General features: G+C 37.3%; 3 protein-coding genes and 1 long non-coding RNA gene across 8 annotated transcripts; 3 read left to right on the top strand and 1 right to left on the bottom strand.

Moving 5' to 3' along the window:
• The first annotated feature begins 21,401 nt into the window (after positions 1-21,401).
• Positions 21,402-44,979, top strand: LOC134532003 (zinc finger protein 846-like). Of its 2 annotated transcripts, none has more exons than XM_063368126.1 (5): positions 21,402-21,488; positions 23,009-23,605; positions 28,024-29,130; positions 33,970-34,250; positions 38,341-44,979. In XM_063368126.1, exons 2-5 carry the CDS (start codon positions 23,192-23,194, stop codon positions 38,648-38,650), a joined length of 2,112 nt encoding a protein of 703 aa, XP_063224196.1. In that variant the 5' UTR covers positions 21,402-21,488; positions 23,009-23,191; the 3' UTR covers positions 38,651-44,979. The 2 variants fall into 2 exon arrangements, with proteins under 2 accessions (XP_063224196.1, XP_063224197.1); XM_063368127.1 differs by lacking the exon at positions 21,402-21,488 and adding an exon at positions 22,692-22,921.
• Positions 44,980-46,458: 1,479 nt separating this feature from the next.
• LOC134532004 (thialysine N-epsilon-acetyltransferase) lies at positions 46,459-67,007 on the bottom strand. Of its 4 annotated transcripts, XM_063368128.1 has the most exons (5): positions 66,560-66,947; positions 66,398-66,449; positions 64,886-65,008; positions 49,490-49,656; positions 46,459-47,960 (listed from the first exon to the last, which is right to left on the bottom strand). In XM_063368128.1, exons 1-5 carry the CDS (start codon positions 66,653-66,655, stop codon positions 47,790-47,792), a joined length of 609 nt encoding a protein of 202 aa, XP_063224198.1. In that variant the 5' UTR covers positions 66,656-66,947; the 3' UTR covers positions 46,459-47,789. The 4 variants fall into 4 exon arrangements, with proteins under 4 accessions (XP_063224198.1, XP_063224199.1, XP_063224201.1 ...); XM_063368129.1 differs by lacking the exons at positions 66,398-66,449; positions 66,560-66,947 and adding an exon at positions 66,043-66,252; XM_063368131.1 differs by lacking the exons at positions 66,398-66,449; positions 66,560-66,947 and adding an exon at positions 65,940-66,030.
• Positions 67,008-67,556: 549 nt separating this feature from the next.
• Positions 67,557-70,455, top strand: LOC134532005 (uncharacterized). The gene is made up of 2 exons (XR_010075112.1): positions 67,557-68,288; positions 70,169-70,455. It is a non-coding gene; the product is annotated as an uncharacterized LOC134532005 (long non-coding RNA).
• Positions 70,456-83,031: 12,576 nt separating this feature from the next.
• LOC134532006 (uncharacterized) lies at positions 83,032-105,789 on the top strand. Its single transcript, XM_063368132.1, has 6 exons — positions 83,032-83,223; positions 86,950-87,065; positions 88,642-88,845; positions 91,326-91,423; positions 92,146-92,237; positions 95,303-105,789. The coding sequence occupies exons 1-6, from the start codon at positions 83,190-83,192 to the stop codon at positions 95,731-95,733; spliced, it is 975 nt and encodes a 324-aa protein (XP_063224202.1). The 5' UTR covers positions 83,032-83,189; the 3' UTR covers positions 95,734-105,789.
• Positions 105,790-121,302: the final 15,513 nt, after the last annotated feature.

The following is a 121,302-nucleotide window of genomic DNA, read 5'->3' on the forward strand; positions in this document are numbered from 1 at the left end:
TAATTATATTTTACTGGTGCTTCACTTGAAGTTTTACATATGTTAAGAATATTGGATGAATAATTGTCAGTATATTCTGACGTGTTCCTCAAGGCTCTAATGATATTTCAGGTAAAACGAAGCAGTCTCGAACAACAAAACCCACAAAAATGTAGGAATATATTTTCCAATATAAACGTGTAAGTGACCGTGGAAATCCCTTAATTTTAACTCTGAGCATTCTAGTTCAAAAATTTAAAATAGGTATATCTCCTCCTTAAAATACGCTTCCAGAGTAGCACGATAGAGAACTATCATTTTTCCACATCAGTATTCACTTTTTATACAAAATTTAATACGTCCGCAAACATCTACAGAATACTTCATATTTATTTCACGTTTCTCAATACAAATATCGTAGTTTTCGTCAGATTAATGTAAGTCGTGTTGTAGACAACTTTCTGCGACAAAATTGACCGATCAAGCCATTACCTCATTTTGGAATAGATCGTTTTAATGATAATGAAGTTAGTTCCGTGTTTGTTTTTCAACCCCCAAAGTTTTTAATGATTTGCTAGTGTTTTATTATGACAATTGGGAAAGCGAACGAAGAGTGATAATTCTAATCATTAAGCACTCTAAGCTTCACCGTTTTTGTCAGCTGATGAGGTTAGACGTATGTATTAATTAAAGTAACAAGAAGGTATAAATAATTTCAATTTTAATATTTCACTTAACTTCAAATATAAGAAGGAAAGTAGTTTACCTAAGCATTCGAGTTTTAACCCAAATTATTAATGGAAACCATACTTTTAGTATTTCCATTTTCAGTAGATAGAAATAGGACATGATCAGGTTGAGAATTCGTCGTGGCTCGAGGCAAGTTTTTGGCTAAGAAACTAGATGGAATAGAACGAATTTATCTTTAGTTAAGGATGTTTCCCTTGGCTTTACTAGATAAATTACTGGACGCCGCATCAAACCTGCAACCATCATGTGAAAACCAAAAAAAAAATTCTTTTCAAAATCAAATACGCTTTAAATGCGGGAGGTGGGTTAGTAGGTAAAGTTTCACACCTATCAGTAACTATTTTGAAGTTTTGAAATTTTTCAGCTTCTATTTCAGTAAATAAATAAATAAACGTTTCGCATCACTTTTAATAAAAGGTTTATATCGTCAGCTTAAATTATCTTAGCTTTTTTGTAAACTTTGTTCTGTCATACAGCTTTGAGTAAATGTTTTGAAATCAACGATTTGCATCCCGGTTGTAATCGATGTTGAACACACACTAAAGTCGCTCTCCGAAGTCTGTGGTATCATCTTATGATGTCGATTTCTCAAAACGAGTGCAGCAAAATTATCCCGTGTTGTCTTTCCGTACACTGCTGTACACAAAATGTGAACATGTCTCAGTCGTGTTTAGGGTTAGTAATGATAGTTTTCGTGGGTGTTATGACAGTTTTCTTCTTGTAACTCCAAAGGCACTTTTTTTTCAAAATGATTTCAACTTAATGCACGTATTATTCCCCGTCTTGGTACTCATGTAGTATACAAACTTCCTTTAAAGTTCGCTGTGTCATGTGAGCTCCGGGTAACTCATTAATGGCTCTGTGTTTTTTTCTTTTCAGATTAGCCTCGCACATGTTTTCCAGAACGCGATAGTAACAATTTGTTAATTTTAATCTATTTAGCGAAGAAATTTTAATAATGTATAGTTGACATTCTGCATTGTATTACTACCATAATCATGCATCACAATATTTTATTTTAAAGTCACATGCTTAGTACTTGAAAAAAAAATTATGTGTCTTGAATACACTAACTCTTTTTAGTAAATGTTACATGTCACGGGTTACTAGTACTTGTGCTAATTTTTTCTCAATTAAAAAAAATAAATTTAATACAAAAAATATAACTGGCTCTTGTTCTGACTGATTACTGAAGTCAGGTAGTAAAATTAATTCCCGATCTTCGACCGTATAATAAAGTTATTTAACATTTGTTTTATTATTTTCCTGTTAAAATTTTCTTTTAAAAGGTGTTTTTTTTTATTTTCTTCGCGCAAAAAAAAAATATATATATATATATATAATGATTGGAGACACTTGATGAATTTTACACGAACAGAAAATAAACTGGCATTAAAATCTGAGTAAATTTAAATATTGTGTGCAGCCATTATTCCAATGAAGTATGAAGTTTAGCATTGAACATTAAAAACTGGTGTTAATTAAAATTTTAGTGTTCAATTTTTGCCTAGTATTCAAACACTTTCTGTGTTTGCCTTTTCTGTTGGTAGACATAAACTACTACTTATTCGATCATGGTGTTTAACCTCTAAATTGTTCTTTCCAAGTTTTAAAAATTAATAAACACCATCCCCACTGATATTATTTATGTGATTTTATTAGCTGCAGGACAGTGATTTTCACATTAGTGAATTTTTTTTTAGTGACAGCAAAAAAAATGTGAATACTAATTAACGAAAGTATACTATTTACACGTGTAACACTGTTTCAATTATTTTTATTTCATTCTTTAACACATGCAACAGCATTGTTCCTTGAGTATCTCTGGAAATAGGGCGAGGCTATTAATTTTTTATGTATCGTGCATGGTCCTGGTATGTTTTTGGCACATCCGCGTTTACAAATTTAGCTTGAATGCTCTCGTTTACCGGTGCTTCTTGTTGTTTAGGGAATAAATAATGCGTGAACGAGCCTTTTCCGAGACGCTGTGGTCACGTGAGTATCACAGCCCACCTCTTCCACACTACCCCCCCCCCCCCCCCACACACACACTTTTTAATCGAGTAGCAGTGTTCGTTCAAAAAAAAAGCTTGGGTGTTATGTTGCCTCGGTGTCGCTGCTGTGTTTTCGCCCAGACGAGGCGAATTGTACTGCTGTACAGCGGAGGCTAATGACCGGTGCTGTACAGCGGCGGCTAATGACTGGTGCTGGTTCCATGTGCACTGCTGTCCATAAAAGTCAGAACATTCGTGGAGCGGAGGCGAGGTTTCGGGTTGCCATCCTTCCCAGAGTATGCGAAGTTACGAATAAATTGCTAGCTTGTCGCAGCCATAATTCCAGTGTGTTGCGCCGTGGTATTGCTTTTTTTTTACGATATGATCTATCAATAGCTAGGATCCAGCCATCTACCTGGGCGTTGGACCACAAAGCATTTTGAGAAATAGCGATCCACGCAAATGGAACATTTTATCTGTAACAATAAATGATTGGTGATTACTGGAGAGTGCTATTGAAATCCTTTAACTTTTATGGGGACGCCGCTTTGCGAGCTATGGTTTGAATTCTTTCTTAGTCTTCAACCCTGTTTAGCAAAAATATTATTTTTAAATTATATCTTCCCGCACCGCCGTCTACATACTCTGATTTTTATGAATTTCAGTGCTTATGCTGTATTTTTTTTGTTAGAGTGTCTTTTTGTACTATGGATTATTACGTGTTGTACCATGTTGAGATATTTTATTAAATCGTTCAGAAGCTATAACTTGGCTCAAGGCCCAGGCAATTGTGAGTGTTTATTGTTGGCTTGCTTTCCCACTCATCTTTCACAATGTGGCTGCCTATAGTGTTTGGATGTTCGGCTATCTTTCAGCCAATTTATGTTTCACGCATATAATTTTTTTTAAATGCGTGATAAGTTTATAGCAACTTTTTCTGAAGGGAAAAAAATTCATACAGTTTTCATAGGAATATTAAATTAACACTGTATGTCCATTCGCCTTTTTTTATGGTTTTATAAATAACGACGTTAGCTTTATCGATGCCGCTACTTGTAAGGCACCAATATCCATGCATCAATGAAAGTGTCAATGGTTCGATCCTTGTCCTAGTACACCTCACGTTGAGCTCTGAACACCAGTTAATCGCGTAGTACAAGCCCACTTTAACCTGGCATATATTGTAGTCACAGGCCTTTATTCCGAGAATAACTGCGGCCTTTAGCTCCACGTTATTCATTCATTCTCACCAGGTGTATCTTGGCTGCACACTAAAAAAAAAACTTTCAAATCTTTTGGAAAATTTTCATAGTTTGAAAAGTTTAGTAGTGTTTGTTTGTGTACAAATTCCACCCAGTTCATTATAATTTCATACCGGAGAGCTCCAATATTTTTTTGTTATACCTGGCGTTGTTGTCTAGTTAGTCCGATACATGGCAGACGGTATGCCCAGTGTGAACAATTTATAGGGTTAATACATACGGTACCAACATTATTACAACGAAAATTTCTTCCTTATCTCTTCAAAATAATTTTTAAAACATCATACAGATTTATGGGGGAAATAAACCTCCAGTGCTTCAAATTTATTTTTTTAAAAATGTTAATCATTATTTACATAGATATTTTAAAGCATAATTTAACATTTAATCATTAAAATATTTTTGTAGTCACGCCTCACTCATACCGCTAGGTTATTTTCCACATTCTCGCTTGTGTTGTTTGTATAGTTCTGTCCGGTGTTAATCGCTAATGTGTTGGCTGACACTTTGCGAAGCGGTTAAACCTCCAAAGCCAGGAAAGTTTACTAGACAACGGCCACGAAAACCTAAAATCTACTTTAATCACGTTATTGAGTTGAAAAAAGTTCGAAATATACATTAATTTGATATAATGTTTGTACTGTAACAAAACAAGAATGTAAAAAGCTGCAGCTCCAGCTTAAATGTTATAACAAAATTTCCATAGTAATAATTTACTTAGCTTTATATAATCATTTATTTACTAAAATAATTCAAAATCAAGCCATATCTGCAAAAACGTTTCCAAAACGACATTTTTTCTTAAAATCAATATTTCATTAATTTTGAATTGCTTAATCGTTAGTTTATAAACGTAGTTAAGTTCATAACACAACCATTTTTATTATTACTTACATTTGATTCATTATGTGTTTCTGTATATTTAAAAAATTAATTATTTTAATTTTTCCGTAAATTTAAGCCATCTTGTGAGATGTATGGGAATGCAAAATTAAAGCAATACCGAAAGGTAGAATTTTATGTAAACTATGTTTGAATAAATAGTTAATCTTTTTTAATTTAAAAAGCTTTGTAAACGAAATATGTTAACACCTTGCATTGTCCAGCTTGTGAGGGTGGTCGCCACCTCTTGATCGGAATGATTGCGTCAGATTATGCTTTTGCAATTTTCTCTGTGTTGTAATGAATGCACGTTAAAAATAATAAAATAACAAATATTCTCCGAGAAAAAAAACAGCCCTTAGCCTAGCAAATCTAGTACTACTAGCGCCAAACATTAAGGAAAATTCATAATTATTCAGACTTATGAAACCTGTGGTAACTGGCTGGTAATTAGTAGCATATGCTCATGAACAGCTAAAACGACATTTGCAGTTAAAATATTGTGTAACATTTATATTAAAAACTTCGTAGTGGTAGTTGTCAACACACGCGGATAGTTTTAACCGAATCCCCTGGGACATAGAGTATACTGACTTGTCCCTGACGAAAACACAGTAAACTAACAACATGTTAAACGACTTGAGAAACTTCACGTAAACGATCAATTGCTTTCCAAACTAAATATTGTTTGTAGAGTTTTGTATACAATGGAAATGAATGCACTACATTTGTCTGCAATCCACAGAAGGCCACAACGAAATTAAAATGGAGCAATTAATGCGCTGGCAAGTTCAATAAATATGGCTGTAAAACGCGTGGAAACATTTTCTTTTTTTATGTGTAAACATTTTAGCTCTCGGGACACAGCTTTTGGTACTTAGCAGTAATTTCGTGAATGGAACGGAAGTCGCTTGGAACGGAAACGCGTAACTACAGTGCTGCCTTCTGTGGCGGATGGCGCTAACCAAAGACCATAGTGACAAATGGAAACTATGTAGTATTAATGTTTAGTGAATTGTAACAATTTGGGCAGTATTGTAATGAGATTCCTCGTCGAAAATCGGATCCAAAACCGATGTTTAGTATTTTGTTCGAGTCTTTTTTTCGCTTTAATCGGAGCCGTTTAAAAGATATTGTTTAATTTTACGCTCCGCAAATCGAATGGTTCTATGTATAGTCGACGTAGCTGCTCCGGCAGCGAATTCTAGCGGCGGGCGCGGAAACAACGCGTGATTAGCGTGAATAAATTTAGTTAAAAACAGAATATTCGTATATTTATCACGCTCGGCATTATTTAAAAGAATTCTTCGTTAAATTTCGGGTCCAAGTTTCGTATTATGAGTGTATTTGCAACATGAGAACACATAAACTTACACGTTACCAGGGTGAGATGATTACACATCACTGACGAGTACCGAAAGACTCGCTCATATATATATATATATATATTTTAATTGGAGGGTTTTTTTTCTTTCGACAATGAGTTATTAGGCCATGATCATGGAATCATCCCTCAATTTACGTGAAGTGGTTTCTATAAACCATAGTCAACTGGAATCAGTGGTGAACACAGGGGGTTGATGGGGATGGGGTTCGTTTATAGAACAATCCCCTCCCCCCTTCAAAATCCTAAGAACTCCAAAAAAAATATAATTCACACCAACAAAAAGAAAGAATTTGAAAGCAAACAGCAGGCTAAGTGGGTCTTCTCCCCTCCCCTACACCCCCCCCCCCCCCCCTCTACACAACAAGCCACTACCCGTAAAATAAACTCTGCATACGCTCCTGACTGGTTATAAGGATGGTTGTACTGGAATATAAAGAAGGGGTTTCTTTTTTTTCACGGGGGCGGGTCCGATGTGTTACCACTGCGTCAACTCGTTCCGATAAATGGCTTCGTCCTTTCTGTTACAAAGCGGGCCATTGGACTACACGGAAGGGAAGGGAGATTTATTAGGGGGTGGTGATCAAACGAAGCGAAGCAGAGATAATCGAGTTTGTGCAACGAATATACTAAACTATGGATGGGCCGGTCGAATCCTCGAACCCTCGAATCCTCGAACCCTAGAATATCACCGAATATCTAATATTTAAAAGATTCGCGAAATAATATTTTAAAAAATCTTTAGAGGAAATGTAGACAGTTTAAAAATTCAACACAGATTCAACTAAAAAGTCTATTTGTGCTTTTCTTCAAGCCTATCCTATTACTGTTTCCGTAGATATTGTACTTTAAAAAATATTATAATTTAAGTAATTAAACTATATTTATTGATTTGGGAAACTCTTAGGAAAAGAAAAATTTAAAGGGTCGAGTGTTTCGACTCAATAGTTAATACATATTGTACAAAATTTTATTTTTGACCCTTGTAAACTTTATTTGGAGTGATGAGGGTTCAATATTTGGATTCGAGTAATTTGGGTTACGACCCAACACTACAAATCAAATCAGATAGTTTTTATAGCGTTTTATTTAGTAAATATTTAAACTTTGGGGCAGGTCGTGATGCGTCAGCATTGCAATTTTCTACTCCTGCTGTAAACAGATTTTTTTTTATATCCGAAGTAGATTCGAATGTTCCGTAATCGTAAACAATACCAGGGTTTCACAGTGGCACTCATACAGTGGGTTAGTTGCTGACCCCTTCAGATTTAACCATGAACAATTAACTTCAAACGTTCTTAAATCATCAATTGTGTTCTGCGTTATCTTTACGTAAAGAGGTGGCGACCATTGTATAAAAGTTTTTTTTTTTTCCTTAAGCCATGTGGTTCGTTCTTAAGTGGTTACCTGTACCAAGTTATTGGATGTATATCTTTGGAAGATGAAGACAGATTGTTGTAAATAATGTTAATGTATTGCCACGAGTCCATCTACAATATATTATCTTCCTAAAGGGTTAACAATAAGATTATTCTTAACAATTGATGATTAAAAATTACAAAAATATTTATCTCTTGAGGTTCTGAAATCTTGGAACAAGCATTTTACTAAACAGCAAAATTATATAATTTTAAAATTTCTTAACCAGAATTTTTTATGGTTCACCGATTACGTTTTTCAGAAAAAACATAGTTAATGTTACACTGCGACACATAAATTTATTTTGCTAAAAAAAATATATCTGGAAGGTAAAATATTGTAGAATGACAGACTGTATAAATAGAAAAACTAATTGATATTTACGAAACCTGTTATTTTATTGATATTTCTAACTTATAAGTAATATTGAAAAGAAGGTATAAATAGTTTTAAAAATTAAATATATCTTTATTCAAATTTAAAGGGTGACAGAGGTTTGTGTAAATTAATGTTGGAAGCTATAAGCTAGAAACGAATTCTGAAATATGATAACATATTCCTAGTAGGAAGCCTTTATGCCTGTAAAAACGATTCTAAAACACACAAAAGTGAAAATAATATTTCAATTTTTCATACATTACTATAGGGAAGGCATTTTTAATGCTAAAAATTGTGCTTAATCTTTAACCTTATTTTCTTAAACGAATGTAATTAATCTAAGTAATAATACAATATAATGGTTTATTAATATACACGTATATTCTCGAGAGATGTTTTCTCAGATAATAATGTTTCTAATCAACTATTTAATATATTATATCATTTTGTTAAAAATTATCACTGCAGTTATAAAAATAATAGTGTTGACTAGATTTTATGGGTTTATATTGCAGCAGAGATGGTCATTGAAAAAATTTTTATATGCAGAGAAAAACAGATTGTAAAATACAACATTAAAAGATTGTTAAACTTTTTCCACCGATATATTTTAACAAACTTTAGAGTCATCTGGAAAAAACTCACAATCGACCTGCTTAAGAAGAATTAAAAATAAGTATCCTTTATCCTGACATAACCTTTCCCCTACTCCAAATAATTAAAATCAAGTAACCATTCCATAAAAAGATGTGTAACTTTTTGTCAAGTATTCAACTAAACTTTCGGCATAATAACATGACTAAATAACTACTTCATAATTTAACAGCACCGATATATCTATTTAATAAAGCTTATCAAATTTTTCAAAGTTTCCAACGACAACAGAGAAGACACTTAAGTTCATCTTCAGGTAAATGAACTATTTCAAATAATAAGTATGTCATTGATAATATCAATTTTTATATTATATATTATCTACATAAGTATCAACTATGATGTTATACACAAACGAAAAGCCTGAAGTCATAAACGCACTATAAATTTCTGAACCACAATGAAGGTAAATTTCAAATATGTTATCCTGTTGAAAACTTTATTATAATTTTTTATGAGTTCAGCTGACAAAATGTGACTCTCCCGTACTCTATTTGAATTTTAATTGTGTGTACAAGATAAATTCCATATTTTTTTTTATGAGTACAGCTGACAAAATGTGATTCTCCCGTACTGTATTTGAATTTTAATTGTGTGTACAAGATAAATGCCAAATATACACATTTTTTCTCGATCACTTCAGAGACAGTTCTGAACACATTAAGGTAATCAAATACTGAAACATTGAAATACTGGTTAGCATTTATAATATTTATTAGGCAATGTATAATTCATAGCTTAAAACTGACGTTGGTACGGAAATATCGGGACTACTAATTTAAGAGCGAAATATATATTTTTTTATTTTAGATTCTCTAATTTTGCGTAATAAAATTAGATTTTCAGATTTTTTTTTAAAAAGTTTCGATAGCATAAAAAAATTGTTGTTGATCAATTCTTGGAGAATTTTGTGGTCTTCCGACTTCAATTATTACCCTACCAGTTTTTATAATTTAGGTAATGAAAAATACACTACATGAACAGAACTTAATATCTCAGGCAATACAGTATGTTCATAAAAGAATGTCCCAGTAATAAATTTTAATAGTGCAAACTGTAAGCTTTATAGAGTTTTGGTGTATGGTCACAATTAAAGAGTAACTCAAACTGTTCTAGATAAGCGCATGCGCGGGTACTGCTATATTTTTTTTTTCTCGCTTGCAGCGCCACCTGCGCAAGATGACGATATGTAGAGGGTGAAACTGTAAACTTTATTTGGCAACAGAATGGATCCCCTCCCCATTGGAATCTCTTTGCGCGAGAGTGGTTGAACGTCGAAGTCCCTGACCGTTAGATTGGACGTAATGGTCGAGACGAAAGAGCTCTTTTTTCGCTGGCCTCCACGTTCACCCGACATACCGCCATTCCTTTGTGGCTTTATAAAAAGATCGTGTCTGCGTTCTGCCGCTACCTAATGATTTGCCAGAGTTGAGAAACAGAATTGAAGAGGCTATTGATTCCATTACTCCGGACTTGCTTAACCAAAGTGTGGGAATAATTGTATTTTATGTTGGATGTGTGCCGTATAACTAAAGGTGCACATATTGAACATTTGTAAGAAAAACTATGTTAGTTTACCTTCAGTTTTATGTATGATTTGTTGTGAATAGTATAAATTAAACTATCATAATATACCATTGAAACTGGGACATCATTTTATGGACACACTATATAATGAGTTACCTCCAGGTTCTGCCCAGACAGACCTAGATTTTAAATTATAATTATGAGTATTAAATACATTTGATGGCACCAATACTTCAAGTAAAAAAATGGTTTTACTTCATGTTTCTTAATTTCTAAAACAAAACAAAATCTCATATTCGTTTAATGTTTTCAAGCGATTTTTTTCACTTAGTGTATTAATTGATTCCAAATGCTTCAAGAGACTTTAATAAATATTATTAGTGTAATACTCATAATTACGAGAGTGTAATGAATTACACATGATAGCAAACAAAAAAATTGAAACATTGTGATGTTTTTAACGAGTAGTTTAATTCTGTCTGTTTGGGTACTAAGACAAAATATTTTTCCTTGTGTTACCCCTTAACACTGACGATATTTGTTTACATATTAGTTTATACAGTTTATTGGTAGTTCTCTTATGGTTATTTATTTTGTACAATTTTTTTAAAAAATGCTGGTTTTCTAGAGTTTAAATTAAGAGTACGTAAATAAGTTGTGCGACTTAAACTTACAGACGTTTTGAGTTCCAACTAAATATAAACGCGATACTTCAAAGCAATTAACTACGTGATGTGAAACTTATCAGTTGCTTTGGTAATTAAACGTTTGTTTAACTGTCTGTGTTTCAAATACATGTTCATGATATGTAGTACATATTCTAACAAATGATTATTGGAAGAAATTTCAACAGCTCCAGTTTCAAAATCTAGGTTTGTTCTGGCGGTTGATTTGTTGGACCATGTTTTGCCTGTTTCTTTTTGGCCAATTTCTTTGTTTCATCATATTTTCTTTTGACTTAGTTAAATCTTTTTGTGAATACATATAGTGTTCTTATAGTCTCTCCTTTTCCCACCATTACGTCAAACACATTCATTTTCAAGTAATTCTTCTTCACGTAATTTATAATCAAATTCGTCTTCTCTTTTTCTTATTAGTTGCTTGTTTTTTCCAAGCCTTTTGATACTTTTGCTATCCAATATAATTATATTATTTCGTCCTCTCACCTTCAAATTTATGCTTAAAAGTTTCCATTATTATATTTTAATTGATCTCTGAATCTCATTAAGTTCATACATCGTTACACTCATTTTAATCCTCATGTTCTCAGTTCCCTGTTTTCTTTCTATTGTATCTTCTTTTAACACAGTTATTTCTAATGTTTTAACCCTTCCAGTATTCTGATAATCTGAAACACTCCCTTGTTCAAACTGTTCAATTTTCAAATTTATGTATTTTTATTTTTACTTTTGTATCGTGTTGTTTATCTTTTACTGTTTATAGTTCCGTATTATTCAAAATTGGTGTTAGAATTTTCTGTCAGCTTAATCAAAATTTTTGTCTAACAGCCATATCATATTAACACTAATCGTAGAATATTATTTGTGAGCAGTTCTCTTAAAGTAATAATCACCCAAATCACTTAGATTTATTGGGTTTTATTTCTTCTGTGTTTCTTAAAGAAATTCTTTATTTAATTTTATATAAATTCACAAAAAAACACCATAGCAATGAAATTACAGGGAGAAATATTACAAGATACTTTTATAAAATTTTTTTAGTTTGCAATTAAATAGGATGCTATGCGGTACATTTACAATGATTAATTTTGTAATTTGCACCTAATATCGAATTTAATGCTGTAAAATTAAAGTATTTTAAAAGGGATGATTGAAAAGTAGTTCCTCCGTGATCATAACGTTTTAATTTGTTCCCCCCTTTTTTTCACAATTTTCTTGCACCTGAAAGCTTCACGTGCCTCCTATGAAATGCACTGTTTCCTTTTCGACATGGTCCTCCGCCGGAAAATATTCCTTGTGTTTGTGTCTACGCCAGGCCTGATTGCCAGCTTTCACTTCGTCGTCAGACCGAAAATGAGATCCCTTAAGATGTTCTATCGCCTTTGGTAAGAAATGAAAGTCGCGAAGTGCAAGGTTGTAGCTGTACTTGTAGAGGTAGTGGAAAGCCCGTCCCCGATTGGCCAAACCGAACAACCAACCAGATAAAAAGAAGACTCTGATTGGCCCATAACTGCAACCAATCAGGAAACACGGACAGTCAGGGTGGGGTACACATAAACGGAGATGGGGGAAATATCACTCCACTCCCTTTTTTTTAAATCCTAAAAAAAAAAAAATTACATTATCTCCACCAACGAAATGAATGAATTAGGAAGCAAACCGTGGGTCACATCGGGCAAAGTGGTTCTATCCTCCCTCCTTTTTCCACAAACCGAGAAATAATATTCTGCGTACGCTCCTGCAGACAGGAGTATTTAAAGCTAAGAGTCTATATAAAGCCATTTTCATCGATGCCCGTGGCCTTTCTCGCATGGTTTAAACCTAGCATTTATAAGATGGGAAGGCTTCTCATCTAACCTGGGCACAATTTCCACGCACTTTAAGATTAGCTTAGGTAAGGGGGAAAAAATAGTAGGGTACTAACTTGATGATGGCGACTGCAGTGTCTACCGAAACTTCGGTGAAACACTCTCCCTCAACGTCAATGTTTTGTTATGACGTCACGTTAAACTATGATCCGTAAACCGACTTTACAGACAACAAATTTTTTTTTCACACTTTCGCTTGTGTCAGCATGTAGCTGTCCGGCGCTAGTCTCCGGTATGTTCGGTCGGAAGGGCGGACCCAGCAGCTACTCTCGGGAGAAGTTCAACCAACCAGGAGCCCGGCAGAGCTACGCCCCGCCCCCTCGGTCCGCGTGGTCCCGGATAATCCAATTCCCTCTACTTCCATGGACCCGGCAGCGATGCGACCAGGCGGCGAGCGCTTGAAAGCTTCTCTCGCGGCCGCGCGCGCGCCTGCTATTGATCAGGCGACGTCAGCCGGCCTGCTACCTTTCTAATGACGTCAGGGTAGTAAACATCCCCCTTCCCAATACGGTACCGCCACTGGACCGACCAGCAACATATTTTACTGAAGTAGCTTGGCTTCTGGGTTGTAGCCGTGTCCTCGGCGATAAATTCAACCGACGTTTCGGTCGACATTCCAGTCGCCATCATCTGGGAGCAGTTGGAGGGTCAACCTCAGTAGGTAACTGCTCCCTGATGATGGCAACTGAAATGTCGACCGAAACGTCGGTGAATTATTTGCCAATGATACGGCTGCATCCCAGAAGCCAAGCTACTTCAGACAATGGCCGTGAAAGCCTGCGGAAATTATTAACATATATTTTACTACTAGCTTTTCGGTTCTTGCGCGGCTTTCTCTTGCGCTCAGCCACGTTTTTTTTTTTTTTTTTTTTTTTCAAATCCCTACTGATGTTATAAATGCGAAAGTGTGTTTGTCTGTTCGTCCTTCTTTCGCTCAGCAACAGAGCAACGGTTCGACATGATTTTTTTTTGCAGATAGATAGTTCAGTGACAGGAGAGTGACAGAATGTACCTACATATAATTATGAAATTCCATCCCTAAGGGAGTGAAAAGGAGGTAAATTCAGTTTTAAAATAGAAAAACGGATAAAGGAAGGTCATAGACACGTAAACAGTAAGTTTGTGTCATCGCCACACGGACGTATATTAAGGTCTGGCAACTTCCTATCCTTCTACTTGGCGAAACCCATCCGCTGAGTGAAGCTGGCGGCTGCTAAGAGAACTAAAGGCGCTAATAACAGTTTAGTTTAGAACTTCGCCAATAAATGGCTTTACCTTGAATTTGCAACGCGCTATCGCTTGGTGCGTCCGTCACGTCTTGCCTAGGGGCTACCTGCCTTCCCACGAAACGAAACTGAAAGATTGGCGTCCCGGTTTTTCTGATGCGTAGAATTGATGCACCGAGACTGTGCAATCAACGGGACTCTAAGATCAAATTTCACGTTTTTCAAGTGAATGTTCTACGTATGAAATTGCTTGCCAGAGTAAAAAACAAGAAAATTGCAGCACAACACTTCCGGGCCCACGTGAGACTGGAATGGCCAAGCACATGTTAAGGGAACACGCCTCGTCAGGAGTGTATGAGTGTTAGTGAGGCGGGATGATAAGCGCGACTCTCGCTGGTGCTTCCAGCGCGGTATCGCCTCTAAGCGCAAGTCTCTGAACTGGCGCGCAGTCTTCTCGTCGTCACAGGATAACTGTGATATTTGAGAGGTGACATTCACATTATATGGCCGAGAAATGAAGATAAAGGTGTTATGCAAATCCCTTAAGTGCTTTCAATAATCTGTACCGGTTGTTTTACGCCTAAAAATTACGCTGAAAACATGCGTTTTTGCCATTTCGACTCTTCTAAAAATACAGTTTAAAAACTTAATCCGAAATCAAAAGTACTTTCCGGCCCTCAGCGAACTCTTAAATGCTTTTCGTAAGCAGACCCCACTCGGACATCTTGGGTAGTTTTGAAATCGCGTTGTTTTTCCTGAAGCTCTGCACACCGTGTGTGTGCCCAGGTAGGCGGAGTGAGGTCGAAGCTGGCGGACTGCCTAACTCGCAGGGATGAAGCACGCCCTCAGGTGGTGTATACACATCAGGAGTTGGACACGTATCGCTAGTTTTGCGTTCCGACATCATGGGACACCGGTAACACAAATATTCGTGTACATACAATTTATAGAGATACTCTAATCATATTAATATATTAAGTATGCTATGCATACGAGCAAATTAATGTGTTCTCGTTTTGCGAAAAAAAATTACAATATAAAACCTGACAACGAAATTTAACGTAGAATTTTTTTAAAAAATATGCTGATCAAAATGATAAAAAAAACCTTCTAACTGATTAAAATAGTAATATAATGAAGTAGCAGTTTATTTTTAAATAAAATACATATAGCTAAAGAATACTCAATTATTGTACCTCCAGGAAGAATTTTTTGTATTTCACTGAAGAATAAATGATTATGATGAGTCGTTTTTACCCATGACTGAGTGTCGTGAGTACATGCAATACCACGGTGATGACAGCTGTGATGTCCCTATGCTTGCCGAGGCAGGGTGATTCTGCAGTGGTTTAACTTTGCCTTCCGCGGGATGAAGGTGAAAAATTACATCACATCCACCCAGTTTTTAACCCAGGTAGAAATTTTGAAAAATACCCTTTCCGACCGGGAATCGAACCCGGGCCCCCTTGGCCCACCAGCATACGCGCTATCCAATAGACCAAGTGGGCGGACAGAAGAATAAAATGTGGCTGTTATTCTTAGAGCCAAGTGTTTTAAAAAATTAGGTTAGCTATATTCTAACTCTATAATACACTTGTCAAAAGTTCGCGACCATGGCTATGCCGGATAAGTGATTTTACCAGATTTTCCGTCACTACCGATAGTTTTATTTTGATTACTAAAGAAAATGAATATAACTTACAGTAAAATATTATTTAAAATAAGTTTTAATCGGCTGATTTAAGGAACATTGTCCATCTATCACTTGACCTCGAAGCCAATCATAGGACCCGAAAAAAGTCTATCCGTCGGTCCGTCAAAAGCTGACTTTTTAAAAATGTCTCCGATATCCCATTGTGTCCATAAATCAGATGTCTTCTTTAAAAATTAATTAATACTTGTACCAGAGAATTGTAAATAATATAGTCCACTAGAAAACAAAAACACTGTAGTGAAAGATGGCCGTCAATAAATATAATCTCTGAGCGTACTAAAATTGCAGTGAATTAATACGTCCTGGTGGTTAAGGGCAACAGCTGGGATCCACGTGAAGAAATTTGAACACGAGCGGCTTGATTGGTGTCGGATTACGGAATATTCAACATCTTAGAATGCTGATTTAAAGACCTTTCACTGATTCAGATATCCCATTTAAAAAATTTGTCACTAGCAGTATTTAATTTAGCTGAATCTACAGCCAGAGGCGCAAGTAGGAAATGACTTCCCCAAGAGGGGGAGTGGAGGCACCGAGTATTGCTTCCTCAAAAACATTTCCTGATATTGTGCTTTAATATTTTGACATGGTACACCTCCAACTGAGTGGTGCAGAGACATGGCAGATGTAATGTTGATGTTAGATGTTTTCTACCCGGTGCCAGCTCTCTCAGGAAGAGCAAACTCCCACAGTGGGGTGTGTCGTCAACAGTTCGGCTCTTTTGGCTTATTGAGGGACGCCACCCACATTGGAGAAAACAACTTAGCCTGAACATTCTCTGGCCCACGTGTTGTGGTACTGTGAGTATACCCTAGCTAGACTAAACATTCTCTCATGACATCACTGGGATAGGATATTGTCTGGGTGAAAACAGTACTCACTCAGGTAATAGACATGTCTTATTTTCTCAGTTCTCACATATACTTACAACTGCACAGACTTGCTCATTCTTTGATAAGGCTGTAATTTTTATGTCTATGATTACATTTGCTCCTAGTCCTAGTCCTAGTCCTAGTCCTAGTCGCCGGCACGCGTTCGTGCCAGTGATGTAGGAAAATGCCGGAGTCGAACAGTTCCGTAAGCGTGCCTGCCTGCATGCCTTACAGTACAAGGCGAAATGCATGCTTATCTCCAGGGATAAGAAAAAAAGGTTAAAACAACACATAAATAACTATGGCATTTACTATTCAGTTAGATCAAGCAGGTGTTGTGATCTCCATGTGACTGTAGCTGATCTTGCCAGTGGATCTCGCAGGACTGGAGCAAGGGTTTCAAGGACATGCCCTCTGCTCTGCTGGAGCGAAAGAAGTGTCAACAATATCACTATGAGATGCTGCCAGTCTGTATCTGGACAGCTGTAACAGAACACATAAACTACACTTAATTAATGATCCCATACATCTGGCCGATTACAGTCTTCAAACGATATTTTAAAATATATAACACAGGTAGCAGTCGGCAATGACATCACGGCGGCGGACATTTCAATTGGAACTGTGGCCAAGGCTATCAATCTATATACTAATAACTAGGGCCACGTATTAACGCATCCATTGGTGTTCCCTCGCTTCGCAGAGGCCTTTATGCCTCATAATCACCTCCCCACAGAGTACCTATGTGCAGCAGTGCGGATGACCCGATCGGGTCTCGTGCGGGTGAGTGCAGCATAGTGGAACACCTCGAACGAATACCACCACGGGCTAGTCGATTGTCACCCATGCGCCAATCGACCAGGGTTCATGTACTGGATGTTAATTTCTATCAGTCAGACTATTAACGTAAGATATTGCTAACTGTCATTTATCACATTTTATTTAATAATAATTGTTTCATCGTGCGATCCGATCTACAAATATGGCCTTGACCGACTGCAGCTCACTGCACATTTCGCGCATGAAAGGCAACCCCTGGTGGTGCGCAACCGTCCAGGAATGACTCAGTTTGTCATACACCAGCACGGGGGCTGGACGCATGGGCGGACCACAGGGTCTTCATCGTCTTATTTCACCGACATCATGCCTGTAATAGTGTAAGTCGTCTACAGACCCTTAAATTGTGGCCCCACTTCTAGGCCCAATCGACTCAGACTAACTCCCCAGCCATGCAACTTAATTTACTGAGACCTCTTAAGTGACATTACTTTACTACGTAATCCAATCGCCACCTGGCCACAGGATGCGAGCCAGGCTTAAATTAACTGTATCGCTGCAACGCGATTATCATTTAGTCCGCACAGAGCTGCCCCTGTGTGAAATGTGCACCATAAACTGTTTTAATTAATACAAATGATGAATTCCATGGCTCTTATTCTTCCCACACACGTGGCAGCTTGTTTATTAATGGCCGGCGATCATCTTGCGGTAGATTTGTTTCAGAGTGTTCTGTAAGTGTACTTGGAGTACAGGTCATTTGATGTTGTTACGGCTTTGTAAATAGTTAAATTTGTCATCCCCGTGCCAGTGTTAGTTGTATTCTCGATGTGTTAAAAGTGTCTGACCGCATCACCATCTTTAACTATACTTCTTGTAATAACCAAAATCGCGGACCATGAACATAACCATCTTTAGCTGCCATAATACTGGAACTCCTGTTACATACCGCGACAAGCCACAGCTATTAAGTTCGGAACAAGTCACGCACGGAGACAACATGAGTAAGATTGCCTGTCTTAAATAAGTTTTTTTATCTAACACAACTTGTATCAACCCGAGTGGCTGAGATCTTGGGAGATCTCTACCGAACTTCGAACCTGTTGACGCCCATCCACATGGCCTTGAACCACCCCTGAAGAGTCTCATGTACTAGCGCACACCTACTTCCTGCTAGTTGGCATCTGGGAAAACAACCCTTACATACATCAGGGCAGGCTCCAGGACAACAGTATTTTTCACGAAAAAAGGATGTATTGGTTTCTTTCCATAGCAACGTAACTGTTTCTTTACAAGAATTGCCAACAAAACTATAAATGTCTTTAATCTCGGGTATGGTGTCACATTTGCTGAGGATTCTACACCTCTTAAAAAATGGTGAACAGTTAAAGCTATGGAGTTAAAGTAAATATATCTTAGTAGAGAAGACTTTGCTCGTGGTCGTTAAGTATGACTCAGTTGGTTAACATTTGCAGTGATGACATAATGAGCATTGATGGAGAGTGTCAAATTGAAGTATGGAGAGCTGTAAAGAAACAGACCTATTTGGGTGATTTAAACAATAAGTTGCTTGTGAGAGAGCACTCACTGTTGCTAGTTGAAAGGGAACAACTATAAAGTTATTAACTTAATTGTTGGACCCATTAATCGCAATATGCCTAAGCGAAAATAGGTTATGCTGGAGAAAAGAAAGAAAACAAGAGAAATCACCCGAGCAGGAGTAATTAAAAATACAGAAGCGATGGGGATTGCATAAAATTGTTTGGTAATGGACGTGGATATGTTCTCTAATGATTCTGATGTAGATATGGCGTGAGTTGAGCCAGTGGTTGTGAAGCGATGGGCCGAGATTGTCGCGGCTAGAGCAGGCGATTCCGAGTATAGCAGGAAATACTTGACTGCTGATAAATGGTTCGTTAATGCGTTTGTTGAGAATAAATTTGGCATAGCTTGTAACTTTTCTGATTTATGGTTAACGAATTACATTAAGAAGCTAACAAAATCCAGTAACATAACATTACTGGCGATAATTTTTGGGGCACATGCTAACATGGCTGACTTCCGAACATGTAAAAATCGATTAATGCTGGTAAATCATCAGCTTTGTGTATAACGAATGGATTCAAGTATCCCGAGAGACCACGCTATTTGCCTCCTCTCGGTCCGATAGTGTCTGACGAACTGACGACGACCGCCAATGCTACTCTATGTCGCATAGACCGCTATGCCTCATCAACGTCTCGCAAATGCGTGTGCACTGAACGCGCTCGTGCGCGCAACAAAATGTAGTTCGTTCAACGAGGCGAACACCAGGCAACGAGTGCTACGTCGGCGGAAGGATCCGGCCGGATGTGGCATATCCCTCCGCCGAACTACAACAAATGCAATTATGTATATTTTTCCACAGATTTTTATTAGACATTATTTTCATCATTTAATATTTCAGTCCTCTCAAAATTATGTTTCACTGTGCGCCTTGTCCCGAACCTGGCCAGTTCAGTTTCCCGCGAAAATCAAACGTTTCCGCGGGAGGGCCGGCGGGGGTAGGGGGGTCGCGCGCGGCGAGAGGGGCAGTATCCGTCTGGAGCTCGGAGAGGCCGGCAGCCTTCGCGCAACGCGGAACCATAACTCTTGCTTTCACCGACATGTAGTTTCAATAGTTATAATCTTTTCTTAATCTTTTACGTACAGTTCCGTGGTCGGCCTCAATTTACAATGAGGTATTTTACTTAAATAAATCAGTGCTCCAAGATGAGTGTTCAGCATATTACGTAAGTACTGTGGGGAGTCTACGAGAAATTACGTCGGCGCTTCATGCAACAACCTAGCTCACCGGCTAAATAGTTTCAGCCCGCACGGGGCAGCCAGTAGGCGACGCGTGCCACCAAACTTATTAACGAGTCAATATCTGGGACAAGTCTAAGAGTCATGTAGAGTCACCGGAGTTACGGGCCTACGTGTCATTAGCCCAGTGTAATATGTAATAGTGAAGTGTTTTATTCGTCAAGGTATAATTTGTCATGTTAGAGTTTATTTTGTAACCGCCGCATCGTGTGCAAGAGTACGTCCTCCACACGTAGTAAAATCGTGAGCCGCCACTGAGGAAGTGGGCTGCGCGTGTGACTATTCGATTCGGGACAACCGTTACGGCCAGAACGGGCAGCACTATGTATATGGCTGTGCCGTAATAAATTCCTCAGGCATCATCCAGTGACTTTGTGTTCTTCTTCAGGCGTCCCGAGTGGCCATAACAGCTCGGGGGGCCCTACTACGTTAACCCCTACCTCTAGCGACAAGGCCGAACCCTCCCTGAGATCTCGAACCATATAAAAATCACGTAAAATTCAATGGAGGTAGTGGGGACGGAGTCAGAACATATTATTACCTATCATTGAGTTATTTATAACAATATAATGAAGTTTATGTGTATTGTTAGACTTTTTAATTATTTATGTAATGCAATTTTATTTATTTGCCAACCATTTATATTTTAGTTTAGGCTGCATGTTTATGTAGTCGCAATTTTTTTTGCCATGACCACCTAACCATCAAGTAAGACTTTCATCGAATTCACGTCAAAAAATAAATCAACACCCATTTGTTAAATTGTTTTATTTATTTCATACACAACATTCCCGTTCAGTACGATGGAAATTCAATAAACAAATCCCTGGTGACTGTAGTCCAAAATACAACCTACCTAGAATTTTTTTACGCAAAAACTAAATTGTGGCTTTTTGGTATGACAGAGAACACACAATAAGAGATTTTTAAAGATTATAAAATAGTGTATATTGATAGAACTATTGCTGTTGTAGTCATTCAATGACTGAAAATTACTATGGCTTAACTATTGAAACCAAGATGGCAAATTTTTGTCTCTTGTTCCATTGACGTTCACAATAAGGTCGCGTTGCGATCTGTTGGAACTCTATAGAGTAGAGGGAACGCGCTCTCGAGAACGGAGGTATGGAGGAGTCGCTGTGTATCAGGAGCACATAAGAATCAAGAGGTATCATTCAACAAGTGGTCGACGCCCTGCGGCAAATTCTCGGTCGTCGCAACCCCATCTTGTGCGCGCAACAACGTTCCTGCTATTAGGAGCGCAGGAACAGCAAAGAGGTTACATACTTTGACAATTTTTTTAAAACTATTTAATGAGAATTATTGCAATTCATATATTTAAAGGAAGGTTATGGTTAAACTAAAGCAAAAAAAAAATAGAATTTAAATAATAAAAAAGTAGTATTCGCGTTTATTTAAGCATATTCTGAAAAATTATATTGGAGGCTGGTCATAGCACATTATTGCATTGCTCCTGGAGAATTAAGCAGTGTTTAGGGCCTTAAACGTTTGGAATAAAATTGAAGGAATGCTTCTGAATGAGAATATAACTAAAATAATTAATTAACTTATTTTTTTTAGTAAAGCTGGTTGCATTTTACATCGCAAATATTGTCACAGCTTGGAAGAATTTAGCCCCATTCAATCACTTTTTTTTCTTTCTCGGATAGAAAGTACCTTGATAAGATTTGTAAAGCCCGCTACACCAGCAACACACAAACGCCAAATGAATTAGACCAACTTTTAAATTTTATGGAACGTCTCGTCGCATAATTACTGGTGTCTTAGGTATTCTAGTTTCGGGCCACATGGGCGTGCTTTCATTATGTAATATTGTACAATATGACAATTTAAAATTAACAAAGCCGAACAGACGATATGTTTAATATTTTATTCACAATTATTTTGAATAAAAAAATTAACAGAAAACTATTGCCAATTCTGTTTTTGCTACTATTTTATTGGTCATGCATTCAGAACTAAAATATATAAGTTGCCCCCTTCTGATAGGAACGTACGTCGACAAAACAAAAGTTTTCTATAGTGTATCATATTAATTTAAAACAATATTAAATCTCATCCCCAGGTATATTAATTTTATTTATTGTTTGCTGTATTTAGTACATAATATTAACCAGGTGAAAGTTTAATTGAGCCTTTAAATTTTGTTTAGTTCTTACGTGAAGATAAAAAAAAAAGCGTTAATCTGCACAATGAAAGTTGTGTGTCAACACAAATAATAGAAATAAGCTCACGGGATTGCAGTAAAAGATTTTGTAGTGTTTACATACGTATTTTCATTTTAAGTCCAAATTATTTAGTGATTTATACTTACAATTAGTACATTGTGAAAGTTTTAAGTCTGGTAACGTTGCAAGAATTCATTTCAAATTAGCGCTTCAATAATTAGCATAAAAACATCGAAACACAGATATCAGAATAGCCAACAAACTTATAATATAGTAGGTCGAAAATAACCGTTATTCTCGATACTTGTGGATTTTTATGATGTCGGTCGAAGCAAGTGTTAGATAATTTTATATCCACGTAATTTTTTAGTGGATGCAGCTCGTAATAATAGTCTTTGCATCGCAAGAAGCATTTGTTATCATACACTTCAGTTGGTTAAGCTGTGCTAGAATTGTGTTATTGTGGTCTGTGCCGAAAGGGGTCGACAAAAGGATTATTATTATTAATAAATATAGTATTTTGTAGGTAATGTTTCTGAGAGAAGTGAATCGCGGAGAGACAGTTCGGTGAGTTAATTTTTTTTTCTCGTCGTGGTTTTTTTTTTTTAGCACTTTCACCTATGTCTGCGACGGAAGAAGAGAGGATCGTCGCAGCTAGGCTTGGGCCATTGCTGTCGCCGCAAGGTCACCCCTGCATAACATAACCTCGAAACGGCGGAGCGCACGAGTGTTTCCCCCCACCGCCGCGGACCACTCGCGAGGCCCCCGGTGCGGTGATGCGCGGAACGCAAGATGAGTGATGGTGACGGCGGCGAGCAGCCGAGGTGTCTGATCTGCAGCGCGGGCGTGTCGGCGGAGCGCAGCTACGGCATCTACTACACGGCGGCGCCGCACAGCGGGACCCTGCTGGCCACCCTGGTGCAGAGGGTGCTGCGCCGCGGCGGCGAGCAGGCGGCGCTGCCCGGCACCTCCATGTGCGGCGGCTGCTTCGCGCTGTTCGAGCAGCTCGACTACTCGCAGGAGAAGTGCCTCAAGCTGCGGGAGGACATCAGCGCGTGCTTCCGCGAGGGCTGCCGCAAGAGCGGCTTCCGGCCGGAGGAGGTGAACGGCGCCGCCCGCCAGGCGGCGGAGCGGCAGGCCAAGGAGGCCAGCGGCGAGTCGGACGAGTCGGACGACCCCGAGGAGCCGGAGACCTCGCAGGACGCTGTAAGGACGCCGTTCACACTCCCATGTGAACAGCTAATCTAGCCTAGTTAACATTTGGTTGGAACGCGTACACACTCACCAATGGCTCATATTAATATTTTTATTATTATTATTATTTTTTACAATGTTCCGGAGAGCATAAGCTCTGTTTTGGAACTGTACACGTCATCTTGGCATAATATGACACATCATTTTTTCAGAACACAATGCATACAGATATACCTAATAAGTTTCACAGGTAATAGCATTACAGCTGTACATTTAACGCTTAAAATATTTATCATACATTTAACAATAAGATCTGGCACAAATAAAATAGTTAATTTAACACTTATTTGTTATTCATTATACTTTCTTAAAAAAGTTATTATTTAATACAAACATCAATTACACATTCCACACTTAATATAGTTCTTATACATCATTATGTTCCATTTATTTTTAAATGGAAAAGTTTTGTGGAGGAATTCATTATCGCTTATGGTCAATTAAGTGTGTGTGTGTACTCTCCATTTAAAACAAAACAAAAAAAACATAGAAATCTAAATGCATTTTCTATACTATAGACGTACCTGTATTCACCCTGAAAATAGAGTTTCAGAATTACAACTGCTTTCTAAGAAAATAAAAGTTTATAGGTTGCATTACATATCCTGGTGTTTAAGCGAAGCAGAGACTGTTTTCAATGAGAGATTGCCCTGATTGACATTGGCGCCCTACTCTTTACTTGATACTAGCTGACACTTGATCCTGTGGTTCTCCAGAGATCCTTAGGAACATAGTGTTCAGACGGTTTTCAAAACGACAGCGATGTTTAATGTCAGTATGTTATCGCCGGGGGTAGAGTCTGTTTTCCATCCTTATTGGTTTCATTTCAAATAAAAACCAATTTGGGTGGAAAACGGTCTTGGCCCTCCATTCAATTAGTTTGTCACTTCATTTACCAAAATAGTGCTTTTAATGCTCCAATTACAAATCCATCATATTAGAATACATTGATACATTTTAAATAACATGGACAGAAAAATTTATAAATCAAATTGTTCAATACAGTTACAAACACACAATCACCAGTAGAACTGACTATTTCCATTCATAATAAAATACACTTTTACACAAGTCATACTAAAATAGACAAAAACACATATTTAACAAGGCGGTAATGACATAAAACATTATAACAATTCACAAATAATTGGAATGTAAGAAACTTTGTCACATGTCTCAAAATAAACATCACAAAGGTGGATAGAGCTAAAAACAAAAATCTTTTTAAACTTCATTACCAATATACTCACTAAGAACATAGTTCATGTGGTAATAATATATGTGCCTATGCTAATATTCATGTAAAAATTTAAAAAAGAGTATTTCTCAGAAACTAGCAGAAAATTTGAAACTCTTGTTTTAGTGTAAGTAGAGTAAAGTCTGCGATTTCAAAATCGCAACAATTTGAATTTTGTTATTTCTTATCCGAAAAAGCCACAACCCTCACAATGTAGGTATTCAAATTTTTCTATATTTTAATTACTTTTGTTATGTTTGGCTCTTAGAGTTGAATAACTTTTGATTGGAGTGTCAAACATTTGGTAATTATCTAGGAGACAGATACATTAAAGAAAACCAAAAATTACAATTTCAGAAATGATTTTTTTTTACTTCCAGTCATAATTTCTAATCATTCTGCAAAATCTATACAATATTTTAAGTAGTTTACTGGTAGTTAGCTATTTTAATTGTTAATTTGTTTAGGTAGGTAAGCAATATTTAAAATACCTACTGTGAAAACTTGGGCACATTTGGTTGGGAAGGTTACATTAATTATAATTATGTAATGTGTATTAATGCAGTTGATTAATGTAACTGTCCTTATCCAGCAAGCCTTTTTTTTTTGCAAGAATCAGCTACGCGTGCTAAAGTCTAACCTCAAAAACATATATTAAAGAAATCAATCACTCATACTATGGAGGAGGGGGGGGGGGCAATGTGAGTAAGTATTTCAGTACTCGCCAGAGATATGTAACATCTAACCACAATAATGAAATTTGTGTGTTCTCATGTTGCAAATGCACCTATAATATGAAACTCGGACACAAAATTTGACATAGAATTCTTTAAAATAATGCTGATTGTGATAAATATATGCAAATTGTGTTTCAAACTAAACATCACGTAGTTTCTGCAAAGCAAAATTTTAAACTACCTATATAATGAAACTGCTCTGATAAAAATGAAGAAAAGACTTGAAAAAATACTAAACCCCCGGCTTTGGACCAGATTTTCGACAAGGAATTTTATTAAAATATTGCCCGTCTTATTAAAATTCATTAAACAGTTAATACTATAAAATTTGCCTTTGGCTTTTTCAACTTTGGTTCGTGCCATCCGCCACAGATGGCAGCACCGTGTTTGTTACACATTTCCATTCCTTGACTTCCGTCGCATTACCGAAAATACTCTCACCAAATACCATGTACCGACAGCTAATATGTTGCACATCAAAAAATAATATTAAATAACCCACATCTGTATAGACTTACAACCCACTCCCTTCCACATTTCAAACTACATGTGAACGTCTTATTCAAAACATTCAAAACGGTAGAAATCTTATATTTCGATGAACATGCTACTGGAAAGTTATTCTGTTTTTGATAATGTACTAATACAATTGTAGCTTTGCAGTTTTACGGAATGATTGTACTAAATGTTAGAAGTAAAAAATGTTAATTTTTTTTTTTTCGGATGCATCCCTTGCCGTGTTGTACACCCAGCTGCTAATTCTGGGAGGGGAAGTAATCCATAGGTTCCCCCCCCCCCTTAAAAAAGCTAATTTAAGGCAATTATGACATTTTGAAATGTCATAATTGAAACTATGGTTTCATCAGAATTTTTGAGTAGGCCTACTGATATTTAAAAAATAAGTTATTCACAGCATAGTGAAATAACAAAAATATCTACCAAGGGAACTACTTTAACCATTTTATTCAAACTGATTACCAATATTACATCTACATTAAAACTAAAATTTAATTGAATTAAAGTAATTTTCATCCTGGAGTAGATTATAATTTATCTCTCTGGTTGTTTTTTTTTATATATATATAATCTGAGGGGGTAATGTAAATTGCGGGGAAGGGGGCAGCAATCTCCCGCATCCCCACATAACTTCCCTCTCCTAGATAATTACCAATAATTATTTTTTCTGAGTGGTTTTAGTAGACCTGTGTACTGAATGATTCCTTTTTTTTTTTTTTTTTTTTCAAGGCATTGAACATTTTTTCCATTTGATTTTAATTTAAGTGACCTCAAATTTTAACTTAGTAGTTGTTCAGCTGAAAGTTATCCTGTTCACATGCAAATTAGTGATTGATGGGAAATAATGTTTCATGGTTTCTGGTGCTAGGATTGACACATAACATTTTTGGAGAAAACAATTGAATGTCCTTACACTACAGCTGTCCCACATTGTAATAGTTTTTCAAATTATTTTATTATAAATAATTTTAACCTTTTTGTAATAATTATATATGAAGAATACAAGCAATATTTTTCATTTTTGACATTTTTTAAAAACATATTTGCTGCTACAAAGTTAAGCTATTTATAAAGAAACAAACTAAAATCGTGGTAATTTCATTTCATATAAATTAATAATATCCTCTTAATGAAAATGGTATAAAACATACGTACGCATGTACGCCCGGCCCAGAATTTTACTCCGAAAACTTCTCAATTTTTTTTGTTGTAAATTGCAGGTACTTGCATAACAGCCAGGGCTATTTTGTTTAAGATATTATAAGAAAGTTAGTTTATAGATATACATAAATGTTTGTAAAGAATACAAAGTTAAGGGTTCTGAGTTCCTAATCACAAAGTAGAATAGTTGCACTAAAATACAATAATCTCTAAAGGTTGTTAGAATTGGAATCAGAGTTCCCTTTTTTATTTAATTTTTATGTTCCTATTAGTGCTCAAGAAACAAGTTCTTGTGTACCAGGCATGTACCATGAATTTATGGAGCTGCTTCAAAATGAATAGACTATTACTTGTTGGCCATAGGTCATACTCACTTTAGGCATCATACAAAATGATAATCTAACTGGCAAAGTGTCAATAACAGTAGTGCTTAAAAAGAGGTTACTAACTTGCAAAAATTACAAAAATTAATAATAAAAAAATAACTTTATTTAATTTTTGAATAAAGATTGCTATTGGTCTCAGTAAACACTAACCATTCTTCCACTTTTACAGGTGTTTAGCCAGTCCTAGTGGCTGAAAAAAACTGGTGAATTAGGTTACACAATTTGAATAGTTAGTAACAGATTATGCTTTATTATTTACACTTTGGGTGAAAACATTTATGGTAAATAAAAAAAAATATTTAATTTTACATCTATTATATACTTTTTTTTCAGGTAACTGATGATGGTGGTAAAGAAGACGATAGCAGTCAAGACGAAAAGACATTGAGTGAATTGAGTGAATCCCAAAGACGGACGAGTAAACAAAGCAAGGAATCAGCAAATTCAAAACCAGGAGCTGTGAAGTTGAAGGAAGAAGACAACAACGGAGGACACGACACAACGTCGAGGGACGTCCGGAGGGAACGGCGTTACATCCATCCGTGCCCGCTGTGCAGGCGCCTGTTTCGCCGGCCGTGCGAAGTGAAGCAGCACCTCTTGTCCCACGGGGGGGCCAAGCCGTACCAGTGCCAAGACTGCGGCAAGAGGTTCGGGTCCAAGTCGGGCGCAGGGATCCACGTCTTGAAGCAGCATGGCAAGGACATCACCGTGGAGAACGTGATAGACGTCTGCGGGGACCCCATCGACGCGGTCGAGGTCACCATGAACGACGAGTTGGACGGCGGCAGGAAGGAGGAGGACGGGGCCGCGAACGGCCGCGACTCCTGCGGTAGCGACGACTTCGAGTGGAAGATGGAGGACGACGTGTTCAGCTTCAGCGACGACAAAGAGTCGAAGCTCACGGACCTGGACGGACACGAGGACAAGGGCGACTGCCCCGAGGACGGCTGCGACGCGGGCGCGGCGCTGCGCAAGCTGGGGTCGCCGCTGGACGTGAAGCTGGAACGGGAGGACGACCCCGGCGGGGAGCAGGACCCGGAGGAGTCGAAGCCCAAGAGGGAGAGGAGGAGCCGCGGCCAGTCGTACCTGTACGAGGCGCTGACGAAGAACGACGCCAAGAACCTGCGACGTCGCGAGCGCCGGAAGCGGCAGAAGAGCGACACGCTGCCCAAGCCGCCCAAGCACAAGTGCGAGGTGTGCGGGAAGATGTGGCGCACGACGAGCGAGTACAAGTCGCACGTGGCGACGCACAGCGACGAGCGGCCGTACATCTGCGAGATCTGCGGCCAGGCGTACAAGCACAAGGCGGCCCTCGACGTCCACGTGGGCATGCACAACGGCATCAACCCGTTCTCGTGTCCGTACTGCAACAAGGCGTTCACGCAGAAGGGCGCCTTGCAGCGGCACCTGCCCATCCACACCGGGGAGGCTCCCTACCAGGTACGCGCGGTAGCTGTGGTCGCCAGCGGTTGCCTCAGCCGGTGAGGTTGTCCAACCTAAGAGTCATGAGTGGCTCATCTAAATGTCCTACCCTTAGCTCTAGCTGTTGTCCAATGTTCTCCTGTCGCTTCGCCAGGTAGTCTAGCCTCTCCTGAATTTCATGTGTCTAGCCTACCTGTTGGTGTTCAACTACCTCGGTGACTATGGACAGTGACAGTGATTACTGACGCGAGAAAGTCATGTGGGAAGATTTCCCGGATTTGATCCCACCACTGGCATGATTGACACACAAACACAGTATATTTCTTGCATTTTTTTCTTGAACACATTCTCTTAGAGCTCTGTAGTGGGTTATATATCATAGTAGTTTTCTTGGTTATTTAAGAACATCAATCAAATTATAAATATATATTTTTTTAGGACTCTGTATTATCTAATCCTACAACAAATCTTTGATTAAAAATAGTCCAGGGAATTTGTAATATGTGATACCACATCTTATATTTTCAGGAGAGTGTAGCATAAGTATCTACTGAAATTATAAATGAGGTTACTTACATTGGTTATGATTTGTATGATGTTGCTTAACACACAGTTAAGTGAAGCTCTGTTGTAGCATTAAGAAAGTGGAGTTTTCACATAGTGAAATTAGAAGCTATAACAATAATTCACTAATTAAACACCTTAATCAAGCAAATTTTTTAGTAAAGTTGGTTTTATTACTTTTCAAATTCATGTAGTTGTTTTTGCATGATTTCAAACAAACAGCTTTAAGAATTATTTATTATTTTTTCTCTCAATAAACTAACTTTCAAGTAAAACCTAAAAACTAAACATTAGTCATAATCACTGCCATGTGACATTCACCAAGCAACTGTAAAATGCTGAAATTTTATAAGTGAGTTACTTATTAAACTTTGACCATTCACTCTGGCACTATCATGGCCATAGTTATTAACTACGTGTTGGCTTCTGGGTTGAGCCCTTTTCAATAAAAATGTTGCCCTACGTTTCGGCAGTTAATCACCGTTGAATGTGGCTTTGACAAGCCATACCAATACGTTGAGACATCAGCTTTTTCTCAGGGGTTGCGTGAACCCAGAAGTCAAGATGTGGTTATTTGAGGCTAGTTCTCGCACGCCATGCTGATTATTTCATTTTCTTATCAATATTAATTAAGGCACTGGTGGCAAGTAGGTGAAATGATACCTGTGCTTTGATGTGTGTACAGGCCTAAGCCGTGTGATGGAAGGAGTAGGGGATATGGGCTAGTGAAAATGTGACCAATTTACGGAAATTATGCTTATAAAATTATCATATTTTATTGGTAATAATTGGCAAATTTTAGTAAACAAATAAAAACATATTTTATGAGGGCTTAAGAGCCAAAATTATTCCTTTCAACATAAAACCATAATCTAGTCATCTTTATTTCATGACAAAAACATTGCTTGTTTTACTTAATTTAAGGAACGTAATTCAAGCCTTAAAAAAGTATCAGTAAAACATGAAAACATTAATTTATAAGCTTGAGTATACAACTTAAAAATTTAAAAAGTTTAGGGAAATCGTTAAAAATGTTAATTTTTTAGTTTAAATTTACAACAAATTTTTGGCTCCAGCAAATGCAAATCAAAACCTTTAATGCATAATTGTGGCAAGCATAGGTACTGTATATCATATAAATTTAATCTCAATGTCACTGCATCATTTCCATTTGCATTTCATAAATAATTATTTTTGCTTTTATGTAATTATTGAAGAATAAATACAGAAACAAAACGTATTCTTGGAAAAAATATATACCGCAAATGAATACTCTAAAACTGACTGTCGTAAATGCTAAGTAATATTTTCAAAAACAATGGTGCAAGGGAATTATGTCTGTGTAACTGGTGGTGTGAATAAATGTTTCACAGTGGAACAGATAATTTTGTGATATAATATACATGATAATGTTTAACTTTGTATAAAATATTATTTTATTACCTATATGAAAATATGAGTGGTACAACACAGTTACACACTCCTAAGCACTGCCACAGTTTAATGACTAGTCTTCTCAATTTATCACGATAGTGCTTATTTGTTTAATGTTTTATTCCAAATTTTATAACCAAAATTTTTTGAAGTGAAACTTCTTTGCTGAGGGGACTACAATTTTTCGAGCATTACGAAAGTTCCGATCGCGTGAGGGGAATAGGTATGCGGTGGAGGAACCGGTAGAGGAGGAGATGGGAGGAGAGAGGTAGAAATTACACACGCATGCTACGGAATTCTCGTAACGTTGCTTGTGTTTGTCTACGGCTCAAATTTTGTAACGGCCCACATTTAATGCTCTTTTTTTTTAATTTATTTATTTTAAGAATCTACAATTTATTTATTCTTGTGAAAAGAGTTATTGATTTGTGAAAGTATCATTCATTTTTAATGTGAATATTGTGATTGAAAATTTGAATAATTTAAATTTTTTATCTATACCTAATAAGCTAGAAGTTTCACTTCTGTTGTGCAGAGAGACCATGCACATACTTTTTTTTTTTTTTTTAAAGTATTATCAATAGCTATTGGTTAAAAGGGGCGACTGAAATGCTGCCCCTTGGAAGGGCAGCCCTTCAGGATTTTTCTGGCAATGGTTTGTTTGTACAGCGACTGGAAGGGCAGCCCATCCAATTTCTGAAAACATGTTTCCTTAAGTGTTTAAATAATCCTGAAAACTTGCCCCTCGGAAGGGCAGCCCATCAGGATTTTTCTGACAGTAGTGTTTTTGAAAGGTTGTCTGAATTGTTGCCCCTTGGATGGGCAGCCCTTCAGGATTTTTCTGACAGTGGTTAGTTTGTAAAACGACTGGAAGGGCAGCCCTTCCAGTATCTTAAAATGTGCCTGTTTTCGTAATTTTATAATCCTGAATTGTTGCCCCTTAGAAGGGCAGCACATCAGGTTATATCTTTAACAGTGGTGTTTTTGAAAGGTTGTCTGAATTGTTGCCCCTTGGATGGGCAGCCTTCAGGATTTTTCTGACAGTGGTTAGTTAGTAAAGTGACCTAACCTAACCTAACCTAACCTAACCTAACCTATACTAACCACTGTCAGAAAAATCCTGAAGGGCTGCCCATCCAAGGGGCAATAATTCAGACAACCTTTCAAAAACACTACTGTCAGAAAAATCCTGAAAGGCTGCCCTTCCAAGGGGCAACAATCCAGCTCCCCTGGTTAAAAGTTGAACAAGTGTTCATATGATGGGTATTTTGCTACTTGCAGATAGCTTTTGTCGAGTATTTGATCACTGAACTTGGCATAACGTGCAGAGATGCAGGAGAGCTATAGCGGTAATGGGGATGTAACGTGGCAGGAGAGCTATGGTGATAAGTTAAACAGCATCAATGGGAATGTAACGTGGCAGGAGAGCTATGGTGATAAGTTAAACAGCGGCAATGGGAATGTAACGTGGCAGGAGAGCTATGGTGATAAGTTAAACAGCGGCAATGGGAATGTAACGTGGCAGGAGAGCTATGGTGATAAGTTAAACAGCATCAATGGGAATGTAACGTGGCAGGAGAGCTATGGTGATAAGTTAAACAGCGGCAATGGGAATGTAACGTGGCAGGAGAGCTATGGTGATAAGTTAAACAGCATCAATGGGAATGTAACGTGGCAGGAGAGCTATGGTGATAAGTTAAACAGCGGCAATGGGAATGTAACGTGGCAGGAGAGCTATGGTGATAAGTTAAACAGCGGCAATGGGAATGTAACGTGGCAGGAGAGCTATGGTGATAAGTTAAACAGCGGCAATGGGAATGTAACGTGGCAGGAGAGCTATGGTGATAAGTTAAACAGCATCAATGGGAATGTAACGTGGCAGGAGAGCTATGGTGATAAGTTAAACAGCGGCAATGGGAATGTAACGTGGCAGGAGAGCTATGGTGATAAGTTAAACAGCATCAATGGGAATGTAACGTGGCAGGAGAGCTATGGTGATAAGTTAAACAGCGGCAATGGGAATGTAACGTGGCAGGAGAGCTATGGTGAAAAGTTAAACAGCGGCAATGGGAATGTAACGTGGCAGGAGAGCTATGGTGATAAGTTAAACAGCGGCAATGGGAATGTAACGTGGCAGGAGAGCTATGGTGATAAGTTAAACAGCGGCAATGGGAATGTAACGTGGCAGGAGAGCTATGGTGATAAGTTAAACAGCATCAATGGGAATGTAACGTGGCAGGAGAGCTATGGTGATAAGTTAAACAGCGGCAATGGGAATGTAACGTGGCAGGAGAGCTATGGTGATAAGTTAAACAGCGGCAATGGGAATGTAACGTGGCAGGAGAGCTATGGTGATAAGTTAAACAGCGGCAATGGGAATGTAACGTGGCAGGAGAGCTATGGTGATAAGTTAAACAGCGGCAATGGGAATGTAACGTGGCAGGAGAGCTATGGTGATAAGTTAAACAGCAGTAATGGGAATGTAACGTGGCAGGAGAGCTATGGTGATAAGTTAAACAGCATCAATGGGAATGTAACGTGGCAGGAGAGCTATGGTGATAAGTTAAACAGCGGCAATGGGAATATAACGTGGCAGGAGAGCTATGTTGATAAGTTAAACAGCAGTAATGGGAATGTAACGTGGCAGGAGAGCTATGGTGATAAGTTAAACAGCATCAATGGGAATGTAACGTGGCAGGAGAGCTATGGTGATAAGTTAAACAGCGGCAATGGGAATGTAACGTGGCAGGAGAGCTATGGTGATAAGTTAAACAGCATCAATGGGAATGTAACGTGGCAGGAGAGCTACGGTGATAAGTTAAACAGCGGCAATGGGGGACGGAACGCGTGTGTCCGCAGTGCGAGCTGTGCGGCAAGCGCTTCGTGCACCACACCAGCTTCAACATGCACACGCTGGCGCACACCGGCCAGAAGAGCTACAAGTGCAAGGTGTGCGGCCTGGCGCTGCTGTCGGGCTCGCACCTCAAGCGCCACTCGCGGGTGCACACGGGCGAGCGGCCCTACCAGTGCACGACGTGCGGCAAGCGCTTCGCCGAGCGCTACAACCTGGTGGCGCACGCCCGCGTGCACGACCCGCTCGGCTCGCACGGCCGCGACGGCCACTCCAAGAAGATACACAGGTAGCGGAGAGCCTCCCCGTAAGGGATCGTCCATTAATCACGTGAGGCTCGAAAGGGGGGGGGGGGGGGAGGGGGTCGGGAAATATCACGAAATATCACAAGGGGGGAGGGGGGTGTAGAGAGATATCACGTGTATTTATTTTTTCACCCGATTTCTACTAAACCGAAAAGCGACGCGTGACCTTGACTCGTCGTAGCCAGGCAACAATATCCCCGCCCACCGCAACATGAACCACCCGGCTCGGCTTGCCAGTCGCCAGTAAGACTGTGATTTTGGCGCAGAGTACATGCGTAAATCACATATAAGCCTTTCCTTTATTATTTTTATGCCAGTGAGAATAAACCTGCAACCTTAATGTGTGTCTGGACATTTTTATCACTGTGCTTAATTTTCCAGAAGTAAATTAGATTATACCTATATTTAAAGATAATATTCTGAAATTTTTAAAAATATTTTGTACCAAAAAAATACACGTGATTTATTGGGGGGGGGAGGGGGGTTAGTCTTAAACCTCACCACAAATCACTAGGGGGGAGGGGGGGTTAAAAATTTGCTAAAAAAACATCACGTGATTAATGGACGACCCCTAACCGAACGGTACAGTGGCGGATCCAGGGGCACTTACCACCATCATGTTTTCGTCCGCTGGAGGACACCATCTTGTGTGTACTCGTCTTACCATCATGCTAGTTTTATTCCAACCCGCTACAGTGCGGTGATCATTTATTATTACCGAGGTGCCCGCCATCTTGAAATTTGGACCCCATCTTGAAATTGTGTAATTATTTAGCTAGAAATGCGGGAAAAATTCCAAAAGTCTCCGAAAAAATCAATTATTAATGTACAAATTGAATCGATGGATTCCTGCCCCCCCCCCCCCCCCCCCCCCGAAAAACCAGTTGTCTGCTACATTAATATTGCCGAACAAAAATTATTGTCTCTGAAACCAATAAAAATTTTTAAATATAATTAATGAATTTATTGTAGAATCATAAAAATGCTGGTGGTTGGATGTTATGTGTAGTGTAGTGTAGTGTAGTCCTAATAATTTTAAGATCTGAACTATAATAAGAAAGCTGTTTTCTTAAATGAATATATATTTTTTTTAATTTTATATATTAGTATTTCTTTTTTGCTTAGTAATTTTTCAGTTTGTTTATTTTCATGCTTTTTGATAATTTGTATCAATAATTGTTTTCGACTGATGAAACTAGACAGTCAGTTGCTGATTCAATATATTGTTGCTTTGAAGTCTATACACCGCTAATGTTTGTATGTAGTTGGTTTGACTGGGCAGTTTTGGAAGTCACAATTTAAATCAAAATTTTTGGTTTTTCAGTATTGGGATGTTCATGAATGCATCTCATGGTAAGCTACTGCTATACTGCAACATTTTTGCCTTTAATGGATTGGGTCTAACTTTATATCATTCACTGTTAATAAATCAGCAGCAGTAAAAGAACATGACTTTTTAAGCCGATCCGGGGATGTACTATGATAGTTACCAGGAGTGATAGGCCTGAGGATGGATTTGAAGTTTATGAAAGTGTAACAGTTTTAAGACGTTATGATATAATGTTGAAAGTAAATTTATTAACTTTGAACGAGAACTATCTGAAAGATACATCGTAAAGAACTAGTATAATAAAAAATTTTTTTGTAAATTTGGTTGTATATATAGTGTGCTGGAGATGATTATTACTATAATTTTAATCATATTTTTTAATATGTATTTATATGAGTTAATAATCCGGTCACTGGATATTTTTTGGTAAATGTTAATAGTATTCAATATTTCATTTAATATATATTTTTTTTAATTATTTATATCTTTTAAAATTATGCTAAAATTGTCAAGTTGTAACAAAATGGATGCTGTCACATTCTACAAAAGTATATGGTCATGAGAAGTTATTGCCTTTTGTATAGAGTTGGATTTGCGAGCATATTAAATGCACCAACAAGTAAAACTATATTTTTTTTACTAGCACTCATTACTTGGTCCTGCTTAAATTTTGTCAGTATTTATTGTGCTCTAGACTTGGAAAATAGGAGCAACTGTCATGATAATCGCAGTGTTTGAGAGTAGCTGTTTCTAGCTAGTATTTATAAAGTTTGCAATGTTTACATGTTTAGGCTTCCGTTTGTAAATGAGGCTGCTCCTCGCAAGTCATGGGGACTGTCACTGCCTTGTTATCATGGGGAACAGTGATAACGCTGAGGTTTGTTTTTCAGTACAGATACAAAATGTTTCAGAACTAACACGTTGAAGGTGAAATTGTGTTTGGTTCCCATTCTTGCAATTTAAATATAATTTTGATACAACTAGATTAAATGCATGGAAAAAATTAACTAAATGTTTGTATTTTAATCAAATAGGCCATCAGTGATGGCCAAATGACTCCCGCGACATTGTTTTGTACGACCCGCCTGATAATTATTTCAATAAAATATCACTGCGTATACTCTTTTGTATTAGCCACCTTTTTTTGCCTATATGTAGTATGAGTTGTCAGCAGACACTGTTATGAAGCCAGGGTTAATCTCACCGAAATGTAGAAAAATCCTTTCTGTTATTATAAATGTGAGAGTGTGATTTTTTACATATAGATAGTTTTAGGGCCGGAAAGTGACAGACTATACAGTGTAAACTCTATATAACGACAATGGACTGAGCATTTTTCGGCATTATAGAGAATGGTCGTTAAAAGGAGAGAAACAAAAGATATAATTTTTACTATTCTATAATAATATTTATTTACTAAAGTACACATTTACACATGAACATGAATATTCATACAAATAACAACACTTAATTGCATATAGTCTGTTATCTTCGTCTGATGTTTTTTGCTGCTCCAATATTTTAATTGTATTTTATTATGTATTTTACTGATATCTTGAGATACTGCTGAATCATTTTGATTATATAAAAAGTATTTTTCTAATAGTTTCGCTGCATCAATGCTTAATAAAACTTTTTCCGTCAATAACACTTAAGATTTTCGTTTACTCTCCATGTTTACAGTTTGAGTCTGTAAGCAACTGCGATAATGATAAAGTGTAACAACTTGACAAAAGTCTATAGTGACCGAGGTAAACATGTGCAAGTTCAATATACAGAAACAAAATGAAAAAGTTCTTAGAATCTCCGATACGTCAGTCAAAGTAAACACGTGCTAGATAATACAACAAAACAGCAAACAAAAAGAACGTACACAGCTACAATTCTGATCAACTTCGGCAACTTAGAAAGTACTGCTTAATGATTTATAATGCCGTATTGTTGTCGTTAAATAGAGTGAGCGTGGCGCTATATCAAGTGTATTTTTGTATAGAAAACAAGGTAAACCAACCAAAGTCAAGTAATTTCGACGTTTTAAGGAGTTTGTCGTTAAATCGAGTGATGTTATAAAGCGTTTACACTATGTAATTATGAAATTCCATCCCTAAGGGAGTGAAAAAGGGATGAATTCAGTTTTATAATAGAAAATCATAGGAGTTAGGTCATAGACAGACAGTGAGCTTTTTTTTTTTTTTTTTTTTTTTCTCTATGTTCGCCACACGGTCATATAGTAAGTTCTGGCAACTTCCTATCTTTCTCCTGAGCGAAACACATCCGTTTAGTGAATCTCGCAGCTGCTTACGAGTTAAAAGGTGATAATAATAGTTCAGTTTATAAATTCATCATTAGGTGGCATTGTCTTTGTATTTGTAATGTGATATCGTTTAGTGTGTCCGTCAGATCTTGCCTAGGAGTCACCTTCCTTGCCACAAAATGAAGCGAAAGATTGGCGTCCCGGTTTTGCTGGTGCTCAGCCTTGATGAGAGATTTGTGCAATCAATGGGACTTAAAAATTAAAATTTCCCCATTTTTCAAGCGGATGTCCTACAGACTTGAAACTCGGTAGTGAAGTTCCTTATTTTATGAAGTGTTTAGCCCGGGCAACACTATTATTACATGTATATGTATATATTTTTGTAATCTGAATATTTGTTTCATAGTAATTCTGCTTAAATAAAAAGTTTTTCAAGTGAAACTTCGAAACGTAATGTAAATAGTAATGTACGATCGTGAATTTGCCGCAGGTGTCAGCTGTGCGGCGCAAGCTTCGACCGCAAGCCGAAGCTGGAGGACCACCTGGCGCTCAGCCACAACAAGATCACGGACAGCGACGACAACCGCAAGTGGTTCAGCCACCTGCTGAGCCACGAGCTGGGGCCCGCCCCGCCGGAGGTGCAGGGGCCTCACGCGCCCGCGGGGGGAGGGGGAGGCGGCCCCGGCCCCCTGGGGCTGCTGCCCGGCCCCGACCACCACCCATCGTCGCCGCCCCCCCCTCCTCCGGCCTGCGCCCGAGCACGGCTGGCACCAGATGATCTTCGGGCCCAAGGGCCTTGACGGGGAGATGCTCGACGCTGCAGCGGCCATCGACTCCCAGCACCGCCTGCTGTCGGAGATGACGGCCCTGGGACACCACGGGCGGGGCGCCGTCGCCTCCTCGCACGCCGCGTTCGCCGCGCCTCCCCTGCACGGCACCACGCTGCTGCAGTCGCGCGTCGACGTGTTCTCGCCCGACCACAACTGACAGTAACCAGGGGCGTAGCCAGGGGGTTCAAACACCCCCCCCCACCCCCACCCCCTTAGCACCAAATCTTTAATCAATTTATTATTCATCACTCAAACAAATTTCATATTAAAATTAATAAAAATTTTTACCATTACAAATTTTAAATTTTAAGAACCGAAAACTGCTAAAATAGCACTATTTTACACCTTAAAAATCCAAATTTTCCCGGGGCAGAACCCCCGGACCCTCCGCTTTAATACAGAGGGGGAGCCATGCTTCTTAATACCCCCCCCCCCCCCCCCATACATAAATCCTGGCTACGCCACTGACAGTCAACACTCATCCCCCCCCCCCAACGTGGCCGGCGGAGCTGTCGAAAGAGTGTCGGGGCAGACACAGTGTTGAAGTCGTGAAATCTCGTATCATTTTTTTTTTTTGAGTCGGTTCCGAGGCAGTGTTTCATATTTCATCACCAAAATTCTTTAAATGATTCTTGCGATGTAGAAGATTGATTAAGATATTTTTTTTGGACGCACATAATTCCTGGTTACACTGTATGTCAAAGAAAAAACTTCTATAATGGACGAAAAAAAAAGTTTAATATGCAGACATGCAGATAACAAGCCAACGGTGGCTATTTTTTTTTTCCTTGTTTACTTTGTTATTGCATCTTCTTATTTTGTTTTGTCTGTTATTGAGGCTTATCAATGACATGCAGTGTAACCAGCAATGGCATATGTCCAAAAAAAAAAAAAAAAAAAACATTTTAAACAGAACATTTGATTATTTTCTGTGCCAAATTACTGCTGTACATTAAATAATTGTAAAAAGTATCTTTTGTAGTACCATTTGTAAACCAAATGCATACGGCAAAGTTAAGCTCAGATGAATTTGGCAGCTCTCTTGGCGCAGCTTAAGCCTGTGTGCCCTGTGCTAGGAAGACAAATTTCCTTCTGTGGTGTGCACGCACTCGACTGGTTGAATCATCATGCAGAATTTATTATGCATCAACTGTTGCATAAATTCTTGTGATGTGAAAATTGGCATCAAAGCCTAACTGAATTGAATCATCTTACTAAAATTTGTGATTATCGTTAATTGATTCTACGATGGGAAAATGTAAGTGAGACCAAGTTTGTAGTATTTGAGTCCCATCATTATTTGGGATGTTATTTTATTGCTTTATTATTTGTTAACATGAAACACCTTTATAGCATGGTTGCTAAAGGACTAGAAAACTGGGAAAAGTCAGGTAATTTTAAACGGTCAGGGAATTCCAGGAAATGTTATAGAAATTATAACATATTTCAGGAATTTCTTCTTGTACTAACATAAGTGAAAAGGAAAATACAGCTCTCATGGATGTTTAGGCACCACAAAAAATTTGGGAACATTTAATATCATGAAATTCAGTTCATTTTCCTTCATTTAGTGAATTCTCAGGCTTTTTACTGTTAACATGTAGTTGAGCAACAAAAGAAATTTATTTACAAATGTTTACACACAAGTTCGGTAGCCTTTACTCAACAGTTTCAGGTGAATTGATAGTAATCATTTGCAAACTGTTATTTTGATCTTAAACTGCATTAATTTTACCATAGATTTTACTACACGCTTGCAGCCATTTATTTTGATGGGCCTGTATCATCAATAATCAAACTCTGAATTTATTTGCAATAATTTTGGAGACTACCAGCTTCCGCAGACTAATAGAAATAAAATAAGAAGAGTTATTAAAAAAATAGCAGAATAATTTTATCACTTGAGATAAAATTCCAATAAATAATTTTTGTTGTGGTAAGGAGATCAACACCAAAGTGTTTTCAACGAGAATATATTTGTGATTTCTCCAATGTTCGTATGGACTGGATGCGTAGGTATGGCTTATGTGTTAATATTAAACAATATGAAACTAAAAACCAGACTGCACAGGTTTTGCTACTGGTTAGAAAAAACAGCATTATGTACTATGAACTGTAGAATGACCATAATCAGTAAATCTGAAAGGGCATGAGTATGAAGTGAGTGACTCCTAAAACTAGCTTTCAAAATCAGATAGCCTCAACTTGAGAAACTGGTAACCTCAGCTAAACACAAAATAAATAGAGTTTATATTATTTGTAATTTAACTTATATTACAAATTTGGTTATATACTCGTTATTCTGTCAAGTGGTTCCTACTTCAGTACTAATGATTTTTCATTTATACATCGAATTTTGGAGTTGGTTTTTTAGGTTAGTTTTGATAGGTAGTACATATGTAATTCATAACCAATTGTTCAAATGCATTCAAAGTATTTTTAATGTATTTGACCTAGCCTAACTATGTTTACTATTTTTAAATATTTTTAATGCAGCCAACCTATTTAAACTGATTATTGTATCACAGCAATTGTAATATAAAAAAGCTAACCTAACCACTTAAGAGTGGAAGTTTGATAACTAAATGATTGAAACCGTTTGTAACACAAGAAGACATAATGTCTAATAACTTAACACTAACAGAGGAAATAATTTAGAGAAAAAGTAAGAAAAATGGCACTAGAATTAGTAACTCGAAAAGGTGATTATTATTATTATTATTATTATTATTATTATTATTACCATTATTGTCGGAATGAATAAAACTGACAAGTTATGTGAATAATATTCAATTATTTAGAAAGTGTGTATCAGCTCATAACAGCAGCAATTAAGTATCATATGTTAGATCTCATGAAAAAGTAAAAAATATATACGTATATATACGTACATCATAGCAACTGTGTCTGCAGTAAAACTTAATACCTCCAACTTGAAATCACAATCATTGCCCATTGCATAATTTTCGGGGTGAACATTTGGATAACAAAGCATGATCATAAAGAACAGTACTCGATGAATTAACAAATCTCATTTCACAATTATTTGTGGCTTAGCGTAACTCAAATCAATTGTTTGGGTTTTGATATGAACTGATTTTGAACACTTTTTTCTCATAACACAAGAGTTAGCATTAATGTTAATTTAAATTTTGTATAAATTTACCTAATGGCATATAGTACAACATGAAAAAGACAGCTCTTGCCACTATACTAAAAACTTACAGTTCTCGCATTTCAAACCATTTCTGGCCTTGGGTAATAGTTTGAGCAGCGGTAGCTCATAAATCAGTATATAAATATAATATAAAAAATATAAATATAATATAATCAATATAATCTATGCTGATCTTATATTCTCGAGAATAAATTCTAATAATTTGTAACTACAGCATCTTTTGATATGCTTTTGTTTATTATCTCTGACTGTTGAGTTTTGTATGCTAATTATGTATTTCTACACATTTGATTTAAATCACTGATAATTTTTTTTCTATTTAAATTTCCACTGAAAAGTTTTTAAGTGCTCTAGAAAGATTTACATAAATTTGTTTTGATGACAAGGAGCCTATTTTGAATCACACAAGCTCAACTTTGGCCTGCCATATTAACCCAAATAGAGGCTGATGTTTTTCGTCTTAAAAACCCCTCATCATCACACATCAAAGAAAAATCAAAATTGTGTAAATAGATTTGATTATCCATAATAAGAGTTTATTTAATTTCTTATGTTTATTTTCCATGTCTTAAAATACCTTTATACAATATATTGCAATTTCCATGTGCAAATATATTTTTCTGTGTTAACAAAGATGGAAGAGGGGTTTATAAACAGAATATTTGGTTGCATCATTACCAACATTAGGAGAAAATATATATAGCGATTGAATTATGATGTGTTCCATTACTTCCAACTGCTTTAAGTCTGAAAGAAAAGAAAGTTTAAGAGAATCTTTTATGTATTGGTACCAGAATGAAATGTGCCGTATACATATTTATTTTTTATGTTGGTTTGCTTGGCTGTACTTTTATATATTTTCCTTCCTAAATTAATGTAACGTTAACCTCAATTGTATAGTAGACACGTTATGCTAATACATATTTTACAGTGTGGTTTCTAGAAGTGTGAACAATTTCATACTTGTTGTGGATGATCGTGTAGAGTAATTTATCTTCATCTCAGGTTTAAGAGGAAAAAAAAGAACTCCTCTGATAGTAATTAAAACCTCAAAGTCGTGCACTATGCCAAACAGATGTAAAAAAAAGAGTGGGTAAAAATGATTCTGATGTGGGGGAAGAAGAAAATTAATTTTTATATACCTGGAGGAACTTCAAAATGTAGGGGGTCTTCTTGCGATATAGGTCAGCCTCTATTCGGGTAAGATACGGAGTTTAGAAAGAGTATATAACTTGTAATCAAATAGAATCATTGTTTTAAATACGTACTATGTCTTGGTTGTATAGAAATAACTGTACAGTAGAAGCCTTAATTAAAACAACTTATGTAGTAAACTCTTAATTATCTGTGCAATTCAAAATTCCAGATAATCTGCAAAAGTTACACATAGATCCAAAGGACCCATTTAATCTTTACAGTAACACTGTTGTGATGTTGTTATGGTCATTCAGTGGCCCCTTACAAAAAATATCCACTTTATAACTACTAAACAATAAGTTATGTAAACATATATCATAATCTGAACAAAAGAGGCACATAATGTGACCATATAAGAATAGAAATTGCTTTAAGCTGTTCATCTTGCCTAAAACAATTTACCTTGTATGTCATAAAATATTTTAAATTTGAGAACCTCTCCTGAGAACTGGCATTGTTATTGCTGTTAATAGTTTTAAAAAGCACTTTAAGAAAACTATATTTGAGTAAGTAGCTGCTATTTTAGGTTGTTTTTTTTTTTTGTGAATATGATTAGGACTATATGTTGTATGTAATAATAGTTCACAAAATTAATTTTGTAAAACTTAGTTAAACTGTTTTATTTTGGTCTCATATCGCTTTAATAGAATGAGTTTACTACACTTTCTTTTTGTAGTAGGTAATATTCTTAAAAATGAATAGTTAGACATCAATAGTTTCATTATTGTTTTATTGTAAAAATCATATGTAAGGAGTCTGTTATACATCAATTTGTAGGTCCTTTAGACCATAACCAAAAGTGTGGAAGGGCCTAAATGATTGTGTAAATAATTTTTAGTTTAATTGAAGACAGTGAAATGATAAGCATTTTGAGTCAAGACACTTTACAAATGAACAAACAGCTGAGATAACTACAATAAAACCGTTGTGATAAAATCATATCAGATTGTGTTCCTATTAATAGTGGAAGACAAAACATATTACAGAGGTTCCTGTTACCCTACATCTGCGCATGGGCCTACTTTCAGTTTGAGTGGACCATTAACATATTTGATCGAAGTCTGGCATATCAGTGTGATCTTTGAACAAATGTACAAACACCCAAGAAGAAAGTGAAGTGTAAAACATAGAACATACCAGGCCGGGCGGGATGTTTCGAAGAAACGAATTTGCTCTCGTAGGAGTACTTCAGCTATGCCTTGTGTTGCAAAATGTGATAGAACTCATCGATAAAAATTGTGTTTTATTTTTTATCGAAGCTGCTGCAGTCAGTCAAGGATCGGCATCTGACAATAACCGTAATATTTCAAAAGAAGTGCTTTTTTTTTATGACGGATGCTTCACGATGTTCATTTACAATTGTTTGTGGGAAATGCATGATTCTGGGACTCATCACACTGCATACGAGTTCATGTGTAATGTATATTTTGTATGTGTTGATTTGTAAATAACGTGTACTTTCAGATATTTGTAAATATGTTTGTATAGTAAAAGGCAGAACACCAGTACATGGTGATTTTAGTTGACAATTTTTACTACATGATGTAAGACTTTATTGCATTTTAAAGAAATGCTTAAAAAAAATATTGCCTACTTGTGGGTAATGTCAGAGAGGCGTAGTATCTTTGGTTCTTTCTTTTTTTTATATTTGCTGGTGGTTGGATTAACGTGTAAAGTAGCCTCGTTGAATTAGAATTATTTACAAGTGCCAATATAGACTACCCTGTTTTGTAACTAGATACCAAATAATTCAGTACACACTTAAAAAAAAGTCTGTATTAAGTTCTATAAAAAAAAAATTTTTATAATAGTACTGTAGTTTAACTACATATTTTTATGTACATACTGGAATAGTATGCCGATGATAATTCAATTGCATTGCTTGTTACAGTATTTTTATGCAAATTAAATCTTATTTTAAATAGACATTGTTTTATTTGTCTACACTAATAATAAAACTGAGGTAATAAGTCTGTACATTAGATAAAATGATAAAAAAAAAAACTATCAGAAATGGCTATCTACATTATTAGAACTCTAAAATATAGTAGTTTTTAAAATTTTTGCCTGTTTGTTCCAGCATCAATCAAAAAATACTTGATGGATTCTGATTATTTTTTTTTACTAGAAAGGTCTTCGACTAACCTAAAGACTAGGCTATATAGGTATATAATCATATAATTCCACCTCTAAGGGGATGAAAAAGGGGGTGAAATATAATTTTTAAGATAATTAATACATCGCTTTAACTAATCAAGCAAAAGAAAAGATGCTGGGTACAAATAATAAACACCAACCATAATTTTACCATTTTGCAAAATTTAACCTCTAAGGGGTGAATATGGTTTTAAGGTAAATAATTATAAATCTGAATATTATCATTAATAAACATATGAAAATTACAAACTACAATTTTACCATTCTGTGAAATTCAAACCCTATGGGGAAAAAGGGGGCAGGTATGTTCTTAAAACAAAAAATGAACACTGTCAATTGAATTCGAACTAGAAGAAACTAAAAAAATTGTGTCTATAGAATTACGTATGTATTGCATATTTTTTTCTCAATATGATTGAAATTCTTTTACGTGTGTGAAAAGGGGATAAGTTTTGATATATTTTTAAAAACAGTATCTCTGAAACAAATTAAGTTAGAGTAATATTTTTGGTAAAATAATAACTAAAAATTATTATTTTACTACTTTGCAAGATTCTGTCCGTAAGGTGTAAAAATGGATTAAATGTGAAATGTGGTACGTATTAAGAAATAATTGCATATTTCTGAATCTTATAGATTAAGAAATTAAGAATGAACAAGCATTTTTCTTTTCTTTCCCAATTTTTCTGAGTTTAGAATTTGAGGGTGTAAAAAGTGAGCAAGTTTTGTTTTATTCAAGCATATATAAAACAATTACATAGGGTACTATTACCATTTTTCAGTATTTGACTACAAAGGCAGTTAAATGGGGGCATGTTAATTTGTATAGTATCAAATCATATATCCGAGAAAATTAAGCTGACGGTAAGGAAATGAGCAAGAATTGTAATTTTGTACATTTTTCTGAAATTGTCGACTCAACGTTTCATATACTTACTAAGCACCTGTACTTAGGCCTCATGTATTGTGTATTCAAAGTTACTGATGCCTACGGCCGAGGCGTCCGTTACATTCCCAGACGGCAAACCTCTTTGCAGAGGGGTTAGATTAACTGTTAGAGCTTTGCGAAAAGTGCTTGGCACTGAATGACTATGCAAAAATGTGATGTAGATATGTCGTAAACTAAAACTTTCAATAAACCATTTTTAAACTAGTTTATTTAATGACCTAACGGAACTTACTTTCCGGGCACGCCTCGTATAAGGTGCTAACGGAGGCATTAGTTAATGATAATAAACTAAGAATGTCAGGTTAACCAATTTATTTTACAATAAACCTCTCTGGCTCCAAAATGATGATAGTATGTATCTAAATAAATGCCCATCTAATACAAAAAAATTGGCTTATTTTTATAGTAGTAACACACACATATGCACACACACAATATGTAGTATAATTAATTTTTAACTAACATCAACAATTAAATCAAACACACATGGGCATAAAAATGTTCGTACCTGAACACAAACTTTCACCCAGCACAATTAACGAGTCTTAACTCGACAGGTGTTTTATGATGCAACTATACCCAAACATTAATGTTTTGCATTACATTTCCCACATTTTCAACAGAGCGTTCCGTGACATAGCTGCAGATGTCATCGTGTTTTGAAATTTGGCTTTCATATATCTCCAGCCCCTCACAAGTTTGCCGGTAACATCCTTGCTAGTTCTTAAAGAAGGAACTGAAGAAGAGTAACTTGTCATCTCTTCTCTCTCTGGGGCAAGGGGATGGGTAAAAAATAAAATACAATAGATACAAGGGAAACAAGGGTATAAAAATAGCAATCTTCTCCTTTGTCTTTTTGTAAGATAGTGTGAGAGTTGGAGGGGTAAAAAAAAATAGGGGGAGGGGGAGAGTTATGGGCTGGACTGCAACGTCACACCCTACAGCTGAGACGCAAACCACAAAGACTCCACTTGTATCCATGAAACTCCACTAAGACAATTATATGGTGCAACCTTTATTCAAATGCGATCCTTACGGTGAAAATGGTATATTTTTTGCCCAAAGTTAAAGGTGCAACCCATATGCAGGGGCGACACTTCTGCAGGTAAATATAGCTTTGGTGTGTATCTGTTTTGGTAATAATTGTGCCAAGCATATTTTATTAATAGTGAAAAATAGTTTCGTACATAAACTAATGGGTGTTTTAGTGATTGCAACTATAAAGACAAGTTGATTAAAGTAGCCCGTACAGTAACACCATGCGTGAGACCTTACTGTACTTGCAAAAAAACATGCCTCAATGATGTCTGGGACCTTAATGTCAGAACCTATCACGTAGCGACAGGTATCAGGTGATGTGACGAAGATACTTGCTGCAACTGTGGAATAAAATCCATTAAAAAATGTGTTACATATTGAACAAAAATTGCAGCAACACCACTTGCAACTATAAATGTTTTGCAAATAATTGAAATGTAACAAACTTGCTCTCCTGTCTCAAAATAACCACGTCAGTAGAACTAAAATACAAATAGTATTTTGAAAGACTTTTAGTTTCGAGGGAGCCTCTGAATCATGAATTTAATGATGATTGTCATTTGAACATGAAAGGCCGATATAGTGCGTCGCTAAGAGTCGCCGTCACCCAGGCGCTGAAGTGCTTCGCCAGCGAGACGGTAGCTGTGCCAGCCCCCGTTCTCTGTCCGGTTGACGGAGCCCAACTTCTCGTAGAACTTGCGTGCGGGGTTCCAGTTCAGAACCTCGAAGTCGAGCTGCCTGCAGCCCAACGCAACGCACTCCTGCAATCAAGGGGGAAAAAAAACCTGTTGTCATGGGCATCTCGAAACATTTACCTGCATAAAAGAATGTGTGTATGAATAAATTTTTCAATAATTTATTGTACAGTAAGATCCTCTTGGAAATATCACAGCTTACTGTCACTGTCCCGGATGATTCTTTGTTTCTGGCCTCATAGTAATAATATGGCATGTCCATAGTCATGCGCAGGACAGATGTGGTGGTACCCTATTACGAAGCAACCCTCACTGTCTCACAACAAACCACCCTTCTTCCTTAAAAATCTGAGCAAATTTTATATGCACTGAAAATCTAATTAGAGTTATATATTTTTTATTTTTAACCTTTTCAAATGATTGTTACTATTATAGTTCATTAATGTGCAGAACACATAGAAAACTACTCATTTTAGTCTAGCGGTGGCACCAAGACACCCTCGTCACGCATGCATACAGGTACCTAACCACACTTATTTGAGAAAAATTTTCATACTTTCTTAATAAAAAATATATATAAAATTATCATACCAAAAAATTTGAATAAATAAAAAAAGCCTCTTTCATTTCCATAACTTAGTTCTTTCTACCCTTTCTTCATATGCACGGTAATACCCTGAACTTACGGGACACATGGGACCGAGCAATAACTGTGTAAGTCGAACTCGCGTAAGTCAGCGTACATACATAAAAAATATGTTTGAATGGGACCAGACATTAAAGTCAACAATAATTTTGAAAAGATAAGTGTAGTAAAATTTTAGATAATACAAAAAATTATATTATTATGAATTGCAAAAATTGTAAACCGATGTTATTTTGACATAGAAGGCTTCATAAAATCTAACAAAGTCCTGTAACCGATCAAAGATTTTTTTTTTCTCACGCAAAATATTCTCATAACAAACTAACAATAGTGTGGACGAAGTGGAGAATCGAGAGTTGTAATACGTTCAAACAAAAGATGAACGAAACAATGAAAAGATTTAAAAATCACATAATTCCCGATTCAAGTTAAGTCAAATCCTCACTTACTATCGAAGTCTGGAAAAAAAAAATGGTTTCAAAGCCTATATTACAGTAGGCTAGAGCAATAAAATTTTACCACTCAATTTACCATCAGGGTAACTTTCCATAACTTTTCTAGATTTTCAAACGGTTTCCCTGACCGATTTCAACTTCCTTGACTCTTCCACAACGTGGACAGCCTTTTAGTAATGACTAGAGACCTGAAAAATTTGCGGATTCATTTCGTGTTATGCTAAAGTTCAAATAATTATACCTTAGAGCTGCTTCTGCCATTGGTTCACTGTTAATCTGGAGGACTGAGGGCCAATTAGAGACCCTCACTCATAGACGTGCTGAATCACAGGCCACCCAGTCGAGACGACTCACAAGTCAGCAGCCAATGAACAGTTGGCATTTGCCCGAGTGTGTAGAGGATATTGGAGTCTATCCTGGAGGTCATTGAACCCGCGAATTTTTCCGGTCTCTCGTAATGACTCCTGACGTAGATGATGCGTGCAGACACTCACTTTCGCAACTTGCTTGAAAAGCGCCCTCCCCACCCCCTGCTGACGGAAGCGTGGGCTGACGTAGAGGTCCTCCAAGTGCAGGCTGACCCCGTTCCACGTCGAGTACCTCTGGTAGTACAGGGCGTACCCGACCAGCCTTGAGCGTCCATCCCCGTCGCCGTCGGCCGCTGTGGGACACACACACAGTTTCTTGCACTGCCAACGTCATTACTACGCGAGAAATCCACACTATTTGCTGAATTCTGGTTGTACAATATCCACACATTCTAACACACAGTTTCTTGCCCTGTCATCATTATTACACGAGAAATCTACACAATTTGCTGAATTCTGGTTGTACAATATCCACACATTCTAACACACAGTTTCTTGCCCTGTCATCATTATTACGCGAGAAATCTACACAATTTGCTGAATTCTGCTTGTACAATATCCACACGTTCTAACACACAGTTTCTTGCCCTGTCATCATTATTACTACTCGAGAAATCTACACAATTTGCTGAATTATGGTTGTACAATATCCACACATTCTAACACACAGTTTCTTGCCCTGTCATCATTACTACGCGAGAAATCTACACAATTTGCTGAATTCTGGTTGTACAATATCCACACGTTCTAAGTTACACACACAACTTTTGGAATTTTGGAATGGTTTATTCTTTTCATAGGTTCAGTAGATGATAAAAACTAAAATAATGGATTGTGTAAAATTCTTACATAGTGATTTTTATGTAAATAAAGTTCCAAAAATGGTGTTTTGCAGTACTAGAAACATTCCTTGTTTTACCCTGCAAACAGCATTCATACCTTCCTACTGGTGTATGAGAAATTGTATTTTTTTTGTTATTACGTATTACAAAGCCTGTGCATTGATGCGGCCGTAACCAGTTTGTGCTTTATTTCAATCGCCAATCCTATGGTTTTTCATTTATAAGACTGTGTATATTTTGGATTTGGATTTTGTGATGCAGTGGAAGGTAAATAAAAATTTGAAAAAAATATATATATATATACGTGCATTCTCCAAACCCAAGCATCAAACCTTGACAGGGATGTTTTTTTAGCAGCATGGAAGCACAGAGCACCCACTTGTTACATACAACAGCACGTTTGATACACATGATAATTCCATTTTTACATCAGGTTACGTGCTATCACATGTAACAAGTCGTTGCTTCATGCCTTCATACTGCTAAAAAGGTTTGGATGAACAATAGGAACTCACTCTTTTTTATTTACCTTCCAGGCAGGGTTGCAATAAAATTTAAAAAAAAAAACTAAACATGATTTTTTTTAAACTAACTTTATTTATTACATTAGTTATTTTGGTTCTCAGCATGTTCAAATGCAAGCCCTACAACATACTGCTTTATGTCACTCATGTTGAACCATAAAAGTTATAACATCAAAGAACATAGGTCCGACAAATCTGCACATCTGACTGGGACTTAACCACTGAAATGGTACTACCCCAAAGGAGGAGGATTCTCCATGGAATGGGTGTTCCAAAAATAATCTGGATTTACAACACAGTTAGAGATTTCCCACAAAATAGGATTTTTTTAAAAAAAATAATAAATTTACTTATTTCGTCTTTTTTTTATTATACTTTTGACTACAATTTACTAATTTATTTTATTTTATTTAGCTATGTATAATTTAAAACTTATTCAGATAATTTAAATGAAAAGATCTTGATTGTTTCCGTTAATCACAAGAAACATTAATGAGCAAACTATTGTTATGTTAAAGTGGAAATAGACCTTTCATTAAAATTATTAATATATTCTATTTAACAAAAAAACTTGACCTGAACCAACGTTTAAACTGTGGTTTAAACCATTATGGTTTAAATCAGCCAACCCTGCTTCCAAAACATAAAAAAATCCAAATTAGAAATTAACACATAGGTACTTACATATCAAGAGCCACAGAAGTTGTTGCGCTAAGCATGATTATGGCAGATGCATCACTGCACAGGCAACCTAATGTAACCTATAAACTGTAATTTCTCACAAACCAGTAGGAATTTAGAAATTCTGTTTTCTGGGTAAGTCGAGGAGTCTCTGTTCGAAAAAAAAAATAATAATTTTCAGACTTTTATTATTCTATTTGCAGAAAAGCAGTGACATAAAAAATTTACCAAGGGTTGGTGGAGTTTGGTCAGCAACATATATAAAATTAAATAATTTCCATGCTTCGCAAAACCAAAATTCTTAAGTTTCATGAAAAAGGATTCATCAGACCATAACATTGCAAGACCCTGCCCTCCCCACTTATTAAATGGTTTAAGTATTGATTTATTAGGTTGTCTTATAGTCAATCCTATTGTTAGTTTTTCCAATATAATATCAATAATATCTTTTGTTTCTTTTAGGAAGTATCCATGTGGTTGCCATAGATTTTATAATCATAATACATTATTTCATGCTTTTCAAGTTATTTTGATGATTTGCTTCCTTCGTAATAAATAAGCCCCTAAGCTTAGTTTTACTTCTTTGCTAGTGTATTTACATTTGTATGTGATTTAACATATTTTTAAGTATGATATTGTTTTTCTTTGTTCATAAATGAGAATATTAACGTAATTTTCTTTAGTACTTTGTTTTTGCCAGGATTATTTATCAAAAAGCTGATTAAATAGTTGGGTCTGATGCATAAGAAGGAAGTGAGGGAGAGAGTCGAAAAATTTGGAAACTGTGGGAAAAAGTGTTGGAAGGCGTTGGGCGTCTGTTGCTATGCACCCGTATTGGCCAGTAATTTGGTAAAGTATTTTTGTGATTGGTAAAAAGTGAGGTTATCATGTTATCAGACATGATGTTTTACAAGTGTAATCTTTGTCTAAAAAACACCTCGCTACAAGGATCAGAAATTGTATCCTGCTATGGTTTTATGAGTGCTGTGCTGTGATTGGCTGAGAGACCATGCACCTGCTACGCAGCTGCATGTAACCTCAAGCAGTCTTTGTCCGGACGAGGTACAGGTAGGTCACAAATAAGTATTGAAGTTTAGGGAGAATTTCATGGCTGTGAAGGTGAACCGGGCAAGTAGGAGGTATCGCAGCAGCGGGGATTCGATCCGACAACCTTTGGATTGGTAGTCAGCGATGTTAACCACATGGCCACGAGGCCATCTTGGAAATAATAATTTCAGATGTTGTAAATATGCTTATAAAAATTAGTTTTGTGTTGTGGAAGTTTTAAAAATGTATGTAGTCCGCCATGTTTATTTTTTTATAGTGCTAGGCGGGAAATTTAAACAAGCCGCATCGGTTGCTAGTCGGCAACCATGTTTATTTTTTATAGTGCTAGGCGGGAAATTTAAAATATATTGTCGGCTGCTATGCGGCCGCCATGTTAATATTTTTCGTCAACATTGGAAAAAAAATAATAATTTTGGCTGCTAGGATGAATCCAGAACAGCCAACTTTGAAAATAAAATAATTTTATATATGACAAATGATTGCTGTAAGCCGCCATCTTGTAGCACAGCATACCAGGCCGCCATCTTATAGCACAGTATACCAGGCCGCCATCTTGAAGCACAACATACCAGGCAGCCATCTTTTATTTCCCCATTATAGTAATTAGTTTTTTTTTTTTAAGTTTGAATATAAAATTAAATTATTTCGGCAGCCACTACTCTATGACTATAGTAGTAGGCACCAAATTAAAAAAACACACACTAGAGGGCAGCCATGTTTATTATTTTTATAGTACTAGGCGCCAAATTAAAAACACACACTGGAGGGCAGCCATGTTTTTTTTATAGGACTAGACCAGTATAGTCATATTATGCTTAATTTGTTATGTAGCATGTCTGCCATCTTGGATAACACTATAATGAAAAAGTTATAGACATTATCTATGCTTATAGCAATATTTATGTGTTAATAAAAATACTTTAGGTATATTTAGTACTATTCGGAGAATTCAAACACCGTTTTTTTTTGTGTTAAAGACATATGTTTTCTTGTAGTGATATAAATATATATTTTTTCCAGTAATTAATTATACAGTGGCAATTACTTAAAAAAAGTAATATTATTTATAATATATCTATATATCACCCATTTTATTAGAAGTATTCTTATTACGTCACACACAGTTGTCATTTAACGGAATGTCTTGTGCATATATAGATAGTATTCTCTCTTATAGTCATTAAATTTTTATATATTGCCAAGGCTGTGTGTCGCGTGAGAGCCTCGCAGACGTGACGTGACAGCATTCCCCCTCCTGATTTAATAATAACCCAGGCGGCCTCCCGCATAGGGGAGCGTCAGCCAAGCGCTCGGCACCCGTTAGCAAAGCCCACACTTTAATTATTACGTGTACCTGTATACAAATGTAATTTCTCCCAAGTTAAAATACATACTTTTTTCCACACTTAAAATATTAGGTGTATATGCATTATTTCAGTAAATTATAAAAATAGTATTTCATATTAAAAATAAAACATTATGTGTAACAAACAAAAAATTTTTTTCTCCAGTTAAGTGGAAGGAAGTTTTGTGTGTGTTAGTTACCTGTACCTGCCATTTGATTATAACCAAGCAAAAGTAACTTGTAATAATATTTTCTTCTTTTACGAGTCTCGTTTACGTAACGTTTCTTTTAAAAATAATGTAGTATGTATATTTTTTCTCACATCAGTTTTAATATCTCTTACGAGTAGCGCATTGCTACAAATTATATTAAATATTAGGTGTGTGTAACATCCTACGTGTTACAACAGTCAACGAGTTTTAAAGAAAACTTTTAAACCAGACACGTCTCTCTCTCTCCCAATCACAGAAGGGGAGGCAGTCGACACCAGCCCGCCACCATGACCGTATCGTTCTTTACACATATTAAAAATTACTTGTGCCTAGTAAGTTACCAGCCACAAGTAACGTAAATAGCATATTGGATATTGAAATAATGTAGTCAACACATCGATATTACTTAGTTAAAAAAAAAATTTTTATTTATTATCCGCCCTACCCCGCTGGGCGTACATCACCATCAGCAGGGCCACAACCCACCCAAGCCGCTAGGCAGAGCCGGCACCTGCTGCTGTGTATCAGGTAGCCGGTATCCTCTGTATTCGTCGGCTGTTAGCGGTCGACCCCAGGGACATGTCCCAGAGGGGCCGGCCACCAACAGAAGCGGCAAAGTCTTGGCCGGCGGAGGAGGAGGGGGAGACGATGGCCCCTCCTGCAGGTCTTCGGCGAAGAAGGCCGCCGCAATGTCGGCTGGAATACTCGCCCCCTCCTCCACCTCTTCCTCGAAGAAAGAGGCCGCCAACACTGATGGGATCCGTTCCATTGTCTAGGTTGGGGAGATCTGTAGAATGTCACACAAGTTTCAGGCATCCTATCAAGAGGACGATTTATATATTAAAAAAAAAAGAAACAAGCTAGTTTTTTTTAAGTTGCTTTAAATCAGGATAGCATACAAGAACCATCCTCCATCTTGTATGCGTAGAGTTTCGGGCGAAGACCCACGTATTTTCCAATGATCAACGCTTCCCCTTAGTCAACAAGGGTGTAACAGGGGTGATGAAAGATGAGGCCGCGATCTTTTCACCTAGCTTAGTTTGAGGGCTCTGTGCAATTTGTTTAGCTTTAAGTGCTACAATGCAGTCCACTTGATGTCTGTTCTCCAAATCGTTACTCTTTGAGTATGAAATATTATGTTCTTTGCACGCTCTATCTAATTGAATATTGCCTGGGTCTCCGCGTGCTAAACGTTTATCAAGTATTGTGCCGGGTCCACAGTACTGATAAATAATAAGTCCTTTACCCTTCACCCTCCTTCCAGCACGACGCATATCAGCGTAATGACTTTGGGGGGTATAAATAAGACAGTTTTATACTTTTTGCACTTCAGTTGTAACAATGGAAGTAATTCCTCAACATGCCAGTCTTCCGATCGAAATTATTCATGATTATTTGATAAGCAAACGAGAACAACGCCACGGACCTCTGTTGCCGAATACCATAAGATGTATAATTGCCGGACCTTCAAATAGCGGGAAAACATATATTTTACTTTCGCTTATACAACATTCTAATGGAGTGCATTTCGAGAATATCTATTTGTATAGCAAGAGCCTAGAACAACCAAAATATAAACGTTTGGCGCAGGTGTTGTTTCATGTGCAAGGTATTAATTTTTTTCAATTTTGTGAAAATGAAATGCCGCCAAGCAAAGTGCTACCAAATTCGATTATTATTTTCGATGACATCGGGTGTGAAAAACAGGCAATAGTTCAACAATATTTTTCCATGGGGCGGCATATCTCGTGCGACTGTTTTTATTTAATTGAAACGTATAGTCAAACCCGAAAACAGTTGGTTCGGGATAATGCTAATTTGATAAATTTATTTAAAATGGATCTTCTAAATCTTCAACATGTTTACCACGAGCACGTCACAACTGACATGTCATTCGATTAATTTAAAGATGTCTGTGCTCGCTGTTGGAATAGCAATGATGGTTATGGTTTCCTAGTAATAGGTAAGAATTTTCCTCTACAAAAAGGTCGTTATCGCTGTGGATTCGATCACTTCATAGTGTTACCTTCGTGAAGAATGAACTTGGGCATCTCCAAATTTGGGAGCGGCGGGAATAAACGTCAGCAACAGTCATGTCTGACTCTTACGAAAGATGGGCACTGTCAGGTTGGCGGGAAACGTTTGTGCAGTGTAGGCGATCCTCGTGACGCGGCGGATGCTGCCATAAAGAATTACGTAGATGTAGCTTACGGTGCCACCGCACATGCAATTAGTACAATGGCAAATAATTTAGAAATGACTTTGTCTACTAAAAAACAGCCTCTCCTACACAGAGGATCTTAATAACAATTTGGTAACGTATCTACGTCAGTTTGACAAGAAGAGTACAGATGTTTTCGATAAAATTCGGGAAAATTTACCTGAGAAGTAAGTTTTACATGAGTTGAATAATCTGGTATCTGTCAGTAGTGATGAGCTGAAAGTGATTTTTACGGATGTGAAGGATCTCGTTAGCTCGTCACGTGACTTGCAACGGGGTTTGGGAAGTTACTTGCGTCAGGCGGATAGTGATACGCGCGAGTCATTGGCCAAGATTCTAGAGCTGTTGAAGGCTCTATCAACTGGCGGTTTCAATAGTTAATTTAGCGAGCTAAAGAATATTTTTCTGACTAAACACAACGAGGCTTTATATATACACAAACAACACTTTGAAGCAATCGAAAATGCTTTGGTCTCTACAAACGAAAAACATTCTGATACGACTGCATACCTAAGGCAGGTTGATGCCACGGATCGCGTGACATTTACAGAGCTTTTAACACTCGTGGGCGAGCAACCGAAGCTTGTAAGTAAGGAAATAGTGTCCGGTATGGAATTTCAATTTAATACTCTTATGAGTTCTCTACGCGAAGATAATGCTAAATTTATTAAGGAGTCTCTATCGAGTATTGCGGATAAAGTTGATAAGTCTCGTTAGTGGAGCTACTTCATGTTCTCAGTTTCCACATATCGTTAATCAAAGCTTGAATGCAATGAGAAATCGTCTAGACCTATTGTGCTATTGTATAAACTATTGGGAAGGAAGCTAGCGGCCAGACCTGTGAACCAGCCAGCACGGTCACCATCTGTATCGCTTCCGGTTTTAAGAGGTCCATCGGTGAATTTGTCTGGTGTAAGGCCATCTTCAGCTCCGCTTCCGAGCATTACCGTACTGGTGCAGCTTCCCGTTATACCCAGTACCACTACTGCGCTTAAAAGGCACTCTTAATGTATAAAAGCCTCTATTTCCGCTCGCATGAGTCAGTCATGGCTTCAGAAGCAAGAAAGCTCCATCGCGTCATACAAAACGTTCGTGAAAAATATTTGCTAGCCAAACGCGCGCGCCCGGCACGGGATGCAGTTAATGAACAGGTATTCAAACCGATCACGTTGCGTCTTGGAGGTTCTTCTGCTACCGCAGATAATTTATCGGTTGAGTTGAAAAAAGAATCCGCTACACCTATCGCCAAATTTCAAATTAAGGCTTTCTCTAGCGAAGGTGAAGAAGATGATTTACCACTGATTGCTCATTCCGGTGAATGCTCGGCGGCGTCACGTGAGCCATTGGGTGAGGAGGCCCGGTCCTACCTAACCGGATTCAATTCTAAGATAAATGATACGACCTACGGAATTTACAAACGCAACAATCGCTGGTTCTTGGGAAATAAGGAAGTTGTTTTTCCTACCTAATAATCTACTTTGCATGGATGGTGAACTAATACAACCTTCGCCTGGATTATAAGAGCTATTGTTTTTGAAAGAACCTAAGGTGTATTCAGAAGCTGCATTGTGTCAATACACACGCTTGCTGCGGTCTACTAGCGCGTGTTTTAAAAGAAATGATGTGTCATCCAAACGTTATAAAAACACTGATCATGAAAAGTTTGGGCTCATTAAGGATCTTTGTCCTGCCATTGCTTCCCATGAAGGCAGTGGTTTAGTTAAAAAAACTAGATTTAAATAGTCAAAAGGAATATGTTTACTGGAACTCGGTAAATGAATTATGTGATCGGCTTAGATTATTACTTGCATCGCAAAAATCTGGGAACACAAGCCATTCAAATGAAGTATTTGCCATACTAGAAGAACTCGTAGGATCTGGCTTCATTCAAAAATAAGTAAAAAAAAAAATTTTTAATTGACTGCCCGACGCGGTATTGCGCTTGAACTACACAAAAGCGCACGCAAAGTTTTTCCTCGGAGACGTGTAATCACTCATGGTCTCGGCGATCTTTTACAAATTGATTTAGTGGAAATGCAACCTTATCACCATGTGAATAAAGGATTCAGATATATATTGGTTGCGATTGATGTTTACTCCAAGCGGGCTTACGCGGTTCCGGTACTGAAAAAAACTGCGGAGCTTGTGGCTTTAGCTGTGAAACGTATTCTTAAGGACTCTGGAGGTTTCACTCACATGCACTCAGACCGCGGTACAGAATTTTATAACAGAAGATTTCAGACATTGATGAAAGAATACGGAATTAACCATTATTCAACCAACAGCAAGCTGAAGGCCTCGGTTGTTGAACGCTTCATTAGAAGTTTAAAATCGCTTTTGTTTACGGAAATTTCCGCTCAGAGAAACTATAAATGGCTACCGCTCTTACCAAAAGTTATGGAAAGATACAATGGCAGATTTCATAGGACTATCGGTATGAGCCCCAACGAGGTGAAAGTTAATTCTCTTCTTAAAACAGTTTACAAAGTTGTGAAAAGATAGATCACAGGCGACTTAAAGCTAGTGTAGGAGATCATGTACGGATCTCAAGAAATAAGAATTTGCGAAAGGTTATTCCGTAAATTGGTCCCACGAGATTTTTAAGGTGATAAAAATACGCAACACTTACCCAAGAACATACTACATGTCTGACCTGGATGGTAATGAAGTTCAGGGCGGTTTTTATGCTCAAGAAATTCAAGTGACTAAGTATATAGACACTTATTTAATTAATAAAATCCACAAGCGACTTCCTACACGTCTTCTAGTCAGCTGGAAGGGATTCCCAGAATCAATAAAAACATGGATATCTAGAACCGATGTGGAAGACTGATGGAGTGAACCAGCCTTAACAAACTCTAACCGCGGCTGTCTGGAGACCCTTGGAATGGGATGTGACACGTAGTGTGTGGTAAACTCCTGCAGCGCAGATGTTCACGTGTGAAGGGGCTGTGCGGGTCGCAGCCATGCCCTAAGGGTTTTTTTTTTATTTATTTTTTTTTTTAAAAAAAGGCTGGCTAGAACTAGGCTGGTGTCGACTGCCTGCCCTTCTGTGATTGGGAAAGAGACGTGTCTGGTTTAAAAAATTTTTTAAAACTCGTTGACTGTTGTAACACGTAGGATGTTTCTTTTGTTTGGAAAACACACACGTAATATTTAATCTATTTGTAGCAATGTGCTACTCGTAAGAGATATTAAAACTGATGTGAAAAAAAATATACATACATTATTTTTAAAAGAAACATTACGTAAATGAGACTCATAAGAGATCTTAAAACTGATGTGAGAAAAAATATATACATTATTTTTAAAAGAAATGTTACGTAAACGAGACTCGTAAGAGAAGAAAATATTATTACAATTCCTTTTTCCTGGTAATAATCAAATGGCAGGTATAGTAACTAACACACACAACTTCCTGCCACTTAACTGGAGTAAAAAAAAATTTTTTGTTACACATAATGTTCTATTTTTAACTTGAAATACTATTTTTATAATTAACTGTAATATGCATATACACCTAAAATTTTAAGTGTGGAAAAAAAGTATGTAACTTGGGAGAAATTACATTTGTATACAGGAACACGTAATATTTTTAAGTGTGGAAATAAAGTATGTATTTTAACTTGGGAGAAATTACATTCGTATACAGGTACACGTAATATTTAAAGTGTGGGCTTTGCTAACGGGCGCCGAGCGCTTGGCTGACGCTCCCCTACGCGGGAGGCCGTCTGGGTTATTATTTAATCAGGAGGGGGAATTCTGTCGTGTCACGTCTGCGAGGCTCTCACGCGTCACACAGCCTTGGCAATATATAAAAATGTAATATAATGACTATAAGAGAGAATACTATCTCTATATGCACAAGACATTCCTTTAAATGACAACTGTGTGTGACGTAATAAGAATACTTCTAATAAAATGGGTGATATACTATAAATAGTGCATATTACTTTTTTTAAGTACTTGCCACTGTATATTTAATTAGTGGAAAAAACAATACAAATATATCACTACAAGAGAACATATGTCTTTAACACACAAAAAAACGGTGTTTGAATTCACCGAATAGTACTAAATATACCTAAAGTATTTTTATTAACAAATAAATATTGCTATAAGCATAGTGGTATCCAAGATGGCAGACATGCTACATAAGAAATTAAGCATAATATGACTATACTGGTCTAGTACTATAAAAAAAAATACGGCTGACCTCCAGTGTGGGTTTTGAATTTGGGGCCTAGTACTATAAAAAAATTAACATGGCTGCCCTCTAGTGTGTGAGTTTTTTGAATTTGGCACCTACTACTATAGTCATAGAGTAGTGCCTGCCGAAATATTTTATTTTATATTCAAACTTGAAAAAAAAAACATTGTCTATAATGGGAAAAAAAAATATAGCTGCCTGGTATGCTGTATTAGAAGATGGCGGCCTGGTATGCTGTGCTACTAGATGGCAGCTTACAGAAATCAATTCTCATATTATAAAATTATTTTATTTTTGAAGTTGGCTGTTCTGGATACATCCTAGGAGCCGAAATTTTTTTATTTCAATGTTGGACGAAAAAAATTAACATGGCGGCCGCATAGCAGCCGACAATATATTTTAAATTTCTCGCCTAGCACTATAAAAAAATTAACATGGCGGCCGACTAGCAGCCGATGCGGCTTGTTTAAATTTCCCGCCTAGCACTATAAAAAAAATAAACATGACGGCCGACTAGCAGCCTATGCGGCTTGTTTAAATTTCCCGCCTAGCACTATAAAAAAATAAACATGGCGGCCGACTAGCAGCCGATGTGGCTTGTTTAAATTTCCTGCCTAGCACTACAAAAAATTAACATGGCGGACTACATACGTCCAAAGGTTGACGGATTGAATCCCCGCCGCCGCGATACCTCCAATTTTTGTACTTGTAAAAATAAATGTAGCGCGCGATACTAGCGCTCCCTAGCTTCTTAAATTAGAACCATCGCCCGAGCAGACAACCCTCCGCAGACAACCCTCCACGTGACGTCAACAACCACCCATGATTCCCTCCACGTGGCTCCCGGCCCCGCCCCACCCGGCTACGTGGTGCCACGCCCACCCGGACACATGCTCCCACAACAACCTGTTTGATTGTTTACAGTGTCACAGAACTCCTACGCTCCCCCTACTCGGGCACTATCGCATATAATCAACCTTTTTTCATCTTTGGAACTTTTATACTGAACGTTTTGCCCACAGTCGTCAGGAACAGCCCAATACAAAGCTTGAGTGATCGCGATTTTGTTCGAACGAGTAGTCCTTCGGTTTTGTACTGAGAGTCAGAGTTTTACCACGGGACTTAACAACAAACAATACTTAAATATTCATCCTTCGATACCTGTGAACAGTAAAACGTTTGGTTCAGAGATCAGTGAAGAGGTTATGTTCAACGCATTTGTAAATTCTACATGTACTTGTTTGGGTGGTCGAAAGATGGCTTCCACAATGACTGTGAAACTTCTACGAGTATGAATAAAAATACATTTATACCTAGCAGTTTTGTGTCTGAAAGACATTATTTCAGTAACAAATCTATAACAGTAAAAATTTCTTTGGAACTAATTTGATTTTTCATCACCCAACTTATTTATGCAAGTGTTTACGAATGTCCAATTCAGGCCGAATTTTGAGCTAGCCAGGGAGATCTTCCTGTTTAAATCACTAGCACTTAAACTTTGTAAAATGATTAACTTCATTCTTTTGGTAAATTCTGTTCAAGGTATGCTAGTTTTAGTTAGGTATTCAAAGTATCAAATATGATAGTGACTAGTGAAGAATATTGTACAGCTCAACATTTTTGTGCCTAAACCAGGTGATGACGGTGTCACTAGATCGCATAAGTTGTGTCCAGTATTTGTTTAAATTAACATTCCCAACATTATTAGAGAAAAATTCTTATTTTCGGTAAATATGTAGTCGCGGTATATGCGGAAAAAAAAATGCTAAAAATCCGAAAATACTTTTATTCTATGTTTCACTTCCTCTTTTCAAATCAACCGACGGAGATAAGAAATTCCAAATACTTTAGAAGATATCTAATTTTTTAATTTTCATCAAAATACCTGTGTATTCATGTGGCGATCAACATTGTTTCTGGTTTACAAGTATCTATTATGTTTCTTATTGGACAATTAGGTCACGTGACAGTTCCGTGATTGGCCAGTATTCAAATGAACCAATACGTGATTATTTATTTATTAATGTTCTGTTGGAGGTATCGCGACGTAGGTGAACGACATCATTTCCTTCTAATGGCAAAGGAAATGTACCCGCCTCCAACTTTGGTGGGTTTTTAACGTTTCTAATTTTAAAGTCTTATTTTTTATTTGGATATTGTTGCGCAAGTAATAAGTAACAAAAAATTTTTACGTGAGTTGTTAATGTTCATCATTTGTCCGGGTTTGTTAGGTCAGGTCAGTTACATTATAAATACTTTAAAACTAAAGAACCATTGAAATTAATCATATTATTTTTAATGTATGCTTATTTTTGAAAGTATTCATAATGTAACTGACCTGACCTAATCGACCATTTTAATTCCTACTGTTCATCCTTTGTCTCGGATTGTTTGGTCAGGTAAATTACATTATAAATATTTTAAAACTAAACAGCCATTAAAATTAATTCACATTATTTTTTATGTCCGCTTAGTTTGAAAGTATTAATAATGTAACTGACCTGACCTAATCGACCATTTTATTTATTACGCATTCACGAACACACGGCAAAATAACAAAAATTGTGGCGATCAAATGGTTGTACAGGTGTTGTATTACAAAATTAAAAAATTCTATTTCTCCTAAAGTATTTGGAATTTCTTATCTCCACCGGTTTTAATGAAAAGAGGAAGTGAAAGAGCATATAATAAAAGTACAGTAGAATCCCTCCCGAACGACCCCCCTCTGGAACGACCATTCCGTAAGAACGACCAGTTTTCGAGGAAACGTGAAAAAATTCGAAAAGAAATGAGTAAAATCGGATGAAAAACAAGTGCGCTACACACTATGTACGGCGCTGCGCGTCACGTTTTTCTTGGCGAGCGCTGTACTGTTGACAGGCGCACGCATGGCTAAAAATAGATACCACCCCTCCAGAGTCCAGACTGGCCACCCTAGCGATAACGGTAAACAGTGGTGCGCATGCGCATTTCTGTTGCCGTCTCGATCCCGTGTCTTTGTCTTGTGGCTTGTTAGTGTGTCTTGCTCGCTGGTGGATACGCTTCTTTTGCTTGTTGATTCGGATATTTCTTGATTTTTATTATTGTTGACGACTTATTACGCTTTGTTTCTTGGACGCCGATTTGGTTAGTGGTTTGATTTTGTGAATTTTGTATATTGTTGACGACACACACATTTGTTTTTGGATTTTGATTTGGTAAAATTATTGGCTTGATTCTATGAACGATCGTTGACGACACATGCAGTTTTACACGGATTTTGATTTTTTTTTTTTTTTGGGATTTTCGTTTCGCATTTGTGAAAATGAGTGCCAAGCGAAATACACTTTCGCTAATGAAAAAATATGAGATCATCCAGCAAGTGGATAAGAAAACAATTTCCAAGACTAAGATAGCGCAGCAATACAACATTCCGAAGTCTACTCTCTTCACGATTCTCAAACAGAGAGAAGAAATTGTGAATGCAGTACAGAAGCAAGGCCGCAATGTGCAACTGAAAAATTTGAGGGGCGCGACATACGAAAACTCGGCCGCTCTATATTTCAAACCACCCAGTTACGTACCATGTAAAATAGCTTTTTGGCCCGACCCTTATTTATAACAATCCAGCTGTCACACTTTTAAAACCCAGGGGAAATACTCTGACGTCGGTTGGTTATTATGTCCGCCGCCCGTTAGCTCGCCTGGCGCCGAGAGACGTGTCCGGCGCGGCGGGACGAATGGTGACGCCGAAAGAGAGGGAAGGAGGGGGGGGGGGGGGGGGGGCAATAAATGGATAAAAAATAAACTACCCACGTTACATAACGTTAGCACGATGTTATTTTAAAGCTGCCCAAATAAAGGACGGTTCTTTCCGTGAAATGGCCGGGGGGTTGGGTTGGGGGGGGGGGGGGGGGGGGGGAATTGGCCAAAAATTGCCCAAATTCTCTGGAACGACCCTTCCGTAAGTACGACCGTTTTTTCGGGAACCGTGAGGGGTCGTTCCAGCGGGATTCTACTGTAATTTCAGATTTTTAGAATTTTTTTTCTCGCAAATACCGGTACTCTACATGTTCAAAATTAAAAAATTCGATATCTCCTAAAGTATTTGGAATTTCTTATCTCCGCCGGTTGATTTGAAAAGAGGAAGTGAAAGAGCATAGAATAAAAGTATTTTCGGATTTTTAGCAATTTTTTTCGCATCTACCGCTACTCTACATATTTACCTTATTTTCTTTTATCATAACTTTTTTTTAATAAGGAACAAATTCTTGGTAAGAATATATATTTTGATATTTCCTAGTAGAAATGAAAAACTTTTCTCACCAAGCAATAAAATACAAAATTTAATTTTTAATTTATATCATGACCAAGCATAATAAATAACATTTAATTCTAAATAGTCCACATGCTCACAGTAACACATTTACTTATGCCTACCATTCTCTTCAACACTGCCTAACTCCACACCATCTTTGCCGAGTTCATTATCGTCTACCTGCGTCTCCACAACATAGCATCCAAACAATGGATGGTCTGTTTCAAACCCGTCTCGTTCCAAATCTGAAACAGTAAATACCAACAAAATTTTCAATATGAATTATTGTAAAACTAAATTAAAATAATTAATTTCCTTTGCTGCCCATTAACTTAGATGATTTAAAAATAATATGATAAAAATAGAATATATGTCATGTAGAAGACTACAACTAAATTAAAAATGATAAATCTTATCACATAGGCCTACATGATACAATGTAAAAATATTGTAGCTAAATAAACTATAAGATATTTCGAATCAAGCAAATTTATGGTTCGTGTGGGGACAGTTTTGTTATAAGGTAGAATCAAGAAATGATGATTTTATAGTTTGATCAATATTATTGCACAATTTTAGTAAAGAACAATATTCTAAAAAAAATATAAGCCAGATTCCTATGATAAAATTAAGGTAATTGTTTTATATCAAGTATCCAAGATTATCCCTTATTCATTAAAGCATCATCCTGTGTACATTGACCCTGTGGTACATGATGCTTGCTGGTTTAATTTAGTTATGTCAAAAGATTCTGCCAAAACAACAAACCATAAGATAAATGTTCAAACTGTTTATGTCAGGTATTGATGAAAATATATTTTTCCTTATTAAACTTATAGTCAAAATCATTGTTATATCAGAAGTTTTGTTTATGACAAGGATACTCAACGTACCTGTACATAAAAATTTTTTTTTTCCATATGATAATGATTAATGAATTATCATCATAAGTTGATTAAAAGGAAAATTCTTTTTAACCTAAAATCATAATTCTTTCTTATTTTGCAAATTATTTTATGTGCGGGATCTACCGACATATTGAATTAAAACAGCAAGCATCATGTACCACAGGATCATGCCATCACGATCCAGGGATAGACTTGGATACATGAAACACACAATATTAGATGGCTGTCATCAAAGAATTCCCTGGAAAAAATGGAAAATTCTACGTGCCAGCTACTTCAGTGCACAGCATGTATTCCTCATATCAAATGAATGATGTTAAGAATTCAATTTTTCATTTGTTAGGTACAACGTAACTCAAAATGGTACGTACTTTCAATGCAATGTAAAAAAACCAAACATTTCTTAATGCAATTATTTATTCTAATAAAACAACAAACATTAAATATAAGCATTAAATAATACTTTCATTCACAATAAAGTCGTTATTATTTTCAAATAGATACTTGAAAGCGCGTAAGCAATTAATGGCGAAGGCAGTGTAAATACACTGATTAATGTAAGATTTTAACTGTTATTTTTCACAAACCAGTAGGAATTAAGAAACCATCCCTTCAAGGTTTCCGATTTTTTTTTTTTTTTTTTCGTTCTAAAGCTGCGAGGTCCGATAATTAACCTAGCTGCATTAAGAAGGTAATAGGAATTCATAACTTTTGCTAAATACTAACCTCTGTGGCTGATATTGACATATTCGGGCAGTTTTTCAAAATCAGCTAATTCCTGAAGACAAAATGCAGAACAAGAAAAAATTATACATATATATATATATATATACACACACAATTACACAGAACCAATTTGAGCTAAATAGTACATTTTTTTGACCTTACATGGACAAGTCTCATTATTTCCTTGCAATCTTTACGTAACGCTTTCCTTATTTTTAAGCGTTCCATTTTCGACATGCTAATCAGATTTTTTTCCATATTTTATACTATTGCCAATTCTATACTCCTTTGTTGGTATTTCTATTAGAGCTGTAGCAAACCGTATGTATTCGTTACTGAGTAACGGGTGCGGCATCTAGTAACGAGTAACGAAACGTTACACACGAATGCATTTCGTTACTCGCATCTTTCGTATGTTTCACGCATGCACGCGCGTATTCGTTACAAAGAACGATGTTTGTTTATTAATAAAAGTATAATTTGGAAATTCGTCGTCCAAGTTTTTTACTGTTTATTAAAGGTATTGTGTGTGTAGACAAGTTTTAGATTCGAACAGAAACAACGTAAGAAAGTATTTTTTACAAATTATAACTATGTATGTTTTTGTTTTTTATAATCACGTATTTTCACGTTTTATGTTCTTATCTTAAAAGATATATTATAATAAAGCCGCTCTAATGAGAGTTAATTGTTTCTTGGTTAACAAAAGCTGTTAATTATCAAATATTTTTAATTGTTTATATTCGATTTATTTTTATTTACGCGACGTCATACTGTACGCGTACGAAATACGACTCGATTCGATGCTGTTACATAACATAGCATGTGCCATGTCATGCGGTATCAGAAGTAACGAGTAACGATACGAAAGTAACGAGTACTAATTGTTATAGTAACGAATACATACGGGTACACATTTTTTCGTTACTTTTACACCTCTAATTTCTATGTTGATGTTTTTTTATGGCCTTCGCTTCAACATTTACGAAACTTGTCGAAGTGAAGTTGCTACTTATTAAATTCGCCGATAGGGGAGAAGATTTTACTTCTTTTAAATATACGTGACATCGTACCTCCTGAGGCAGTAAAGCCCATACAAAAGCTTGGTCCCCACCCGGGAAGCCTACATTTCACAAAGGGTTGCGGACCAACCCGAACATGCCCGAAGACTTCACCTTCGGCCAACTTCGGGACTTTGCTTTTATTTTCATAACAGCACGGCCATGTTGGTGGATATCAAAAACACTTATTAATAATAATTGTGAGGTTAAGTGTTTAATTCATAGAAAGAAAGTGCATATTAAGTAATAATCTTAAGATTATTATTCACTGTTATATTACAAGTATTCGTTATGTTCAGGATCTTTCAACGCACTAAATTAAAACAGCAAGCATGATGTACCTCGGATCAAGTGAAAAACTTGGATATGCGATACTGAACTTTAACTAACTTTCAGATTTGCGTGTAAATTAAGAGATATGTATCATCATTTAGTTCATATTTTCTCTCTACAGGTTTTAAAGTTTAGCCTAGGTTGACGTAATTTTTTTCGTATCACGTGTCCAAATTGATCCCTTGGTTTTGTGGTACAAGATGCTTGCTGTTTTAATTTGTTACGTCGAAAGAGTATGGACATAACAAATACTAGAACATCACAAGACAAACAAATTATCTCAGGTGTTGTGAAATAATTTCTTTTGTAACTGTTTTACATTCACATATAAATTGTAATAACACAAGTTAGTATGCCCATGTTCTTTCAATGTACCAAATCAAAACATCAAGCAAAATGTACCACAGGAACAATGTATACAAGATCATGCCTTCTGGATCAAGGGATTAATCTGAATATGTTATACGGAACTTTTACCAATTTCACTTTCGGGACAAGTATGTATCACAATATCATTATCACATTAATGACGACATTAACATGGCACATTTATGTCATTACCATATCTGCATTATTATGTGACTAGCATGATTATATGGGGGTTTTAGTTGGGGAGTATTCTAATGCTTGTTTTGCACAAAATATGTTTGTGTATTAAACTAGCTTTCTGGTAACGTATTTTATGCTATGGACATGCTTATTCTAGATTTAGAACATACCTACTACAGTATATATTTTACCTGTGGTATCATATTCTATACTTAAGAACAAGCCCTACCTGTACTAGTATAATAGAACACCATACTGAAGATATATTACATTTCATTATTATTTCTCAAGATATATATCTGATGTAACAGAAGCATATGAATGTCCTCCGTCCAAAAGTTTTTTTCCCAGTGTTTGTACTTTAAGAACGTACAGGTATGTGTGAATGCACAGGTATTATAATATTTATAATGTAAGCTTTAAACTTTGATTACTTGCTAACCTGTAGAAATTTAAAGTCTGTTTTCAGGATAAATTCAGGGCTATGACTAGTGTCAAAAAAAGTTTTTGTCTAATTTTTTTTTTAGTTTGTGGAAAAGCCACAACGTAAGATTATTACCCACCTCTCTCCTAACAGCAAATAAAATGCACAGAGTAATTGTATTGTTTTGTGGCTTTTAAATGAATAAAGAAAAAAATTCTGAAAAACTTTTTTTCACATCCTGACATGTATCGAAATATTTCCCAAGAGAATGTTGAGGTACTTTAAGTTGTTTATCGTTTTTAAAACTGCACAAGATTTTATTAAGTTTGTTTTAATCAACAAAAGTAAAAAGAGTAAAAATTATAACGTTTTTTTTTTTTTTACTTCCTGATATGTTTTTCAGTCATTACCCAAGAGCAGCAGCAAGAAACACTTAACTCCATATGTGACAAAATCTGATTATGAGGCCCTTGTTTTTATTGAAGCAAGCTTTTTGCAAGCACAGCAGGGACTCGCACATGGCGGCGCTTGCGATATCGCAATCATGAATGTTAAAACTATAAAACTATTGGTAGACTGCTTGATGTAACACAGTGCTGTCTTACAAAATGATTCCAAAGCATTTCAGGAAGCAAAAGGTATTTTGTAATTTTTATTTTCTTGTTTGCAAAAAATCTGATAAACTGTAAAATTACAATGAACACAAAACACTACTACTTAATTACTATAACATTTTATAAAATTATAAAAATAAACCACCTACTTTTCTGGCTGCTTGTCTTAAGTTTACACAAAAAATATTTACTGTTCTGCCATTAATCTCACTTAGTGTTGCAGCATACAGTATCACAAAATGCAGTCACTACTACAATCACCACACATTTATATTCTATACATCTACCTGAGAAACATTAAGAGCTAAGTGCTGTTAACTATTGTTACCACTTGTGTTTATAAGCAGTAGTAGTTTTTTTTTTTTTTTTTAATTAATGTGTGTAATTAGGTGCTAATTTTGCCATTGCATTAAATCACCAAACACTCTTTGTAATGTAGGTATACAATATTTCCAATTTTTTATGTAACTGAATGTTTGACAAATATTAAAAAAAAAAAAATATTGAAAGCTGTGAATACATGAAGAACAGTATACATTTAAATAAGATAGGCCTACCAAAACTATTGAGCTTATCAAATTATACATATACTTACCAAATGAAATGTGTTGACCATCTGGTGTGTATCATGTTGCCATGAATATTATTTTTCTGCTATATAGTTTCTGTTAAATACTATGTATTACTTTATTGCTCTACAGTTTCTGTTATGGACTTTGTCTCCAGATTGCCATTTATATGACTTATTCTCTACATTCTCAGTACTTGTAATTGTTTCTGTTTGTTGCAGGTATGTAAGGAAATTAGAAAATGAGCTGAAACATTAAACTCCTTGGACACTCCATAGAAAGGAAGAATTATTTTCTGTTTAATGCTGGCATGTGAAGACATTAGAACATTTTCTTGTAGATTAAATTCTTTGGACATTCAATGAAAATGATTTATTTTGTGAATTTTTGTTATAATAGTGCTTTTTTTTATTTTACTTAGAATTTTATTTCATTGCCAGTTAATTGATAGTAACTAAGAAAGTGAAATATTTTTTTTTTTTGGAGAAATAAAGAGTATTTTTTACAACCTTATATTTCATGATTGTCTATCTTCAAAACTTACCAAACTTGGGTGATTCATATGGAAAAAATAATGCTATCATTTAAAGGAAAGAAAAGTGTAAAGATTTTTGCTGAACGTTCATAATAAATAATTTTACCTTTTGACATGTCAGTTATCTTTAAAACACATTGTAGTTATTAGTATGTGCAAGAAAGAAAGTGCAAGATTTTATGCCTTTAAAATAGTGTTTAAATATTCAATGTGTCTTCGTTTTTTTCATTCCACAGCACATAAATGAATTTTTTTTTTATAAAGTGAACATATAAATTTAAATGTAACATGTAACATTTTATGTGGTATCGCTTTCAAGATACATTCACCCACTGTGTTGGTACATATCAAGTAAACCAACGAATAAGTGTTGGTACATATCAAGTAAACCAACGAACAATTAGGAAAGCTACAATGATTGGGTTTTTTATACAGGAATGTTACGGATAAAATAATACAATGGAAAGAGATTAATGTGGACACAAAAAAATTTTTAATATTTATGTTGTTTTTTTTTTCATAAAAAAAATATTCTTTAGTGACAATCTAGGCTGCAAATGTCTCATACATTACTGAATTTCTATACTGAGCATTACCAACACAGAGCTTACACAGTAATATTTCCTCTTTACATTATACCATCAGGTGACACTACAAAGTCTCATAACATGCTATTGTTTTAAACAACCTCAGTATGTACCTTTATGGACAATTACTTTTATGGTGAGAAACATAATGTAGTAATTTGTGCATAAAATAATTGTTTATATAATTTACTTAATAGTCATGCAGTATAGCTGCACAGTATTAACCTCACAAATATAATGAAACCAGTTTTTAGTGAATGACCACAATATTAACTCAGCATTTTCACACACATGTCTTGAAATATTGTGGTAAATGTTTTATAGACTTACTCACCTCTAAATCTTTTTTCTCTCGTTACCCACACATCCCTGGGTCATCTTTGCGGAGCCGGGCTTATCCCAACCGCCTTAGATTTAACCCTGCCACGTGACCACGCCGCAGGGTCGACAATTATGGAACTCGCTGACTCCAGAGGTAAGCGTTTTAATTTAATGTAGCCGTGCATATGTCTGCTGGCCCAAACAAAGACATTAAAGCACTTGTAGATTCACGGCTCGTAGAGCCTGTTCGAGTCGTAATTCAAAAACTTACGGGTATGGCCGACTCCATGCAAATCCCCAATAAGACTGCTGTTAGATGTAACGTAAGCACATAACGAAGCAATCAGAAACTTTTGTCAGGGTAAAGTATAAGGTATAACGCATAGTGTAACACCGCAATGCATAGCATGCCAATAAATGCGAGAACAAATTGACAGTGATTTCCAGTGCCCCCTTACCTAAGTTAGGCATCAGCCAACCATGCTGCCTGAGGAGTGTGATACTACTTCTCTAGTTAGTAATTCAACCACTGCCACGATCCTAATGAACAAAGCTGGGGCCGACGACCCACCAAACAGCTGCATAAGTTAGCCTGGCACCCTCCCGGAAAGAAAATAAAATTTTTAAGCTGTAAATATATAAAGATGATTTTGAATTTTCCATGAAAAACAATTGAAACATGCTATAGATACAACACTAAATATAATTATCCTGAAACATGTTGAATTCAGTTAAGTTCTGTTACATAGTTGAACAGTGACGAGATTCTGCAAGATAGGAATAGCTTCTGTCCTTAAGTATGGGCGGTGGGCCTTCACTAATCAAAATTCCCGCGCGTCTTGTTAAAAGAAAAACAAAGTCCCGAAGTTGGCCGAAGGTTAAGTCTTCGGGCATGTTCGGGTTGGTCCTCAACCCTTTGTGAAATGTAGGCTTCCCGTCCCCACCCCGCCTGTATTAGCCATCTTCTTCATCAATGCGTCAAAGACATGAATGTGCCGACATGGAAGCGAAGTAATCAGAGTTGTGGTAACCAGTCATCTGTGAATTATTCTTTAATTTCCGTGTGTGCCCATGCAATGTTCAACAACATCTTTAGTGCCCACAAGGGATAGTGCATCAAAAATGTGTTGCCCCCTTAAGGTCATCCTATTTTGTTAACTTGGCCTGGGATAAATTAATTAATAGGTACACTTGATCACACCCTCTTAATGTTAAATCCCTCTTAAATATATCCACAGAGAGATTCACAGCAAACAATGGCGGTCTCCAACTTGACTAATAATTGTGCCGTCAGCCGCGGTCTCGTGTTCGATTTCGGGCGCAAGTCCTAGCGGGGTGGCTGGCTTTTTTAGAGATTTCTGTTCCGGGAGGGCGCCAGGTTAGCTCGGTGTCTAACCGTGTGATGGTCGTGGGTTCGTTGCCCCAGCGTGGCCTGCTAGAACCGTCGGCGGTGATGGAATTTGGTTCCTTATTAGGTTGGGTTGTTTAGGTTAATTTACATACACTGTTCTGGTTGGTTTACGGGTCGAACGTCACGAACGGGAGGTGCGGGGTGGACGATTTATTGTTCACGTTTTACACTGGTTCATTACATTGGGCGCGAGATCTACTCGGCGGTACATGACTGCCAGTGAGGCATCGGAACACGTAGAAGTTTTGGTTACACTATTACACTATTACACTTAAAAAAAACTGCACACTGTGGTGCTCTTACGTACACGATTACACTCCACACGTTATCTAAGGGGGACACCTGCGTGCCTATACGTGTGTTTACTTATTAAGCCCTCACGCCAGTCGAGGGTGGGGGGGGAAGCTTGTTTGTTTGGCCGCCAATCCCGTAAATCGTTTCTACGTTGTGGGCCGGGCCACTTGCGTGGGCCGCGGTCCATAGGCTAAATTAGGTTCACAAGAGAAGTGTCATTGTGGCCGGTGCCAGTGCACACGGCTTTTAGTTAAAGTTCTCCGGTGGCGGGAGTCGGCCAGTGCCGTACGTTGAACTGCCCCGCGTAGCAACTGGTGCGGGGAGTTTTATTAATGAGCGGCTGGGTTAGTCCCTACACCGGAAAAGGACCAGGGACACACGGGGAGTTTAATTGTAAGAGAAAAGGTTGATATTTTAAATGACTATATTTACCAGTAGTACTCGATTGGTGAACAAAGGGTGATGACTCCCCGTGGAACGCACGTCCACCCCGGCCGCGAGCTGCTCTCAACTGGTGTGTGACCCTGGCGCGAGGGAAGGGCTCGGCGGTTCTCTCGCGCCAAAGTTTCCCAAATTCCGTTATTCGGAAATTACTATGTTTACAAAAGGCTGAAGGCCGCTTAAAATTCCTAATATTATTACTAATGACAATTTCTGAAAAAATACTCTCTTAAAAAATTGCAATTTAGTGTTTCATGTAATAAAGTTTGAATTTGTAACGTCACACCAGAGACTGTCTGTCTCTTGTTAACCACTCTGGGGCTAATCAATTATGTAAGCACTGGGTTGCACACTGATGTTAATTAGTTGCTGTATTTAAATTAGGCTGAAGGCCGCAAGGGGGGCACTCACACACGTATTGTTTACTTAATACGTGTGAGTGACCCGGGGCACTCCTACATCGCACTCTATTAGTTAGGGGCTTTTGTTTGTTTCTGATTAATTAATTATTTTGTGGGGAATTTTGTAGGCACGGGGAGTGCGTTGCATGTGTAATTAAAATGGTTCGCTATTCTCTACCTTGGGCTGCGGTCCGCTCACTGGACTCAGGTAGGCCATGGCTAGGGGTGCTTTCCGTTAGCGGAGCCGAGTATTGGCGGGTGCAGGTCGGGCTTTGGGGTGGCCTTCGGCCGTACGATGTCAATTGTTACTTTAATTTTTACATAATATTTGATACAACATATTCAGGCATTCAGCCACCTAATTTTACATTAGATTTTTTTATTCAAGTGATTTGTGAAGTTGTTAGTTTTATTACATTTCACGTAACATTAGTTAGATTTCTTTTATTCAGTATGGCTCTGTCTCCTCCTTTCTTGCCGTGGCCAACTCCCGGCAGTTTGCAGTCTTCATAGACTGTTCTCTGGGAAGGATCCATTGTCCTGCTGGGAGCTGTCACCTTTGGTTAATTGATTACCGTACTTGTGGTAATGATAACTTTTCAACCTAAACCTTTTTGCTTACTTCCCCCTCACAACCACACTGACCATTTATGGTGTAGGGCATAACCCGGCCTGTGACCATTCCACTAAGTGGTTTTGAACTAACGGCACTGGCCAACTCCAGAACGGAACTTTGTTTAAATTGGACACCCATACGACTTCCAGTTTTTTTAAGTTACACTGTTTTGGCCAATTTAATATAGATTCTTGGCGCCCAATGCAGAACCCGAGGTATGTGTTTTAACTGCCTCTTTACTTAGAAAATACTGCCGCGAGGACTAAGCATGGCATGCCTTTATTAATAAGTTGTGTTCTATGTTTCGTTCTTTCAAGTGTTATTGTAGTTTGCCCACTAAAACTGTAAACCTGTAAACCAAGCCAAGTGTAAATAAAATAACGTGATTTCCAAACACTTCTATCATTCAGAGGCCCTTTTCAGCTTAACCTGGGATGCAAGTGTCTAGTGTGTTTTCGGATTCTAACATTTTAGCCTCCTAGCCTAGTGGAGCCACACTGGGGCCGACAACCCACGAGACATCATCGGTTAGATACAATAGCTAGCCTGTGCCCTCCCAAAGCAGAGTCAAATCTCATTCATTTCATCCCCCACTAGGCACACCCCGAGTATCGAACACAAGACTGCAGGTGATGGCATTGGCACCCAATGTGGGGCGAAATCATCAAAATTCAAAATCTTTCTACAGTTCCACTCAACCTAAAATACAGTGCACATGCAAAATACATTTTCGGACCCAGCAAACTGCATCATTCCCCCTCCCCCTTCATTGTTGTGCGAGATTCAAGCAAGTCAATGCTAGACATCGAGGCTGATAACGAACACCATCGCCATCTAGTCCCAGAATAGCAAGTTGCGTGCATCATGGACACTCGCCCTACCACATTTTCCTCTACAACAGCCATCATGCGACAATACACTGCAGCGAACTTCGGCGAAGATCAGGAGCAACAACCTCAACCCGCGCACGTTGTATGATGACAATGACCCCGCCTCCTCTGGCATCGCGCAGGTTCGAGTGCTGCCACACAAAGTACCAGCAACATCTCCTCATTGCCATTTGCTGCAAAATACAGACTTATTAACTGGATCACTACGATAGTGAGTTACATGCAAGCGTTCACCCAAATCAAGCACCAACACATGAAAACGTGAATCAATCGCCCAACACTGAGAAGTTGACTGGAAAAATATTTGGCCAAGGTAAACATCTACCGAAATGGCAACACCACTACAGCCGAAAAAGTATTCCTCAACAACAGCAATAGGCGAACCAGCGACCAGAACACTCAATGACAGCGAACAGAAAACATGCTTAAACTGTGCGCGCCACACAACTGTAACTTACCAAACATGCGGGAACTGGTCATGCTAGCTGACCTAGGCCTAGCTGTCATCCCAAAAGCCATGATGGGACGACTGACACTACTGGAGTTCGGCAGAGCACTACACAAAACCCGTGTGTATGCTTGCACCAGTGTGAGAAGTATCTGCCCATTATAGAGTACCACCTGATATGTGGTCAGAAATTATCGGCGAACAGCTGCGTGGCCCCACCCACAACTGGTGGAACCAGTGATGATGGTTCGGAATGAGTTGGTGAGTCTTTACTGGGACATTCACCTGCTGTTTCAACATGGGGTCTTCCCTCGTGCAGTGTACATATCAGTTCTACGGGAAGGGCCAACGAGATGGAGAGCCTGTGGAACAGTTGTTGGCCCACAAAGTACAATTGTTTTGGCAAATTTCTCTGGGCAGCGAACCCACCATTGCACTATCTACTATCACATTGCTATTGAGGGACGATATACAGCCATTCATGCAGGCCTATCATGCACAGTCAGTTGAAAACTACGTCTAGCAAGCGGTGGTGATAGAACACAATCTACAGAGAGTGTGGTAGCATAAACCGCCAGAAGCAGAAAGAGGTAAACACAGCCCTCACAACAGCAGGAGACAACCAGTATTACAGTACCAACATTTGCCTTAATACGGTGTAACCAAACGATCGAAGCTGCGCCCCTACTGCACGCGACCAACAAACAGCTGGAACCACAATTAATCAGGACACTTTCCTACAGCCAGCCACGACAGTGCTGACTGGGTTGCCTCTAGGGCAAATACCACTCACATAGGTCCTCGGACATATGTCGCAACAACGGCCAGTACAGCGCAACTGCAAATGTCCAAATTGCCACAGCGGGAAAACAAACTGCAGTGGGTGCGGAGCTGAGACCTCCACCCCCGTGCACATTTAACACCATGCACTTACTACAGATGTGCGACAACCAACCCTGAAACAGCTGATGCAGCTAGTAGACAGTCTACTCTGCATTCTAGTGGTGGGATGGCTCACCTGTCACAGTGCTAATCAACATGGGGTGAGCCACGTGTTCATCCTCTCCACTCTCGTGCCACCCGGTGCGCTGTGCCCGCACTTTAGTGAGCTGCATTTGGCCATCACCATGCACACCGACCAGATGCTGCGGCACACGGACATAAAGGTAAGCCTAAGGGAGTCAACTACTTATGTCACAGCAACTGTAGTGCAGGACCTGCAAGAATAGCTTGTATTGGGACAACGATGGCTAGTACAGCACAATGCAGTATGGATATGGGTCCCACATCAACTTGGGCCCAAACAAGCACTTCACAATGTTCGCCAAGGAGCAAGCCACCCTGTTAAATAGTGAAGTGTTAACTTTAAGCGACATACTTCATGTCCTCCCAGAACATCAGTATAAGGTAAACAAACTGGTTTGTAAGTGGCAAAATGTGTTTACTGTAGCCCATCCACTGAAGCATACTATGGTAACTGAACATCACATTCCCATCCAACACTAGCCCATCTAGTGACTTTCCTTCCTGCTCAGGTATGGATTTCGGGAACAAAGAATCATTTTAAGAATAAGTGACAGAAATTCTAAGGACGGGATGAAAACCCCTCCAACAGCACTTACAATGCTTGTATAGGTAGTGCTAGGATCCAAGAAAGATGGATCCCTGCGGTTGTGTCCTGACTTCCGGCCATTGAATGCCGTGACCATCATCTCCCCTCCGCCTCTGATTAGCATTTAGGTGGCCATAGCTGGGCTGGGTCGGGTCTGCTTGTTTAGCTTGAAAACTGGCTACTGGCAGGTGCCCATATGATGAGAGGACAAGGTGAAGATGGCATTTACAGTGCCAAATGGAAGATGGTTACACTTTACACACCATGCCTTTTGGACTTAAATGCGCACCAGCCACATTTCAAGCCATGATGACTAGGTTGTTTAGAGGGCTATATTGGGCAATTTGCAATTCCCTACCTTGACATTGTCATAGTGTTGGAGAGGTTAGCGATCCACAACCTGACAGCCAGTCCACAGAAATGTCACATTAGAACACACGAGGTAGACTTTCTGGGTCACATCATCAGCGTGGATGGAAACTGCCCACAACTCACCTGCCTTCAGAAAATTGTGGAAGCCAAGGTGTCACGAACACAAAAACACCTGCAGTTGTTGGTTAATAGGCCTTATACAATATCTGCGCAGCTACACCCCAGAATTCTCTCACATAATTGTACCAGTCACACACCTACTGTCACCCGAAGTGCATCACCCTTGAATTTCAATTACTCAGCAAGCCTTCGACCATGTCAAGAATGCGTTCACACACTGCCATTGTCGTCGTCCCTCCGAAGGCCATAAAGCCCGGCCTCCACCCACCAGTATTAAACCCCGCTAACGGAACGCACCCCTAGCACATTTGACGTGAGTCAAGCGAGCCACTGATGCTGGTGAGTGCCTTGACAGATTACGTACTAATGCCAACACCACCAAAAAGTTCTCATACATCATAAATTACTGTGATTAATTAAGTGATTTTTAATTAGCAGAACAACCCTGCCGTCACCCGACCTATGTGAAAGGCCCGGGGGGTACCTGACGGGCGCTACGGGCGTCGCGGTGCTCTTGTTGTCCGGAGGGGCGCCAGGCTAGCGGGCTGCTAGGCCGTTGGTGTTGGGTCGTGGGTACTCTGCCCCCGCGTGCCCCGCCAGGTACACGGCTTGAATCTACCCTGAATGGCTCTTCCTTGACTGTGAAGGCCGCTCGGCCGTGTGGAGGACGGGAGACTCCGGAAAATTAGTATACACGAGTTGGTGAGAACTACCTTTAATCTAGTCCCGCTACAAAACACTCTCACCAACACTTGGCGACGTCTAGCCGTTACACAATTAACATAGAAAAAACATAACACTACGCGACACTGGTGGTTACCGCGGCAGTCTCGCGGGACGCGGGTCGATGCTCGCTGGAGACGGCCAGCGCCGAACATTAACGGGTGCAGGGGGGGCTCTATGAGCGGGCTCCTAAATTAGGCGAAACACTTACGTGAGTGATACGATCTGCGGCACGGTATCACGATGAAGACGGTCGGGATAGGCCCGGTTCCGTAAAATACGCGCCGAGTCGACGTGGGCAGCTATGAATTAATGAGGTTTAAATTTAAAGATTTAGTATAGAATAAAAATTAATAAAATGAAAGAAACTTGGATGCTGCCCACGGACACACGTCTGTTCCCGGCGCGGAGTGGTTCGAGACTGCCGGACATGGCCGCCTCGCAAGGAAGAGAAACTTTCTCTTCTTTGTGAGTCGGCGTCAAAAAACATATATTAATTTAATTTACTATATTACCAGTTAAAACATGTTCCAGGTGCCCAATTAAAATGTAGCACCTGGTAATTGGGTGCTTAAGGCTTAACAATAGTTTTAATGTATTTAATTATTTAAAATGTGACATCGAGTTGGCGACTGTATTTATCAACATATTGTCTCACTGTGAGCTGTAATAGTTGGATTTCTTCTAATCTGACACGATCCTAGTCACGGACATTTTAATTAAGGCCAGTGGCCGCGGTGACTTTTAATAAGGTTTGTTGTCTATTGGGGTCACGCCCGGGACGCTCGCCTGACTCAATCCGGCTGGGCAAGGGGCGCGCTCCGAAAACGGGATACGGTACTGGCGGTGCGGAGCACGGGCTTAAAGGCCATGGTCGGTACGACGTCAACCCTTAATAGTGAAAGTGCGTCGTAGGGGTACAGCAGTTTTCCCCGTGGGAAACCGCAATTAATAAACATCCAGAAATTCCCTTGCAGCCTTCCACCAATAATTAACCACCGTGTTAACCAACCTAATTTACCTCCCTGTTTTTACTTGCAAATAGCCACTGGGGTAGTCAACAAGTTGTTGTAGCCACGGATATCACCCCCCGTAATTTAGCTGGTAATGTCCTATTCTCGGGTCGGGGTTCAGGCCTTGTGGCAGGGGAAAATTATCACTACCTGTGCTACAATGAAAGTTCGTCAGTTTGTGACACAATGTTTTACTTAGTCTTTCACACAGTCCCTTTACATGGGCTACGCGCACCTCAGCACCCGTTCTCTCCGTGGAGTGAAGCTCGGCTACACGTGTTTCGGTGGGCAGGCGACGAGTGCGGGCTGCCCCCGTGGTCTCGCGACACGTACGTATGGCGAACTTATTAAGCCCCTCCTGAATGATAGCGAAAACAAATAAAGTCAGTCTGATTTCCAGTGCCGAAGACGTAAAGTCTGTTTCGTTGCGGTATGCCCATGTCCGCTGATACGCGCAAAGTCTGATTTCGCGGAAACAAGAAAAACCCTTATATACAATGTAACTATTTACAATAATGATAAACCGCATAACCCGCGTGGTCGTGAAGTCTCAATCCCCCTTGACAGTATCTCACCCGTCGGTGATCTTGGCTCTTCATCTCACCGTGCAACCGCCTCGTCCAGACGCCAGATGCCAACTCGCCCTCCTGCCGTGTCTCTGCCTCTCCGCCCGTCCCCCCCCCACTCCGCTACACCTGCAGCGCTCGGAGAGATTCTGGGTGTTGGCCTCGGCTTCGACGCCCAGTGACAGTTAACGTAAAATATCACATAATATTTTAGAAACATGTATAACAATAATTACAAAAGTTTACAGAAAAAATAATACATAAAAATAATTACATGACACATTAATAAATATAAAAGTACGTTCTTAATATACAAATTAAAGCGTCACACTGCACGGGCAGGGGTGGTTCAGGAGTTGGTGCAGCATAATGGACTTTATGAGCAGGGGAGACACTTGGGTCGACGTCAAAGTGACAGTCTCCAACTTGACTTTTTATTTTCAAATATAATTAATCTCAATTTTGTTATGTTGTCGTAGTCACGGATATCACCCACATGATGCTGGTTGCATTATTATCACTATCCGTACTACAATGCCAGTTCGTCAGTTTGGATGCAAGTATTTAATGAGCCCTTCACACAGTCTCTTTACATGGGCTGTCCGCAGCACAACACCAGTCCCTCCGCGGAGTGAGGCTCGGCTGCATGTGTTTCGGTGCGCAGGCACCGAATGCGGGCTGCCCCCCGTGGTCTCGTGTGCGTACGTTAAAGAACCCTCGATGGTCCCTTTTAAATGATAGCAGTAAAAAAGGTAAGTTTGAATGCCGGCGCCTGAGACACAGATTCCGTCTCCCTACGATAAGAATGTGCCCGCTGATACGCGCAATGTCTAGTCACAAGAGAAAACCTGATATACAATTTTAAACTAATTACAATGACGACTTGCGGCGTAACACACATGGTAGTGAAATCTCCACTCCACAGACTCGATCTCACTCGTCGTTGCTCTGCGGCACTGGTCTCCGTGTGCGTCTTCCTCGTCCGGCCACCAGATGCCTACACCCCTCTCCTGCCGCACGTCGCGCCTCTCCGCCCGTCCTACCCCCACTCCGCGACACGTACAGCACTCGGAGAGATTTCGGGTGTGGGCCTCGGCTTTGTCACCCGGTGAACAGTCACGTAAATATTTCACAAAGTTTTTAGAAAAACATATAATAATAATATTACAAAATATAACGTAAAAAAGTACATTAAAATTATATTAAACATTACACATTAAACATTAAACATATAAGTATGTTCTTAATACTAACACATTATCACACTGCACGGGGCAGGGGAGCATCAGGGGTTGGCGCAGCATAACGGTTTTTAAGAGCAGGGGAGACACATGGGTCGACGTCAATGTATTATTATTATTATAGGCCTTCCACCAACTGATTCAGACATGCCATTAAGATACGATTGTTCTATAAATAATAATAACTAAATATGATTATAAAATTAGAATAACAGCACATTAGAAAGTTTGGCGCATCATGACGCTTCCTATTCTCCCAAGCCGGCACAAAGCAGCAGTAGAGTTTTACTCACGGGCCGGGGCGGATGTGTGATCCCGCGGGGAGTCTTCAACTTTTGTGCTTCTGATTCATCATTCTGGTATTTATTATAATTAACTAAAACCTCTTTCCTCTTCCCCGCGTGCCCCCGTGCCCTTTTCGGGTGCAGGGTTTATCCCGGCTGCTTTAATTTTTGCTCATCGTGGAACAAAGGTTCGCGACGCAGTCATCTCATGCTCCGGGCTGACTCCCGCGAACAGAACTTCATGTAATTCGTCGAGCATACACCTGCCGACTGCATTCTTAAAGACTTTGCCACTTAATATTCTCTTCGTGGTCCCGCGACTCTCACAGGTGAGCCCGGGCACGAATCTATCTACAGCTCATCACAGGAGTGGCCGTTAATCCACCAAACTCTTCGTCGACCCACAAATAAATGTAGGACCTTGTTTGCAAGTGCTGCAATGTAACATCCATGTAATAGATAATTAATTATCAGTGCGAGTGTATATAGTGCCAACGTATTTTTTGTCCAGTGTAATTGTGTAACTTGTGCCCCCATCCACACTATGTGAGATGCGAGATTAAAAAACCAGCACCTAAATACAGTTTCTTTATTTCGCAAGCGCCTCCTGAACAATTAGGAAACAGTCCTCTATAGTGTTTAGGGCCAGTGCTTATTAGGAGTAGGGACTCCCTCCCACCATCAACAGCCGTTGATCCTAGTGGAACACGCAGGGGCAAAAACCCACACCCATTCGGTTAATCCTCGAATTAACCTTGCGCCCGCCAGAGATTTCCTTTAGAGCCACTAAAAACCATTAGGACCACCCCGGGTCTCGATCCCGATAACGCGGGTGACGGCACAACATGCTAGCATGTATCAACCCCGAATGTTTGTCAATTGAGCGTCTTTGTCGTTAGAAATAACGACTTTTGCTTAAGTCTTAGCGACAAAAATAGATTTGACAACAAAAATGATTTAACGACTTATCTGACGACTTTTGGAGTACAAGTGTAAACAGTTTTAAACAATGGATACTTTTTTAGCAACTTAAAAAATATTTAAACTTGTTTTTTTCAAGTAAATATTTATTGCAATTAAATAAATTTTATTTAAAAAAAAATTATTTTGATTAAATCTTATCTAGTGGAATGAATGTTAGGTGTATCTGTTCCCGGCAAGTAAAACGCGTGCGGGCATCCTGAGGGTTAAAAATTCAAAGAGACTGCGAGTAAAACAAACTGACTGGAATTACAAAACTAATGCGGCATTTTGATTTGAAACTTTGTTTCAGAGACAGTATTTACGCTTTGTTTGTATTTGAGCTTCAAGGTATAAGCATAGATCATTTTTTCATACGTTGTAAACGTTAGTTTATTGTTGTAGAAATGGAGGAGGATCCAAAAGTTAATATGGCTCTGGGTATGTATAAAGCATTATTAATTTTGTGATACACGAGGTAGTATGATGTTTACATGTGTTTGCTAGAGGCTTTTGTTTCCTCTTTTAGAGGAGTAGTAAAAACTTTAGGACTTGATTCTTGCTGACTTTTCACAGTCCGTTAATTAGATTTTGTTGACATATTAATAATTAAAACTTCGAAAATTTTTCTATGTTGGTGTTAATAAGGTAAAAGTTTCGTATCGTGTATCCAAGCCTACCTTGATCCTTATGGGAAGATCCTGAATACATTGATCCTATGGTACATGATGCTAGCTGTTTAATTTAGTACATTGATAGATCTGGATACAACAAAAATTGTGATGTTACAATGAATTATGATTGTGTTATCAGATAAAATAAATATATGAAAATATTTTTTTTACATCCTAACATTGTATTGTATAACTTGTCATCCATCTCACTGCCGCACCTTTTCTAGATTTTTAATTTCCATCCTCAGGTATGGGTCCCAAATTGCTACGGCGTATTCCATCACCAGTCTCACTAACGTGAAATATGCCTTTTCTTTTACTTTCTTTCTTGTTCCTTTTAGTGTCCTAATCATTCCCAGCCTCCTTTCCTTCTTCATCACCCACTGCATCTTTTTTCACCAACCCAGGTCAGGGTTACTCCCAGGTATTTGTAATCCTCTGCTTTCTGAATTTTTAGCCTCTTTCAGTAATATACTCGCTTGTCTGCCTATCTTTTTCTTGTGAAACTATCTTTGTTTTGTTTGTGTTTATCCATATTCCATTTTCCCTTGACCAAATCTTTCTAACTTCTCCAAATCCATCTTGTAGGTGTGCCACTTCCCCCACGGTTTCATATATATATTTATATCATGCAGTTATCAGGGAACAATCTTAATGTACTTTTCATCTCCCCTACACCATTATTCATAATTAAGAACAGCAGGTGCCCCATGACACTCCCCTGCGGTCATAATCTCCTCTTCCGACCATTCCTTTCCCACCCTCACCCGTTGCTTCCTATCCCTGATGAAATCTCCTGTCCAATTTACAACCCTGCCGTCCGGTATCAACCTGTCCATCTTCTCCATCATCCTCAAGCCTTCTAGAAATCCCTAAAGATGCCATCTGCCTGCTTGCCTTTGTCCACCGTCTTCATTAAATCCTCCAGAAGCCCTTCCATCTGACAGAAAACCCTTATGAAGCCATGCTGTCTCGCTTCCATCCAATCCAACTCCTCAATTTTTTCTATTACAGTAAAATATATATAACGACGCTTAACGGACTGAGCATTTTTCGGTGTTATAGAATGTGGTTGTTAAATGAAGAGAAATAAAAGATATCATTTTATTATCCTATAATAATATGTATTTACTAATATAGTACACATTTTACACAAGAACATTAATATTCATACAAATAACACTTATTGCATATAGTCTGTTCTTTTTTCTTTGTTTTTCCACATTGTAGACACGGTAGAGCGGCTAAATCAGAAGCGTCTTCCAACAACACTGATCTTTCCTCCCGCCTCTGTTGACCGTATTAATAAAACTTTTTCGTCAATACACAAAGATTTTCGTTTTCTTGCCATGTTTGCAGTTCGAAAGTCTGTAAGCAACTGCGATAATGATAATGTGTAACAACTTGACAAAAGTCTAGTGACCGAGGTAAACATGTGCAAGTTCATCATACAAAAACAAAAAACAAAATTTCTTAGAATCTCCGGTACGTCAGGCGAAGTATACACGTGTACTAGATAATACAATAAAACAGCAAACAAAAGAACGTACACATCTGCAGTTCTTATCAACTTCGGTAACTTAGAAAGTACTGGTTAATGGCTTAATGATTTATAATGCTGTATTGTTGTCGTTTTAAATAGAGTGAGCGTGACGCTATATCGAGCGTATTATTGTATAGAAAACAAGGTAGACGAACCAAAGTGAAGCAAGTTCGACTTTTTAAGGAGTTTGTCGTTAAATCGAGTGACGTTATAGTAAACACTGTTTATACTTCACTATCAGTCTTTCCTGCACTCGACGTCAGACTGACCGGCCTGTAGTTTGAAGAGTGTGCCTTATCGCCACCTGCCTTGAACATAGGTATCACCTCTGCTTCCTTCCACTGCAGTGGCAGTTACCCTTCCTCCAGCGACTTATCATGTAGCACCTGCAAGTACCTACTGACTGCTTTACCTCCCAGTTTCATCTCCCTACCTCATCGTAATTTATCAATAAGGAAAATAATTTCATACCTAATATAACGGGTGTTTTTGTGATTATAGCTATAAAGACCATGTTAGGTAGTTGTCTAATGTATGGACACCATTAGATAAAAAAGGCAAACACCCGAAAATAAATTTTTTTCATTTATTTTTATTGAATTTATAATTATGTCGAGGCTTTTAGATATTTTCAAGAACTTCACATGTAACTAACCAATTTATGTTCGCCTGTGCAATGACTCGGCCGCCACAATGCTTGAGTCAGGTTATAGGGCGGTGGAAAATTACCTGTAATGTGAATATAGTGATGTAGGTAAATTTGTTTTGTGCTTTAGTAGCATAGCAGAAATTATTTTTCATGTGAGAATGTAATGATTGTTATTGCTGCCCTACTCTTTTTTTTTACACTAGCTGCAACATAATCCTGTGGTTTTCCAGAGATCCTTAGGAATACAGCATAGCCAGAAATGTTTTCAAAAAGACAGGGATGTTTAATGTAAGTACATTTTGGTTGGGGCCAAGACTTTTTTAAAATCCTAATTGGTTGTCTACAATAAGGGTGGAAAACAGATTTGGGCTGAAAATAGTCTTTGTCCCGGCCATAACATAGCCTAATAACATTTAACATTCCTGTCCTTTAGAAAATAGTCTCGGCTACGCTGTATTCCTAAGGATCTTTGGAAAACCACAGGATTATATTTCAGCTAGTGTAAAGTAAACAGTAGAGTGGTGAAAACACTATAATTGATATGTCTGGTAGAAAATAGCCTTAAATACGCTATTAAAGCACTAAAAAATTGTCGTCACTATATTTACATTACCGGTAGTATTCACAATAATTTTACACCATCCTTTAACATGAAAATACTGTTTTTCGTTTGTATTTAGAATAGTGATATACAACTTGACTCAACCAGGGCAGGGGCCATGATACAGAACGGGCAATTGTAAAATTATTAATTATATGTGAAGTTCTTAATATTATAACTAGAAATAAAATTAAGGAACTAAATAAACCTATTTCCAGGTATTTGCATTTATTTTAGAGTGGTTTCTCTACAGTGGACAATTACCATAGGTTGATTCCCAATAAACAGTTTTAACATTTGTCTGTGCAAGAACGCGGTTGCCACTGCGCTTATCAACATAATATACCATACTTTTATTCTTGTCCCATTGTTCCTTTTTTACATGATGTGTATAGAACAATGAGAATATTTTTGTTAGGCTTTTTTTTAATGTCAAGTTCATTGCCTATTTAAATATTGAGAGTAAACTCAAGCCTAAATTACAAAAAAAAAAAAAGGTAATAGGCCATATGTATGTACATTTACTTACCTAAAAAGTTATTTTGTAAATATGCTGCATGTGCTAACTAAATAAATCGTTGATTGCAAAATCTGTTATGGAATTATTGCTGTAAGTGTAATATTGATATCAGCTGTTTCTGATATTATCTGATATTGTAGCCAACTAAGCTGTTTATTTTTTTTTTTTGTGTTTCTGTAGATGATATAATTAAGATGGAACATATGAAGACAGAAAGTGGAAGTAACCTATCACATAGATCAAATTTTGGCTCCAGAGCCAATGGCGTATGGAAGAAGTTTGCAAACATGAAACGGGTAAGAGACTTTCTCTCTTTCGAGGTCAGTGCTGAGCTAGGTATGTGCTGGCATCCCCAAACTTAAAGATGAAATGGTAAAGCAACTGTGGGAGCAAATCAGAGTACAAGCTGCGGTATTCTTTTCTGTTGGCAGCAGTGGATGCTGGTGCCTAGTATACAAGGACTTGCATACCATCTAACGTGCAAGATAATGACCTCTAAATTTTTCACTTGGTTAAAACTAGGAATGAGCTGATAAAATCCTCAAATACCATTAAATACCTAGTATTCAAAGGATTTGATATTCAAGGAAAAAAATTCAAAGAAAAATATTAGATGAAATTAAGTAAATTAAAAAATTCAACACTGATAAGTCATAACCTCCAAATTTTACTAGGTCAAAGTTTTTCTTCATACCTCTCCTCTTGCCTTCATCCAAGATATTGCAATTTAATATGTAATTATATAAAAAAAATTACAATATGTATTAATTCTGGAATATTAGTTTGTGACACAAACATTTAAAGAGTAGACTGTTTTAGCACCATAGTTAATTAATATTTTTATTTCTTGGTGTATTATTTTATTTTTGACCCTCAGAACCTAGATTGTGTTTTAAGGGGTATTTTTGAGGTACTCTTCAGGATTCAAATTAGAGATTTGGATTCGAGAAAATTGGTACCTGCTCTGTCACTAGTTTAAACCTACTTGAACAGAACAGAAAAGAAAATGCATTGTAACAGCATTTTAGAAAATTAAAATTTCTTTTTTCAAACAATGATATTAATTACAACCACATTTCAGTTAATGCTGTTATATGTACGTTATGCTGATAAAAATGCAAAGGCCTACATAAGTGACTATTTTGTTTTTAAAATAATGTTCCTGCAACTTTTGTTTATATGTTTTCTTTTAGAAAATATCCAAGTCTGGTTTTGAAAGTTATCAGACTATTTAAAACTTCTGGACAAAATATTGTTATTTAATAGAGTTTATTCCTTCCATAAGATAATTGACACTGATACCGTGATACCTACATGTATGTTGGCCATTTTGCTGTAGTTTGCATTTGTATTCATAATCAATAAATTTTGCCAGTTTGCCATAAGCTTTGTTGAGTACCTATTCAAACCTGCCAATTTTCCAATGAATATTAAATCTTGCCATATTAAGTTTATTACTTAATATTTATTTATGTTGGTTTAAAATTGTTTTATTCTTATACCAATAAACATAAATGAATGACTGTAAGGGTTGTTGAGTCTGTTTGGTCCTTTTTTTTTCTTCACATGGATGGTATTTGTAATTAATGAGGTTTAATGCTAATTCCTTGCAAGTATGCTGCCATGTAAGTTTAATAATATTCATTACATGATTGTTCCGAGGTATTTGGTTTCAAGCTATTAAACAAACTTCTAGCATATTTTAGCCTTTATAAAACTTTAAAATATGTTTTGCTGTTCAGTGGCCGAACAGTTGACTTCAATTTCTGGACAGACAACCAGCCTGATGGCTCAGTGGTGCGGCTACACGTGTCGCAGTAGTTCTGGGATGGGGGATGTTGGTTTCACGTTGTGGGGTTTGCGGGCCTCCAGAGCGCTGACGGGGACCCAAACAGCATACAGAACCTGCGCTACTCGAGCAACGGGCCCCTGGCACATCGCAACCGGAAGCGCTACTTCCCGTTCCAGCGCGCCGCCTTCAAGGGCCGGCCGATGATGCAATACGGCCGCAGCAGGGTGCGGTACGCCACGCAGTACCTGAACCGCATCCATCAAGGGCCGCGTCACATGATGCAGGCGAGTGCCCTTTTGGGGGTGCAGCGATGTTGTTTGGTACCCGATTCACTCATGACTCCTTTTTTTGGTTTATTTTCAATTGCAGGTTATTAGGTTTGGTCCACCATAGTCAGGGGTGCAACAACTAAATTTCGAAAGGGGGGGGCAATATACCTTTTTATAAAGAATCATCGATCCCCCCTATTGAAGCGGGGGGTCCGGGGGTCCTCCCCCGGGAAAATTTGTATTTCAAGGTGGAAAATGGTGCTATTTAAGCAGTTTTATTATCTAAAAATTGATTACACAGCACTTTCTTTTCCCCTGTTTGCCCCCACTTCACCGTTTCAGAGGGGGGGCAAAATACCCTTGCCCCCCCCCCCCCCCCCCTGTTGCGCCCCTGACCATAGTTAATGATGTTGCGTGAATCAATCGATCATCATCAACTGATTCTAGCCTGTGGCTTCCATCTTCCTGTGTCCGTCCACCGTTCCTCCTCCTTCATCCTTGTTCCGTTCTTTTCTCCTGTGCTCCTTTTAACTATGTGCTCTTCCCACCTCCTCCTTGGGTCTTCTTTGAGGCCTTCTTCGTGCGTACTTAAACTCCATCATGGACAGCCTTTCTTCCCCATTCTCTTGCACATGGCTATACCATCTCATTCTTGTCCTGTACTCCTGCTATTGTTTGCTCCATCTCATTCCTGATCCTGACTCGCCTCGTAACTGCCAACATACTCCTCTTAAACTTCATACCTATTGCCCTGATCTTACGAGCGTCTTTCTTGTACACAGTCCAAGTCTCTGCCATGTAAGTGATGATGAGCTTCCATACCAAATCTCTCACACACATGTGGAATATGTTTTTTTGTTGTCCTCTGCTATTTCCTTGTTTTTTAGCCCCCTCTAACCAATACACTTCCTAGATACTAAGAGGTTTCCACCCGTTTCAAATCAACTCCATATAATTTAGTTTATCTCCGTACTCCACGTGCTTTTTCTTGGAAAAAAGAACCCAGTTTTTTTTAAATAAACAAAACTACGTGGTTATTTTGTTTAAACCAGCCTTTTTTATTACGTTAGTTATTTTGGTTCTCAGCATGTTAAAATGAAAGCCATACAACATAGCTTTCTGCCACTCATGTTGAACCAGAAAAGTTATAACATCAAAGAACTGGAGTCCAGCAAATCTGCACATCTGACTGGGGCTTAACCACAGAAATGGTATTTCCCCACAGGAGGAGGAATCTCCATAAATTGGGTGTTTCCCACAGAATGGGTATTTACAGTACAGTTGGGGATTTCTCACAGAATAGGAATTAACTATTTAATATTTTTAGTTTTGGAGAGATATTTATATGGGTATAATTTACAATGTATTCAGATAATTTAAATGATAATATCTTATTAGTATATAATTTTTCGTTCCTGTAAATCACAAGAAACATTAATGAGCAAACGTTATTAGAGTAGAATTATACCTCTCATTGAAAAAATTAATATAATTGTTTTTAACAATACATAATTTAAAAACAATTTTTTTTTTTATGGAAACCACTTGGTTTAAACCATGGTTTAAATTCTAAATTTGAAAGTTATAGGTGATTTTAAAACCTTCACAGGATAGTGTACTCACTTTAAATTTCCCAGTAAACAGCAAACAAATTCCGTAAAATGATGGCAAACACCATTAAATGAGAAATTGGCTTTTCACCATTGCTAGAAAATATTGTTTCAGAAGTTCAACTGGAAATCCAGTCAATCACATCATAACACTTTAATTGTATTTATGAATCCATTTCAAATCTTCATGAAGAAAGCATTGAAAAAAAATTAAACAACCACCTTACTTTTAAGTTCAATAAACCAAATATCACTCATCCAATTCCAAATTCGTAAAATACAGTCATAAATGCATAAAGTAAAACCCTTTTTAGAAAATCTGTTTTAGAAAAAGGGCTGCTTGGTTTTAGGATTTCTTCTCAAAACATCTTGGTTTTAGATGTTCCTTCTTTTGAAAGTGCAATATTCACACTGTCAGTTGTTGAACAGGATGAGTTTTGGTGTACTGTGCGGACTGCTATTTAATAAGCCAGGTTACCAAAACCAAAAATCTCTTCTGATGAGCTCAAAGCCATCAAATTCTTGAAATAAAAATACAATAATTCTGTAGCTTACAAATGCTTTTGTTAAACATTTAGAATTAATACTTTTTAAAACCTTTCTGGTCTTGTTTATGTGTGTATTTTAAATGGACTGAATTTTTACCTGCTTCTTTTCTTACACTATTCGATATACTGCAGATCATGGATATTTCTCAAGTAAATGTTACAGAATCATTTATTTTTCTTACAACAGATCAGCCTCCAGATATCAATAAATTGTTCTTAATGCTGAATAGGTTTTTAATGTAGATTGGTAGTGACTGCACAAGAAAATGCAGGATACTTTTCTGAGCAACTGCTATTGAGTTGTTTATCTTGTCTTATTTTTGATATTGTGTTTCAGGGACAGGCACCTTTCTCAAAGCAGTTTGTGCATAACAGGCTGCTGGCGCTGAAGAGGCTGCAAGAGAGGCGGTCTTTGATGATGAAGATGTCTGCTAGGTGTGTTCAGTCTCGGTATTTCATGGTGGACATAAAAAAAAATCACTGTATTTACCAGACTATAAGGCCATGATTTTTTTTTTTTACCAAAACTGTTTAAACTAACAGTTGGGGGTCACATTATAATCGCGAACTTGTATCTTGCCATCGGGAACAGCTTATATAAAAAACTACATACTCTGCCTGTATACTGCGTTCCTTATACCACTTTAGTCCAGGGATTCCTGGTCACAGGCGTGACAGATGAGAGATGGAGGATGAAGGAAAGGGTGCAAATGAAGTTCGTGGCAGGGTTCATTCCACTTCCTTTCACTTCTCTTCACTGTGGTTGCTGGCAAAGGCAACATTCCCCACCCTCTTCATTCTCCCAGGCGACCACGGCATTCTTTGCGTTCTGAACGGCTACTTTTGAACTATAGTCATAAAACATATATATTTTTTTAACTGCAGCTAGGTGTATCAAAAGAGGCGGTATAAATCACTCTAGTGGCAATAGTGTCACCGGACCAGGTTTAGCAAAAATGTAATAAATTTTTTAATTTGAATAATTTAAAGTGCTAGGGACTTCAATTGTGATTTACACTCCATTGAGTCTTTTTCATCAAAACGTTTGTGTCCCATTACATTCAGTCACGTTTTCGGGTAAATACGGTAGTATTTAACATTCTGGTACTCATCACGCATTAATGATACTTGTGTTAGTTGGATTTTCTCTGTTTCAGATCCCACGGAAGTGACGACGACCTCAGTGTAGTCATCCCCAATGAGTTGGCAATGAATTGCCAAGCCGGCCAGAGATATCGGTCTGGAAGTGGTGAGTCCGTGTCTCTCGAGGTTTTTGCAGTGAGGTGTACTTGATGCAGTGCCGCCAAGTACTGCAGATTTTACCTAGTCATCACTGATTACGATTAGAAGTCCAGTTACGGAGCTACGGAGTGTTATTTATTACAGAAACTAAGAAACTTAATGACTCGTCTAAAATATTGTGTATACGTCAGCATTTCGTCCAGTAAAAATTGCTCATATCGCTTATGCTTTAAGAAGGTAAATCATTTGTACTGCAAATAAATATAAAAAATTAATTTCTGCAATTTATTCTACTTCTTAATTTTTTACATTTTTTAAAAATAATATTTTAAGGTTGGAACATTTTGTTTTTATATCAGAGTGAGTGTCAATTATTTTGTACTGTTTAGTATTAGGTGTAAACTATGTTTCTTTTACATGTGATTTATCTATATATATAAAAATTTAGCTTCCGTATGTATTTGGCCGCAAAACTCGGAAAGTATACGATGGTTTGGATTGAAATTTTTACAGAACATTGCATCTTAACAGAAGAGTGTTTATATGAAATAAAAGTTTGGGAAAATCCACCGGAAAAGTCGGAAAAAAAAAGTTTCTATAACTAAATATCATGGTCACCCAACTTAGTTGTGACCACGCTCGACGATGCTGTACCATATTGTCGAAGTTCAAGCACATCAGGCTACTCGACCATTGTGCCTTGACGACTATAATTTACACAAATATGTATATATATATATATATTTCAAGAAAGAATAAAAAACTTTATTTAATTTGAAAGTATATTCTTTCGACTCTATTGATAAAAATACGTTTAAATTAAAAAATATTCAAATTTTTGGAGCACAGTAAAAAAAATGCATTTAACCACGAATATGCGAGTTAAACTTCAGAACGATCCAACAGCAGTCATATTTTCAAGACAATTAATTGAAGTTGGTAACGGCACTGTACCTACAAATCCAGAAACAGGAAAAATCAGCTTATCATCTGATTTATGCAACATCGTAGATTCAAAAGAGGAATTAGTAGACAAGGTATTCCAAAACATCGAAACAAAATTCAAAAATCATGCATGGTTGAGCGAAAGAGCCATTCTAGTGGCTAAAAATGTTGACGTACACGATATGAACAATAGTATTATAAACAGAATCGAAGGTGAAACAATGACATACAAATCTATTGATTCAGTAGTGCACCAAAATGAAGCAGTGAACTTTCCAACGGAATTTCTCAATTCACTCGATGTTCCAGGATTACCACCACATATTTTGAATTTGAAAATTGGTGTGCCAATTATATTGCTTCGAAATATCTGTCAGCCTAAATTATGTAATGGTACACGATTAGTAGTTAAAAAATTAATGGATAATCTTATTGAAGCAACAATTTTGATTGGACTTCATAAAGGTGAAGACGTATTACTTCCACGAATGCCACTTATTCCGACAGATATGGCGTTCGAGTTCAAACGACTTCAATTTCCAATACGCCTTGCGTTCGCTATGACCATCAATAAAGCACAAGGACAATCTTTGCAAGTGTGCGGTTTGAATTTAGAAAATGAATGCTTCTCTCATGGACAGTTATATGTCGGGTGCTCCAGAGTCGGTAAACCATCTGATCTATATGTTTATGCAAAAAATGGGAAAACAAGGAATGTAGTCCTTCCATTAGCTTTACAATAAAAATATTTAAGCTAAACACATTTTTATTTCTTCTATTACATTCCACAGCCATGCACAGTAAAATATTAAATTAAACAATGAATTAATATTAAACTGTGCCACAGCAAAGCGTGGCCGGGTTTAGCTAGTTACATATATGATGATTGAGATTAGTAAAGGATATGCCTGGAGGTTGGCAGCATTGATGTTCAAGATCTTAAAATTTTAGACATATTAACAGGGAAAGCTTATTAATAGAGTATAATGTGGTATGTGCCTCTTTATTTTGAGATGGAATCAAGGCAATAACCCAAAACTATTTGAAGAATCAGAGCTAGAATGAGAATTATGTCAACTGTTTTTATCTTGTTATAATATACAAGTGTCATTCAGACTGTTGCAAGCACAAAAACTCTGTTGAAACCAAGATGGCGTCTACCAGTACCTATCATTTCCCAGTAAATTTTTATGTACCATACTTAAAAAGAGAGTAACTGCAATTAGATACATAATGAACAGTGGTAGTTACAATTACTTTGTATATATTACAATTACATAGTTTTTAAAAAATAGATAATAATTAGTTTCTGTAAATATGGTGTCTTCATGCATGTTCAATGACAATGACTCTCAGAATTACATTGAAAAATTTTTTTAGACACTACAATGTGCACCTGATTATGCAGTGAGAACCCATTTTTTATATTCCTACATATGTCACAAAGTGGCGATGGCAAATGAGTGGACAGATCAATCACCTTCCACCAACGAAACCAGATTTGATTCACGGCATGGGTAAACATGGATTGTTTACATGTGGGAAACAGGTGTATGTTGGCGTGAGCGGGTGGGTTGTCTCGAGGTGTTTCCGTTTTCCTCCATCCACCTCCAACCACCGTCAATGCTCTGTTCTCATTTCATCAGCCCTCATTGTAATGTTACAAGTGTCCATATTTTGAGAAGTCAGGGAAAATAAGTTTGAATTGATCGTAGATAGAGGGAATTTACTGGAAAAGTCTTGAAAATTTCCCAGTGTTATTATTTTGAAGGGAAAATATCATGTGGCTATAAATTATTTTTTTTTCAAATGTATTAAGGCGTAATCATACAATTTATTATAAAAGGGCATATGCAAGGTTCTGTTTGAACTAGGCCAGCAATGGGGATGTTGGGGGCTGAATCATTTTTATTTCTTTCACAATTGCATAATAGGTAAATTTTTCTTTAAATAATTTAGAGATGTTTTGAAATTTTTGTCGGGTAACTTTTGTTAGTTTTGTTAGGATACCCTGGTTAAGGCTTAGGTCATGTATTTGTTCGTGCGTTCTACGAAATATTTTTGGGCTTCTGTTCGATGGTCGTGCAGTGTGCCGTCAAGTCCGGTAAGCAGCGGTGTGCTCGGCAGTCGGCAGGAGCGGCAGCCAGCTGACGGTGAGGAACATGCAGAGGTTCAACGAGCTGTGCGGGGGCAACGGGCGGCGGTCGCGGCCCGGCTCCGTCTACTCGGCGGGCCACCTGTCTCGCCGTAGCCGCTCGGCGTCGGTGGGACGGCACTCCCGGAACCAGGCGGCCGGCCCGTTCGGGCGCTGGGGGTCCCGCCCGGGCACCCCCGCCAACTCGGAGGCGTCCGGCTACAGCGTCGGCTACCACAGCCGGCTCCTGAACTACGGGCTGCAGCGCAAGGTGGCCATGGTCCAGGGACTGCCCGTGCCGGTGGACCGCGACGGACGGCCGGTCATCGTCTGCAACGGCCTGGGCGTGGAGCACCTGGTGAGTCCCGTGGGCACGAACAGGACGCTCCACGAGCGGATCTCCGAGATGCTGCAGAAGCTGTGACTCGTTTGTGCCGACGAGACTTCCAGACCACCTGTCCAGTTAGGGCAGAATTTTCATATACGAGGAAGAATCTTGTGTTGTGTGGTAAACCTTTGAAACTAGTTATCGGTGTATTACCTACGTGAAAACCTCTTGCATACACCGGTTTTGTACCACTGTTACCATTTGCAAGTTTTTTTGTTCACCTTTAAAGCTACTTCATGTGCGAGTGTTGTATGAAGGTTAGAAACAGCTGCTGGAAAATCTGCATAAACATTGAAATTCTGTTGTGTGCCCCAGAATGTTTGTTTGCATTTAGTTTTTTACTTCTTGGAATAAGAAAAAAAAAAGAATCATTTGTAATAATGTACTAATGCTTTTGAGTACACTAATGTGCTCACAAAGCCATTTCAGTCTTCAAAATTTCCACTCTACTTTGTCAGAAACATAAACCTCTCTTAAGCTAGTGTACATTAAGTTGGTAGTTGAAGAATCATTGTTATTTTCATGTTTCTGTTTACTGGTGTGGTGTAAGTGATATATGATGTGTTAGAATTTTGTGTGTGGAGATAATGATACAACACTGGCTTAAATTTACGTATTGATCTGTGCATTATGCATGCACTCAATCCGCTGGGTTATCATGTTTGAAATAATTGAGATTTTGATATCTCTGCAGTCTTTGATTGATTTTCGGAAATTCAGTGATTCTTGCCAGAATGCATTGTATATTGGTGCTGGAGTCATATGATCTGGATCATGAAGTCTTTACTGTTGGTTGCTTATTGTCGTTCATGAAGGTATATCTGATAAACTTGTGTTTGCTGGACATTTGTGCAGAATTTATTCCGGCTCTATTGTCTATTGCATTAATCAATTTATGCTAGTAGTTGGTTTGAATGAACCTTCCATACCTTTAATTTTTAGCCTAATATTAACAAGTTCCTGCATGTGATAAATGGGAGGAATGATTTATTATTTTGTTGAGGGCTTCTACAAACTCTACCACAAAAGTTGACTTAAAACATGTCAAAAATGGATCCTATTATTGTTCAGAAAATACAACATTAATGCTACTGTGTTTTATTGCATAATAGTCGCACAATTTATGCTAAAATCAAGTCTGAAAAGTAGGGGTGTCATTTTTATGCAAAAATGTTTCTAGGTAAAGTTATTCATAAAAAAATACAACCTATTCAAGGAAAGTACGTTCATTGAAAAAGTAGAGTATACAAAAGCACGCCAAATAACTTAAATTAATGTAATGCAACAACAAAATTTTGTTCAACTTTAAATAGAAAAATGAAAACTGTGAGCCGAAAGTAACACATAACTGTCATCGTAGTACACATCACGAAAGAGTACAGGCTGTCAAATGTAGTTAACTCGGGTCTAGACAGAGCACGTGTGTTGCATGCTATCGGCGAACTATCGATATTAATATTCGACTACATGTGCGCGCTCCATACAGAAATCAACATAACCAAACATAAATGATGTCAACTAGTGCTGGCTACATTTTTTATAAGCGGTACACAGCGGTGACTAAGACGAAACGTTTAAAAAATCTTTAAAAGTAAATATACACATCAGACAACTTTGTATTTCAACTTTAAAATATATTGTTTTATACAGGAAAACTACCTACACAAAGCATTCAGAATCTAAAAACATTATGCAACGATTATGAAAGAAATTTTTTTTCTACAAATTTTTATGACTTAAAATAACGGTGCGACAATTATCTGATAAAACACTGTGATTTTTTTTAGGTTTTAATTAGTTTTTCTTGTGTATATGCAGCAGTGCTTTTGTTAAACAATTTTAATTTGGCACCAAAAATGGTGGCCAAATTTTCCTCTTTTTAAAACTGGTTTAAAAAGAGTACAAAACTTACAAAGCCCTCCCTTTAACTTGGGTGAGTAAACTAACCATGAGTACTTTTCTAGCCAATTTTTTTGAAACTACAGTCAAACCTCAATAATACAAACTTACAAGGGACTGTAATTTTGTCACTTAGCAATGGAGAGTTTTTTATTAACCAAACTTTTACAAAACTAGTTAAATGACAGTTTTATGTGATTTTTAAAAATATCCAAAGAAGGATGAAATTATTTTTCTTATTTAATGCATGCATGGCACATAAAAAGTATGAGATCAAGAAAACTCTCACCTAATTTATCCAGTACCATATGTATTTTTTTAGGATAGTAAAACACCATTTTAGAATAGCTACACCTGTGGTTTTAAAAAACATTTTTTTACTGTAGTTACAGTAGAACCCTGTTACAATGTTCCTGCTTATAATTTTTTCTTGCTTACGTAATTAAGTTCTGACATTTTCCCCATGAGGTCATTGTGTGTATTTTCTGCATATAACGTTTCATAAATGGTGCATTTCCTGCTTATAACATTTGCTTTATAAAATTCAATAAAAGTAAATTTTTTTTTAAACTTAAATATTCCAACACTTATCCTTTCTGTGAAGTTAAACATTTAAAAATGTTTACTTTACACTTTACATACATTTTTGTTTACAATCACGATTATTAAGGACCCCAGAAAATGGTAAATAAAACTGGCTCATTTCGGTGTAAAAAAATGACAAAAGCGGTGCAAAAAACCGGTGTAAAAATTAGCAAGCGGTGCAAAAAATCTGTGTAAAAATAAGCAATCAGTAGGGACCGCAAAAAATTGTGAAAAAATTATGCCATTGGCGGTGTAAAAAAAACCTCATAGCCTTACTGCTTCCTTATTTGCCTGGCCACTTTTTGGGACATAAGTTTCTCTAAGAGTGTTGGCTGATGATGGCAAATCCCCTGCACCTAAAATGTATACATAACTTACAATATACTTATAAATAGGTAGCATTTATAAGGTTATCGCTGAAAATATTAATGGGCTAATTTATTCAAAACAATTCTTAGCCAAACCTAACCTAACCTTTTCTAGATTAGGTACTGCTGGATTACAGAGTCAAACCATCAATCAATCAGTCAAAAATATATTGTGGTGTGCTCACCATTTCACAATGCAATCCATCCTATTTATGTGTTTGTTAATCTGAGGTACTTGCATATTTATTTAAAGTAAAGGTAAGTTAATCGATAATATTGTAGGCCTACATATGCTTATGAACTTTTATTAGAGGGGGAAAACATTTCTAAATAAATAAGGCTAACCTTCAACATGGGTGTTACACCATTCCCTCATAGCTGGATGATCAGCTTTTTCCAAAGGAATGTTAACTTACAGCATCATATTAACAAAATCAGAAAAAAAATTCTTGTTTTCTGCACTTTAAAGCTTGTTTGCTTTATTAACGCTGTCGCCTATCGAGATTTGTTTAGACACGGTAGAATGCTTGACAAAATAATTGTCTTTTTTGTTTTGTTTTGTGTGTGTCATTTGCCACATGCTATTTGCACGTGTCTTTGCGTGTACAATCAACCCGCACATTGCAGAACTTGCACATCATAATTTTGTCCCGCTGATCAAAAATATAAAATCATCCGATTTTATCTCTCTTTCGCGATCAAACATTGTCGAAGTTTTCGGCATCTTAGCCACAAATTCAATTGTATCACAAAAATTACAAAATGTGGACGGTAGTTGTAAACACTCATAGATATGTGCACGCAAAAATGACTGCCATCTTAGCTCGATGCAATTAAATTAGGTTAGAAAAATCGACACCAGTGCGCCTTGCGGCAGAAACGACCATTATTCAAAACACGAAAACTGTGGAGTCAATTTGTTATGTTGGTAGTGCGCACATATCGATTGTTGACAATTTTTACATTTTGTTTTCATTTGCAATGGCAATATTTACTGTTTGTAAACAGAGTAATAAAAATACGTGAATTTCACTAACGTGTCAAAACGATGATAATATCACGGCACTAGTCTTTCAGTCTATGTTTATTTCACGCCTATGTTTATGATGGCGTAAATAAATAGAACTTACGACATAAGGACATTATTTTGTGCGAAAAAGCGTGAATTTCGCGCGAAAATTCGTGAATTTCGCGATTATGTCAAAATCAAAGGAAAGTCGCAAAATTCGTTTAAAGTATCAAATTTTCGCGTTATTTCGTGAATTTCGCGCTTCACCATTTTTCGGGGTCTCTAACGATTATACCATATGTTTAGATTGTTTAAATAGGATTATTGTCTGTAGAAACGGAATGTGTGCCAGAACACTAATGCTACACATTAGTGCTGGCTAGTGCAGTGTATTTGATATATCGAAGGTACATAACGTTACAGTCATCATGTCTGTTGGCACCCGTGTTTTCAAAAAAATAACAAATCCTTTAGTTCCTTGTCATTCTATTGTGTTTTCGGATGTATGTAGTGTAGTGGTTCGGTTCTTTGATGAGCCACGGACGAGATAAAATAAACAAAGACTTGTCGAATCGACACAAATTTATTGCAATATTTTCATCATTATAACCAACCCCTGGTTACTGGCCAGCTCTGCGGCACTCACAGCCATTCACGCTCGCATCCCACTCCTAACTCCCTTTCCTTCCTGCGCTCACATGAGCAGTGCTCTACAGTCCAACATGGCGGGGATCTTGACGCCACCCACAATCGCAAACAAATTTTACCTGGGTCGGCCAAGTGTCACCTACCGATTTGAAAATTACACGTAGACATTGCATTAACCAACATTGGACTGCTCACCCATGGTGATTAAACGTTATGCCAAGCCAAAAAGACTAAAATTACGTGCGGATGAAGAAACAGTCCCGCGGAAGGATATATACCTAGCAGCAACATGGAACAGTGTTCTGTGTCCATAACGTTCTAGAACGAGAGTGGGCTGCCACGTAATTTCCGGCAACATGTCTCCCTGAGGGCAAAAAGGCACTATCTCCAAATATATACATATATTATTCAAAATAAACTTGTTAAAATATCAATTTAATCAAAAATGGTCACCGGACATAAAAGATCATAAATAAATCAGCGAACACTACGGTACCCAAATAGTCTGTGGTATTTAATATTTTAAATTGTGTTAAATTTAATGGCAATAGGAAATTGAATTTTAACTGTACCAGCACCGTTCTCCATGTTACTGGCGGTTCGGTTACCTCAAGGATCCAAACACATCTTATACTAGGTTAACGTCCTATTCCCTAATTATCAAACTGTTAAGTGAAAGAAATCTAAGCATAAATAATTATGTTTCTTGTTTACAAATTAAGAGAATACAATATCAAACACAAGAAACTTAAAATTTCTAAATATCCCTCTTATGGTTATTGTGAGCAGTCTCCTAACCAGTAAATTACATTATAATTGGGCTTTGTCGTAACCCAGGGGATAATTCAAAACATCATTAATTTTGATTAATATTCCAAACAGTGGAAGAAAACCCATAAACAAAAGGTATCAGTTCATTATTTGTCCTTCCTGCTGTATTGTAGGGGAAAGCATAATGACCCAAAATACACTCTTTGACAATTTAAACAATATAAGAGTGTAGGGATCCTCTTCTACACCTGTCTCCCTGTAAACAAATGTGGGAGAGTGGACACTTTAAACACCTATGTCGGAGACCAACAAACTTCACCCAGCTCGTCCGAATAGAATGCATCCTGACTACATAAATACATTAATAAATCAATAAAAAAAAGTTGGGCTAGGCAGAAGGCCAGGCTCTTCACAATATGCATTTTTTTTTAGGATAGTAAAACACCATTTTGGAATAGCTACACCTGTGGTTTTAAAAAACATTTTTTGCTGTAGGTACAGTAGAACCCTGTTACAATGTTCCTGCTTATAATGTTGTCTTGCTTACATAATTTAAAGTCCTGACATTTTCCCCATGAGCTCATTGTGAGTACTTTCTGCATATAACGTTTCATAAATGGTGCATTTCCTGCTTATAACATTTGCTTTATAAAATAAAATAAAAATATTTTTTTTTAAAACCTAAATATTCCAACCCTTATCCTGTATCCTGTATTTAAAATTGTTTACTTTACACTTTACATACATTTTTGTTTACAATCACGATTATACCATATGATTATATTGTTTAAACAGGATTGTCTGTAGAAACGAAATGTGTGCCAGAATAGTGTACTAACACTACACATTAGTGCTGGTTAAGGTAAGTGCACCGGTACTCGTCACTGCTCCAATGGTCGTCACTAGCAACTTCAAATGTAAATAATAGAGAAGTAGCTCAATATATCGCCAACTTAAATATTGACAAAAATTTGGTCGACGTTCTAGCTGAAATTACCACAATAGTTTTCGGAACAAACACTATTTTCAATCAAAAAAAGTCCGTGCATCAAAAGTTCGTAGAGCAGTGAAGATAAATAGGGGAATTCCTATACTAAAACACTAAGGACGTTAGTGCACATTTTTACTTCTAATTCTGTAATTTTTCATGTTTATTCGTGATGTTTTGTGCTGAATGTGTTAGTTAAATGTTCTTGAAGAGGTGAAAGTGTTTATTTAAAAAAATTCGTTTTCTTTGTATGATTTAGTTAGGGTGACGAAAACTGGATCAATAAAAACCTTGTATTGCTAGTGTTCGTCATACCTGACGAGCACTGGTACATTTAATATTTTATTTAAAGTTGTGCTAAGTTACACCCTAAAGTTCTTAAATAATATTGGTTCTTTGTTGTTAATAGACAAAGTACGTTATTATGATCAGATCCAGTAGTCGTCACCTATGACGACTTCCGATGCATGTGTATGACGACTTCTGGGTCGGAAATTACTTTACTTTATTGATTGCAAAAATTGTGTAGGCATTGTTGTTTACATTCATTTAGGGGTCATTCGATATATATTTTGACATTAATAAGTAAACTAAACATTGTAATGTGTCTCGTTCTTTAATTACAGGGCAAAATGCCAAAACGGAAAATACTGTTGTATGAAGAGTCAGCCATGGAAGCTGCTCTTAAAGATGTAGCGAATGGTATGAGTATAAAATGAGCAGCGGAAAAAAATAGTGTGCCAAGGAACACATTGTCCGATAAACACAAAGGCAAATCGCCCTTGGGTAGGAAGATGGGCGGGCCCTGATTCATTTTTATATTTTACTTGTGATACCGCATAACATGCTATGTTATGTTGCAGCAACGAATTGAGTCGTATTGCGTACGCGTACAGTATGACGTCGCGTAAATAATAATAAATAGAATATAAACAATTAACAATATTTGATAATTAAACAGTTTTTGTTAACCAAGAAACAATTAAATCTCATTAGAGCGGCTTTATTATATCTCTTTTAAGATAAGAACAAAAAAAAACGTGAAAATACGCGATAGTGAAAAACAAAAACATACATATTTCTAATTTGTAAAAAAATACTTTGTTACGTTGTTTCTGTTCCAATCTCAAACTTTGTCTACACACATAATACCTTTAATAAACAGTAAAAAAACTTAGACGAGGAATTTCCAAATTATACTTTATTAATAAACAAACATTGTTCTTTGTATCGTAAATTCATTGAATATGCGCGCGCATGCGTAAAATATACGAGAAATGCGAGTAACAAAATGCAGCCGTGTGTAACGTTTCGTTACTCGTTACTAGACGGCACACCCGTTACTCAGTAACGAATACATTCGGTTTGCTACAGCTCTATGTGCTGTCCCTCTCTGTTCCGTGAGTGCTGTAAGTAAATTCAAAATTTAATGAGGATTATTCATTATATTACTGAACGATCTTTATGAAATGCCATTTTGATGTTTAAAATATAGTACCAAATAAAATTTGAAGCCCAAATAGTACAATACTATCATTCTGGATCCATGAATTAAAACTAATGCAGCCGAAATCGCACATGACGACTACTGGCACAAACATGTGACGAACACTGGCAAACACGAAAATTTGCATGACGACTACTGGCTCGAAATCACACTTTTTTCAAAATTATAAATCTACAAAAATAATTTGTGTTTATCGAAGAGTGTTGGATAGCATTGTAGAGTAAATTTTGAGGTTAAAAACAAACATGTAGGGGCAGTAATACACCTACAAGGTTATGTACACAATTTTTTTTTTATAAAACTCTTCTTAGCATGACGACTACTGGTACATCTACCTTAGTGCTGTGTATTTGATATATCGAAGGTACATAACGTTCAGTCATGTCTGTTGGCACTCGTGTTTTCAAAAAAATAACTAATCCTTCCGTTCCTTGTCATTCTATTGTGTTTTCAGATCTATGTAGTCCTAAAATATTTTAGTTAGCTAGCTATTCCGTGCTGGCAAAAAAAAGTATTCTATTGCTGCTGATAATGAGTTTAATTTATTTCATTCATAGGTAGGAATCCCAAAATTACAGATTTTCACGTGATAAAGAAATTGAAAATAGGCATTCCCACTCTTAAACGTCGTCATCCCAAATCGTGAGACAATTTTACAGAAATGTGGCAGTGTGACTTTAAAGACAAAATAGAAGTTTGAAGCACAATAAATTGAAAAATTGTTGGTTTGGTTAAGCAAATTCAAACATTGAGTTTACGCATCAGTGGTTTTAACATTAAACTTGTTAACATATCTTGATGAGTTCAATGGTCAAAATTTAAAACACTGACAAGTACTAAATTGGTATTTCCTGCTTATAACATTTTCCTTCTTGTAATGTTTTTATACCTTATGCCCCCTTGAAAAATGTTATAACAGGGTTCTACAGAAGTATTAAAATGATGTAAGACTGCAGCATATCGCCGCCTGAGTATTGGAGTGTTCTATGTCCACTTTTTAGGTTTTTTATGCTATGGACACAAAATTAATATTAGTATTCATTTGTACTATATCCACACACGTCTACGCACATAAAAATGGTTGTTCTTAATTTAAGACCAATATTATTTTGTTCTATGTCATGATATTCATAGTTGTTTGAACTTTCAAATGCTTATATCTCAGTTCCGACTTCAATAGACATAGAACACTCCAATTCTCAGGCGACGATATAGCAAAGTTTTAGACAATACCTACATAAAGACTTACCATCACTTAAGTATATGCAATTAATAAGCTGTTTTCCCCATGCTACACTGAAGCAAACTGATGCCATAATTATTATTTTATTTTAAACTTATAATAGGTAGTTTCTTTCCCTTATTTTTGGATGTTGTATTAACCAGCCTTTAGTATACGTATAAAATTGTCCAAACTTGGTATATAAACAATTTCTTTGTTACACAATTATTGCTTTGCATTATAGGTAATTTGTAAATAGAAATTTCAAAGGACTGTGAAAATACTTTGTATTAATAAGTGTTTCATTTTAACATGGGTTTTATTAATGAGTTTTCACTGTAGGTAGTAGTTTGTTCATCTATTGTTACCCTGCCCTTGCTAGAGACAATGTATATTTTTAGCATTTGTTGAATAAACAAGTATTGATAAACAATTGAACAAACAAGATTCATAAACAAGATGAATAAACAATGTTGTAATTAGTTGAAGTGATTTTAGGACTCATTCTAATTTTATTTAGTTGGGAATTTGCATTATTTTGTATTATTGTCCTCTTTGTAGGCTATTTCAAGATGTTTTCCTCATGAAATTGCCAGTTTTTTCCTGTTCTTGTAGTCGTTACAGATATAGTCATAGAATGTTATAGGTTAGGATCTTGAAATATTTTTGTTTTCAGCAAATTCTATTATGTATTGAAAACTTATTAATTAGAACAATCATATATTTTTATTTCATTGCCCGTTTTTTTGTTTGATTAATATTTGAATGATTAGTTGCACACTGCCAATGTGATTTTTGTCGTGTGCACAGAAGAGCATGAAAAGTTTTGAAAGTTCCTGTATTTCGAGCCTTGTGTGTTAAATATATATTCATGTATTATGTAGTCCCAGTTTTAGCAACACGACATTCAGTGTATGGTCAGTTCTGTAAGGATTACAGTTGGTGTTTATAAATTTTTTTTAAAAATATTTCTTGTGACAAGACTGAGTAAAAATTCAAAGTGATAAACGACTTGTGTAATGTTCTTGCAATTTCAGATATGCTGCTCTTTATTTCTTTTGAGAAATAAATAAATATGTTAGTAATTGTTAAAAATTGTTAATAATTTATTGGAAGCATGGAGCATTACAATTCCCATGTAAAAATTAATTTTAAATCTAGAGAAGGGCTGTATTATGAACCTGCAATTTTTTTAAGCTCTTAACTGAATTATAATTCCCAACCATAAAGTTAATTAAACCCGAATTAAAATTTAATATTTCAAGCTGGACCATATATGTAACTGCATCTTAATTTTTTGATGTGAAAATAGTTTATTTAATGTTTTATTGTCACTGTTAGTTTTTTGTAACATGGTTTAATATCTTTATGAAAACTTTTACAATTTGTTGAATATCTACTTAATGCAGTAGAAACCTGTTGTAAATTCCCTGGAAATTGTGCTCAATAAAAGCAAATATCTTTAGGTAGGATTAATTTATTGTTAATTTTTTTTTACATGGTAGCTATTGGTAACTAAATGAAAGTGTCAGAATGGTTGCAGGATAAAAATTCATCATAATAAATAATTAATAGTGATAACAGTGTTTTAATTATTGACTTTTCTGTAAAATAAATATTAATAAATTAGAAAGAGTGTTCTGAAAATTTAGTTTATAGTTATAACATTTTCCAGGATACAAATTTTTTTTCTCCATGAAAATTTTTCCAACAGGGTTCTACAGTATAATTAAAATAAATAAAAGACCACTTGTAACTCAGTATATGTGTTAGAAGTAAAACATCTTTGGTAATTCAAACCTCGACTCATAACTATATCATAAAGGGGAAAACATGGGAGAAAAAAAGAAGACATTTTTCTAAAAATAAAGCTCTGAGGTTTTTGGCTTTTATTTCTTTTTCAAGTAAATTAAAATTTGTTTCCTGCAAAACACACAGTATTTTTATTTTTTAAGAAATAATCAGTGATTATAAATTTAAATAGTAATAATACTCTATTTTATAGAAATGATCAGATCAACATAAAAATTTTAAAAACTTTAAAATTTTACTGTTTAACAAAATTCTTTGGCATATATTTTTTTTATTTTCCTGTATTTTGGAGAAAAATTATTTTTGGACTCCTGTGAAGTGTGAAAAAAATTTAAGTTCCACCGTTTGTTAAAATTTCATTTGAAAAATATTTGATGTTCGAAAAATTGCGATGTTCAATTTGAAATTTGATTAACAGTATTCGCAGAAGACTAGTGTTAAGTTGACCAACATCCAAGTTTCAGAGTTCAGCATGAGATCAGTAATAGACTACAATTAGACGCAGGCTTCTGGTCTGACAAGGATTTACTCAGGGGCGGGGGTTGATGGTTGATGGCCTGCTCTATTTTTTAAACTAAGGGTGTCCACATTTTGGGAAGTCATCGAAAGATCAGGGTGGTTAGAATTAGTCACAGAGAGTCAGCAATTTTACTTTAAATCCTGTAATTTGAGGGGGAAATATGCTGCAGTGTGCCATTGGCCAGAGACTGAAAGAATTTTTTTTTTCTCAGATGGTGCTTAAGCTCATTGTCATCCACACTATAAGATTGCGTAGACAAGTTTCTGTTTAAAATGGGCCAGTTACGCGGGCGATGGATGCTCCATTTTTTTAATATTACTCTCATAAAATTTCAAAATAGGCCTATTATTTTATAGAAAATTGTCAGGGAAAATTTATTGGGGACTAGCTGAGGACACCCTGGTTTGCTGGGTTTCTTTTTGGTACATCTATGCAGTTAATTATAGTCCAGTTCATTCTAGTACACTCTCACTAATTGTACATTCAATCAGTGATGGGTGGTCAGTTTGTTCTAGGATATTCGGAAAAATTCTAATAAATTGAATGACTGGTGGTCAGAAAACACACACACAAAAATGGGATAACTCCCAAACATGAGATTTTGAACATTCTGTAGATTTCTTTACTTGAAAAGTATTAAGATGCCAGAGATTGACCACTACGACCACCGTATCTCCCATACCACCACAGCTACTGACGTGCAACCACCATAGTGCATGATGGGAGACTTAAAGTTACTACCACACACAAAACCTGGTGCTCTCTGGAGGGTAGTCATGGTTGCAAGGTGAAATATACAGACTCCTGCATATATATAGATATATAATATATATTTTGTAGAATCCCTGAAACTGCTATAAAATATTTGTTCTGTTGAAAATGACTATGAGTAGAGACCGGAAAAATTCGCGGGTTCAATGACCTCCAGGATAGACTCCAATATCCTCTTCACACTCGGGCAAATGCCAACTGTTCATTGGCTGCTGACTTGTGAGTCGTCTTGACTGGGTGGCCTGTGATTCGACACTTCTATGAGTGAGTGTCTCTAATTGGTCCTCAGTCCTCCAGATTAACAGTGAACCAATGACAGAAGCAGCTCTAAGGTATAATTATTTGAATTTTAGCATAACACGAAATGAACCCGCAAATTTTTCAGGTCTCTTAACTATGAGATACAGAGTGATGAAGTACAGTAGAAAACCCTTTAAGTTTTAATTCAGGAGGTCTCAAGATTTGAAATTTCTGTTAAACCAACTGAATCACCCCCCTCCTCCACCCCCAGAACCCATTTTTTCTTGACATACCTAGAGTGGAAAGAGATTTTTTTTTCTTCTAAGCCACGATGAACAATTCCTTCCCCAATAGTCACATCATCTGTTGTATTTCCGACCTCATCAACGAGACACAAACGTATAAACCCACAATAAAACATAAAACAACTCATCAGGCCTACACTGGACAGTCTGAAACTTCGTTATTTTGTAGGGTCATCGCGTGAAAGTTACCTGTCTTTATGATGAGAAATTAAACTACGTGATTTCATATGTACTTATGTTGGTCTTGAACTACTTTCACCTTGACCTCACTTAGCTACCCCCCCTTCCCTTCACAGGAGAACTTCTGACGTCACATATTGCATTTCCCCTCCCCTCCTTTTGCTCCCTTCTCTCCAATTACGACGGAAACTCGTAACAAAAGCAATGGCTGCTTCTCCCAACTGTCGCAGCACAGTTCTCCCCCCTCCTTCCTCCTCATGACCCGACCTCCAGCCCGTAGTTGATGACTGTCGCCGCCGGTAGCAGCTGCGCTCCGCAGTTGCGACCTTCCAAAAAAACTTACCCCCCCCCCCCCCCCCCCCCCCCCCGAATGTTTAGCCATCAATCAAGTATGGCGAGAGATGGGGCGGGGACGAAAAGGGAAATAAAGAACACCTATCAGTACAGATCGGAAAAATTCGCGGGTTCATTTCGCGACAGGCTAAAATACAAATAGTTACACCTCAGTGCTGCCTCTGCTATTGGCTCACAACTCACCTGGATGACTCTGGGCCAATGAGAAACGCCCGACCAAAGCTCACAGGCTGCTACGTTGGGACGTCTCACAAGACTGCAGCCAATGGGTGGGTGGCATTTGACCGAGTGTACGTAGAACTATGGAGTTCATCCTGCAGGTCATTGAACCCGCGAATCTTTCCTGTCCCTACCTATCTAGTATAGTCATAATATGTCAAAAAAATGGCTGTAGAAGGAAATAATTTTTGGAAAGCTAATTTTTGGTAGAAAATGTTCTGTAGGGTCTGCTTCATGTTTGGAAGAAAATCACCTAAAGTCCGCAATAGGGAACATGCCGCCATCTTGGAAAAATGGCGGACAAAATAGGTTTTTCTTATTTAACTCGTAAACCGTTGCTTTTACAAGAAAATTACTAGAGAAGTGAAAGAAAGATTATTAAATTTTACATAAAAAATTTTCTATTCAAATTTTCTCTATCTTTTACAGTTGAAAGGTTATGGTGAGTTTTCTATGAGTAATTTCATTGAAAACCTTTCCTGTCTCATGGTATTTACTCAATCAGCAGTTTGATTTGCCTCATTCTTTTGGAAACTCCCTTATGTGTTATATGTGTTAATGTATACTGTTAAACGTACGTTTAAAAATGCAAAAAAATCTTATTGCTAGTAAATAAGTAAACTGGGCATTGCCTGTTTGTGTTTGTGAAAAATTTCAAACATCAAACATAATTTGAAACATCAACTGTGATGGCTCTTCCATTCATAAATCTAGAAGCAAGTATCTTAACATGACCACAATTTATACATGCCTCAGATTTGCTGCTGAAGAGTGCAAAAAACTAAATCAAACATGTATTGTTTCTTTCGACCAACCTCTTTTCATAAAAGCTATGGATATTGTCGCTGGTGCTGAAGATGATGACATGATTTCTTCTATTGTAGTTCGTTTAGGAGGCTTTCATTTGATAATGAGCTATATGGGAGCCATTGGCAAAATTATGGCAAACAATGGCATTGAGGAACTCTGGGAGCAAGTGTTTGCCAAAAACTCTATCATACACATGTTGACTGGACATGCATATGCCCGGGCTATTCGAGCACACACGCTTACCCGAACTGCAATTGCCACTTTGCTGTATGAGCTTTGTTTAAATGAAGGTAAAATTACCAAGGAAAGTACCGACATCTTGAAAAATTTGTACGTGGATGTATTGGAAAAGCAAGATGATATGAAACAGGTAGATATACAAAGCATTGAGAACATTCTTTGTATAATGGAAGAGACCACCAATGAGCTTGAAAAGGCAAGTCGCACAGCGAGACTTTGGATACAATATTTTCATCAAGTAGAAATTATCCATGACTTTATCAGAGCTGAACGAACTGGCGATTGGTGGCTACACGTATATGCTGTTCAGTGCATGTTGTGTCACCTTTATGCTGCTGGACATGTTCACTATGCGAAATCTGCGCACTTGTATCTCCAAACCATGCTTAAAATTGAATATGTTCTTCCCTCACACGAATTCGAAAGATTCGTGAAGCTAGGGTATTTTACAATTCGAAGATCAGACAAATTTTGGTCTAGTGTTTGGTCTGACCTCACTATAGAACAGGTGCTTATGAAAGGAATTAAGACAGCAGGAGGCCTTACACGTGGACGTGGGTTGACAGAAAATGTTCTTGCCCGATGGATTAATGCTATGCCAGGAACACTTAAAGCAAGTGAAGCAATGGAGACATGCGCTAGTGTTTCATACATGTCATCTGAGCAACATACAGACTTGTCAAGATCGTGCAAGATTCGTGAAAAAATTGATCCAAATAAACTTACTGATTGGTTGAGACTTCACTCTCCATTCGATCAAATAGACGACTGCCTTGTGTCATTAGCTTTAGGGGTGATTGCAGATAATAGGGTGAATTGCGATAATGTCAAATAAATAGGTGAAGCTGCAATAAAGAAAATTGTGGGTAAAAACTTTCAAAGTGTCTCTCTCAAACGCAAAGAACAAGTATTCACTTGTGCAAACATGGGAAAAACTGTGCTGTTCGCAGGAGAACCTGTTGAAGTAAATCCAAATAAACTATTTCACAGGATTGCATGTGTTGTAAAAACCGAACAAGAATTGAAAGAATGTTTGCGCTACGAACTGGCACATCTCCCACAAGCATTATTTGACCATATTACTCTCCGAAAGGGCACTAAGTCAGAAATGAAACTTGTTATTGAAGAGATGTGTAGTAGCAGCTGTGCATTACCAGAAAATCCCATATTTGTTCTTGATGGTGGTGATCTTCACAGAGTTCCTTGGCCACAACCTGCAACTTATGGTGAAATATGTGAAGTGTACTTGAGTTATGTAAGGAGGACTTATGGCCAAAATGTAGTAGTTGTGTTTGATGGATATCAATCAAGTACTAAGTATGTAGCACATTTAAGACGTGCTTCTGATAAATCAAGCAGTAACTCCGCTGTCAATACCTCTACGAATGCAATTGTTGCCAAGCATAAATTCTTTGCCAACACAGAAAATAAAATAAATTTTGTTAAGGACTTGCTAACCACCTACGCCAAGCAAATTATGCAGTATTCCATGCTCCTGCAGATGCGGATACACTCATAGTTGGTACAGCCTTGGAGGAAGCAAGGAAAGGTCGTAACTCAGTTGTGGTAGGGAAAGACTCGGACCTATTTGTACCTATTGCAGGCTTGGCTCGTACAAACGAGGAGGTGCATATACTAACTCCGAGCAGTTCTAATACACAGAAGAAAATTTATAGCAGCTTGAAGATGCTAGAAGGATTGGGAAACAAGATAGAATACATTATGTTCATACATGCTATGGTGGGCTGTGATACAACATCCAGACCATACAAAAAGGGACATAGAACTGGTTTTTGTTAGCTTAAAGATAACGTTCAACTACAATCTGTTGTGAGAAAATTCAATGATACCGCAGCATCACCAGATGAAATAGCAGCTGCAGGTGAGGCATTCTTCATTAAGCTATATGGTGGTAAAATTGAGGATGGTCTAGATATGACTAGATACAAAAAGTGCATGCAATGTGTCGGTAAAAAGCCTCTCAACTATGTACTAAATCTAGCATCCCTCCCGCCAACTTCTGCAGCAGCTCGGCAGCACAGTCTACGAGTCTACCATCAAGTTCAGGCATGGCGCAGTAAATATCTCCCAGAAGGTGACTGGGGATGGAAGATAAAACATGGAACATTTAAACCAATTCCTACAACTCTTCCTCCAGCACCAGACTATTTGCTCCATCTTGTGCACTGTAATTGCAAATCTGGTTGTGAAAGAAATTGTGATTGCAGGAAAAGTGGTCTTCAGTGTTCTACAATGTGTGGTGTGTGTGCTGGTGAGACTTGCAGTAACAGATTGCAAATTGTGGACGATGACCTTGATGCACTTGGATGTGTTGATGAAGATGACTCTCATGATGAACTGGAGAATAGTGATCCTATTGAGTTAAAAAGTTAACAATATGTTATTTTAGGTCATTGTCTATCTGCTGACAAAACTTCACATATATCAGTCGTACTGTTTAGGCGCGATTAAGGATGAACCTACTAAATGCAGACTTTCGCACTTACTCATTAGCTTAAATCGACCATAACTTTTCAACTGTAAAAGATAGAGAAAAATTGAAAGATAAACGTTTTATGTAAAATTTAATTATCTTTCGTTTACTTCTCTAGTAGTTTTCTGGTAAAAGCAACGGTTTACGAGATAAATAAGAAAAACCTATTTTATCCGCCATTTTTCCAAGATGGGTGCATGTTCCCCATTGCGGATTTCAGGTGATTTCCTTCCAAAGGTAAAGGTGAACAAACAGGATCTTTTCAAGCAAAAATTAGCTTTCCAAAAATTACTTCCCTCTAACCACACATTATGACTATACTAATCAGTAGGGGCATGTATTTTTCGCGAAAAAATCTGATCGCCTTCTAGACTGCAAAAAGGTATACCCGCACCAGCGGTTTCTTACTTGTGATTGGCGACCGTCGACGAGAGATGTCGTTGCCATATTCGACCGGGCCACTCAGGACGCGTTTGCTTGCGCACTGAGTTACTGTGATTGGTTATGAAACGATCGACATAAATCGGAAAGAAACTACCCAATCACGAAACACAGTTGATGCTACAGTGTTTTAACTTTCAACTGGTCTCGGAAACTTTTCGCGAAATATGCATGCCCCTACCTATGAGTCCCTCGAAAGAATCTGTACAACGCACCAGGGCTGCCGCTGAAATTGAAAATACACGCTGTTGCCGAATATTATGGATGTGTCTTTTGAAGCCCCGTGTACGATTTGAAATGCCCAAAATTGGGTCAACGTGACCCTCTTGACGTCATGGTTAGTGTCGGCGATAGTCCGAATACATTGGTCTACTCAAACTTTTTGTCCCGCTCTTGTGTCCTTTGGTAGAACAGTAGAACACTCGTGATGTTTGCTGTTTCCGGTTCCTGTTTCGAAAAAGTTAACAGAAAAAAAGCGAGTTAGTAAAAAAAAATTGGTTGTCTGTAAAGTCGGTTTACGGACGATAGTTTAACGTGACGTCATAACAATACATTGATGAAATGATTGCATACTTTTATGAATAAAATTGAATCATTTTGATTGAATTATCACTATTTTGTATGGATACAAAGAAGGAGTAAAATGAAATTTACAATTTAATTGATAAATTTACTTTTATTTGAACTCATTAATTCAAATATATTTATTACTTTAACGAAGAGATTATTTTAACTATAACTTTTATACATGTTTGCTATTTAACTTCTTCCAATCTATGTTATTCTGTTAAGGATAGGACGATGATAGGAAAAGTAGGAAACGAATGGAAGTGTTTCAAGTTTAATGTGCCTCGAAAAAGTCAAATCGATGGTTGTTCCAATCGAGTGGAAGAGAGATAGATGCGGCGCAAGCGTACAATGAGCGTAACGGGACACAGCGTAACGGAACATTTTTTCGTGCGTGCAGCCGGCGTTCATCGATTTATTAGACGTTGTCACGTCAAAACATGGTAAAATAATGGACTATGTGGTAGGAACAGGAAGTCAAGAAGACCAAGACGATATAGTGATTATAGGTAGCTGTCCGTTTGCAACCGGCGCATTACACACATTCATTTTGGGCAGTGTGATTAGAATGCATTTATTAGCATTTACCTTGCCGAAAAAAAAGTAAATGTAAGAGTACCAGTGAGGGGTTTACTTAATATCTAGTCTCATTAACGCGAATTCGCCCTTAATAGTTGGGCCCTTAATCGAAATATCCTTTAATACGAAAGCTGCATTCAGTGGGAAATCAGCCGTGTAAGGATATTCGTATTCTTTCGACGCTAACACTACCTGTCGTATCAACAAAGAAATATTCTTTTTGACGTGATAACGTCTTATAAATCGATGAACTCCGGCTGCACGCACGGAAAAGTGTCACGTTCCGCCTAAGCCGAGCGTGCAAGAACCGGCCAACCACCGTGCGAGAAAATCTTCTATAATATCAAACAGGATAAGGCGGGCTTTTTAACTAATTGTTTGTGATTATATTGAAACAAATTATTTAAATTAAATTTGCAAAAACTGTAAATAATATTTGAAAATTAAAAAGTAGGCAATTTTTCATCAATGTTTTCTTATGACGTTATCACGTAAAATTATCGTCAGTAAAACGACTTTACAGACAACCCCCTTTTTTTTCACTTTTTAAAACTTTGCACGTTTATTTCGAAGCAAGTTAAACATTTTTGCGTTTAATAATTTGACAGGAATAGATCATGAAATGGTGAAGCAGCAATCTGCTTGCCAAACAATATACAGTCGTATTTTCCTAAATGTTGCTGTTGATTATCGCAAAATGGTAAAATTGTGGTTGGTAGTAGGTATTCATATTTTATTATTGGTACCTACCTAATATCTTTATTATGCTTGATTAGAGTTTGAGATATAATTAATTATCTTTAAACCATATTTAGCCTACCTCTTTCCACCACATTAGGGGCGAATTTCTGTAATTATATAGACTATTTTTTAAGTTAGCTAAAGACCTTACTAATGAAAAAAAAAAATTTAAAAATCCGTCAAGTAGTTTTTAATTGATGGTGAATGAAGTAAACAGAGCCACAGACAAAAACAGACAAAATATTTTTAAAAAGATTAAAAAAAATTATGTAAATAGTCATTACCAATATTTTTTTCATTTCATTCAATGCACGGAACTTTACCTCGAATTGTTTTATTATTAGTAGATATGTATTGAAACTTGCTCATTTGTTCTCGCATAATGCAGCAATAATCAGGCTAATAATCAAACAGATGAGTGGTGCCATTTTAACTTGTAATGGCATTGGGCTAACGAATTAACTAATTCTGATACCTCCTCTCCCGTCTTAATAGCCTAGCATTTACAGACACAAACTTTTGTTTAAGATTAATTAATTTCAGTTATCTTTTAGCAATGTATTAGATTATAAGTTACAAAGATGTGGCATTGTGGTGCATAATCAGTGTTAAGCAGAGATTAGAAAAGGATACAGATTTAAAATTAGCCGTCAGACGTAAAGCCGTTTCCCCCCCCCCCCTCCCATTTTTGTATAATTCACATACCAATATGGCGGACGTTTATATTTGTATCTGCTGTTTTAGCCTGCTTTCATAAACGACTGTAGTTAAGCTGTTCGGAAGAAAATTAGATCAAAATATTACCGGTTAATGTGTTTTCTATATTAAAAGCCGAAGACGAATATTCATATCACAAATGTAATGATATAAGTTGCCATTTTTCTCCGATTTAACCTCCAAATCAGGTTCAGCTGATACATTTGTAAACAAATGGCCGCCCTATTGGTATGTGTAGTACACCGAAATCCCTTCCCCCTTTGGTTTTACCCCCTCTTCCTGAATCGGACCTTGTGCTCTATCTGTATATTTCCCTAATCTCTGCTCCTAATAGCCTAATACTGTCTTATAAAAAGGCTCGCTCAAAAAGTGTAGAATTCTTAAAAATAATGCCGAATGTGATTAATATACCTAATGATAAATAAACAATTCGCTTTTCAAGTATCTAAATTATGGAATGAAAATTACACACATAGTTTCTGCGCCCGCCGCTAGATTTCGCTGCCTGAATCATAAACGTTTCTTTTTTATTTATTTATTTATTTATTCAATTTTTTTTCTGTAGATCCCATATGGAGGTAAGGACTCCGGGATATAGAACAAGTCAAAAATTACAAATATATACATATATACAAACAAACTGTACAACCAAAAAAGCTAAATATTACAGAGTACTTTTACATTTCAAAAGTAAGAGAGATTAAAAAAAAAGAAAAATGGGTACATAAGAAATTGTATAAACTGAAGTCTAAAGCTCAGAGTGAAGAGTTAGTTTACAAAACTCAATATTTTTCTCCTAGTTTTGTGATGTATTTAAATAAAATTTACCAAAGTTTAGTTTTCTTATCTGTTATTAGGTCAAATAATTCTATCAGAGAGTAGGAAGGATGTTCTAACAGAACTTGTTTGATTGTTCTTTAGAATATTGGTAAATCGGTTATACTTGTGACATTTTGTGGCAATAAGTTGTAAATTTTTATACCTATGTAATTTGTGCCCTTTTCATACTGACTGGTATTATGACCTGTTATCCTCAATCTTTTGGAGTTTCTTGTGTTGTATAAATGAATATCTAGATTTTTTGCCACCATCACGCCAGATAGCAGCACGAAACAGATGGAAATCGAAAACTATTCGTCGATAAAGCGAAAAAGACCTTAAAAATCCTCAACCCCGGCTTTGGACCTAAGTTTCGAAAATGTTTTTTTTTTTTTTTTTTTTTAAATACTGCTCACCTTGTTAAAATTGTTAATTCTGTAAAGTTTCCGCACACATTAGAAGTTATACTTCTATGGAATTACTAAAAGATTCACCCCAAGCATTTAAAAACCACATATTGTAACACTAAACATATGTTTGTATAGGATTTGTTTTTGCTTAAACGATTGATATCAGTCTGTAAATACTTCCTACGAACATACCTTAACCTCATTGAGCTGATCCAACATTATTACATAATATTATATTATTATGCTATAAAAAATTAACTTATTTTCTAGTGACGTGGTTTCAACCACATAAGAAATTCGCGCTTTGGATTTACAAGCACACGCTCTACCGTGTGCTACCGAGCCTATTGTGATTTTGCAAGACGATTATGTATTATAGTCTTTGTAATGCCAATTTTTCTTTAGTTTAAAACTTTGAGATTACTTTTTCCTATGACTGTTTTAATTTACTCAGTATATTCCCAGGGTATTTTCACTATCACAAAGTTTCATTTGGCACACCAATACACGTTTGGTATGTGCCCTAATGCTAACGAGAGTGACTATTTACGAGTTCACGTTACTACACGTGGGTCCGCCATCAAGAGGACTTCGGCACCGCGGTTACACATTTCCGTTCATTCCAACTTCTGTTCCATTCACATCACTCCTACCAAATGCCGTATACCGAGAGCTAGGATTAAAAAAAAAAAAAAAAAAAAACAGCGACAGTTTCACGGGTATCATTGTCCGATTTTTCATGTCCTCAACAGTCATGCGTTACTCTGATTCGACTGCGATCGATATATCGATCGCAGCCGGACCGAGAATCTCAGGTTAGTTTTATTCTAACATCGCCCGGTCGCGCCATGTCGTAACGAATGATCGGTCGAACATAACTAATATCTCGTAACTGCCACACCATTCTTCCCTCAATCCCGTTAACCCTTCGTGTTCGGATCCTTCTGGGGCCTACAGTAAAAAAAAAGGACCAATTGAAAAAATAAATATCAAACAAGTGTGATTGATTGCGAAAGCAAGCTGGAGTGGTTAGCGCGACCCTATCTGTCGCAGAGCGTGTTCAACAACATGAAAACTGCCACCCGCACGGCAGTCCGTCATCGTAGACCACCCCCCCCCCCCCTAGCTGTGGTCCCCATCAGCAACACGTTTGAATGAAGCGAGAAACGGTAATAAATGGCGTCACTGGATAATTAACAGGCAGTCTGGTGCGAATGGCCGGCTCCAAACGCAAAACATGGCGGCCAGGATCATAGAGAACATAAAAGTAGGGGAAGCCTAAGATGTACTGATGTACATCAAGTTCTGTCTCTGCCCGAACACGCCCGAATATTCACCTTCGGCCAACATAGGGTTTATTTTAATATATTTATATTTCTCTGTTTATTTTAATGTAGCTATACTAACCTAACTAACCGTCCATAGTGTTTTAAAGTGTTTTAATGTAGCTAACCTAACCGATCACTTTTAATATTTGAATTAATTTTTCCTGCACAAAAATAAAACAAATCCCGAGGTTGGCCGAAGGTGAATATTCGGGCGTGTTCGGGCAGGGACAGAACTTGATGTACATCTTAGGCGTCTCTAAAAGTAGCTACTAGCGCAGTGTGGAAACTCAATGCTATTGAAACTGCTCTTCCCCCCCCCCCCCCCTCTTCGTAATCGATCTACGAGATCGCCAACTTGACAAACATGAAAGCGGTGTTTGACGAATCATGTTTGATATTCATAAATCGTATGCCTAAATGCTGGTCCTCCATGAAGTCATACAGTGTATAGCTAATCCAAATGTGTGACAACTCTATTAAAAATATATCGGTACCGAGCAAATTCATGTGTTCTCATGTTGCAAATACACTTCTAATACGAAAATAGGACATTAAATTTTACTTAGAATTCTTTCAAATAATGCCGAAAGTGATACATACATGCCAAGTGTGCTTTCAACAATATTTATTTGCGTTAATCACACTTTACATTCCGCACCCGCCGCTAGAATTCGTTGCCGGAGCAGATACGTCGACTATCGAATCAATCGATTTGCAGAGCGAAATTCTAAAATTTTTACAGTTTAGAATTTGAGAAAGACTTGAAAAAAAAAAAATAAAACCACGGCTTTGAACCTGATTTTCGACAATTTTGATTGGCCGATTGCATCCAGCATCCAACATATTTCATAACCTGTCCTATATACAAAATTTTTATGGAAATCGAGTCATTAAACTTGTAAAGCAAACATGGCTGCGTTAGTGATGTTCTCGGTGACTTCGTAACCCTCCAACTCTATTGGACACCACATAATGGATGGTGGTGGAAGCGAAAATTTTGACAGTGTGACAGTGTCGTAAGTCTCGTTCCGCCATGACACGGAAGCGGGGGCGGATCACGTAAACGGAGACGGATCTTACGGAACAGAGTATTTACTACAAAGGACCGCGTGCGGACAAGGACCGTATACGGTAATGTCCAGCTCTTCCGTTAACGTTACTCCGTTCGACCGATGGAAGTCCAGTATTTGGCCGCGGTTGTAGCCATGTTTGTTTACGTTTTAAATAGGTACGTTATAAATAGGGGCAGGAATTTTTTCGCGAAAAGATTCCAAGACTAGCTGAAAGTCAAAACAATGTAGCACCGTCTGTGTTCCGTGATTGGGAGAGTTTCTCCCAGGTACATATCGATTGTTACAACACCAATAACAGTGATCCAGTGCGGAATCAAACGCGTCTTGAATGGCTCGGCCAAATAAAGCAACTACTTCTCTCGCAGACCAGAGCCGGTGCAAGGTAAATTGGCACCCTAGGCGAAAAATCTTAATGCCTCCCCCCCCCCCCCCCCGCCGGACACCCCCAAAAATTTTTCCAAGACTCAAAATACATCACGTAAGCCTAAGATTTTGTCAACAATCAAATGTAATCAGGCTTGTGTTTTTTTTTACTTTTTTACTTATTACAAATCATAAACAGGTCACCGTGGACTTTAAATAATTACTTATATCAATATAAACATTCCAAACTGTTACAAAAATCCATTTTCATCTAGTTTCAATAATCGTTAAACATATTGCATGAGCTGTTATGTGTCGTGCTGCGCCGCCCCCAGCTACTTGGCGCCCTAGGCGGTTGCCTAGTTCGCCTATATGGACGCGCCGGCCCTTTCGCAGACGGTCGCCAATCACAAGGAAGAAACAGCTGGTGCGTGTATACCTTGTTGCAGTCTAGTAGACGTTCAGGTTTTTTTCGCGAAAAATGTCTGCCCCTGGTTATAAATAGAGACCGGAAAAATTCGCGAATTCATTTCGCGATAGGCTAAAATATAAATAGTTATACCTCAGTGCTGCCTCTGCTATTGGCTCACAACTCACCTGGATGACGCTGGGCCAATGAGAAACACCCAACCAAAGCTTTATCGAATCACAGGCTGCTACGTTGGGACGTCTCACAAGACAGCAGCCCATGAGTGGGTGATATTTGACCGAGTGTACGCAGAACTATGGAGTTCATCCTGGAGGTCATTGAACCCGCGAATTTTTCCGGTCCCTAGTTTTAAATGATTTATATTACAAGAATGTATAGAGTTCTATCATTATATTGTATTTAAAAAATATGTAAATCCTGAACCATGTTGTGGTATTGTATCTCAGAATTAATTAATTAAATTAAATTAATTTTTCGTAATCGTGAACCGTGAACGGAACGTAAATATCTTGCGGTTCATTTTTTTTTACGTTTCTGCGTAATTGTGGAACGGACCTAATGCTGCAGTCACATTAAAGCGATAGGAGTGATGTGATTGCACACGAATATTTTTTATAACCAATCAGGTTCAACGTACCAGTGACGTCACCGCAAAAAAAAAAGGTTGAACTTGTGCATTGCTTTGGGCGTGTGTCAGGTTTATTGTTCACTAAATTCGTTTGAAAAAAAATATTTCATACCTTCACTTACAATAATTTTTCGGAATAAATATTAAACCTGGATCTTTCATGTAGATTTCGAAGAAATACTACCTATTGTAGACGTTACCATGGTGCGACTTCCTGAAATTTTTTCTTATATATTTTTTCTTTTCATGGTCCGTAGAACCAAAATCATCATCAATATATATATATATATTTATACATCTACATATTTACATATATATCACATTTTTGTGGATGCAATAAGTGCCGTAATTTTTCACAAATAAATTCCAAACTGTTACATAAAATTAAGTAGTGTAAAATCTCGGTCGATCTCGTTAATAGGCGATATCCGACCAAAGGGGTAGAAATGGGGAAGGTTTTTTGAAAAATAGAAAAATCACTATAATTCCCATAATATGATGAATATCACATCAGTTTGAACGTATTATAATTTATGAGAATAATACAATAAACCTTTGTCTAAATAA

This window comes from Bacillus rossius, chromosome 5 (genome assembly GCF_032445375.1).
Source record: "Bacillus rossius redtenbacheri isolate Brsri chromosome 5, Brsri_v3, whole genome shotgun sequence".
Taxonomy (NCBI): Eukaryota; Metazoa; Arthropoda; class Insecta; order Phasmatodea; family Bacillidae; genus Bacillus; species Bacillus rossius.

Coding starts and splice junctions, on each gene's coding strand:
- LOC134532003 (XM_063368126.1), top strand. CDS start 23,192: ATGAGTGATGGTGACGGCGGCGAGCAGCCGAGGTGTCTGATCTGCAGC. Junction 29,131..33,969: donor CCGGGGAGGCTCCCTACCAG/GTACGCGCGGTA, acceptor GTGTGTCCGCAG/TGCGAGCTGTGCGGCAAGCG. Junction 34,251..38,340: donor CACTCCAAGAAGATACACAG/GTAGCGGAGAGC, acceptor AATTTGCCGCAG/GTGTCAGCTGTGCGGCGCAA.
- LOC134532004 (XM_063368128.1), bottom strand. CDS start 66,655: ATGGAAAAAAATCTGATTAGCATGTCGAAAATGGAACGCTTAAAAATA. Junction 65,009..66,397: donor TGTCAATATCAGCCACAGAG/GTTAGTATTTAG, acceptor TTACTGTTTCAG/ATTTGGAACGAGACGGGTTT. Junction 47,961..49,489: donor TTTTCAAGCAAGTTGCGAAA/GTGAGTGTCTGC, acceptor CCTTGATTGCAG/GAGTGCGTTGCGTTGGGCTG.
- LOC134532006 (XM_063368132.1), top strand. CDS start 83,190: ATGGAGGAGGATCCAAAAGTTAATATGGCTCTGG. Junction 88,846..91,325: donor GGCCGCGTCACATGATGCAG/GCGAGTGCCCTT, acceptor ATTGTGTTTCAG/GGACAGGCACCTTTCTCAAA. Junction 91,424..92,145: donor ATGATGAAGATGTCTGCTAG/GTGTGTTCAGTC, acceptor TCTCTGTTTCAG/ATCCCACGGAAGTGACGACG.